This window comes from Neofelis nebulosa, chromosome 8 (genome assembly GCF_028018385.1).
Source record: "Neofelis nebulosa isolate mNeoNeb1 chromosome 8, mNeoNeb1.pri, whole genome shotgun sequence".
In the NCBI taxonomy this organism is placed as follows: Eukaryota; Metazoa; Chordata; class Mammalia; order Carnivora; family Felidae; genus Neofelis; species Neofelis nebulosa.
Window position 1 is genome coordinate 100866954 of NC_080789.1, and position 125925 is coordinate 100992878.

Here is a 125925-nt window from a genome sequence, read left to right on the forward strand (position 1 = left end):
CTTTCCAGGGGGATTTAATAAGCATTTAAAGAAGAGTTAACATCTATTCTCTTGAAGCTGTTCCAAAAAAATAGAAATGGAAGGAAAACTGAAGCCAGCATTACCTCGATTCTAAAACCAAAGATCCCACTAAAAAGAGAACTATACACCAATTTCCCTGATGAACATGGATGCAAAAATCCTCAACAACATATTAGCCAACCGGATCCAACAATACATTAAAAAAATTATTCACCACAACCAAGTGGGATTTATACCTGGGATGCAGGGGTGGTTCAATATCTGCAAAACAGTGTGATTCATCATATCAATTTAAAAAAAAGACAAGAACCATATGATCCTCTCCATAGATGCAGAGAAAGCATTTGACAAAATGCTTGATAAAAACTCTCAAGACAGTAGGGATAGAAAGATCATACCTCAAGATCATAAAAGCCATATATAAAAGACTCAACGCTAATATCATCCTCAATGAGGAAAAACTGAGAGCTTTCCCCCTAAGGTCCAGAACAAGACAGGGATGTCCACTCTCACCACTGTAATTCAACATAGTATTGGAAGTCTTAGCCTCAGCAATCAGACAACACAAAGAAATAAAAGGCATCCAAATCAGCCAAAAGGTCAAACTTTCACTCTTCACAGATGACATGATACTCTATATGGAAAACCAAAAAGATTCCACCAAAAAAACTGCTAGAACTGATCCATGAATTCAGCAAAGTTGTAGGATATAAAATCAATGCACAGAAATCGGTTGCCTTCCAATACACCAACAATGAAGCAACAGAAATAGAAATCAAGAAATCGATCCCATTTACAATTGCACCAAAAAACATAAACTACCTAGGAATAAATCTAGCTAAAGGGCTGAAAAATCTATACACTGAAAACTATAGAAAGCATATGAGAGAAATTGAGAAGACACAAAAAAATGGAAAAATATTCCATGCTCCTGGGCAAATATTGTTAAAATGTCAATACTATCCAAAGCAATCTACATATTCAATGCAATCCCTATCAAAATAACACCAGCATTCTTCACAGAGCTAGAACAAACAATCCTAAAATTTGTATGGAACCAGAAAAGACTGTGAATAGCCAAAGCAATCTTGAAAAAGGAAACCAAATCTGGAGGCATCACAATTCCAGACTTCAAGCTGTATTACAAAGCTGTAATCATCAGGACAGTATGGTACTGGCACAAAAACAGACACTCAAATCAATGGAATAGAATAGACAACCCAGAAATGGACCCACAAACCTATGGCCAACTAATCTTTGACAAAGTAGGAAAGAATATCCAATGGAATAAAGACAGTCTCTTCAGCAAGTGGTGCTGGGAAAACTGGACAGCGATGTGCAGAAAAATGAACCTAGACCACTTCCTTACACCATACACAAAAATAAACTCAAAATGGAAGAAAGACCCAATGTAAGACAGGAAGCCATCAGAATCCTTGAGGAGAAAGCAAGTAAAAACCTCTTTGACCTTGGCCGCAGCAACTTCTTAGTAACACGCCTCTGAAGGCAAGGGAAACAAAAACAAAAGTGAACTATTAGGACCTCATCAAAATAAAAATATTCTGCACAGTGAAGGGAACAACCAGAAAAACTAAAAGGCAACCAACAGAATAGGAGAAGATATTTGCAAGTTATATATCAGATAAAGGGTTAGTATCCAAAATCCATAAAGAACTTATCAAACTCAACACCCAAAAAACAAATAATCCAATGAAGAAATGGGCAGAAGACATGAACAGACATTTCTCCAAAGAAGACATCCAGAGGGCCAACTGACACATGAAAAAATGTTCAACATCACTCATCATCAGGGAAATACAAATCAAAACCACAATGAGATACCACCCTTACACCTGTCAGAATGGCTAACATTAACAACTCAGCAAACAATGGATGTTGGCGAGGATGCGGAGAAAGAGGATCTCTTTTGCACTGCTGGTGGGAATGCAAACTAGTGCAGCCACTCTGGAAAACAGTATGGAGCTTCCTCAAAAAATTAAAAATAGAACTACCCTACGACCCAGCAATTGCACTACTAGGTATTTATCCAAGGGATACAGGTGTGCTGTTTTGAAGGGACACATGCACCCCAATGTTTATAGCAGCACTATCAACAATAGCCAAAGTATGGAAAGAGCCCAAATGTCCACTGATGGATGAGTGGATGAAGAAGATGTGGTGTTGGAGAACAAGAACCCAGAGGCACCGTAAGAATGTCCTAAAAGAAAGGGACAGAGCAGCAAGGAACTGAAAGCAGTTCATTCCCAGAACGGAAAGCCACCAGGACTGTTCATTCTCTTCAGAAGGACATCATATGGGCGTCAGGCTTGGGATAAGAATGTTTTGTCTGGCACCAGATGTACTCATGACCCAGTATGGAATATACTGCAGGTTCGTGACCTGTCAAGATGCCAAATACTATGTTGCATGTCCTGCTGTTATCAGACAATTTGCAAAAATAAAAGAGGCTTGAGCCAGGGGACCAATGCTTCAGCTCCAGGAGAGTCTTAGCCCCTTACTTTCCAACTCTCTCGTCACTGCACCTTTAGGACCTGTCTGTCTACAATGTGGTATATATACATACAATGGAGTATTACTTGGCAATCAAAAAGAATTAAATCTTACCATTTTCAGCTACGTGGATGGAACTAGAGGGCATTATGCTAAGCGAAATTAGTCAGAGAAAGACAAATATCATATGGCTTCACTCATATGAAGAATTTAAGATACAAAACAGATGAACATAAGGGAAGAAAAAATAATACAAAAACAGGGAAGGGGACAAAATATAAGAGACTCTTAAATATGGAGAACAAACAGAGGGTTACTGGAGGGGTTGTGGGAGGGGGGGGATGGGCTAAATGGGTAAGGGGCATTAAGGAATCTACTCCTGAAATCATTGTTGCACTATATGCTAACTAACTTGAATGCAAATTTTAAAAATAATTAATTAAAGGGGCGCCTGGGTGGCGCAGTCGGTTAAGCGTCCGACTTCAGCCAGGTCACGATCTCGCGGTCCGTGAGTTCGAGCCCCGCGTCAGGCTCTGGGCTGATGGCTCGGAGCCTGGAGCCTGTTTCCGATTCTGTGTCTCCCTCTCTCTCTGACCCTCCCCCGTTCATGCTCTGTCTCTCTCTGTCCCAAAAATAAATTAAAAAAAAAAAATGTTGAAAAAAAATAATTAATTAAAATATTTAGTCTCAAAAAAAAAAAAAACCCACACTGAAAACAACTAAATGCCCCAAACAGGTGATTAGGTGAGTATATTGCATTTTGGTCATATAATAAAATAATTGGAAGCAATTAAAATTTTCCATATTACCCTCATATCAGTCTACATTTTTGTAATACTACCATAAAACATTTTCACTGTGTAAAAGAATAGGAAGATATCCAAAATATATTGTTAACTTTATCAAAAAAGTTTAAAAAATAATAAATACTGAATTATCCCATCTTTGAGAGACTATATTTATGTGTATAAGGGCATAAACTGTGTTTCAAAGAATAATCTTTTGCCAATGCCCATCATGGATTTCACAGTGGAGACTCCTGTAATGTGTGCCCAACTCACAAATGATCAAATGGTCAGAAGGACGAGGACTATTGTTTTACACAGAGCAAGGCCAATGTTGTATGAAGTAGAATAAATTTTTAGTAGGACAACACTGAATGGTGTTTTTTCTGGGAAAATAAAAGGAACACTTGCTTTGGCGAAATTTTCTTGCAACTTAAGTTACTACTGAGGAAATGTCCTATAGTCTTCCTAGTAAGAAGAGGGGGCCTCATATCAGAACACTCATTGCCTCTCCCCCTCGTGGGACCAAAACCCCTATCTGCCCTTCAAAGTCGTCAAGAGAAGAATCTTCACTAGCATCCAGCCAACACTCATGGAGCAGAAACTTAGAGGGTTGGGGTCTTCCAAGGAGAGTTGGGGAAGGACTGAGAGACTGAGCTCTAGGAAGCAGACGATGAGCACTGAGAGGAGTCAGAACTGGAAGAAGGCTCAGCCTGGACCAGCACCCAAATCTGAAAGAGTGACCTCCTCCAGCCTGAAGGCTGGATTTTTTTGCAGCCCTACCCCTAATGCCTGCAGTCCTCCGAGTCAAAGGCACAGTGGAAAGCAACCTGCAGAGAGGGATAGAAGAAAGCAGAGAGAGAAAATGTGCCCTGCAGGATTCACAGCAGATGAATTCTGTAGGGAGTGAGAAAGGACCAGTCCAGGATCCCGGCAAGTCAGGAAATGACTCACGAGGACTGCGGTGGGGACCCAGAAGACTTAATGTAACTGATACTGTGCATCAGCTAATGCCTTTTATTTTTTTAATGTTAATTTATTTTTGAGGGAGAGAGTGTAAGTGGGAGAGGGGCAGAGAGAGAGGGAGACACAGAAACCGAAGCAGGCTCCAGGCTCCGAGCTGTCAGCACAGAGCCCGATGTGGGACTCAAACTCACAAGCCGCGAGATCATGACCTAAGCCAAAGTCGGACGCTCAACCAACTGAGCCACCCAGGCGCTCCATGGCTACTCTCTACTAACAAGAGGCCTCCTGTTGTGGCTGCAGGCTCCTCTGCTCTACAAGAGACACTTGGTAGGTATAGGTGAGGCCAGGAGGCCAAGCCTCTCACAGAACCCCGTGCTCAGCAAACACTGCAGTCAAGCAGAAAGAAGGCCAAAGGATTGAAGGAGACGAGCAGGTGTGAGATTATCTATGATCTGGTTACCTACAGATGTGACTCTCCAAGTAGTGTGGGTACTGTGTGCTTCACAGAGCAACAGACTCAGTCATTTCTCAGCCGCCCTGTTCCTCTCCCACTGACAGTCTTCTCATACTGTTCATACCCCCCTCACACCCACTCTACACACACACACATACACACACACACACACACACACAAGCGCATGGCCTACAGGAACATAAACCTATAAAACATAGAAATCCTGATGGGGTGGCCTCTGCAAAGCAGGCAAATAGAATGTGCAAGGAGCAGCCCAGAGATACAGTGGAGGTCAACCGCTGGTCCTTCCCACACACAGGGAGCCACGGGGACTAACCAGATGCTCCCTGAAAACAAAGGAGACATTGGAGAGGACCATCATGGACTCATCTCAGTCTGGTCCCACATCATTTCTCTGAGAAATCTGCCACCATGACCAGTTGACCCCACAGAGAAGAGCCAACATCCAGGGGTGCCTGGGTGGCTCGGTTGGTTAAGTGTCCGACGTCAGCTCAGGTCGTGGTCTCACGGTTCGTGAGTTCGAGCCCCGCGTCAGGGTCTGCGCTGACAGCTCAGGACCTGGAGCCTGCTTCAGATTCTGTGTCTCCCTCTCTCTCTGCCCCTTCCCCGTTCACTCTCTGTCTCTCTCAAAAATAAACATTAAAAAAAATATTAAGAACCAACATTCAGTCAATGTGGTCCCTTTTTGGTCAATAACACATGGCTTACATTGAGGTTCCGGCTCCCTGACTTCAGAAACCTTTCCCTTCACCAAGGTATCCAATCACTTACTGTTGATCCCAGGAAACTCTCACCTGGAGCAACCGCCATGGTGCTGAGGAGAAAACAGAGTCCCTGAAGAGGGAGATTCGAAGCCATCCTGACTCCCATGTCATCAAGGTCACAGTTCCAGCTGCAAAATAACCCTGCAAGGAGGTATCAGGATACCAACAAAGGTCTACAGTAAAGGGAGGGGAGAATATAAACACATCCTCTGACATCCTCCCTACTGCGAACCAATAGACACACATTTTACCATCTAAGATACGATCGGAGACTTCATCTGCCACTTACTGAAGCTCAAACACCAATTAGATTCTGAATCTCCAAAATCTCCTTATATGAACAACATGGCCTTTGGACACCATGTTTCCTTAGGTCTCTGAGAACCAGGCCCCCATGACGGGGCTGGGATGGAAAAGTTGCATCAAAAAGCACGAATGGCTTTCTCTCCCCTGAGGGTCTTGGCTGATCACTGCAGAGTGAGATCTTTCAGGGTCAGAGTGCTGCGGATCAGTTACCACTTGGCCCGTGAGAGGAAGTTTTTGGTTCAGTCAGGCATTGTTCTTCCCTGTGACTTAGCTCATGGCCGAAGCAGAGAACCAGCAACGAGGAGGTTTGAAGTGTAAGAACAATCATCAGGACAGCAGAAAATGAGGACAAGCAGCATAGGAACTCAAAGGTGAGTGTGAAGGGCTAAGGTGGGAATCAGTAGGTGGGGGAGGTGTGATTATGGGTCTTTCTTCCCTTCTCAGAATGGTCTGGAGACTGGGGCCCTGGAGCACAGAGGGGCTCCTAATAACAAGGAGCTTCGACAGAACCTAACTTTTTCCCCCTTGGGGATCTTTCGTAGCCTTTGAAACCATCCTGCCCAGACCACACATGTCACCTGGGGTTAAATTCTCCTTCACCAGGATGAGGAGGGGCTACAATCGATATTCACAGACCTCATCTTCTCCTCTCTGTGCAGCTGCCTAGGGCCAGCAGTCCTGCCCAGAGAGCCAGGCCAGTGCTCAGGTCTCACAAAGGCCATAGCCTCTCTGTCCCCTACAGCCCCTTCTTTATCCCAAACCAGTCCTTGGGCACCCCTCACTTTCCCATTTGCTCCAGCCAAATGACTGATCCACTTGTACCATTTTTCTTCCTGCATCCACCACCCGCGCCCCCACATACACCCTTTTGGAATCTCTCTAAAGTCATAGTTTGGTGTAGTGCAAAGTTTAACCCCGAATCCACCTTATCCTTGCTATCTCTAATACATGTGTCTGCTGGCTTTCCATTTTTAATGGTTTTACTGTTAGTCACACCGGGGAAAGAAACAAGGGGAGACAGAACCAATAATCACTCATAACGTCTGAGTGCTCACGGAGGTAATATTTGTGAGTTACCGTGCACCATGCATAACATACCGTCAACTAGCATTTACTAGCATCAACTCTATATCATCGCATACACACACTGCCACGGGCTGGGAGTGATACAACCAACAGGACAGACACTATCCACGCACTCGTGGGGTTTACAGTCCGGCCGGTGGTCAAAAGACGTGATACAGATAAAGTTTATAGGAAATTGTTTAACAACAGATGTGCAAAATCCCTAAAGAGAAAAATACCATGAGTAATGAGAGGTTACAACATGGAGGCTGTGGGGAAGCCAACTCCAGCCAGGGGAAGCTTCTCTCCAGAAGAGATAGTTCAGCTGATACAAATGAAGGAGTTGGAGTTTACAAGGAAACTCAGGTCCCTCAACTCGACTCTCACAGCCCCTCCCTGGACTCTGGCATTCCTGGTAACCACTCCCTTTTGGGATTTTTACATAGCGAAATTTTGTTCTTTGAGTTCTTGTCCTTATTGCAACCACACCTGTCCTTGAACTCAGCAGCACCTCTCCTCCCTTGGATCTCTTGCTCTACTTGAGATAGAATGCACTAAGGGTTGGAGAAAGAAAGATTAGATCACCAAGAGGCGTATTTGAGTTGACTGGGACATAAAGATCTAGAGCCAGGCCCCACGGGGCTCGGAGTTTGAAAGAACGAAACTGATATTATTGAATTTGTGGGGAACGCTGAACCAGAGCAAGAGGGACAGGGACGCTACCATAGCCTTCAAATGTGTAAAATACCACGAGGAGCAGTGTCACTTAACTGGCCCTACTATTTTCATGTTTTATTGTGAAACATGACTTCCAACAGACCAATGTCTGGACCCAGTAATGGGAGTGGAGATTCAGGAAGCTCCAGACTGTAGGAGCCTAAAGGAAGGGGGGAAAGCCATGAAACTCTCGGGGTTGAGGCAGAAACTGCTAGAGAAGACAATGACAGCTGTAAAATCTGTACAGTCTGTCCCCCTCCCCCCCAAAAAAGGAAGATTTCTCATCAGCTCCGTACCCCTTACAGGAGTACTTTCGAACCTCGGACCCGTTGCTGGTTCTCTCACGCTCCAGTATCAATGCAGGGGTCAGCCTACATCCTCCAGGATTGAACAGTGACTTCCTGCACCACCATTCCTGCAATTTTATTCTCGCTGGATCCCTCCTCAACACTCCCCTGCTCCCCACCGCTACCTCTCAATCTTTACTACACTTTATCTTAGCCAAAAGGCCGAGAAGCGATGCCTCTCAATCTTTACTAACTGGTGTTCACCACTATTAATCCAGGACCCTCTGAAAGTCACTGAGCCAGGCCTGGGAGAGGCTCACTGTCAAGACTGGGTCAAAGGCAGAAAGACCCACGGGCAGTCAGACAGCAGTGCCAGGCTTTCCTCTCCCCCTGGCCCACAGAGTTTCAGGGTGGGCCCCAACACCTTCACTTCCATCCAGCATAGAAAGTTCCAATTATGCACCTCCATGTTTCCACCATTTTTCCTCGGCGACCATTTTTTCTACGCTCAGTCAAGAGAAGAGTATAGGAAGGTTACCACACCACACTGGTAAACGTGAGCATTCTCAGGATTTTGTAAAGATTCCCGTGCAGGGTCACTTCGCATATGCGATGGGATACGCGGGGTCCACGAGGCCCTCAGAACATTCTGCTTCTTACAAACTTCTGTGGAGTAGGCGGCACCAGGTTAGGCCCATTTCCTCATGTGTTCCTCAAGGGATTGAGATCTAAAACAGAAGCAGAGACAGGCCTTGAGCTGAGAGAAAATGACTCTTGGGGGACAAGAGGGATGAAAAAATACTGATGCTGCTGCTGACAATTGTAGTGAAAGGAGAAGAGAATTTATTAAATCCTTGTCTGGTAACTTTACTTCTCTCGGTGAAACAGAAGACAAAACTACGGGAAGGAAGGAAGTGGTTAGCAAAAGGTTTAGAGAGAGAACCAAGTTTGCAATTGCCCCTGATGGGAATGAAAGAGAAACTCAAGTTGCGTTATTTCAGTTACCTGTCAGAACACAGAGCTTCCAGAGTTAGGAACCCAGAAACCCACCTGCTGGCGAACAAATACAAAGTGGGTTGAAAAGACCTGGAGCAACGTATTGAGCCATTGGGTACGGAAGCTGGGACTACCCACTGCCAGGAGTCTCTGCGTTGACCCCTCAGCTGTTCTTGCCCGGTTCCATTCTTTTCTACTGCAGACCAATTCTATCCCATTCGTACCCCAAGAGGCAAAGGGGTCTCCCCTTCTGGCTGCAGTTTGACCAACCCAGAAGAGGACACCTGATGGCCTGGCTTAAGGCTTATGTCCATCCCTGAAGCAGGAGCTATGGAGAGCTACTCTCCCTGGCTCTACCTGCCTCAGGTGTGCAGGGTTTGGAGTGCATTACCAAAAGTTGAGACGAGTACGAAAAGACAAGTGAATGGTTGGGGGCATTCTGTGCACAACACAATGCCAAAGTTACTCTTTTGGTTCTTGGACCCACTTCTCATGGGGGGTTAGGGGGTTGCGGGCTTCCGACATACCCCCAGGCAATTCTCTCAGGCCAACCAGCAGGTGTCGAAGAATTCAACTCAATTCTGACACTGTCTACCCAAAGAGAGCACCAGATTCCACAGATTAAGGGTGTAGTCCCACAAGACTACCCCCCCACACACACACTCACACACACTTCAGATGCCAGTCCCAAGCCCAGGTTGTTACCTGTGCTTCGTGGACAGACCAACAACAGAGGAGGTTTACACAACCTCCTCCCTGGGTTCCATTAATTTGCTAAAGCAGCTCACAGAACTCAGAGAAACATTTTACCTACTAGATCACCAGTTGATTACAAAAGGGCACGGCTCAGGAACAGCCATATGGAATAGGTATGCAGAGCAAGGTACGTGGGAAGGGATGCTGAGCTTCCATACACTCTCCAGGTGGGCCACTCTCCCTGCACCTCCATGGGTTCACCAGCCCAGAATCTCTCCGAACTCAGTCCTTTGGGGTTTGTAAAAACTAATAAAGGGAAACTTCACTAAAATGGAGTTGGGAGGTTCTGAAGGGGCAGCTCTCACGCCCTACGACTGGTTGTCAATTACAGGCGCAACAGGAAGAACAGACCTTCCCAGTGGATACCACTTTACTATCCCAGGGAGAAGGAAGGCTTCCTCCTCAGCCAGCAACAGCCCAGCCAATGAGAGACAGTTACAGTTCAGCCAATGAAAAGCCACTATGCTTAGAACTCCCCATTTAATCCAATGGACAGTTTGTTTATAACAAACTTCCCACTTTCCTCTGCAGAAGAATGTTCCTCTCCCTTGTTCAGACTTGCTTATGGTTTTGCCCTAGTTCCCTGGTCCTATATTCCAATTCTGTGTTATTCCTGAATAAACCATTTCTTGCAAGTAAATTAACTGCCAGGGTCTTACTGTTTAAGATATTTTTAGGGGTGCCTGGGTGCCTCCGTCAGTTAAGCATTCCCCTTCGGCTCAGGCCATGATCTCGTGGTTTGTGAGTTCAAGCCCCGCATCAGGTTCTGTGCTGACAGCTTGGAGCCTGGAGCCTGCTTTGGATTCTGTGTCTCCTCCTCTCTCTCTCTGCCCCTCCCCTACTTACAATCTGTCTCTCTCTCTCTCTCTCTCTCTCTTTCAAAATAAATAAACATTAAAAAAAATTTTTAAAGATTTTATTTTTAAATGATATCTACACCCAATGTAGGGCTCAAATTTACAATCCTGGAGATCAAGAGTCACAGGCTCCACCTACTGAGCCAGCCAGGCACCCCAGCAGCTTTGGTTTTTTCTTAAGGTTAACAGGTTTCATGGAGAATGCATTACATAATCATGGTTGATTAAATCACTGGCGTTGATTCAAGCTCCTCCCCCTTCTTTCTCCCCAGTAGTTGGCGGGATAGAATCGAAATTCTAAGCATATGGTGGATTCCACTGGAAACCCGCTCCCATCCTTGGGTGCTTTCATGAGTTTGAGCCTCAGCACAGAGCCTGCTTGGGATTCTCTCTCTCCCTCTCTTGCTCTCTCTCTGTCTGCTTCTCCCTCACTCAGGCTGTCTCTTTCTCAAAAATCAATAAACTTAAAAAAATAAAAAAAGGAAATGAAAATTGTCAGGCCATACCCAGACCTGCTAAATCAGAATCTGGTTGCCACAAACTTTCCAGGCTATTCTTCTGCACATCAAGGTTTGAGAAAGCTTCAAGGCACCTGGGTGGCTCAGCCAGTTAAGCATCAGACTCTTGACTTCCGCTTGGGTCATGATCCCTTGGTTCTCGAGATGGAGCCCCACATGAGACTGCACTGACAGCACAGAGCCTGCTTGGGATTCCCCCACCCCTCTCACAATAAATAAATAAACAAACAAACAAACAAAAAACCCTCCTTTCTTGACACTATGATCCCTTTAATATCCATGATCTGTTTAATGGGGCCAAGCGCCATGAACCAAATCCAATATATTACCTTTGCCAATTCTGTATTTAGTTGTCTGCCTTCAGAATTTCTTATCATTTACATTTTGATGACTTGGTGACAATTTCGGTTTTAACATTCTACTCCAGAAGCATAAGACAGCTATCAAAAACAAACGGGCTTTTTAAGCCAGAGACTGTCCTTACTGGTCAATATGACGGTCTGGTCTCCTGAAAGACATCTGATATTGTCTCTTTGGAATGGAAGTTACATCCATCTTCGTTGGAAGGATGGGTTTGTCAGTTTTCAGAGCTTGAGGCCATTAAACCTTCCAACTAAATATCCAGCTTCCCCTGTTCATTAACCAGGTTTTCTTTTTTCTTTTCTTTTCTTTTTTTTTTTTTTATTATTTATTTATTGTGAGAGAGACAGAGAGAGGGAGCAGGGAAGGGCAGACAGGGAAGGAGAGAGACAGAATTGCAAGTGGGCTCGGGACGGTCAGCGCAGAGCCTGATGGGGGGATTGAATTCATGAACCATGAGATCATGACCTGCGCTGAAACCAAGACTTGAATTCTTAACCCACGGAGCCACCCAGACAGCCCAACTAGCTTTTCAACCATCACATGCCAGCCCCTCCCCCACCCTGTGGGTTATGGTCAAAAGATGCCTTGGTCATATTCAGGTAATATCCGGCCAGTCTGACAGTTGCATTTCCCAGTGTAATAACAATGGTATTCTGATTTTTTTTAATGGTATTCTGATTTAAAATTTAAATTGCTTTCTGAAAAGTTGCAGTTACTAGACATATCTTTTTGAACATAAAAACATATTAACAGCTTTCTTAATGGTAATAATTTATCAATAATTATCAGTGAGGAAAAGGAAGAAAAGAATGAGGCATAGGAGGAAGGTGGAAAAGAAAATTCCATATTATTCATTTTCATCTAGCTAATGTCAACATAAAAATCTTTTCACATAAGTTTATCCACATCTCAGATTATTTATCTGTAATAGATGCCCAGAAAAGGAATGATTATTCTGACATTTTCAGAAGAAAAATTTATTATTATTTAAGTGGCAAAAATGTTGTTTCTTACCATACTGCCATGTAGTACCTGGAAATCCTTCTATTCTCCTCTGAATCACCCAAACTTCTTGAAGCAGGAGAAAGAAAAAAATTAATTTATCTCCTTCATCCCACTCCATGTCTAAGTCACTGTCTCTTCTAAGATTGGCTGGAGTGGGGAGTATTTCAAGCACAGATGTGTTGAGGACTCCCCCAAGGTCCACTGCCCACTCTCCCTTCAAGTAGATATGGAGTCTTTACATAGTCTTTGATGGGTTCCAGGCTTCTGAGTTCCAAATACTTAAATGGCAGTCTACGGCCATTCCACCCTGAACGCGCCCGATCTCGTCTGATCTCGGAAGCTAAGCAGGGTCGGGCCTGGTTAGTACTTGGATGGGAGACCAAATACTTAAATGGCAATTTTTTTAAAAAAATTTCAAAATCAAACTCTAATCCGCTCGCTGTATCAGTGTACTTGTCCCATGTGTGAAAACATCAGCTTCTACGTGGATGCTGAGGTTCCTGGCTGCAGGTGTGCCATTTATAGGATCGCCACAAGGTGGCAGAGCTGGGAATGACAAGTTCCTGGAAGCAGAAGGAGCCAAGAGAAATGTAATCGCTTGTTTTGTTTTTTTTTTAAAAAAGATCACAATGTTGGGGCGCCTGGGTGTCTCAGTCCGTTAGGCGTCCAACTTCGGCTCAGGTCATGATCTCACGGTTCATGGGCTGGCGCCCAGCCTTGGGCTCTGTGCTGACAGCTCAGAGCCTGGAGCCTGTTTGGGATTCTGTGTCTCCTTCTCTCTCTCTGCCCCTCCCTGGCTCGCACTCTCTCTCTCTCAAAAATAAAGAAACATTTAAAAAAATTTTTTTTAAAGATCACAATACCTATTTCATAGTTAAATGTCCTAGAATGGGAAGCACTTGGGTGCCTCAGTCGGTGGAGCTTCTAACTTTGGTTCAGGTCATGATTTCGGTTCACAAGTTTGAGCCCCATGTCAGGCTCTGTGCTGACAGCTGGGAGCCTGGAGTCTGTTTCAGATTCTGTGTCTCCCTCTCTTTCTCTCTGCCCCTCCCCGCTCACGATCTCTCTCTCTCTCTCTCTCTCTCTCTCTCTCTCTCTTTCTCTCTCTCTCCCCCTCTCTCAAAAATAAACATTAAAAAAAATTTTTTTTAATTTAAATGTCCTAGAAGATCTATTGACTAAGATATCAGCGTTCTGTTGTTTGAACTATGAAAGAAATTAATGAAGACAGAAATATATTAGTATTTGAGGACAACAAAATTCTCCCACTTAGAAGATAGTTTGAAATAAAATTTATATCTACTCTGAGGATGCCACAGCTATAGAGTTAATCAAGTAAATACTTTGACAAGTGTTGGAACCTACCAATTAGGATAGATGCTAAATTATTCAGGTGGCAAGAGATCGTTTCATGGAAACTTCTATGATGTAAAAAAATTTATCACATATTTTATTTTTTAAATTTTTTTCAACGTTTTTTATTTATTTTTGGACAGAGAGAGACAGAGCATGAACGGGGGAGGGGCAGAGAGAGAGGGAGACACAGAATCGGAAACAGGCTCCAGGCTCCGAGCCATCAGCCCAGAGCCTGATGCGGGGCTCGAACTCACGGACCGCGAGATCGTATCACATATTTTAAAGCATTGACACAAACTATACTTACTGAATCTCAACTGATGAAATCTCTGGAATTCGTAATTAATAGACTGTATAATTAATAATGGTAGGTAACATTTACCGTGGATCTACTAAGTGACAGAAATACTGCTAAGTGACTTACACAAGTAATATCCTCTCTGTTGTTGTAGAAAACATGGGCTCTTACCTCCCACACTAGGAGCGTCTGCTCCGGAGATGTGAATTTTCATGACTTGGCTTACAAGAACGACTCAAATTTAGTCCTTTGTTCCACAAATATTTATTGAATACTTAACTATTCATCAGGCATTGTGCTAGGTGCTAAGGATGAAAGAGTCATGTTTTTAGGGAACCAAACTTACACAGTTTTATCTACAATATTTGGTATGCCCAGCATCCACAGGGACCTATATCAGCAGGACCTACCTGGACCAGGAGTACAAATGGAACTCTGCCTGCTGTTGTCTGAATGTTTAAATGTTGTAAGTCAAGCTCACAATCCGTTAAATAATGTATGGTCTGTTCTCCTAAAAAAATAAATTTTTTTAACTTTTAAAAAGAGAAATATAGACACTAAAGAAATGGATTAGTTAGATGGTATGATTGATGATGGTGGTGATGGCGATAGATGATGATGGACAGATAATAATAATAATAGATAGATAAATAAATAAATAAATAAATAAATAATAGAGGGATACAACATCTAGACATGAGGGGCTTTTTAATGATGCTACCCTTTTCTTTTATTGTGTTTCACTTTATGTGAACTATCCCTTTCCGTTAGTGATCAAATGATCTTTAGGGGAGAAAGAGGTTGTTATTACAGAAAATAGAGAAAGAAGGAGTCGATATTCAACTCCAGCCCTCCAAAATAAGATTTTTAGGTCCTAAGGAGAAAATAAATAGTTTCCAAAGATTATGGTTTTCTAAAATTCAAATTTTTCCCCTTTGTATATTAGGAGTTTGGTTTGGTAGGACACAGAACACACTTATATTATAAACCACAGCTAAAGAAGACACAAAATATAATTTAAGGGAACTGCCCCAGACAGAAAGGGGAAAGAGAAAGTCTTTTGCTAAGGGGTGGCTGCAAAGGGTAAAGGTCAAAGGAGAGGCATGTGAAACAAAAAATATAAGGGGACAGATGCTGCCTGAAACCACCAGTGACACCCCTCCCCCCCCCCCCGCCACGTCCTTAGATCTAAGGCCACGAGGAAAGGTGGGGGCAATGATGAAAGCCCAGATGGGTTGAAGGGAAAGCCAAAAGTGGAAGGGGCTTATGACCAATTTAGCCATTACTGCCTTACTCTGGTTTCCATTGATCAGAGATGTTCCCAAATGTTCCCCCAGAAAGTAGCCCTGGGGTAGGTATGGAGTGAGAAAGGCAAAGAAGGAAAGTGAGAAGGAAAAGCAAAATAGGGCCCCCGCTTTAAAATTGAACCTTGGCAACACCTGCTACCACCCCATTCTTCATGCCCCCTCAAGCTCAGTGCTCCCATAATGCACCCCCGTGGTGCACACAAACCCACCATGTGACCCTCTCACCCTGGCCCTCAGCATGTAAGCACACAGATATGGAAGGAAGCACCTGATGACATCCCCATTCGCAGAATTCCCCCACCCGCACCCCGGAAGCTCAGAGACAGCTTCATGCTCTGCCTCAACCTACACAGGAAGTTCTCCCTGGGGCAAACACTGAGGACAGCTATGAGTCAGTCCACAGCCTTGCCATGTTCTCCACGAGAAGGACCCACCTCATCCAGGTCAGCAGATACAGGTTCTCTGTTCCTGCCATGCCCACTTTTTCTCCTCGGGATGTAGGTAAATTAAAAAAGAGAAAAAACAATTAAACACAGGCACTTCTCCCCCTAAATATCTTAATATTGACCTATTAATTTCCCAAGAATCACTTACTTGCCATCCGTTCCTTCCACCAAGTCCCATGGCTATACGTGACCCCTGTCTCCTTCTGTGTCAGCAATCTTACATATATAATATAATATATATGTATATATATATATATATATATATATATTTATAATAACTGATTATAAATCTCAGACATGGGATTTGAACTCAGGTGCCACAGGCAGGATGAGGATCTGGTCACTCACTTAAAGTTGATGCTATCCTCCCTCTGGGGCCCAGATTTAAAATTCCTTCCCCAGTTTGAGATTCTACATCATCACCAGAAACCATCTACCAGAAACCTAGAACACAGAATATGCTTGCTGGAATCCAGACATGCCTTGGCCCAAGACGGAGTGCATTGAATGTAATCCATTTTCACATGGATTCACTGGTTTCACTAGTGTAACCAGTTTCACAGGATCTCATTTCCCTCAGGACAGAGATCTCATCCAGAAGGCACTGTTCTGGGCTCCACACCCTGTGATAGGGAATGATGGGCTGGAAAGGAGGATCTCAACTCAGGGCTGGGGTGCTGTCTCCACACAGCACCCTGTACTCGAGAGCTGTACAAGGTCAACATGAGTCAACTTGTCCTCCAATAAAGATAAGCTCTGCTTTGACACACGAGGAAATATCAGTGTTACAATCTCATCGAAGATGAGAGGGAGGAAAGTTTGAGAGGACACCAATCCAGCTGAGTCCCACGTGACCTTGAGAGAGCCACAATGTGGTAGTCGAGAGAACAGACCCAAGAGCCAAACTGTCGAGTCTTGACTCCCAGCTCTGCCACATATTCTAAGAGTGACCTTTGTTAAGAAGAAAACCACAGTCCCAAAATGGCATCTCTTAGGCCAAGTCGCCAAACGGGGACTTGATACCTAATCAAATTGCAGTTTCAACCTCCTCTAGAAATGTAGTCTTAAATGGTCCGTCAGGAATTTTCTGATCAAGGCCAATGATCAGGGCTACTTGGGCCCTCTCCCTTCCAGAAAAGAAAATAAGGAAATCTGCTAAAGACCCCTGCTCTTCCCCCTAAGGGGAATGTACCTTTTTTTTTTTTTTTTAATATTCATTTATTTTTGAGAGAGCACAAGCAGGGGAGAAGGGCAGAGAGAGAAGGGGAGACACAGAATCCTAAACAGGCTCCAGGCTCCAAGCTGAGGGCACAAAGCCCCACACGGGGCTCGAATCCACAAACCGCAAGATTATGACCTGAGCCAAAGCCAGCACTCAACCAACTGAGCCACCCAGGTGCCTACCTTGGCTGGACCGATCCTTTTCTTTTGCTAATAACTTTCCTGCCCCACCCTCCTTCCTTTAAAAACCTTCCATTTAGGGGTGCCGGGGTGGCATTAATTTTAAATGGATGGATTTCCAGATTCAGCACTAAAGAATATGCCCAGATCAATGGATCCAGAGGATGTGCCTATTTTCAGAAAGGAAAGATTTATATTTCCTGCTGCAGCACTGAAATTTCTTGGATTTGTGAGAAGACAGCTACATTAGTGAAGTTTGAAGATCTGGATTAATACGCATCTTCCGAATTCACTAAGATGTAAGGGACTTGTGATTACGTTCACGTGAGGAAATCGAAAGTTACCTTATATTAACTCATTTATTGACTTGCCAATTTTACTTCATAAGTTCTAATGTTCTGGGTAAAAGTTCTGTGTCTCATTTACCTCTATATCTTCCATTTAAAAAAAAAGTATTTAAAAAAATCCCAAATTATATGTATTAAGTGAATGAATAAATAAAATGGCACTCAGGTAGGTGTTTTACACAAGTTATCTCAACTAAAAAGAATTATTTTGAGGAGCACCTGGGTGGCTCGGTGGGTTAAACGTCCAACTCTTGGTTTTGGCTCAGGTCGTGATCACATTCTTCGTGGGTTCAAGCCCCACGTCAGGCTGTGTGCTGGCAGCGCTTTGGATTCTGTCTCTCTCTCTCTCCCTCTCTTTCCACCCCCCCCCCATGTGTGCACATTCTCTCTCTCTCAACATAAATAAATAAATAAACTGGAAAAAAAAGAACTGTTTTGAGAATGTTATTCAACTTGTCATGAGGGCTTCCCATCGCAGTGCAAATTATATCATTTAATAGAATGATAATCCAGTAGCATTAAATGCTATTCTATTACCACTAAAAGGTAGGAGCGGGGGTTCAAAACAACACAGTGTTTCTGCCATGAATACAGTTAAATTCCCAATTCCAGAAACCAAAGCAGCCCATTCCCAGAGCAGCGATGAGACGGGCAGTTTTAAAAATATACAGTGGAGGGGCGCCTGGGTGGCTCAGTCGGTTAACTGACCGACTCTTGGTTTGGGCTGAGGTCATGATCTCACAGTTCGTGGGTTTGAGCCCTTCCTCTGGCTCTGCGCATTGAGTGCACAAAGCCTGCCTGGGCTCCTCTCTCTCCCTCTCTCTCTGCCCTTCCCCCATTCACTCTGTCTCTTTCTCTCAAAAATAAATAAACTTAAAAATATATATACAGATGCTGCAGGTTTCTCTGCGTGCCCCAAGATACAGAAGACAAACCACAACATACTGACAGGTGAAGACCATGCCGCCTCTAACTCTAGCCTTAATCAGATGTATCAGATACGGCTAAGTCGGCAGGATGTTATAGATTTATCACTTGGCACATTGCCAGCTAAGCCCACACATGACTGTAACAGGAAGAAAACTGTATTATAAAAAAAAATATTCATTCAGCATCTTCTATACTGAATACAAAATACGGAAGTAAAGAGCAGAAAGAATTTTGTTTTGTTTTGTTTTGTTCTGTTTTTTCCTTAGGCCTTACGGACTGGAAAGCAAAGCAGTGCGTCCCAACAGTGTCATAACAGAAGATTATAATTCCCAATTTATCCATGGGAAAGTGGTTTAAGAGGCTAAATAATCTCTCTTGTGGGAAGTTAATCATGAAGCATTCTTGCACAAGGGACAGTTCCTCGAGAGCTATCAGAAATAGAGTGACTAAGATATTAGAATTAAAACATTCCAACTAAGATATAAAATAACCCTTATGAATTACAAAATACCTATACAACATTAAAAAGGAAGTAGTAATTGAGTTTAGTAGAGTAATGGAGGTCCACCTCACCAATCTGTGTGCCTCGTGTAGATGGTGCAAGGGTTAGTAAAGGCTCCTTTACCAAAGCCCATTTCGTTTCAAGGGACAAGAGTCATGAGCTGGCTCAGGTCCAACCCATCATGTTTATTGAGCCTCCTGCAGCCTGTGGCTAGCAACATCTAGCAAAGACCTTGGCACTGAATAGGCCGCATTCCTTTGTCCACAAATCCAATACGGTGCCCAGAAACCAGATCAGATCAGACCTATTAAATGGAGACAGGTAGATACTTAAGCAAGGAGACCAAGGACGCTGCACTGCCATTCAGGTAACAAGCCCCTTGGTCCCAGACACCACCTCTGGAAGGAGAAACAGAAGAAATGCTTCCTGGAAAACCCAAACCAACTCCAACAGAGAGTTGCAGTCTAGAATTGGCAAAGTATTTTACTGCGCTGAACCTGAGCTAACTTGAAGAAGACATTTTAAGCGGTAGAGTATGAGTTAACTCTATGGATATTTTTTAATCCACACAAACACCTCTTGCTAGTGGGCACAACGAGATGAGTTATAAAAATAGAAAACACTACATTTGTGCAGATTTGAGTTCCAGAGGACATTCTTAAGTCCACTAAAGATAGATAATTCCTAAATCTACCTGAGGTTTGTTTCTTTTTCACTTTATCTTATTTCTTCATCCTGATAAGTGTACTCTTTAACCCCCATCCCTTATTTTCCCCACCCCCATATCTGATAACCATCAGTTTGTTCTTTATAGTTAAAAGTCTGTTTCTTGGTTTCCCTCTCTCTCTCTCTCTCTCTGTCTCTTCCATTTGTTCATTCGTTTTGTTTCTTAAATTCCACATATGAACGAGATCATATGGCATGTGTCTACAGTTCTCTAACCTACTTCACTTATCATAATACTCTCTAGCTCCATGCATATTGTTGCAAATAGCAAGACTTCATTCTCTATTAAGGCCGAATAATATTCCTTCCATTGTGTATGTATACCACATCTTCTTTATCCCATTCATTTCTCCATGGACACTTGGGGCTGCTTCTATATCTTGGTTATTGTAAATAATGCTGCTATAAACATAGGGGTACATGTATCTCTTTGAATTAGTGTTTTTGTATTTTTCGGGCAAATACACAGCAGTGTCATTCCTGATCCTAGGGGTGTCCTGTTTTTAAATTTTCTGAGATACCTCCATACTGTCTTCCCCAGTGGCTGCACCAGTTTGCATTCCCCTCAACAGTGCACAAAGGTTCCTTTTTCTCCACATCCTCACCAACACCTGTTGTTTCTTGTGTTTTTGATTTTAGCCATTCTGACAGGCGTGAGGTGATCTCTCATTGTAGCTTTTTGTTTTGTTGGGATTTTGTGTGTGTGTGTGTGTGTGTGTGTGTGTGTGTGTGTGTGTGTTTTAAGTAAGCTCTATACCCAGTGTGGAGCTTGAACTCATGACCCCAAGATCAAGAGTCATGGGCTCTACAGACCGAGCCAGCCGGGTGCCCCTCTTATTATAGTTTTGATTTGTATTTCCCTGATCATGAGTCACATGGAGCATCTTTTCACATGTCTGTTGGCCGTGTGTATGTTTTCATCAGAGAAACTTCTGTTCATGGTTTCTGCCCATTTTTAATCGGATTATTTGTTTTTTTGGGTATTGAGTCGTATCAGTTCTTTATATATTTTGGATACTAACCCTTTATCAGATATGTCATTTGTGAATACTCTCTCTCATTCCATAGGTTGCCTTTTAGTTTTTGTCGAATGTCTCCTTCACTGTGCAGAAACCTTTTATTTTGATGCAGTCCCAATAGTTTCTTTTTGCTTTTATTTCCCTCGCCTCAGGAGACATATCTAGAAAAATGTTGCTGTGGCTAGTGTCAGAGAGATGACTGCCTATTCTCTCTTCAGGGATTTTTGTGGTTTCAGGTCTCACATTTAGGTCTTTCCTGAATTTACGAATGCACAGAGCTGTCTTCTCTGTGAAACACTTTCTACTCCCTCCAGCCAGAAATTACTGCCGTGTCTCCTTAACCTGTACAAACTTGCTTACCGTCTCCAAACTGGAAGCTTCCTGAGAGCAGGGACTATGTTTTATTCTTCAATGTCTCTTTAGGGCCAGGTAAAGGCACATTGTAAGAGATTAATAGATATTGGATAAAGAAATGAATGCATGAACGAAGGATGAAAACAACACTGCAGTTAAGAACTACTGGCATTCACAGGAGGTAAGGAATAGGAAAGATGCGGGTCTGTCTAATCACCTTTGGCACTGACTAAATTGGAGGTGAGGAGTTAGAGACTCCACCAGTCAAAGGAATCACATGTAAAATGTCTTCCAAACCCACTCTGGGGAAGTTCAAATCATATTGAGTTTCTACACAAAGCTGGACCTCACAAGCTTCCCCAGAAACAGCCAACAGCATTGCTATCAAATGTTTGATCGAAGAATGTGGCATAGAGAGTAACATACTCATCAAATATTCATTTTCCTAGGCCCAGATGACGAGTTCTGGCCAGTGAAATGTGAGTACGTGTCACATGTGTCCCTTCCAAGTGGAGGCGATGAAAAGCCCAAGTGTGATTCTCTAGGCTCTCTCTTTCTTGCCCCGGAAGCTGCGTGTTCCAGATGGCACACGTACAAAATGGCGGAGCCTTCAGTCAGCCTGGGCCCCTGAGTTACTAAAGAGAGCAGAGCCCTCTATTGACCACATGGTGATAGACAAACCTCCGTGCATGTGAACTACTGAGATTTTCGTGTTAACTCGTTCCAGCGGCATAAAGTAGTCTGTTCTGACTGATGTCAAGGAGAAAGCAGACCTGGAAAGAAGATAGAACCTGTCACATGAAGAAGGCACTTCTCAATAGTTTCCTGCATCCAGGCATCCTTCTGTGTGTTCATTCCAAGCTGCTCTCTCGGATCTCAGTGTGCTTCCTCTGTTGGACTTTGCTGGTTCCCAGTCACCATTTCTTACTTTCTGACAACTGGAACTAAAACCCTTTTAAGATCAGCTAGACCCAGGGGCACCTGGGTGGCTCAGTCAGTTAAGCATCCGACTCTTGACTTCGGCTCAAGGCACGATCTCACAGTTTCACGGGTTCAAGCCCCACATCAGGCTCTGTGCCGGCAGTGCAAAGCCTGCTTGGGATTCTTCCTCCCCCTCTTTCTCTCTCTCTGCCCCTCCCCCACTCATGTTGTCTCTGTCTCTCTCAAAATAAATAAACTTTAAAACAGAAAAAAAAGAAAAGCCACTGAACCTGGATGCATCTCCTTTTCCCTTTTACATCAGTCTGTGCTAACAGTCACACTCCCCTTTCCCTGCTTGTTGTCTCTTAGCATCTTGACCTTAATCCGTAACCGTCTCTCCTTTCCTCCAGGTTAATCAAGCTATCACCTTTGACTTTATTTTTCTCCTTCCACCATTCCCTTACTGATGAAAAGGCAGCGTGTGCTTTAAACCTCTTCAGTCACTCCTTAGTTTCCTGAGCAAACCTGATTCCCAGATTCAGGGCTCCACACTCAGTCCCCTTTAGTTACCTTCTTGGCCTTTGGGTAAGAAATAACCTCCCTGACTTGCGTCTTTTCCTCAACCCAAGAAAATGGCACATGCAAAACATATGCCTTTGTGACCACAGTGTTGCGGTCCCCTCCCAGGGCCTTGGAAGGGCCGGTACAATGCGAGGCCATGACATTAGGCTTTGTTAGTTTCGTGATTCATCCACCACTGATCAGAGTTTATGTGATTAACAACTCCAGAGCAATTTGAGGAGTTCTTGTGGGTGGTGATTCTTTTTTTTTTTTTTTAATGTTTATTTATTTTTGAGACAGAGAGAGAGAGACAGAGCATGAGCAAGGGAGGGGCAGAGAGGGAGACTCAGAATCAGAAGTAGGCTCCAGGCTCTGAGCTGTCAGCACAGAGCCCGACGCGGGGCTCGAACTCACAAACCGTGAGATCGTGACCTGAGCAGAAGTCAGATGCTTAACTGACTGAGCCACCCAAGCGCCCCTTGTGGGTGGTGATTCTTAAGCCACTTAAGTCCAAGGTTAGTGCTACCAGTTTGCTCTCTAACACGGAAGAGAGTTCAAAGCAAATTAAAAGAGTAGTAGAATTTGGGGGTCTGAGCCATCTATGGCTGACACTCAGATCTCAAAGCTAGATGTTCCCACATTGGTTGCACATGGAGCTTTGGTGCTGCTTTAAGTCCTGCCTGCAGACCTGTTTGAAAACACTGAAAATACAGAAAAATCTGTTATTCCTTTTAACATCGAAAAAGTCTATAAACAAACTCTCTTCCTTATCATTAAATCCTTCCCCATCTGGGCATACTAAGACCCCTGCAGGCTACACACATCTGCTGAGGCCTGGGAAGAAACACGGTGGGAGTAAAAGCTGTACCTCCTTCATGCCCCGTTTTACCTCCCAGGAACTGCTACCAGAGTGCCTGAAAATGTTAACTCATTTGTTTATGTGCCACTTAATCTCCTAAACTAGATTTTGAGAGGAGCAGCTCTGTATTTCCAATGTCTATAACTTACTAGATGCTCAACTAACGTTTATTGAATGAATAACACTGTGCTGAACATTTAAGAGAAATGATCTTATGTAAGAAGAACCATTTCTGAGAATACTACTTGGAATTGATATTTTAGCTCCAAAGGCATAAAATTTCAGCAATTAATAAAGCAAATTCCAATTTAAAAACAGAAGCAGCTTGTCACCACAAATGTATGACATCAAACTCTGCCAATCTCTCTGTCTCCAAAGATATACAGGACAAACCACAACTACTAACAGGTGGAAACTCTGAGTCCTCTTATTAAATCTTAATCAGACACAACGGAAGAGATAGGATATTTATGTATGTATTTATCATTTGGCTGATTTTCAAGTAAAACCACACAAGAATATAACAGGAAGAAAAGAATGTTACTAAAAATGTTCTGCAATACTGAAGAAATTAGTCATTCAAAACTGAAATTAAATGGCCATCCACAAATGTGTTACTACATGTTACCCCATCGGCTACAGTAACATAGCAAGGTGTCACCTTAACAGTAAGAAGGGAAGAAAAGAAATCAAAAGAAAGGATAGAAGAAGACTAAGAAATAGGGACTCATAGGCGCCTATCTAGAGAAAAAAAGGCAATAGTATAGAAAAGTTAATAGATGATCTGTTCCATCCTCTAGATGTCACAGATGCTCATGATCAACTATGAGAAGTTTGGGTCCTTTGGAACATGAACTGTGTCTCATGGCTTTCCAAATGTTAGACAGCATGGTGGCTTTTCCACATTGGCTTTTCCAAGATGGGCAAACTGTAATATACCAACAGGAAACTAGCTCTCCTGGTCAAACCACTCAATAGAGAATACCAAAGAACACACCATTGTGCCACCCAAACTGTTAACAGAATGGTACTTGGTGGAGATGGGAGTGGGGGGCTGCCAAGGAGATTCCCTACGAACAATTATGGTGCTAAGAATAGATTCTCAGAGAAAAAGGAATTGCATGGGTGGAGAAAGAATCAAGATATCGGAACCCAGAAGAGAGTTATTTCTAGAATCCAACTAGAAATCCAGAACCATTGTCTATTATATGAATTCACTGGAATGATTCCTGCAGGAATTGTCCCCCATTAGAAACAGTGGAAGAGGGGCGCCTGGGTGGTGCAGTCAGTTAAGCGGCCGACTTCAGCCAGGTCACGATCTCGCGGTCCGTGAGTTCGAGCCCCGCGTCGGGCTCTGTGCTGACAGCTCGGAGCCTGGAGCCTGTTTCCGATTCTGTGTCTCCCTCTCTCTCTGCCCCTCCCCCGTTCATGCTCTGTCTCTCTCTGTCCCAAAAATAAATAAAAAACGTTGAAAAAAAAATTAAAAAAAAGAAACAGTGGAAGAGAAAACCCATCGAAATCCTCACGTCACTCAACATTCATTTCTTGAAGAAAGTTGTATTCCTTGAAGAAGAAGGAAGATCCATACATGATACAGTTACGTTCATGGGAAGTCCTTTGGCACAACCTGCTGTGGCTTTAGGATTGGTAATAGCAAATGGTTTGGATTTCCTATACAGCTGATGTTTTCCTCTTCTTATTGGAACCTCTGCGTATGATGTTTTCTTCTACTGTTGGGTCATTTATTGCAACAAAGATTGAGATTACTTGGATCTTTTTTAAGCTAAAAAAAAAAATGGCGCCTTGAACTAGCCGATGGAGAAGAAGCAAAACGCAGAGAATGAGGACTCCAGGATGAATTCACGTCCCTTTGACAACTAGGTCCTGACTTGCGCTTTCTTCTAACAGGATCCGAACAACTTAGGGTAACTTTGGCTGAGAACCAGCAGAAAGTAAGAGAAACTCAAATATCTGATAGCGGTAGCAGTCATTTTTGCTGCATGGTGGTGGTTGTCGGATGTTGTTAGTGGAGTCAGCATAGGAATTTTTTGAACTGATAAAGCCTGTGTAGTCAAACTTAAAGGAAAAGTGGTTTAGACTCTGTCTTCTTGGAAACTTTGTAAATTATTTGGAAATTTTAATTATTTCAATAACCCAATTTATTAACCCAATTTGAGACGAACAGTTTCTCTCTTTGTGACACGTGAGATTAAGCCATTCAGCAGGGATCAAAGGATAGTAGTTCCCAGGCTACCAGGAACTTTGGCTAGAGCGGAGCTTAAAGGAGAACAAAAGACATGGCCCCGGTAGCCGCCCTTCGTCAAGACCAGGGGCCTGCTGCCTTAGAAGTTGAATGATGTGTGGGTTGCTGGAAATCCTAGAACAACCTGATTAGATGTTTTTTTCTTGAGTTTATGGATGGGATTTTCCCCCATATCTAACTATTTCTTTTCTTTCCCTTTCTTTGAAATACAAGGCTATCGTGACTATCTAGTGGGACTGAACTTCAATGATTATCCTCTTTTGTTTGAACAAGTGGGTTATTTTTTTTTTCCATATGAATGCCCAAGAAAACTGAAAGATGGTGAGTAAAGAGTCCAAGATGATTTCAGGATCCCAGGGAAACTCCAGCCTTTTGATTCAGAGGCTGTGTCTGCTGTCTAGTTCTGGAAAAAGAACTGGGTAAATTGAATGAAACCAGCCAGAAGAAACTTTGATCTAGATTAGTGTGCCCATCTACCGAATATTCCAGGACAGAGAGTATCTCGATTGCAATGGATTCCGACTTTAGTTGCTGTAAGAAAGACTACTAAGCATTCTACATAAATCCTGGGAGGAATCTTAATGGCTGCTGTGGTAGATCACTGTAATCACAGTCCTCAAAAAGGCCCACATCCCTGTATCTGCATCTCTTTGTGAAGCATCATTTGTTCTCTTCCCATCAAGAGATGAAGTCTATTTCTCCACACCCTTGATCCTGCACTGGACTTAGAAGTTTGCAAAGCAAATGGTTTGTCTTACCTGATAAAATGTTGCAGAAGTAAGATTGTATGAAATCCAAAGACTTGATCTTAAGACGCTTTGTTGTTTCTGCTCTTTCTCTTTTGACACCCCGAGGCCACCACCATGCTGTAAGAAACCCAGTCCAGTCAACTGGAGAATACCAGATCACCTGGACGACTGAAGAGGCCCACCCAGCCAGACACGTCAGCCAGACCTTCTTGGAACCTCCCCATTGGGCTCTGTGCTGACAGCTCGGAGCCTGGAGCCTGCTTCTGATTCTGTGTCTCCCTCTCTCTCTCTGCCCCTCCCCTGCTCATGCTCTTCCTCTCTCTCTCTCTCTTGAAACATTCCTAATTGGGCCATCAGATGACTGCAGGAAGTCCCACGAATGATCCCAGGTGACTACAGCCGAACCTGTCAGATTGGCAACCCACACAATCATGAGAAATCACTAATCGTTGTTGTTTTAAGCCGCTAAGTTTCAGGGTGGTTTTTATGCAGCAAAAGATAACTAATGCACCTCCCAAAAGATCTAAAAATCACATCAAACTCTGAATGCTTTAAGTACACTAGCTCTAAGAAAAACTTTCCTACTTGAAAATGAAAGTAACAGGGGCGCCTGGGTGGCTCGGTCAGTTGGGCGTCCGACTTCGGCTCAGGTCATGATCTCACGGTCCGTGGGTTCGAGCCCCGCGTCAGGCTCTGTGCTGACAGCTCAGAGCCTGGAGCCTGTTGCAGATTCTGTGTCTCCCTCTCTCTCTGCCCCTCCCCTGTTCATGCTCTGTCTCTCTCTGTCTCAAAAATAAATAAACGTTAAAAAAAAAAAATTAAAAAAAAAAAAAAGAAAATGAAAGCAACAATCTTTGTTGTCACTATTCTAATCTGTCGAAATATATCCATATCCCCATGAACTAATAGTTTTTAGGACTATTTTTTTTGCACGTATATAAAGAAGCTTATTGGGGTTTTTTGTTTGTTTTTAAATAACAAAGCTAGCATAGATACATTGCAGACACCGCAACAAAAAAGCAGTATAAAGATAAAGAGAATCTCTTTGTACTTCTGAAAGGTTCACTTCATCAAGAGGATATTACAGTTTTAAACTTGTAGGCACTTGATAGCATGCATTCAAAATATATAAAGCAAAATTTGACAGGACAATAAGGAAAATAGACCATCTACAATCATAGGAGATTTTAACATATCTTTCTCAGTAATGGTGGGGTTTTTTTTTTTTTTTTAATTTATTTATTTTTTATTTTTTAATATATGAGATTTACTGTCAAATTGGTTTCCATACAACACCCAGTGCTCATCCCAAAAGGTGCCCTCCTCAATACCCATCACCCACCCTGCCCTCCCTCCCACCCCCCATCAACCCTCAGTTTGTTCTCAGTTTTTAACAGTCTCTTATGCTTTGGCTCTCTCCCACTCTAACCTCTTTTTTTTTTTTTTCCCTTCCCCTCCCCCATGGGTTTCTGTTACGTTTCTCAGGATCCACATAAGAGTGAAACCATATGGTATCTGTCTTTCTCTGTATGGCTTATTTCACTTAGCATCACACTCTCCAGTTCCATCCACGCTGCTACAAAACGCCATATTTCATTTTTTCTCATTGCCACGTAGTATTCCATTGTGTATATAAACCACAATTTCTTTATCCATTCATCAGTTGATGGACATTTAGGCTCTTTCCATAATTTGGCTATTGTTGAGAGTGCTGCTATAAACATTGGGGTACAAGTGCCCCTATGCATCAGTACTCCTGTATCCCTTGGATAAATTCCTAGCAGTGCTATTGCTGGGTCATAGGGTAGGTCTATTTTTAATTTTCTGAGGAACCTATGGTGGGGGGTTTTTTATAACAGTTTTATTGAGTATTTATTGGTATTTATTCATATACCATACAATTCTCATATTTAAAGTGTACAACTCAGTGGGCTTGAGCGTATTCACAGAGTTCTTGCAACCATTACCACAGTCAAAACGGTGATTTTCTACTTGGGTAAGGATTTTTCAAATAAAGCATTAAATTGTTTTGAATTAGGGGCCCCTGGGTGGCTCAGTCAGTGAAGTATCTGACTTTGGCTCAGGTCATGATCTCGAGGCTGGTGAGTTCAAGCCCGGCACTGGGCTCTGTGCTGACAGCTCGGAGCCTGGAGCCTGCTTTGGATTCTGGGTCTCCCTCTCTCTCTGCCCCTCCACAGCTCATGCTCTGCCTCTCTCTCTCTCTCTCTCTCTCTCTCTCTCTCAAAAATAAACATTTAAAAATTTTTAAATTGCTTTGAATTACAAGTCCTTTATTTAAAAGTAAATATGTATATGTGTGTATAAACTAATAAATTATTAATTAAAAAACAATCTTTTTTTAAAACTTTTTAAAATTTTTTTAATGTTTTATTTATTATTTTTGAGAAAGACAGAATGTGAGAGGGGGAGGGGCAGAGAGAAAGGGAGACAGAATCCAGAACAGGCTCCAGGCTCTGAGTTGTCAGCACAGAGCCCGATGTGGGGCTTGAATTCATGAACCGCGACATCATGACCTGAGCCGAAGTCGGACACTCAACCAACTGAGCCACCCAGGCACCCCAAGAAATTAAACATTCTTATTCTATAGTAAATACAATTGATCCCTTTAAAAAGGATTTTGGATGAGAACAAAGGAAATATTATTTTGGTTTATTACCTTCAGGTCCCTTCCATGTTACAAGAAAAAGCACAAAAGAAATATAAATGGACAACAGGCCAATGATAAGTTATCATGAAAAGTCTGAAGAGAAAATAAAAATAAATACAAAACATTCCCTGGGACTCCTGGCTGGCTCAGTTGGTTAAGCATCCGACTTCGGCTCAGGTCATGATCTCACAGTTTATGGGTTCAAGCCCCACGTCAGGTCCTGTGCTGACAGCTCAGAGCCTGGAGTCAGCTTCAGATTCTGTGTCTCCCTCTCTCTCTGCCCCTCCACCACTCGTGCTCTGTCTCTTTCTCTCAAAAATGAATAAACATTTAAAAAAAATTTTTTTTTAATACAAAACATTCCAGGTCTAAATTCCTTTCCAATATGTTGTTACAAATTGAAAGATACTTTATTAAAAAATTTTCTTGTCAGGATCCTAAGACCTTAAAACCCAAAAATAGAAGTTACAAAGGCAAAAATAAATATGAAAGTTAAATTTTAATACAAATTTACTTGGATTAAACTGATGTGTGAATCTTGGACATACAAGATTTCTATATACATTCCTCCCATTTTTCCCAGTTTAAAATAAAACTACAAATGTGACATAGCTTATGTAAGACTGGATTTTTCCTACTGAAGACTGGATTAAGGGATGCCTGATGGCTTAGTTCAGCGTCCAATTCTTGATTTCGGTTCAGGTCATGATCTCATGGTTGGTGAGTTCAAGCCCCACATCAGGCTCTTCGCTGACAGCGTGGAGCCTGCTTGGGATTTGGATTCTCTCTCTCTCTTTCTCCCTCTCTCAAAATACATACATATATACATACATAATAAAAGACTAGATTAAATGAAACCTACTAAATAACTTGCATTTGCTTAAAGAGAAAGTAAGTTGAGGGCACTTGGCTAGCTCAGTGGGAGAGCATGCACCTCTTGATCTTGGGGTTGTGAGTTTGAGACCCAAGTTGGGTGTAGAGATTGCTTTAAAAAAATAAAATCTTAAAAAATAAATAAATTCACTTTAAAAAGAGAGAGAGATAGGGGTGCCTGGGTGGCTCAGTCGGTCAAGCGGCCGACTTCGGCTCAGGTCACGATCTCGCAGTCCGTGAGCCCCGCGTCGGGCTCTGGGCTGATGGCCCAGAGCCTGGAGCCTGCTTCTGATTCTGTATCTCCCTCTCTCTCTGCCCCTCCCCCGTTCATGCTCTGTCTCTCTCTCTGTCCCAAAAATAAATAAACGTTAAAAAAAATTAAAAAAAAAAAAGAGAGAGAAAGTAAGTTGCTACCTTTGCCATTACTTAACAGCATGTAAGTGTTTATATGTACAAATGGATGTTTACATACTTTTATGTAATTAATATCTAAATTTAATAATTGAAATAATTAGTATCTTTATAAAAGGAGTTTTCTTAATCATAGTCATTAGTACAAATTATGTAGACTGCAGAGTTACCTTATATCCACAATCTGAGTAAAATTTTAAGATGCCATATTTCTCTGATAAATTCAGATTGTCAACAGTCATTGTATTGTTCATTGAAGCTAGCTTCAATATAATTTCTAACATCCCAAAATGACTTTAACTTTGGAATGATAATGGTAATAGTTAATAGTCTATATTTATTTGAAGATTTCTAAAGACATTAAATTCAATGCCCCTTTGTTGCATCCACATGACCCCTGAAACAGAATGCTACGGGCACCAGTGACAGTCACAACAAAGTTTATGGCAATGAGAGTCAAGGCCGACCGATCGGGACCAACAGTCTTCATCAGAGTGTGGCACCGAACAGCCGGGGTACAGAGTTTGTATAGCCGATCCCATCGTTTTATCATCACCTGGGAGCAGAACAAAGAGTTCCCAGGTGAGTTAGAAACAGTTCCTGGATAAGGTGATTATTTTAGACTTTCTGCCATTAACTTGCAACCAGTGGATCTCCTTGACCCTGCCTCTGATGCTCTTTTCTTTGAACTTTTGTTTCCTTAATTGGGGAAGCCTAATTTACAAGAATATCAAGCGTAATTTACAAGAGTAAAGCAAGGCTGTTATCTCTTAACCTTCAGTGTCAAAACAAAGCTGTGATTTTTCAAGCTACAGTGTCAACACAAAGCTGTTACCTCTCAAGCTACACGTTAGCGCTACACTACAATTTAACCCTTACACCTTCATGGTTTTTTTTTTTTGTTTTGTTTTTTTAATTTTTTTTTTCAACATTTTTTATTTATTTTTGGGACAGAGAGAGACAGAGCATGAACGGGGGAGGGGCAGAGAGAGAGGGAGACACAGAATCGGAAACAGGCTCCAGGCTCCGAGCCATCGGCCCAGAGCCTGACGCGGGGCTCGAACTCACGGACCGCGAGATCGTGACCTGGCTGAAGTCGGACGCTTAACCGACTGCGCCACCCAGGCGCCCCTCTTCATGTTTTTTAAATGTAATATTCACAAGTTTTTTTTTAAAAGCTCTTAACAAATGAGGAAACTTCTGTAAACTGATAAATTGTTTTTACCAAAAATATTACAACAAAATCATTCCTACTTGTGATGAAAAATTAGAAGCATTGCATGTATGAACAAGAACAAACTCCTTTTTTTTTTTTTAAGATTTTATTTTACATAATCTCTACACCCAACATGGGGCTCGAACTCACAACCCCATATCAAAGGTCACACTCTCTGCTGACTGAGCCAACCAGGCACCCCAACAATAAACTCTTTTATTAAATATTATGTTGGCGGCTCTAGGTAGTACAGTATGGTTTAAAAAAGAGAGTAGTTACAAGGATTGAAGAGGAAGAAATAAAAAGGTCATTGATTTTTTTATGATACGATTCTCTCTGATTGTCAAAAATATAAAAGAATATATTGTAGACTAATTAAACCTACTGAATTTCATAAGAGAATCTGACAATTGGATATAAGATCATTCTACAAAAAAAATCGCTTGCGGGGTGCGTGGATGTCTCAGTCAGCTGAGCGTCCAACTCTTGATTTCAGTTTAGGTCATGATCCCAGGGTTGTGGGATTGAGCCCCATGTTGGGCTCCACACTGAACATAGAGTCTCCTTGCAATTCTCTCTCCCTCTGCCCCTTTCCCCTGCTCACGTTGTCTCTCTGTCTCTCTCTCTAAAAAAAAAAAAAAAAAAAATTAATCAGTTGCATTTTCATACACCAGAAATAAACAATTTTAACACATAATTGAATAAACACAATAATAATAATAGTAATAATAATCACAAGCACCTAGAAACAAATCTAACAATTCTAAAATCTTACATTAAAACAATAACAGAAGAAGGCACCTGGGTTAATAATAATAATAATAATAATAACAGAGATCTAAGTAAAGCTAAAAGATATTTCTACAAGTTTTACAGAAGAATCATTATAAAGATGTCAGCTCTCCCAAAATTGATCTACAAATTAAATGCAACCTAGGGTCGCCTGGGTGGCTCAGTCGGTTAAGCGGCCGACTTCGGCTCAGGTCATGATATCGCGTTCCGTGGGTTTGAGCCCCGCGTCGGGCTCTGTGCTGACAGCTCAGAGCCTGGAGCCTGTTTCAGACTCTGTGTCTCCCTCTCTCTGACCCTCCCCCATTCATGCTCTGTCTCTCTCTGTCTCAAAAATAAATAAACGTTAAAAAAATAAATTAATTAAAAAAGAAATAAATGCAACCTCATTACAATCTCAATAGGTTTTTTCATGCACCTTTATAAACTCTTTATATATATAATAAATATAGATATAAGCAAAGTCATGAGAAGTTTTAAAAAAAAATTTTTAATATTTATTTTGGGGAGATAAAGACAGAACATAAGAGGGGAGGGAGCAGAGAGAGAGCAGACACAGAATCCGAAACAGGCAACAGGCTCTGAGTTGTCTGCACAGAACGAAGGAGGTGGGGGGTGGGGGGAGGGCTGGAACTCACCAGCCTCAAGATCGTGACCTGAGCCGAAGTTGGACCCTTAACCAACTGAGCCACCCAGGCGCCCCAGTCATGAGAATTTTTTTTAAAAAACTTAAAAAGAATAAACTGACAAAAGAGACTTTCTCTGAAAGAAACAAAGACTATGAGAAAGTTAGATAATGAAGGCAATGTGGTATTAACATAGGGATACACAAAAAGATAAATGAAACCAAATAGAGGCAGAAATAGACCCACATGTATTTGGGCTCTGTATAGACAATAGAGGCAACATTGTAAATCGCTAAAAAAAAAAAAAAAAAAAAGAAGTTGTTCAATGTATGGTGCTGCAGTAATTAATTATCCAAATAGGAAAAAAAATTAATTTGGTCTTTATCTCACACAAAGTGTAAAACTCAATTTGAAACGGGTTACCGTTTTATTTTTTAAGTTTCTTTATGTGTTTTGGGGGGGAGGGGGTGGGGAGAGTGAGTAGGGGAGAGACAGAGAGAGAGAGGGAGAGACTCCCGAGAGAATCTGCACTGATGGCAGAGTTGGATAAGGGGTTGGATCTCACAACCTTCAAGATCATGACCTAAGCTGAAATCAAGAGGCGGATGCTTACTCAACTGAGCCATCCAAGGCACCCCAACATGGGTTAAAGTTTTAAATGTGAAAATCAAAGCATGAGAACTTACAGGATAATATATAGGATATTTTGATGACCTTGAGGTAGGTTAGGACTTTTTAAATTTACACACAAAGTTTTTCAAAAAGCATGAGAAATCCAACTACATTAAAATTAGGAACTTCTGGGGCCCCTGGGTGGCTCAGTCGGTTAAGCGTCCGACTTCAGCTCAGGTCATGATCTTACACTCCGTGAGTTCGAGCCCCGCATCGGGCTCTGTGCTGACAGCTCAGAGCCTGGAGCCTGTTTCGGATTCCGTGACTCCTCCTTCTCTCTCTGCCCCTCTGCCTCTCGCGCTCTGTCTCTCAAAAATAAATAAACATTAAAAAAACATTTAAAAAAATAAATAAAATAAAATAAAGAACTTCTGTTAATCAAAAAATACTAGAAAGTTAGTGAAAAGACAAGCCACAGGCTGGGAGATTTTTGTAATACATTTTTATAATATAATACATTTTTGTATTATACATTATACATTATATTATATTATACATTATTATATTATATACATTATATTATATATATACATTATATTATATTATACATTATTATACATTATACATTTTGTATATTGTATAATATAATACATTTTTATAATACATTAATCTCCAGAATATAAAAAATCTTCTTAAAAATCAGAAATAAAAAGATAACCCAATGGGAAAATGTGCAATAAACATAAATTAGGCAATTCACAAAGGGGAAATATGAACAAAGGAGGATGCTCAATCTCTTTATTAAAAATCAGAGAAATGCAAATTAAAATCACAATGCAATACCATTTTGAAATCACAGTAATGTAAAAATAAAAATTCATGTCTAACAATACCCAAGTTAGAGAACAAGTTGGAATCCAACAATATTAAGTGTAGGAGTGATATAGATCAACAGGAATTCTTATAAACACGGACGGGTGTATATACTAGAATGGAAATCGGCACACTCACTTTTGAAACAATTCATTAACTTATAAACATTCACAGTTCTGCTCCTTGGCACATGCCCACGAGGAGACAGCCACAAGAATACTTAAGCAATGATTTGTTCCTTGTAGCCAAAAGTAGAAACAATCTAAGTGTTAATCAACAAAAGAATGAACAAATAATTTGTGGCATATTTGTAAACTGCAGCTGTATACAGAAATATGAATGAGTCTGAAATAAAATGTTAAGTGAATAAAAGCAGATCCCAGGAGACTACAACAGAATGATACCGTTTTTAGAAAACTCGAAAATAAACACACTATTGTTTAGGGAAGCATGCGTGTGTGATAAAAGTATTTTTGTAAAAAGCAGAATAGTGGTTACTTCTGAGGAAAAGGCAAGGAGAGAAAACACAGGAGAAGCACAGTTTCAATGTTACTGATAACATTCTGGGATGTGAAGTTGAAGGGAATGAATTTCATTATTGTGCTTTGTAAATTACATGTTAAATGTATTCTTTGTATCGAATGTTATATAATAAATGATTTTAAACAATGAACAAGAAAGGTTCAGTTACAATTTAGTAACTGATGAGATGTGGGAGTGAGGGGGAGTTGGGAACCAAGGTTTCCAGTCTGAGGAACTGAAAGGGACTGATGGTTTTTGTAATAATAACTAATTGTATTAGTCCGAAAAAGCTAAATGTTGAAAAACACATCACATGAGACCCATTATGAGAAGGACTTGGGCCAGGACGCCATTTACTTCTGACTTCATTCACTCCCCAGTATACCAACCAAGACTATAATGGCATTAAATCCCCTGAAAATCTGGGTATTCTCCTTTCCCTAGTATACAGTTACTCTGGTATGTGGCCGTAGGTCCCGTCAGAGAGGATTTGGATAATATTTATTAATATACTTGTGGTGGCATTGCAAGTTTCCTTTTGAAAGGGACCTACCCTCTCTTTGAATCAGTAATTGACACAGATCTGGAACCTGGGCAAGGGATCATGATTTTCCACACCCCCTGCAATGCTTTCATTGACTACCCATCTCTTGCTCTTAGGAACACCATGTCTAGCAACCTTCAGTGTAGTTTCCTAGGGGTCAGGGTCCCCTGATTCCCACTCCAACCTTACTGTCTACTATGGTAATTAGGCCCACCTTGCTCTCATGCTTAAGTGCTTCCACATGGCCTCTGCTGGTCTAGAATCTTACCCCATTGACACTAGCGAACCTACCCTTTTTTTGATGTTTATTTATTTATTTTGCGAGAGAGAGCATGTGGGGGAGGGGGAGAGAGAAAGGGGGAGAGAGAATCCCAAGCAGGCTCCACGCTCAGCACCAAGCCTGACACAGAGCTCGATCTGCCAACAGTGACATCATGACCTGAGCTGAAATCAAGAGTTGGATGTTTAACGACTGAGCCACGCAGGCGTCCCAGTAACCTAGCTTTCTATGGACTCAGTATAGCTTTTCAATCAAGTCTTGAGCCCAGGCACATTTCCTATTATTCGTTTATTTGAATGAATCTGTTCTTCTTTTGGAAGTTCTCTAAGTTTTGTGTATTAGATTTCCTAGATCTGTCCCCCTAATCCTGTTTTCCCTTATGTGCATTTCTGTGTTTATAGGTTTCCATGATTGTTGTTTGAGTTTCAGATCATTAATTTAGTTCTCAGTGGGGTTCATCCTCTTGTTTGTCTCCCCATTGCATTTTTTAATGTTTTTTTAATTTATTTTTGAGAGAGAGAGAGACAGAGCTCAAGTGAGAAAGGGGTGGAGAGAGAGGGAGACGCAGAATCGGAAGAAGGCTCCAGGCTCTGAGCTGTCAGCACAGAGTCCGATGTGGGGCCCAAACTCACGAACTGTGAGATCACGACCTGAGCTGAAGTTGGACGCTTAACTGACTGAGCCACCAGGTGCCCCCCTATTGCATTTATACTTAGAAAATCATGTCTATTGGTTCTAGAAAGTTCTTTTGTGCTCTATTGGCATTTGTGTGCGTGCGTGCGTGTGTGTGTGTGTGTGTGTTATTTGCCGAGGATCTCTTCTGACTCTCTTACTATGTGGCCACGGGCTATGGTTGAGTTCTACCCCAATACTCCCTCCTCCCCAGCCTGTTCTACCCCAATACTCTCCTCCTCCCCACCGTGGTCCTCAAAAGCAGGACCAACTCGAGCACCCAAAAGCAGTTCATCCAGACATTGGGGGCCTCTGCAATGCCACTGGTGGTCAAGGCAATCACCACTCAGTCACAGTCAGTGTGGTTCCCTGCCACTGTCACCGTCTCTCTCGTGCTGCTCTCCTCTGACACAAAGCATCAGGGTGCCCTCACTGATTACTCACGAGCACGGTGGCCAAGCTGCAGCTTGCAAAGAGCTCCCTCCCTCCCCCATGCCACACAACTGCTGCCATGTGAGCCTGGCTCTGTGACATGCCTCTGTGTGGGACATACACCCCATCCCCTACAAAGGTCCCTCTCCGGGAGCTGTGCTCTCCCTGCCAGGACAAAAGCAGTTGAACAAGGTTTCTGGCTCACTCATTTGATGGCTTTGTTCTGAAAGAGAATATACCCTTAAGAGTTTCTCCTTTAGCAGAGCCCTCCAGAGAAGTACCTGTCCTATTAGGACACTTTCTCTTGACCAGGGGTAGGCACAGTGACCAAGGGTTTCAATTCATCTTCCCCAATTAGGGAGGGATCATAACATCTATCTCCATACATGCTGCAGCTCCTTTGGTGTTTCCTGATTCGCAGCCCACCTTACCAGGAAGTATTCAGTTCCTTCAACAGGCATTGATTAAACTTCTATGGCAAGCACAACTGTGAGACATCAGAGGCAGTAGACAGCAGGTCCTGTCTAGGAAAATACGTTAGTTTCAGTGGTGAGGGGTTGTAAACAAATGAAATGAGAAATACACACACACACACACACACACACACACACACAGAGCTATTGAAGTAATCTAAGATACATGACATGCCCCTAAAAGAAAAGTAATAGCAAAACTACTGGGGTAGAGTCCCCTCCTTAAGGAATGTGGTGAGAAAAGACCTCAAGATAAGGAAGGCAAGCTGACTACAAGAAGTCCCTCACGCCCGCCTGTGTGACATGAGACCACCCAATCAGACTGTCTATACATTTCCCGTATACGGGAGACAAAGAAGTCGAAAATGCATAAGAGACTATGCCAAGTAGCGTTCAGGGCTCAGGTTTTCGGGTACAAACCCAACTGAGCCAGTGCCGGCACAAATCAGGCTGCTTCCTGGAAAGAAAAGCCTCGGTGTCACAACTCTCTGGGCAAGACTCCTGCCACACTACGGAGACCAGAGGACACTTGCAAGTTATGTTACTGCGTGAAGCCTATGATACCGGGTGACTGGAGGTGTACCACAAGACAATAAGAAGGAGTCATCCAGATCCACTCGCTGTTTTCTCCCATGATGTCTCCAAGAGTGTACAAAATAAGGAGCAAAGTTTGGAAGGAAATTCCTGTTTGGAATGTGTTGAGCTTCCTTCAAATGGAGGAAACAGAACATAAGGGTGCGATGTACCTGAGGCCCAGGATGGAGATCTAGGTTAAATTATCATCGACATTCAAATGGCAGTTCCATCCACAGGGGTAGATGAGGTCAGCAAAGAATCCTGTAAAGCAAGGAAAGCAGGGAAAGAACAGAGCTCTGAGGGACATCAGCATTTAAGGAGCGAATAGACACATAAAGGAGACTGAGCAGAAGTAGAATCTTAGAAGAGAAAATATAAGACAAACAGGGGAGAGGATTTACGACAAAAGAGAGTCATCATGAAGCACTTGGGCGACTCAGTCGGTTGAGCCTCCAACTTCGGCTCGGGTCACAAACTCGCGGTTCGTGAGTTCAAGCCCCGCGTCAGGCTCTGTGTTGACAGCTCAGAGCCTGGAACCTGCTTCAGATTCTGTGTGTGTCTCTCTCTCTGCCCCTCCCTCATTTGCACTCTGTCTCTCTCTCAAGAATAAATAAACGTTAAGCATTTTTTTTTACAAAGAGAGTCATCATCAATGCATCCATATAGATTGTTCACTGCACAACACTGGCTAGCATCGGCCACATGGGCCACATTAATGGTGCCCCCCCCCCAAGAATTGTGCAGTGTACCATCTGCACAACGAGGTGTGGCAGCGTGGCCTTAGGATCAAATGCCACAGTTAGGCCAAGAAAGATCAGAAATGTCCACAGGCTTTGGCAATAAACAGAAGTCACTGGAGATCTCAGCAAAGCGGGTTCAGTGGTGTGGTGAGGGCAAGAGACAGTACAGTGAGACGTGAATGAAAGAGACCTGGAGGTGATGAGCATGGCCCATCCCCTGAGGAAGCCTGGCTCTGAGGAAGGAGGAATGTACTGGTAGGGGTGGGCTCACGGCTGAGAAAGGGTTATTTTGTTTGGTTGCTTGATGGGTGGATCTGGTATTTGGCTCAGGACGGGAAATAGTTGAGCATGTCTATTTAATGAAGGGAAAGGGCCTGTAGGGAGGGAGACATTAAAGATACAGGGCAGATGAGCAATCCTCCCAAGACAGAAAGTTGAAAACCAGAATAAGGGATTATCCTTGAAGAGGAGGAAGGTAGTTGTTCCCTTGAAACACAAGGAAGGCGGAAGGACCCAACGGATGCAAGTGGAGATAAACTCATAGGGGGCAGGTGTATAAACACGTATACAGTGTGTTCCTGATGACCTTGCAGGATCTCTGCTGAGAGGGAAGAGAAGGAGTTGCCAAGTAGAAAGCTGTCATGTAAGGCCTCCAAGTTCAAAGGAAGAATAACCGAAAACTTAGTTTAAGGTTTTAAAGAAAGTGTCTAAAGATACAATCATCAGGAAGAGAGATGATAGTTGGGGAAGCAGAGCATACACCTCCCCCAAGAAGATACACAGACGGCAAACAAGCGTATGAAAAGGTGCTATACGTCCCCAGTCGCTGGGGAGATGCCAATTAAAACGACGAGGGACCACCACACGCCCATGACAATGGCCTGAACTCGAGACACTGGCAACACCATATGCCAGTGGGGATGTGGAGCCACGGGAACTCTCACTCGCTGCTGGTGGGACTACAAAATGGTACGGCCACCATGGAAGACAGTTCGGAAGGTCCTTACAGAAATAAGCATAGTCTTACTGCACAGTTCAGCAGCCATGCTATTCGGTTATTTACCCAAAGGATGTGAAGACTTTTGTCCACACAACACCCAACACACGAATGTTTGTAGCAGCTTTATTCATAATTGCCAAAATTTGGGGGCGACCGAGATGTCCTTCCGTAGTGAAGGGATGAACAAACTGTGATACATCCAGACAATGGACTAATACTCAGCACTAAGAAAAATGACCCAACAAGCCATGAAAAGACATGAGGGACACTTAAATGCATATTACAAAGTGAAAGCAGCCAATATGAAAGGATGCATACAGTATGATTCCAGCTGTATGACATTCTGGAAAAGGCAAAGCTACGGACACCAAAGTTTAGCACTTGGGGGTGGGGGGATGGGGGGGCATATGAATGGACAGTGCAAAGAAGATTTTTAGGGTAGTGAAAATACTCTTATGGTGCAATGATGGATACACTCGTTATACATTTGCCTAAACCTATGGACTTTGGGTGATTATGATGTGTCAACATAAGCTCATGCTTGGTTAAAAAAAAAAAAAGTACCACCCTGGTGATTGATGTTGTTAATGTGAAGAAGCTGTGCCTGTGTGGCAGCAGAGGGCATGTGGGAAATCTCTGCACCTTCCTCTCGATTTTTTATAAACCTAAAACCACTCTAGAAACTTTTTAACTGAAATTAAAAATTAAAAATAATTTTTTAAGTGGGGCGCCTGGGTGGGTGGCTCAGTCAGCTCAGATCACGGTCTCGCGGTTTGTGAGTTCGAGCCCCACGTCAGGCTGTGTGCCGTCAGGTCCTCCGTCTCCCTCTCTCTCTGCCCGTTTAAAAAAAATAATTTTTGTAAGTTAGAACAAAAGAGAAAATATGGAGGAGCCTCAAGGAGGCATTCAATGCCCATGCAAGACCCAGTTAAACAGGGTGCCTGACACGCTTCTGTGTTTGCTTGGTTGACAGGATTGTGGGGCTAGCCCACCAGCAATACCCTGAGGCCATTAACTCAAACTAATTTCCCTCACTCGCCAAGCAGCCTTTTAATCATTCACCGATTCGGTTTACCTATGGAGGGAGAATGCCCTGGTTTTATTGAAATGAACACCCAGATCATCTGCCAGTTACACCTCTTCCTGGAAACTGGAAAACTTGGACTACAAGTTAAACTGTTTCTTTAAAGGTGCAGGCCCACGGTCATTTATTTTTTGTTTTTGTTTAATAAGGTGGCCCTTCACAGATTTGTATCAACCAGGAACAAACAGCTGCTCTGATGGATCCCGCATGCCTGGTAACCAGTGCCTTTTGCAGCCTTACACCCTCTTTGTCTCCATTCTCTCTTCAGGCAAACCTAGCCAGTTCCATGGCTTTAAATACCATCTATATTTATACACCCAGCCCTGAATTCTCACCTGAGATTTATATATCCATTTTCTCTACTTGAGATCTATTTTTGGAGATCTCTACTTCCAATCTAATGTGTTCAGTTCTAGAACTTCATATTTTCCTTCCCAAACCCACTCTGCCCACGGCTTCCCCTTTGTCAGTCAGTTGGGCTCGCCATTCTTTTTTGTTGTTGTTTTGTTTTGTTTTTAATTATTATTATTGAGAGACAGAGAGAGAGAGAGCGTGCGCAGGGGAGGGGCAGACACAGAATCCGAAGCAGGTTCCGGGCTCTGCACTGTCAGCACAGAGCCTGACACGGGGCTCGAACTCACGAACTGCGAGATCATGACCTGAGCCAAAGTCAGACGCTCAACTGACTGAGCCACCCAGGCGAAGGGTCTTTCAACACTAAATCGCATCACATTATTTTTCTGTCCCAACTCTCCAGTGATTTCCCATGGAACTCAGAATATAATTCCAACTCTTCACCATAATCGAAAAGGGCCTGCCGGGCTCCTGCCCACCCCTCCACCCTCTCTCCTGCTAGTGCTCCTCTCCTCTCCACTGCAGCCCTCTTCCTGTTGGGGTGCACAGAGCTCTTTTAAGCTCAGATCACAGCCTTCACATTTGCTCCCCCGGGACCTGGGCTGTGCTTCCACCCAAACCTCCATGGCTGGATCCTCACACCCCACAGCCCTCCTCTTTACTCGTAGTGCAATGTGCCATTTTGGTTTCTGCTTAGAAATTAGGGGCGCCTGGGTGGCTCAGTCGGTTGGGCGTCCGACTTCAGCTCAGGTCATGATCTCGCGGTCTGTGAGTTCGAGCCCCGCGTCGGGCTCTGTGCTGACAGCTCAGAGCCTGGAGCCTGTTTCAGATTCTGTGTCTCCCTCTCTCTCTCTGACCCTCCCCCATTCATGCTCTGTCTCTCTCTGTCTCAAAAATAAATAAACGTTAAAAAAAATTAAAAAAAAAAAAAAGTAAAACACATAAAAATTACACAAAACTAACTGATATTTCCTCATTGACTTGTATATTCTCTCTTTAGTCAACTAGTACCTAAGCCATGAGAACAGGGACCCTTGTCTGCCTTGTGAATTGTATCCCTGAACAGCACCTGGCACATGCTAGGGGCTCAAGAACTATTGGCTGGATTTGATTTGGGTTCAAGAGATGCCTAGCCCTGGCCGTGCAAGAAAAGCATCCTCTTGGACATCTTCATGCCCCCAAAGGCAGGCAAAGCAGGTAAACCTGGAGATTTCAATTAAACCAGAAGTTAGCTTGACTCTCAAGCCAGGCGGCTCTCCTTGTATCTATCTACACATTGTAGAAATTGCTGCCTCAACATGCCCGGCCCCAGTCAGGCCTGTGGCTTTGCACTGCCCGCCCTGCGGAGCCCAGGACACCGGGTGTCCTGAGGTCACCCAGGTGGTGACAACAAATGCCTCACCCTTCCCACCATGTTTTTTTTTTTTTTTTTTGGAGGTGGGGGGGGGGTCTTTCCTATGAAAGTATTACCCATCCATGCACTAAGAAAAATTGAAAATGACAAGTAAGTATGGCAAAGCAGGAGAAAAATCACTCTCATCTTCACACTCTTAGAATACTAGGGTATTCCCTAGTCTCTTTTCAGGACATGTTTTTGAGATACCCTGTAAACAGTTTGCTAACCTCTTCTTTCTCATTATATTGTTAGCACTTACGGTCATTGGAAATTGTTCCATAAACAGAATTAGACAGCTAAATGATGTTTCACCGTCTGGATAATTTACTGAACGCATTTTCTTTTAGACATTTTTTTCCCCAACACTACCATGGCCATGGACATTTATCTCCACATATAAATATGTTTATCTTTAAAAACTTTTCCCCACGGATAGATACCTGTCTTTATATGGCCCTTGATACAGTTCCTAATAAAACCAGGGAGAGCCAGATGAAAACCTTTAGAAAGCATTAAGCGTTGAAAAAACTACCAAAATCCTCCCATGTAATTCACAATGAAAGCAACACCAATTATATCACACCCCGTGTTTCCCTTTATAGTATCATCATTAAGTATGAAAAATGCACGATTGTTAACCATCAGTCTCTCCTGCTGAACCGTAAGTTCCATGGACACAGGGACCTTGTACATCTTATTCATGGTACCAGGCATGTGTTAGGTGCTCAATATTACTGGATGGATGGATGGATGGGCAATCAATATACTAGTGAGAGTTTGAAAGGCAAAGAGAGAAGAAAACTGTTGAATGCCAATCCTCCAAACACCAACCCACCTCCCACACCCCAACTTCTCCCCTGGCAGCAGAACTCACACCCATGTCAGTTCCACTTATTCTTCATACAAATTTTATTCATACAGTTTTATTTTTAAATCATTTACACATATTCATACAAAGAAAAATAAATTTCAGGATGGAACCTTGGGACCGTGGTAGTTTAAAAAAAATCTCTCTGATCATTAGCTACTGAAGACAAGGCAAGAGGCTTAGCAGTCATTTCTGGGGGTCAGTGGATCTCCCCACGCAGGGGGCAGCTGAGGACATTCCAAGCTGCTCCCTCACGTTCCCTCAATCTACACCTTGTGAAGGTAATAAGCGGGAAGGGGATTTTTCAATGCTCTCCCCTAGAAACATTTAAAGAAGTTCAGCAAAAGGCTTACGGTAACACTGAACCGCCTCTCTGCTAGGAATCTGGCAAGACTGCAATCTCCGAGCCAACTTTCTAAAAGAGCTGGCTCAACTCCTACTCGCACGCCTTTCTAGGAGGGGGGCTTGCTGCCCTCACCACACCCCGCAGCCCACTTGCTCTGTCCTCCCACCAACGGCCCCAGAACAGAGCCCTTAATCTGATCCCATCTGGTCCCTTCTAGGTTCATTCCACAAACAAGCATCCTCCTACCCCCCACACACACACTCTCTGTACAGTTGGCCCCAGCCACTCCCGGGGACCCCTCAATGATGACGCCAGCCTTACTGCGTACGGCACCGCACCCAGGGCACCTGACTACAGTCGGGAGAGGTCCAGGCACAACCGAACTGTGGGCACCCCCATCAAAACTCAGCTCTGCTGAGCCAAAGCAACACTTAAATCCAACAGGCCGACTCCTAACACCCCATCCCAGGTACAGTCATCACAGAGGTGCACGGTAGAAGAACCTGCCACCCACAACTGCCCAAGAAGGCTGCACTATCACCAGTTCCCAGTAAAAGGGGGGGGAAAGGACGGACATTACAAATGTGGTAGACCCTATCAGAAATGGCAGCTGATGACAACAGTTACCCTAGATCTTTGGGTCCTACCCAAAAAAGCAGCACCAAGAAAGGGCATGATGAGCAGAGAGATCTGTAACTGGGGTGTACAGCCCCTGAATTACCAAGGGACTCAGAGTCGACACAGCTCATTTTCCTACAGTTACGTAGGAAGGACACAGACTACCCCCCACCCCCTACATTGAGGCAGCTCCTGAGAGGCCGTACCGCTTGTGGTCATCAGCCCACCCCCTTGGTAGGCCCATTTGGGGAGAGGGAGTCACATCCAGAGCAGGGACCCCTCCAAGCAGACACTCACAGGGCAGCCCATCCCACTGTCACTGGGGCAGGCCAAACATAGTTAGGAGCGTGGGCAGATCCCGGGCATCAGCTGCCCCATAGGCATCACTCTGGCCTAACATAGACAATGCCAAACGTAGGGTGCTCCAGATATTCTCTGACATGGCACCCCCTTCTCCCCGAGGGCCCCGGCTTTTCCTCTGCATGTTCAGGGCCTCCAAAAAGTGCTCCACAGCCTCCCTGTAGGGAAGAAAAGTGAGAGATGGTGAGCAGAACATCACTGGAAGGAGACAGGTCAGCCCGCCTGGGGAGAAGGCTGGGGCTAGTCAGTCAAATACAGGATCAAAGAATGAGGAGCCGGGGTCAAAGGCAGGGGGAAAGAATTTGCCCATTAATTACTCAAGAGCTGCTCTCACCGGTGAGCTCCAAGGTTGATGCAGCTGATGCCCAGGTTATAGCGGGACCGTATATAGCCAGGCTGTAGCTCAAGGGCCCGACGGTAGGCAGCTACTGCTTCTTCACTCTGGTTCCCGTTGGCCAGGGTGGCCCCTAGCTTATTCCACAGCAAATAGTCCTGGGATAGGAATGGAGAAGGGTTAGAAACAAGAGCCAGGCGCTCCAATTCTGCCCGTCCCTCCCCCTGGTTCACCATTCTGTTTGGCTAATACATGTTTCTTCTGTTCCTCTGTCCTCCACTGTTCCCTGTGTGCCACAGTGCAACCGCTCTCATCTCACGCAGACTCTCCGAAGTCCACATGACCCTGTACTCCCAGCCTCCTTTTCCCAATTCTCCCATGGCAACCAGTCTCCGGAACGAAATCTCCCATGACTCCGAAGTTCCCAACAAATGATTCTTCAGTAAGACACATTCATGTTCTATTTCTATTCCTCCCGAGGCTCACATTGGGACGGACGCTGAGGGCAGCTGTGAAACAGTCCACTGCCTTGTCATACTCCCCGCTCAGGTTGAAGAGGACTCCCAAGCCACACTGCACATCAGGGTCAATGGATGTAGGGTCCAGGCGCACAGCAGCCAGGAAGAGCTCCTTCACTTCAAGAAATAGGGAGCTGGATAAGTAGGGGGGAAGAAAAAAAAAACAAAAACACAGACATAGGTGGATGGATGTGTCTATATTCCCACCCTCCCAAAATATTTCCTTAGTCACTCATACCCTCGAGATTCATCAGTCTATCAGTCATCCTCCGACCCCCAAACTCCACTTTAGAAACCTGTTTTTCTGTTTCATGCCGGCACTGCACCATGGAGTGCGGACCTCCTTCAAGTGGATCCTGGGTTTCCCATCCCACTCTTTTTTGTGTGTCATTTTTTTTAATGTTTACTCATTTTTTGAGAGACAGACAGAGACAGAGCATAGAAAGGGGAGGGGCAGAGAGAGGAGACACGGAACCCGAAGCAGGCTCCAGGATCCGAGCTGTCAGCACAGAGCCCGGAGTGGGGCTCGACCCACAAACTGAGAGATCGTGGCCTGAGCCGAAGTCGGACGCTTCACCGACTGAGCCACCCAGGCACCACCCGCATCCCACTCTCAAACCACTGAGTCTAAGTCCATCCCAGCTTCCCAAATCAAGATCCTCCCTCTCCTGGGACTCCGGTTACCATCTGTCCTCCCAAGAATCCCTCGCACTCACTCCGACAACAGGGATCCCAGGATGCGCTTGCTGGGGCCCTGTCCCGCCCCACCAGCCCCTTCTTCGCCGCGCACGACCAGATGGGCATACGCCGGTGTGTAGCGCAGCCAGTCTCGCAGGGTTTCGCAGGCCTGTCGCTGCAAGGACTCGTTGGTGAAGCTCACAGCCAGCGCCATCAGTGCCGTCCGGTTATCTGGCTTTAGCTCCAGACACCTGTTTGGACAGAGGTGGGCAGAGCTGGCATCTGCAGGACACTGGAATACGGTCACGGAATGCAGAGTCATGACAGCCTCACCTGCCAGCTCCCTCAGATTACGAGGCAAAGGAATCCTCCACACGTGAGTTACTAACAAAATTACAGATATGAGAAGGCGGGATGTTTTAGCAGCCAAGGAACCAGTAAGGGTCCCACGTATACAATTAACGGCTCGTGAAGAAACGTAACCAGGTATCTCCAATTCCCTCCAAACCTTAAGAGTTTCGCCACAAGAACACACTCTCGCTAGTGACTGGAAAGAAGACAAGGATCTGGGTCTGGGACGCTAGCGTTCTAAAGGCTATTTGGAGGGCCTCAGAAGCACCTCACCCCACCTTTCACGCACTCACCTCCGCAGGGCACTGATGGCTAACAGTTCTTGTTCATTCTCTGCCTGGGTGGTACCCAGATACTGCCAAGCCTAGAAAGAAGGTGCCAGATCCCATTACTCGTGTATTCACCTTGCCACCCTCCTTTCCTCTGGCTTCCCCCTCTCCACCCTTACCCCCCGACCTCAGGCCACCACCCAGGCCCGCATCCATCTACACTGCTCTGTGGGGCTTCCCGCAAAACTGAAGGAAGCCATGTCTCACGTGAAGGCAGACCAGTGAGTCACTCACTTCCATGTGCTTGGGATCCTGCTGCACAGCTGCCTCAAAAAGCAGCACCGCGTTTGGCAGGTCCCCCTCCTGAAGCCGCCGGAGCCCTTCCTCAAAAGGCTGGGGGTGGTCACGCAGGGGGTTCTCCTCCTCAAACTGGTACCCCTACAGGGAAAGGAAGCCAAGTGAAAACCTCTGGGACAGAGCCGTCGCAGGCAAAGCAGAAGAAGTGGGAGATGACAACCCACACAGAGGTGGAGAAGTTGAAGGCCTCCAAAAAGTATCCGAATTAAATGCCAACAAATTTTCCAAATTATAAAGGGGATCGTCTAGGACTACAGTAAAATCATTCGGAATCGTGCTCATGCTGCTGTCTCCTGTTCACAATAACTGAAAAGCGAAGGTCTACAAACTGGGATCCATGCTGGGAGTAAGCTTATTTTAGGAAGTCTTTAAAGGCCTGTATTTCTACATCCTTGACTCTCACTACTGGACAGAACACATTTCTTACAAGATCCGCTTATAGGAATGAGATAAGCTCTCCTCAGCTATCCAAAGGGCATTTCTTGGGGCACCTGGGTGGCTCAGTCGGTTGGGCTTCTGACTTTGGCTCGGGTCACGATCTCGCATTTGTGGGTTCGGACCCTGCATAGGGCTCTGTGCTGACAGCTCAGAGCCTGGAGCCTGTTTCAGATTCTGTGTCTCCCTCTCTCTCTTCTCCTCCCCCACTCACATTCTGTCTCTCTAAGAATAAATAAACATTAAAATATTTAAAAAAACAAAGGGCATTTCTTGTTTTCCTGCAGCAATGTGATAACAGATAACAGAAATGCAATTTGGACTCAGAGGTCCTGCCACTCAAATCCCACTCTTGCCTAGCTCAGAGAATCACTGTGTGCACTGAGTGGATAACATGTATTCAAGCACTTTGAAAACTTTAGTTGTTCCCTAATTTCATTCTTGAAAGTTACTAATATTAATCTGTATCTCATAGTAAATGAAACCTAGATCCCAAAATCCTGATGGCAAAAAATGCTTCAGAAAAACACCGTTCTCTTCTGGCTGAGGATTTCTCATTTCAGGGAAGGATTATGATGCTATGTGCAAAGCTTTGTCTATTGGTATTTCATGTTAGGCAAAGAGGTAATAAGGTAAAAGGGAAGTCTCTAGTAAGCCGCATGACTTGGGACAAGCAAATAAAATGTTCCTCTCTGGGGAGTAAATAGTTACCATCACAAAACAATATACCAGAATGAAAAGATGCAAAATACCAGGCAGAGCCCTTCTAAATGTAGCTAATGACAAATAAGAATGAAACCGTCTACAATAAAGACGTGAGTGAGGCCCTTTTTCACTATTACTACGGAACTGCTAAAGAAATGGAAACACCTAAATTTTACCAGCCAAATTCTAAAGCATCATAAGTCATCAGATGAAAATCACTTGTGACAGACAAAACTTAAATAATTACAGTGGAAGTCTAAGAAGCAAGATATATTACAGGAGATGGATTAGGAATAAATGTATTAAAAGTATATTCATGTTGAGAATAAGTAGTGCTCCTGGGATGTCTCTGTACAATATGAAAACTCTGAAGGCAGAAAATGACCTTCGACCAGGGATCAGCAAACCTTTCTCATCAGGGCCAGATAAGAAGTAATTTGTCACTAGTCAACTCCACCTTTGGAGAGAGAAAGGAGCCACAAATATGTAAAACACATAAGCATGACTGTGTTCCAATAAAACTTTATTTATGGACACTGCAATTTGAATTGTATATAATTTGCACAGGTCACAAAATATTTCTTTTCATTTTTTTCAACTGTTTAAGAATGTTAAAACCACTATCAGCTCATAGGCCAGGCAAAAACAGTTAGCAGGCCAGATTTACCTGTGGGCCATAGTTTGCTAACCCCCATCCTAGACATAAATCCCTCCACAACCAACTTCAACTATCGTCTATCATCGATCTATGTTTTAAGCCACCCTGTAGGAAACAGAGATCATTGTCATCTATAACAAAATTTCCTAATGAAATCAATTCCTGCCTCTCAGAACTACAGAGTTCTGAGATTATTAATTACAGAGTTCTGAGATTATTAATAATCAAGTGAGATTATTCACCTAAGTCTTATCAAAAAGCATAAAATACTATTCATAAAATAGGCATCATCCTCAAAAGACAATGTAACAAATAAATGCCATCAGGAGGTTCTCCAAATACACTCTTGTCCATGCTATCTGTCCTCCTTGCCATTTTATCAACTGCTGATCAAAGAGGAATTTTTCAAAATTAGAACATTTGCATAAATGGAAAAAAGAATATGCGGGAGGAAGCTTCAAACCAAAAGAATGCAGCATGAGCTTATGATCACTGTTGCAACCTAAAAAGTCTAAGCCGAACCAATCAGGTCTGATCCACTGTCTGGTCTATTCCAAAATCTCACAGGATCATGCAGCAGAAATGGGATACTATTAAGAGTCTAGCCCATCAGAGAAACTTCTTTATGCTAAAGGGATACAATATGTGCTTGAGCTACAGATGTTGTCTTGAAAATTTAAGGACCATCCAGTAAAAAAATAGTATATTCAGAGACCCATGAATTTATATGACAATCAGGATCAGATCCACATTTAAAAACAAAAAATGCACTATTGACATATAATTCAATAATAGTTAGCATAGGGGCGCCTAGGTGGATCAGTCAGTTGAGTGTCCAACTCTTGATTTCAGCTCAGATTACGATCCCAGTGTTGTGGGATTGAGCCCTGCATCAGGCTCTGAACTGAGCATGGAGGCTGCTTGGGATTCTCACTCTCTCCCTCTCTCTCTGCCCCTCACCCCCTCTTAAAAAAAAAAAAAAAGCATTCAAGAAAATTTTATTCCACCTAGCATGTCATTAATATGAGAGCAAAAAATGCTAAGAAATGCTACTCATACAAAATCAATGATATATCTATATTTATTAAAAGCATGGAAATTTTCATCCAAAAATATATAATTTGCCACTTGTAAGATGATGGAACTCTGCAACTTATCAAATTGCTTATACAAATTAATAAATGTATTATGTGCAGGTACTTCCTTCAGTTCTTTCTCCTCAAAATTCCACAGAAGAGGGGCGCCTGGGTGGCGCAGTCGGTTAAGCGTCCGACTTCAGCCAGGTCACGATCTCGCGGTACGGTCCGTGAGTTCGAGCCCCGCGTCAGGCTCTGGGCTGATGGCTCGGAGCCTGGAGCCTGTTTCCGATTCTGTGTCTCCCTCTCTCTCTGCCCCTCCCCCGTTCGTGCTCTGTCTCTCTCTGTCCCAAAAATAAATAAAAAACGTTGAAAAAAAAAATTAAAAACAAAAACAAAAACAAAATTCCACAGAAGAAACTCTTATTGTGGCAAAACATAGGGCAGGGTCCAAGAAGTAAGCTCTCTTCCCTATAAGAGGATAGCTCTTAAAAACTAAGACTGAAATAAACAGTAAACAAAATCCCATTTTTTCCCAGTACTAAGTTTTTCATTGGCTTTCAAAAGCTAGCCTTTTCTTTTTTTCTTTTCCTATGTGAGAGAGCAAGAGTGCACGAGCAGGGGAGAGGGGCAGAGTGAGAAAAAGAAAAAGTCTTAAGCAGGCTCCACGTGGAGACCGACTCAGGATTCGATCCCACGACCGTGGGATGATGACTTCAACTGAAATCAAGAGCCAGACACTCAACCGACTGACCCACCCAGGCGCCCCAAATGCTAGCCTTTTTATAGTTATCTTGAACCTTACTCTTTCCTACCTTTGCATAGCTCCCCTATGTCAAGATCTACCTCAGACATCCTGCTTTACATCTCAGGCCCTGGTTCTAGCCCCAGAATCCTTTCCCAACCAGATCTGAGCTGAGAAGAGGTATTGCTACTCTCCTCCCCAGTTCCTGTTTCGTCTCTTCCAAAACCAAACAGTTCCCTCCCTTCCCCCTCATGCTTCAGCTCAGCAGTTCAATTCTTTTTTTAATTTATTATTTATTTTGAGAGAGAGAGAGAGAGAGAGAGAGAGAATATCCCAAGCAGGTTCCATGCTGTCAGTGCAGAGCCCCAAGCAGGGCTTAAATTCACAAACCGTGAGATCATGACTTGAGCCAAAATCAAAAGTCGGACGCTTAACCGACTGAGCCACAGGTGCCCCCTCAGCAGTTCGGTTATTACCCACATCCCTAAATACCTCACAGTCCCAAAGCAGATTTTTTTCCACAGTGATACCTCTGAAACAGCATAAGCTTCTTGGTCTAAAGTAGATGCTATATGCAAAACTAGATCAATTTTCACCAATGACTGCTGGAATATTTTCCTAACATTTAAGTTATTTAATATAATTCTTTGAAAACACCTAAATTGGCACAGGTGGTCAGTACCTACAGGAACAGATCCAAATTTAAAATGAATTTGTGAGTTAAAAAAAGTAAACAGAGGGGCGCCTGGGTGGCTTAGTCGGTTAAGCATCTGACTTTGGCTCAGGTCATGATCTCGCGGTTTGTGGGTTCAAGCCCCGCATCGGGCTCTGTGCTGACAGCTCGGAGCCTGAATCCTGATTCAAATTCTGTGTCTCCCTCTCTCTGTGCCCCTGTTCCCCCCCCTCCCCCCCCCCGGCACTCACGCTCTGTCTCTCTCTCTCAAAAATAAACATAAAAAAAAAAAAGGAAATAGATATGAAGGTGGGAAGACAGATAATCTACCAATTACCACTCTCTACCAAAGGGGTACCTATCTCCTTAAAAATGTTCTCAATCAACCTCCAAAGCAGAGCTCTTTCATCTAGGTTCTGAATGCATCATGGGCAAATCTCTATCATAGGTACTATGTCACTGTATTACCATTATTTGACAAGGATGGTCTATTATTATTAATCTTTATACCCTAAGAATAAAGCATACCTTCAAACACTGGAGAGGAGCGGGGCAAGGGAATGATTTAGACCTCCCTTCGTGGAAAGGGGTTCAAGGAAGTAATTACTTGAAAGTAGGTACCCTCCAAATTCAAGATTAAAGGAGGCACAAAACAAGGAAACCCTGCAATCTGAAAACCGAGTTCTTACCTTATCATAGGAAGCAGACGTGAGATCATCATAGTCAGAGAGCCAGGGATGAGCCTCTGCGTCCCGTTTCGCCATCTCCTCCAACTCTGCCTGCAACTTGTCCCAGAAATCGACATCAGACTGTAAGGAAGGGAAGGCAGATAGAAAAAGGAGATCCATCATGACCACCCCACCTGATGCTCAGCGCCGCTAGGATAGATTCCGTAAGGCAGTAGTTCTTAAATGTCAACGCATTTAAGATCTCCTGAAGAGCTTTTTTAAGTGAAGATTCCTAGATCCTACGCTCAGATCCTGATTCTGCAGTGTGAGCTGATGCCCTACCCCAAGCATTCTGACACAGAGGGCCCAGGAACACTAGGACATACAACATTCGTGGTATGTTTCTTTGCTGTTAAAACACCCACTCTCTCCAAAGGAGTATTTTCTCTTGAGGTGGCTGCTCCTGTGCTACCTGCTCTCACCTCTATAGCTGACTTGGCTCGTTCAAACTCCATATCGAGGGCAGCTGTGTTTACTGGTCTTGTGAACTGGTCAACCCAGGCATCTGATGTACCCTGTGACAAAGAAGGATGGTCAGACCGCCACCAACTTTCTACTGACTAAATACCCACTAAACACCAGCAACCTGCACACTTCTGAGAACATTCTCAGGATCTCTTTCCCACCCACTCAGGACCTCGATGCTACCAAGACAAGCTGGCAATAAAATCCCTTCCCCGTCTAGGACCACTGAACACTGAACCCAAGGCCTGGGGCACCAGCCGGCTCTCAAGTGGGACTGGGAAGTGACAATGTCCTACCTGCTGCTGTATAAACTCTGCTGCCCACTGTTCTGCCTGAGCTCGGCCCGACCCTGCACCGGACTCCAGGGACACCTGCCCCTCGCCAATCTGCCGCACGAATTTCAGGAACTGGGGCACAGAGACACACATAGGCCACTTGGGAGAGGACTTCCAGGTGTGCACTCTCAACCATGCCCAAGAGAAGCCTGCACTCACCCTCCCCCTGACCATCTCTAGCTGTAGGCAAGATTTGCTAAAAGACCCTGAAAAATGTAGAGAACAAAAACAAAGGAATTTCTGGCTTTAAAGATTTGAGAAGACACAGAAAAGCAAAAGGGTGAGTATGCAAGGAAGTGAGGGAAAGAATGCTGAAAGTAAGAGGCAGGATGCGAAGTCTCTATTCTCAAGACAGGAAGGAATGGACCCGGGATCTTATTTCCTTCTCTTTAAACTGGGGTATGAAAAGCTAGACTCTTGGCTTTGAAGGCCAGCTCTGCTGGGCAAAATAGCAGTGGGATGTGGCTCACCTCAGAGTTAGCCAACTTGGGGTCATCCACCTTGGCCACAAAATCACTGGCTGTGTGCTGCAGATCCTCCTCAGGATGATATTCATCATACCTGGAACAGGTAAGGGCAAACGGGTTCCACACACTCGTCTGCCACCACCTTCCCCATGCTATTCCCCACCCCCCAGCCCCTGGCATCACAGTTCTTATCAAGGAAAAGACACACATTCTTGTTGAGGTCCTACAATTCCAATTTACATTAAAAAAGGACACTTGGCAGGGTTGGAGGTGGGGGGGGGGGGGTGCCTGGGTGGCTCAGTCCGTTAAGCATCCAACTCTTGGTTTCAGTTCAGGTCATAATCTCACAGTTCGTGGGTTCGAGCCCCGCTTCAGGTTCTGTGTTGACAGTATGGAGCCTGCTTGGGATTCTCTGTCTCCCTCTCTCTCTGACCCTCCCCCACTCACACTGTCTCTGTCTCTCTCAAAATAAATAAATAAGCAAAAAAATTTTATAAAGAAAAAAAAAAAGACACGGGCAGAAGTGGCAAAGAACTAGCTACATTCTCTTACTTCTCCCATTCACAAACACACCTTTGCAGAGAGAAGGAATATAGTAGCAGCCTCCAAATTAAAGAGGCAATAGGGTACGTAAGGTAAAGTTACAAACTTCTGGTTACGACACTTAGGATTCTTGACTCACTCACACTTTGAGTAGGGGTAATAATACAAGTGAGAACCTTAACACTGAAAATGAGGGGAGGTGCTTAGGTGGCTCAGTCAGTTAAGTGTCCGGCTTCAGCTCATGTCATGATCTCATGGTTCCTGAGTTCAAGCTCCACATGGGGCTCTGCACTGATGGTGCAGAGCCTGCCTGGGATTCTCTCCCTCTCCCCTTCTCCGTCCCTCTCTCAAAATAAATAAACTTTAAAAAAAGGGCGGGGGGGGGGCTCCTGGGTGACTCAGTCAGTTAAGCATCCAACTTCAGCTCAGGTTGTGATCCCACAGTCTGTGAGTTTGAGGCCCACATCAGGATCTCTACTGGCAGCACAGAGCTCACTTCAGATCCTCTGTGCCCCCCGTCTCTCTTCCCCTCCCCCTCTGGCATGCTCTCTGTCTCTCTCAAAATAAATAGAAAAGAAAAAAAGAAAAGAAAAGAAAAGAAAAGAAAAGAAAAGAAAAGAAAAGAAAAGAAAAGAAAAGAAAAGAAAAGAAAAGAAAAGAAAAAAGAAAATGAGGGGACTGCAAATCAGTTTGAGAATGCAGATGTAGGAGGTGAGGGAGGCTGAGAAAACTACCCAATGCTCCTTTCACAGGGATCCATCCAGAAAGAAGGAGCTGGACTCACCAGCGATCAGTGGCAGCTGTTCCCTCAGGCTCTCCCAGCCACAACTTCTCCTCGGACTGTTCCAGATATTCCTCAGCCCAGCGGGCTGGGGACACAGACAAAGGATCTGCAAGGAACGGAGTTGGAGAAATCACACTGGGCTCAGTGAGGGTCAGGGAAAAGGAGAGTACCACGCATATTCAACTGACCCTCTTAACCAAGCCAAAGCAGATAAGACCCTACTGAATTCCTCAGAAAGTCCTGCTCAAAAGAAAACACTACTAAACTCTCAATATCCAACCCACTCCCAAAGGGCCTGGGGCCAAAGTTTACTGGATTGGAAACAGGAAAACAAATGAGGGGACTCAGAAAAGGAGTCCAAACCCTTTTGCTTGAAGTGCCAGAGGCCTCAGTAAGAAATAGCAGGCACTTGGGGCCTCCACCTTCCTCAAAGGCACTACAAGAAACTGGTAAGGAGCTAAAGGAGAGCGGAAGACCTCTGGTCTGGTCTCCATCGACAGAGTTCACGCTTTCCCAATGTAACAAGCCTCGTATTTCATTGTAATAAAGCTACCAGGAGAACCTGAGAAGCAGAATGCTGGGCTAGAATTAAAAAATACCTAGGGCCACTCTTCCCACTGGATGTTGGTTTCACTTTTTTAGTTGAGATGCAACATGCAAACATGAATGTACACAAAGTGTACCAAGCGTAAGCATACTGCTTCATTAACTCCACACGTGAATACATGCAAATCACCACGAGCCACATCAAGACACAGAACGTTTCAGACCTCTCACAGGCTCCGTCAGGCCCTCCCTCCCCCAAGAAGAAACATTATTCTGACTTGTCACTTTTGATTCGTTTGTTTGTTTTTTGGTTTGTTTATTTTGAGAAAGAGTGAGAGAGCAGCAGGGAAGGGACAGAGAGAGGGAGAGAGAGAATCCCATGCAAGGGATTCAATGCAGGGCTCGAACCCATGATCCATGAGATCATAATGATCTGAGCCTAAATCAAGAGTCAGATGCTTAGCAGACTGAGTCACCCTGGTGCCCCTCACTTTTGATTCATTTTAGGGCTATGTTTTTTAAGTGTAATTCTAGGAACTGTTCTAAAAGCTCTAGTGACAAAGGGCACTGCCACAACATCATAGTAAAGATTAGCAAGGTAACAGATTGAACGAGGGCACTGAACTCTTTCTCAACCTCCAGGACTTTGTCCTTTACTATTTTGGGGCCAGGGGGAAAATGAAAAAAACAAAACAAAACAAAAAGCACTAAGACATTATTCAAAGAGGCCCTAAAGAGGGGTACCTGGGTGGCTCAGTCAGTTGAATGTCCGACTGCAGCTCAGGTCGTGATCTCATAGTTCATGAGTTCAAGCCCTGCATCGGGCTCTCTGCTGTCAGCCTATCTGCATAGAGCCGGCTTCAGAAGCTCTGTCCCTCTCTCTCTGCCCCTCCCCCGCTTGCACTCTCTCAAAAATAAATATTTAAAAAAACAACAACAACAAAGGGGCCCTAAAGAATGAGTCAACACAGACAAGGCACCAGCCAGCAGTGTGCTTTCCTTCTGCCCTGCATCCACACTTCTCCACATCAGTACTGAAATGGTCATCCTATCTTTATCCCCAGTTTGGAGATCTGTCATTGCTTTCAACACAGAAGGCAGATGTATCCCTTTGGTATTAAATGTCTACTCCATTTAACTGAGACTTTGCCTGAACAATTTCAACAAAGTAAGCTCAACATGTGGGAAAGTAATGTCAAAATCTGGAGGAGAAAAAAAAAGGGGGATACAGACTCTCAAAATACACATAACTATAAATATCACTAATATAATAAATTAAGATATGGTTGACATTTTTTTTTTTTGTCCTTAATTTCAAAGACTCTCAACATTTTTATCCAGATTCCCTCACTAGTTATTATGGGCAATAGACTGCTGGCCCAAAAGTGGAGACCTAAGAAGGAGACACATAATACTAAAGTAGACTTTACAGTGCCTTCTGATCCCTTCGTCCCATTCTGTTGAAAATTAACCACCGCTCCTCTTACTCTCCAGCCACTCCTTACTCTCAACTAGAGTGTTTTCCAGAAGCATACTCTGGCCACAAATGCTCCTCAAATTAGAGAGAATGCTATTTTCTGTGAAATACTCCTTTCAAGGACAAGAAGCAACGGAAAAAATATAAAGCATCTGGACTTTAAGAGACATGAGACAGATTAGAAAAAAAATCGCAGGATGAGAAAAGTCATCCTCAAATAGCTGTAATTTGGTATTTGGCCATATTTAGCCATCAGACTCAGAATTTTCCGGCATTGTGAACCTGCTCCAACAGAGTCAAAGTGAAAGAACCAGAAGAATTCTGTTTGGCCCTCACACTGTTTTTTGAGAAATTCTTACAGAAAATCAGACCTATTTGGATACTCGAGATTGGAGCAATTAAGGCCTGCAGAGGAGAAGGGGCTGTCCTAGCTTACATAAATCAGTAGAGTCAGAACCCACAACCTTGACACCAAATATCCAATTCAGAATGTTCACCTTACTTACTTTCTCGTTGTGTGTTCCTTCCACCTAGGCGCATCCAGCCCAAGCTCAAAAGTCAAAAATTCAGAACTTCCCACCCTCATCCATAAACATTCCTGAGTTTGCTAAATAGCCCAGTGGTAAAGAATGTAGGTTCTACTTTGTCCATAAAAGCCCAGAAAGACTGAGTTCTTACTCTGGTTCTATAATTATGATTTTCTATTTTATTGGATAAATTATTAAATCTTTCAGTGCCTCAGTTTTATCACCTGTTAAATAAATTTTTATGTTTCTCCCTAAAAAAAAAAAAAAAAAGAATGTAGGTTCTAGAGTCAGCCTCCAGGCACTCAAATCCCAACACCACCTCTTATTCACTGTGCAAGTTACTTAACCCTTAAGTTTCCATTTCCTTATCTATAAACAGATATAAATAGATCTATGAATAGAGATAAGAACAGCTACCTCATAGGATGGTTGTAAAGACCAAAGGAGATAAGGCATGCGTAAGGCACAGGGTAACAAATGTTCTCTATTATTAACATCACTGTCTGCTCACAGGGAGCAAACCCATAGGGAAAGCAGAAAACATCACAATGAGATCATTACTCCTTTTATTCCACAGTCTGTTCCTCTGCCACAGGGGGAGATCTGTTGCCACTCATCGTCTGCCACTGCTGCTTGCCTACAGCGCAGGTCTCTCTCTCGTGATTACCATAGGAACCTCACACACCAGGTTAGCTGAGGCTGCCTGAATTCAAAACCCCTTAAAGACGTATTTCATACCTGCAGCCAAGTCATAAGATGGGGAATTATTTGGCCCAGGAGATTTAGGGGTAGGGGTCGGGGGGGTGGATTCCATCAAGAAATATGGCAGACTGAAAAATGAGCTTCATGTGGCAAATGGAATAATTCTGTAACTCGACTGTGATGGTAGTTACAAATCTACACAAGTGATAAAACCGCATAAAACCATAAACACACACACACACAAAGGCATGTCAAACCAGCGAGATTTAATACACTCTGTGGATTGTACCAATGGCAGTTTCCCGATTTTGATATCGGACATAACAAACGGTCATGCAAAATATTACCACCAGGGAAAACAGAATGAAAGATACACAGAACCTTCTTCTACCTTTTTTGCAACTTCCAGTGAAACTATCAATTATTTTCAAATAGAACAAGACAAGACAATAAATGCACATCTAGGTTCTTTGTAAACTTGAGTCTGGAATCTTAACAAGAGGGGTTTGAAAATAATAAGGATTTAAAGCATATAACCTTTCATCTTGAAGTCAACTTATCCATAAAGTAATAGGTAACCTATATCATCAATATAATAATATCAGCCACAAATGTAATGAGAATAATAAAAAGTGAATGACCAGAAAATTAATTTCCTTTAGCTTTCTCCCAGATCTCAATTCATTTGTTCAATAAATACTGAAGGTCCACTACGTACAAAGCAATAACTAATGCAATTGCACATTTTTATGAAGGCAGGCCCCAAACAGCTCAACTTCCCTTTCCGGCTCTCCCTATCCCTGCCTCCATGAAGCAGGCACAGTCCCAAGAGAACAGACAAAACAGAAGAGATCTCCCAAAGAGAACTTAATGAGACAAGTCCAACGTGTTTTTCTAAAGGTAATTATAATAGAAATCTCATCAATCTCAATGCTTACGGTAGCAATAATTTTTTTTTCTGAGTTATCAAAAATGACGCCCACGCATTACAACAGAAGTCTCTCTACAATAAGACACAGCATTTAAGTCTACAGTTTGTATGAAAAACAGTGTTGGTCTGGGGGAGTGTCTTTGTTACAGCTCAGAGTTTCACTTGAGGAAATTCCACAAAGAAGATTCTCAATGATAGTGTAATGGCTCTAAGTATGGAGACTGGAGTCAGAAAGATAGGAGTCTGAATGTCATCTCTGTTACTGAATGACTTTGGATAAAGTATTTAACCTTTTGAAATCTCAGTTTCTTTATCTACACAATAGGGAAGGAATACCTACCTTGTAAGTATAACTGTGAAGACCAAATGACTTTAAGATTATAAAGTGCAAAGCATGATTCAAGAAACAAAGAATATCTGCTGTTCTACCTTAAACTCCAACTTCAGCGTTGGAGGAAAGGGAGTCATGTTAAAAGAGGCCAACAGCTTTTAACTGTTAGATTTGGGGGTTTTTTCCTAAATACAGAAAGCCCTACTTTTAGAAGAATAAAAACGATGGAGGGAGAAAACAATTAGGTCCCTTTAGTGACCTAAGGAATATTTAAAAACGATGACAATGTGAATGCCCTGAGAGTCTATAATCTCTGTAACTTTGTCCATTTGTATCTCTTGTTATTCTTAATTTGTTAAATTGGAAAAAGGCTAACAAGTACTTCCCTTTGACAGCAAAGAAGAAGAGGAAAGCTGAAGAGAATGCCCTTCCCCCATGCCCCTATTCGGACAGGCCTGGGGGAGAGGAATCAATGCCGAGGGACGTAATGAGCACGGACCCTCTCAAAGAGCAAGAAATAGGCTGGGACCCTGAAGAGCTTAGGGTGCAGGCCCACCAGTAGAGCACCATGGTTAAGCCCACAGGGTCTGGAATCATTCAAACCCAGAGTCAAATCCCAACTCTACCACCTACAAAACTGAATCACCTTTGGCAAGTCCCTTAATCCCAAAGCCTCTGTTTTCTTATGTATATGCTAGGAATAAAAACAGTAGCTATCTCGAGAGTTCTCATGGGTATTAAATAGATAATGCATTCAGAGCACTTAATACAAAATCCAGAACATGATAAATAAATATTAGCTATGAATTTTTATTATCATCATCAGGATATGGTCTTTGCCCTCTAAGACCCTGTACTTCAGGCCCTTGAACTCCCCAATCCCACTTTCCAAGGCCTCAACTCTTTTCAAGATGACTTAATGCCAGAATCCCACAGGCTGTGCTGAATATTTCTTCCTGGGCAATACTGCCACTCATCCAATCTGTGGATCCTCACCACCAAATTACAGTAATAAAGTTCCAGATAAGAAAGAAGTACCTAACCCCTCGTGTTCTCTCTCCCTGTCCTCTCTCCCATTCTCTTTAAATAGAGAGAGATACAGAGATGCAGAGATATAATCTCCAAAATCTCTTATCCAGTTCAAACCCAGTCCCCTGCTTCATATAAGTTTCAACAATTCCCTATTATCACCTGAGGGAAATCAGGTTCAGTGCCCTAGAGAAATGAGTCAAGAATCCAGAAAAGTCATAGAAGCTAAAATCGCTCTATATCCTAAGATGAACTGGTGAACCAAAGACTACTTTGCCCCATGCAAGCCTCACCTGTGACTTCAGAGATGAATTCTTGGGACCAGTCAGTCTCATTATAATCCTGAGTTACATCCACAGCATCTCCAGCTGCAAGAAACTCCTGGGCCCAGTTCTCAGACAAGGCCAAGTCTGCCACACCAGGAGCTTAAAAGAAAGAGAGAGAACTAAGAAAAAAAAAAGAAATACGTATCATTCTATCATGCCTAAGGAGCCCTCAGTGCACATGAAAACACTCTGTCCCATTTGTCTCCTTCTGCATCTCAATTCCCGAACGCCAGCAGCATCCAAATATGGAACCCCCTTGGCCCTCTCTGCACGGAGAATGGTGAACTCCCCTCCCACCAGACTCTGGACCCACCTCTCTGGGGTGCCTGGCGGAAGTTTGACTGTTCAATCTCTTGCATCTCTGCCAGGAGATCATCCATCTTGAAAGTCTGAGGGGCGCGGGATACAAGTGGTGCATTCTGGTCCTGGAGAAATTCGGCCACCAACTGCCAGGAGAGACGTGATGAAATGAACTCAGCAGGAGATAACGCCCCATGAATGGGGGATGCTAAATACAAGGAAAGGGAAGCAAAGAAACTATAGATTTGCAAACACTCAAAAGAATACATTTTTAAAAGCAAGCAGGTGGAATAAGGCAAATCTCATTTGGTCAGAAAGGTCCACAGGTTGAAATATGGGTGAGCCAAGCTTAAAGTGAAAACGCAACGGGCAAAAGAAAAATGCAACGCAAGAGACTGGTATGTTTACCTCATCTTCTGAGGCTACTCCCAAAGGCTTAGAGACCTAAGACAGAAGAAAAGAAAGGGGAGGGGGGGCAATATGGTACAGTGGTGAAGACCACACACAACTCAGATAAACAGGGGTTAAAATTCCAGCGCCGGCATGTATAAATGACCTTGAGCAAGTCACAAAACTTCTCTGAGCCTCAGTTTCTTCATCTATAAAACGACCGCCTTCATCCGTCTGAAGATGCACAATGCTTAGCGCGGTGTTAAGTAAACACTCATTAAGTGGTAACTATCATTTGCGACACATCAGAGAGAGCAGTTATCCCCCAGTGTTCCTTTGGCCCCCCCATCCCAGGCCACCGCTTGTGTTTCTACATCAAAAATACTCACCGCCTCAGAGGTGGGGGCTCCTGGGGGCCAAGGGCCAGGCCTCAACCCCTCCTGCCGAAGGGCCTTGTCCTGGGTGAAGTGCCCGGCCAGCTTCATGAGTGGGTTGGCACCCCCGCATTCGGCCTCCACCAGCTCCCGCATTGCCATGGTGACCGCCAGCTCACTGATGGGCAAGGGTTTGGAACTGAGGTCCGGCAGCCAGATCCTTCCCCAGCCCACAGCTCAGCATGTATCTGGGGGAAGCGGGCAGACGTCCGTCCCAGCTGGTTAGCCCCTGGCCACGCTCCACCCCTGTGCCTTTTGCTACGGCCCCCACCTCTGCCAGGAGGTCCGAGAGGGGGCCGGTGCCCTCCTGCCGCCCCCCCTCAAAGGCCACCGCTTTCAGTCTGGGTCTCTCCGGCCGCCTCCACGACTGCGGGGTCGGGCGGCGGGACCGGCCGGCAGCCACCCCCTACATAAGGGCCTGGACCCCATGGGTCTGAGGGGGACAATTCCGCGATCGGGCTGTACCGGAGCACTGGCCGGGCAACGGAGAGTGGGAACGCCGCCGAGCGTAAGCCGGGTCCCCCACACCCGCCGTCGTCAGGCGAGCTCCGAGGGGAGCCATTCCTTCCCCCGTAAGTCACCTGAGCCCCTCCCCCGCATTCGGTCGGTCCCGGCCCACCCCTGCCGCCCCCTGCCCACCCCTTTCCCCCGCCCCAGTCGCAGCTCCGGTCCCGCCCCCTGGCACCCGCGAGGATCCGGCCAGGGCCGAGGAAGACCGGGAACGTGTCCTCGCACCCCCTCGGTGCCCGGCGCTTACCGTCGCGCGCCGCGCCGCGCCGCGCCGCAAGACCCGCCAGGGCACCTGGTGCGGGCAGAAGGGGGAGGGGAGGGGAGGGGAGGGAAGGGAATGGGGAACCAGGGGCGGGGCTCGAGCTTAAAGGGGCCGTGGCGGTCGCGCAGCAGCCGCGGCCCAGCGAAAGCTGTTTGAAGAGGCGGGGCCTTAAGACTGCGACGCAGCGTGACGGGAGGGGCCGTGAATCTTAAAGGGGAAGAACGCCTTAAAGGGGAAGTCTCAGAGTGGAGACGCAGAACGTTCAAAAAGATCACCGGCGCTAGGACTTGTTTTGAGAGAAAGCTCAAAGAAGAGTGGAGCCAAGAGGGGCTTCCTGAGCTTTGGGGGAAAGCCAAGGGCGCATAATCCTGGACCCAGCTCCTCCTGACCCTTCCTTGACGGCACATTGTGACCCAAGGGGATTCCCTGCCCTTTCTGGGCCTCAGTTTCCCCTTCTAAAAAGGGGCTGACTAGTCTTTTGGTAAGAGAAAGTCCCTAACGCGGGAGTCGCGAGGGTCAAATCCGAGGCCTCCCTCAGCCTTCTAGGGATGCCCACTTCCAAATTGCCCCTACTGGGACATCGTCACAGTCTCCTTGGAGACAGAGGCCTGCCCCCTCCCCCCAATCCCTCTGCCACCTCTGCGTAATGGGGAAAATAGCACTGGATGATGACAATTCCGGAGACTAAAATTGGGTCCAACGCATCCTGAGTCCTAAGCTGGTAACATACAACAAAGGTGCACAGTGAATCACTCCTCTCCCTTCCTTCTTCCCTCACCACCGTCAAGGTCACCATGGTGGCCACATTCCCCACTGCTCCAGACTGAAAGGATAGACATTATGCAATAAATGATTTTTAATCACAGAATAAGCCTCAGGCTCACCATCTGCCGCAGAATTGGCTCTGGTGTCAAACTTCAAGTTCACTGGGAAATAAACCCTAATATCTCACCTGGCTCCAAGACCAAGAGAGTCCCGGTGCCATAAAGAAGGGCAGAAGGTGCTCAGAGCTGCTGGTAGTTGAGCAAGGATGAGTTAGTACCAAAACACGGAAGCACCATCCCAGTCCGGGGTGCAGGAGAGGAGGCAGGTATACAGCAGGTGGCGCTCTGGACCAAGCTTGTTTCCTGGTGTCCCGCAGATTTCAAAGGCCGAGGCACAAGGGGACCAAAGGGGCTTGGCTCGGTAAACTCATCCCTGGGAAAGTAAAGAGGCTGTTATGACACCTCAGGGGAACGGAGTGGCAGGGCAGACCTGAAGATTGTGCAAAATTTCTCCTTTTCCTTACTTTTTCACCATCTTCCAGACCCCCCCGCCCTTTTCCCTGGAGAACACATATCCCCGCCCTTGCCTGTTCACTGTTCCCAGGCTGCCCTCTCGAGAGAAAGAGAGAGAGAGAGAGGGAGAGCGAGAGACAAGAGCAAGCGACAGAGAGAGGAGAGGGGAAAATGCCTAGTAGCTAATAAACTAAACCATGCCAAGGAGGAAGGGGTGCTCTCTGTAAAGTGTAAAGGAACCCTGGAGAGGGCAATGTTTAACAGAAAGCATATGATATGGTAGAATTTTAGAAAATCAAGGCAACCGGAAAACACTTCCAAGTACCATTCAAACCGTAGCACACACATAACCACCTACTCTGCTAGGAGTTTAGTAACCGATTAGCAATAATTCATTATGTGCCCACCTGCTAGGAGAATGATAATAATGATAGGAACTGATGTTTATTTAATGCTTACTAAAACCCAGGCATTGCACTAAACACTTCATGGGTATTAGTGCTTTTAATCTTCATAATACCCTCTATGAAATAGGAATCACCAACCAACCCCACTTTACAGATAACACTTACCCAAAATCACACAGCTAGGAAGTCAAAATTCAATCCAGATACAACTCCAAATACCTACCCATTATGCAACACTGCCTCCCAGTCTTAGAGAAGCCTTGTTGATAAGCCCTGGAGAACTTTGTCTCCCAGTCCATAGAATTCTGCACAGAACCTGGCCCACAAGTTCAAGGGGGACTCTGGTGCTAAGAAAAGACTAATAAAGCTAGTTAGGTGTTCAACATTCAATTTATTGATGTTTTAGATTTAAAATCCCAGGTTCAACTTTAAATTATTATTCTATTCATAAAAGTAATACTTTTTTTAAAGAGACTTATTTTCTATTTTTTTTATTTTAGAAAGAGAGTGTGTGAGCGGGGGAGAAGGGTAGAGGGAGAGAGAAAGAGAGAGAGGGAGAGAGAGACAGAGAGATGGAGAGGGAGAGAGAGATTCTCAAGCAAGTTCCACACTCAGCACAGCGCCCGACACAGGGCTCGATCCCACAACCCTAGGATTGTAACCTGAGCCAAAATCAAAAGTTGGGTACTCAACTGACTGAGCCACCCAGGCACCCCAGTAATAATTTTTATAGAATAGAAATTTTACTTCATGCTTTAGTTTTTAATTCTACATATTCTTTAATTAATGTTTGATTAATTCAAATTGAACAGGTTAAAGCCCCCTTAATTTTAGATATAGACTATATTTACTGTGTGCCAGGCATTGTTCTAAGCGTTTTTCAAATATCAATTTATTTAATCCTCACAATAATTTAATAATAGCAACTATAATTAATCCCCACTTTACAGATGAGGAAACTGAGGCACAGAGCAGTTAAATGATTGGCCCAAGTTTATACTAAATAGCAAAGCTATAATTTGAACCTACACCAGGATCATCAAACTTTATCTGTAAAGAGACAAACAGTAAATATTTTTGTCTTTTCAGCTCATACAGTCTCTGTCACAACCACTCAGCTCTGCTCTCATAGCACATACCCAGCCAAAGATAATATACAAGTGAATGAGCATGTTTATGTTCCAATAAAAAATTTTATGGACACTGAAATTCAAATTTTATATAATTTTCATATATCACAAAAGAATCCTTTTGATCTTTTTTTAACCATTTAAAAATGTCAAAACCATTCTTAGATTGCAGACTGCATAAAAAACAGTCAGCAGGCCCTAGTTTGCTGACCTCTCTACATAATCTGGTTCCAGAGTCCATGTTCTGAAACGTTATGCTAGACTTTACCTTTTTAAAAATATAAATTAGATTTCCTTGAACATTTTTAACTACCTGGCATTTAATATACATATATTTTTAGGCATTTTATTTTTTTTAATGCTTGTGTTTTTGAGAGAGAGAGAGACAGAGCATGAGCCGGTGGGGGGGTGGGGGCAGAGAGAGAGGGAGACACAGAATCCAAAACAGGCTCCAGGCTCCAAGCTGTCAGCACAAAGCTTGACACGGGGCTCAAACTCACCAGTGCGTGAGATCATGACCTGAGCCAAAGTCAGGACCCCCAGCCGACTGAGCCACCCAGGGGTCCCTAAGCATTTTAAATGCCTAACAGGGCAAACAACCTTTTCAGGCAAAACTTTTCTAAACTTATTCAACCCTGTGCACCTAATACATTAAACTTATAAACATTTATCCAATTCTTTTAATCCTCCTAAAATCTCAAGTCCAAAATTTTACTTCCCAAATTGCAGGCTAATACATCAGATTCTCTTCAGCATCAAATATTTTAATTCGTAAAGTCACTTACCTATACCTCTGGAAAGCAAACTTACTGGCTCAGGTAGGTCAAGATTACTAGGCTAAATTTGGAATCACAGTAAAGGTCTTTAAAAGTCATATTTGAGACCAAGGCACAAACCTTAGAAGCTCCATGTTCCCAAGATAGTGCTATCTGAATCACGAGTAAACACTCTCAACCCAATTTTAGAGATGAGTTCTGTCTGCTGTGTCATAGTCCCTAAGGCCATTTCCTTCAACTAACGCAGCATCCAACTCACAGGTTACAGTTTTACCTGTTTTTTCGTTGTCTCCTTTAGGTGCAACTAATTTCTTTACTCTACTGAAGTTGAGTAAACAAATTATTGTAGAAGTGTTGAATTCTATATTCCTTTTGGTTGGAAGAGGAGTTGGAAATGGGAACCACCTCCTCTGGTTCGATTCGTTGCTTTCTTAATGCTGTAAGATGTAGTGCTATGCCACTGTCCACGCTCTGGAAGTTGCATATCAAGGTACAGTCTTTACACCTGTACATTTGGAAGGGCTTGTTGGCTATGATTCGCCCATCCTCCCTTCCTCTCAGTAGCCATCGCTGGCAGAAATAACTCAGCAGAGAAAGAAAGCTGTATGTGTAGTGAGACACAGCAAATCCCAAAGCGGGGCCCATCTAAATATACCTGGATAAAAATCTCAGTGTCCTTCAAGTGTTCAGTATAGTGAGATCTAGATATAGCTGGGTGTATCCAGTGCTATCAACCTAGCTTTAGGTGCAAAGTACCCAACTCCATCTCCTGGCCACACAGCAGGGAACTCCCCAGGTAACAACAAGGACTGTAATACATACTCCCTCTATCCCTGCTTATAGCAGAATTTTACCACCTTCGGAAATCCGGAGAAGTGTCAGAATAGGTCACCCTTGCCAAAATCCAACTGGGAACCTTTTGATCCTCTCTCCCTCAAAGAATGGAAGGAAGGAAGGAAGGAAGGAAGGAAGGAAGGAAGGAAGGAAGGAAGGAAGGAAGGAAAAAAGAAGTCAAGGTTTTTGACTTGGGGGTCTTTCCCCAAATGAATTTTGCTCCTTCCTCAGCACTTTTCACCAAAAATCTGTAGCATACATAGATAAGCAATGTGTTTGTTTTCAGGAAGAATGGAGTAGATCTACTTTTCTCTATTCCTCCCACTAAGTACAACTAAAAAAACCCTGGACATTGTATGTAAAATAAACATAAGGAGATTCCAAAAGTTGGAAAAAAGAAAGCAGACTGGCTAGGGACCTCGGTACCCAAGAAACAACATAGTAGTGGATTCTATGGGTTTCCTTTTTGCCTCTTATATGCCAGACTGGGTGCTAGAAAGGTCAGTAACCTGGAAATACCAACATACACAGATAAAAAAAAAAACTAAAAAGCTCCAATAAAAGCCCTGCTCTCCCTGGCCAAAGACCAGGAACAGGGTGGCCTGCAAAGACAAAATTTTTTAGACAGCCACTCTGCTCCAGCGAAACACTAAATTAAAAACTGTGGGGACCATCTGGGTGGCTCAGTTGGTTGAGCATCTGACTCTTGATTTCAGCTCAGGTCATGATCCCAGGGTCATGGGATCAAGCCCCGAGTCAGGCTATGCACTGACAGCATGCAGCCTGCTTGGGATTCTCTCTCTCTCCGCCCCTCCCCCTCTCACACTTTCTCACTCTCTCAAAATAAAAATAAATAAATAAACTTAAAAAAAAAGTGGTAGCCAAAATTTACAAAGAACTCTTAAAACTCAATAAGAAGATAAACAGCCCCGGGGCCCTGGGTGACTCAGTGGTTAAGTGTCCGACATCCGCTCAGGTCATGGTTTCACAGTTCATGAGTTTGAGCCCCGCACCAGGCTCTGTGTTGACAGCTCAGAGCCTGGAGCCTGCTTCAAATTCTGTGTCTCCCTCTCTCCCTGCTCCCCCGCTCATGTTCTGTCTCTCTCTCCTTCAAAAATAAATAAAAACATTTAAAAATTTTTTTAAAAAGAAGATAAACAGCCCCAATTTAAAAGTGAACAAAAGATCTGAATAGACACATTACCAACCAAGATTTACAGGTGACCAATAAGTATATGAAAAGATGCTCAACATCATATGTCATTAGGGAATTGCAAATTAAAAGAACAAGTTACTACTAAATACCTATTAGAATAACCAAAATCCAAAACTCTGAAAACACCAAATGCAGTCAAGGATGTGGAGAAACAGAAACTCTCATTTATTGCCGGTAGGAATGCAAAATGGTACAGCCACTTGGAAAACAGTTTGGAATTTCCTTACAAAACTAAACATACACTTACCAAACAATCCAGCAGTAGTGATCCTTGGTATTTAACCAATGGATTGAAAACGTTTGTCCACATGAAACCCTACACATGAATGTTATAGCAGCTTCACGCATAATTGCCCAAACTTGGAAACAGCCAAGATGTCCTTCAGCAGGTGAATGGATAAACTGTGATACATTCATACAATAGAATATTATTTGAGGGGCACCTGGGTGGCTCAGTCAGTTAAGCGTCCGACTTCGGCTCAGATCATGATCTCCCGGTTTGTGGGTTCGAGCCCCGCATCAGGCTGTGTGCTGACAGCTCAGAGCCTGGAGCCTGTTTCAGATTCTGTGTCTCCCTCTCTCCCTGCCCCTCCCCCACTGGCACTCTGTCTCCCTCTGTCTCAAAAATAAATAAACATTAAAAAAAACTTTTTAAAAAAAATATTATTTGATGATAAAAAAAAGAAAAAGAAATGGGCTAAAATTTAAAAAGAAAAAGAAATGAGCTATCAACCCTTAAAAAAGAAATAAAGGAATCTTAAGTGAAAAGAGTCAATCCGAAAAGGCTGCGTGCTGTATGATTCCAACTGTGTAGCATTCTGGAAAAGACAAAACTATGGAGACAGTAATAAGAACAAAAGATCAGTGGTTTCTGGAGCACCTGGGTGGCTCAGTCAGTTGAGTGTCCAGCTTCAGCTCAGGTCATGATCTCACGGTTCATGGGTTTCAGCGTGACATCTGGCTCACTGCCGTCAGCACAAAGCCCGCTTCAGATCCTCTGTCCCCCTCTCTCTCTGCCCCTCTTCCACACATGCGCCCCCCCCCCTCGCTCTCTCAAAAATAAATAAAACATTAAAAAAAAAAATCAATGGTTTCCAGCAGGGACAGGGAGGAGGGAGAGATGAATTGGAGCACCCTTCTGGGAAGAAGGATTAAATGGGTATTTTGCCAAAAATACCAGAAAGATGGCCTGTTGTAGAGACTGCAGGCTGATTACTAAACCTCATTCCTCCTCATCATGGGCACACAACCAAACTACATTTCCCAGCTTCCTCCACTGTAAGGGAGGGGGGCAGATGACCAAACATTAGCTCACAGAACCTGAGCAGAATGATAAGCACTACTTGGAGATCTGGCCTGTGAAATCTTGCCATGTGGCCATCCTCTGACTCTTGCTCCTTCCAGCTTGGTGCAGCCATCCGTGCATAGTGACCTTGGAAATCATGTGTTGAAATGGCAGAGGCACCTGAGTCTCTAACTCAGAAGTCATTATCCTAAGCAAGATTTCCCAGAATCCGGGACAATACACTTACAACCGAGACCTGCATTTTCTCAGGTCCACAGTCCCTCATCTTAAACTCTTGGAGGCAGATGTGTCTCACTATTCAGAACTTTTGGGATTTTAATAAGGTAAATACAGTACGTGAATTACATACCTTCCCCAGCCAGCACCCTAGAATCAAACACATTAATACTTCTTTCTGCAAAAATACGTGAATATTTACTTTGAGATGAAGTCTATAAAGAGCCTCACCTGTTCAGGCCGGGTTTTGCTCCCAAATGAGTTTTGGCATCAGCCTTATTAAAAACACTTTTGTGGGGGCGCCTGGGTGGCTCAGTAGGTTGAGCATCTGACTTCAGCTCAGGTCATGATCTCATAGCTAATGAGTTCGAGCCCCACGTCAGGCTCTGTGCTGACGGCTTGTAGCCTGGAGCCTGCTTCAGATTCCGTGTCTCCCTCTGTCTCTGCCCCTCCCCTGTTCTCTTTCTCTCTCTCTCTCTCTCTCTCTCTCTCTCAAAAATAAACATTAAAAAAAATTTTTTTAAAGAGTTGGAAATTTAAAAATAAAATAAAAAATAAAAACACTTTTGCTTTTCAGAGATTTGGGGATTTCAGAATTGGATGCAGCCAAAGCCATAGTAGAGACTTAGGAGTAACTAGAGAAAAAGAGTAATGAAAATAGTGTTTTCAATGTCAGGCTATGCCCATAGCCATGAAATTAAACACCAGTGAGAGGATTCTCCAATAGCAAGGTTGATGTAGTGGAATGCTCACGTTCCATTTGGGCCAATGCTCAGTCTCCCAGAAGCTGGGAAATGTAGTTTGGCTGTATCCCATGGTGAGCTGGACCAAGGTTTGGTGAGCACCTGGCAATCTCTATGACAGGCTACCCTTTTGCTCACCAGTAGAACTATGAAATTAAACTCCACTGAGAGAATTTTCCAATAAACAGGTTAGTATAGCTGTTTCAATCTTTCGATCTTGTAATTTCGAGACATCTCATGATATCTCCTGTCTTCTGTGGTACAGGACTCCTCTATCTTAGATTTCTTTGGACCCCATCACTGTTTATGATCCAACAATGATAGGAGGCCCACCCACATGGCGTCGTTGTGAATAGCTACAACGTCCAATGTGTGTGGAAGAGACTACTTCCGGTGCTCTGGGTTTTAAATTTAGTATTTAATTTATCAACCTTGTAAATATAAAATCTGATTTTGCTTAAATCTTTAAATTCAACTTACAAATCCTGAAATGCTATATATAAATGTACTGAATGGTACATTTTAATCACTCCTACTTGTTCTTTGATTGGTGTTTAACTCAACTTGAACAGATTTAAATTTCCTTACAATTAGTTCCGTCTACAAATGTACTAAAATTTCCATAACTGGTTTAGACCACATTCATATGCTTAATATACTTGACTTTTTTTATTTTTTTTCCTCATTCACTTCATTTGCCAGACAAGGTAGAGTTGAAATCCTAACATGCAAAATCTTCCTTATAACATAAGCGACTCTTGTAAATCTAATTACTTGATTTACCTTGTTCGGATGTTAGATTTGTCTTAACTGTTCTAACCCTGTTTATAAGCTTGAGAAATACCTTACAACTTTCAACTAAAAGTCATAACTCTAAAATCAACAGATACTCCAAGTTGAAAATGCAAAGCTTACCTTAACTGCGTACAGATTTTTAAACTTCCCTGAAACTTCACATCAAAATATTATGATTCACTGTCTGTATGCTAAATTTTATACTTTCTCAGAAGATCAATTTGACTGTCTCGGGAAGGCTGAGATCATTAGGTCAAAAAATTAGTGCCATAAAACTGTTATCGGTGAAGAGCAGGACAGGAACACACAGCGGGGCAGGGGCTGGGGGGCGGTGGTAAGGGGCTACCTGATGCCAAAGTAATTTTTACTGGTGAACTCACTGAGCATGCTCCTGGTGGCGTTAACCTGTGTGGACCACAGGGCTGGGCTTTCAGCTGGACCGGCTCACAATTTGCAATTCAAATCAGGGCATCTTTTGCATGGCACCTCGTCCCATCTTGGATAGATGAACTGCGACTGTACCCCCACCTAGCTCTCAGCAAACTTCCCTTTACTTATCAGGTCCTCCACTCCTTCTCTGTTTCTCTTGTCTTACCCAATTCCGGAGCCCCATCACTGGCCTCTTTTCTAACCCTCTAATTCAGGGTCATCAGTACCACAGAAATCTCTTCCCATTCATACCTGCCTGGCCTGGCCTCTGAGACCTCCTGCTCCTCTCCTATGTGTCTAGCCTGTCTCGAAAGACCATAAAACCTTTCTTTCAGTGAAATCTGTCCCTTCCTCCAGCTTAATCAGCCTTCTATTTTTCAATTTTCTACCCCTCCGAAACCCTACGTAAAAGCAAATCCTACATTGTTCTGGTGCTGGTGTCGTTTCTCACTTGATCTCAGCCAGGAGGCCAAGAAGCTGTTGTTTTTAAGCCGTTCTTCCTGACGACTTGAGCAAACGCGATTCTCAGAGTCTGAAAGTTCCAGACAGAGGCCTTTTTAATCACCTTCTTGAGTCTTTGGGCTTGCTGTAAGTTCAGTTATTTACCTCACTAAGAAAATGTCATGCCCCTGTATAATAAAGGATCCCCACTTCTTTTTATCTCTTTATTGGAAAAAATATGCCAATATTTTTGGTAGGTAAAGCTGCAGTCTGGGTCTACCTACAAGACTCAAAGTCACAGCCAAGGACTGGATCATTAACCAAAGGAGTATAAAGGTTACAATTCCAGATCCCCCTTGAGATGACAGGAGGTAACTCCAGGCCTCTCCACACTCCATCCCCTTGTCCCATGACACAGCTCACAATGACAGTAAGAGGCTGTGGCGGCCTACTCGGGCCTACACAAAGTTCACACACTTCCCTCCTTTGAGGTGTGCAACCCAACCTGAAACTCTGGCTGAAAAAACACAGCATAACAAAAAGCTATTCCATCCACCACCACCTTACCTGGAAAGACTTCATAGCTAAAATTCTGCCCATTTTGAAGTGAGACCAAAAGACCCTCCCTTTGGTGAACTATTCCCTGTTTGTGCTTTAACCGCAGTTCCAGGTCATCGTCGCCCATCTAGCCCAAGGTCAGCCACAGGAGTCGGCACCTGAAAGCCTGTGAGCTCCTGCTTATTAAGACCCTGGCAGCTCATGTTGCTTAAGCCCCCATCTATTAAAAAATAACCCTATTATTGTAAAACAGCCTGGCAACTGTAAAAATAGTCACTCTCCTTTGGGCATTAGCCACACTAAGCTTCCGCAAGCTGCTAAGGTGAAAGAAAACCCAGGTGTGCCTGACTCCAAGGTATGTGTTTAAAACCATAAGCCTGGGCTTTGGAGGAAAGGAACTTCGGGGATCCTTCCATCCTCAAGACTTTGTGTTTCTCAAGACCCGACTGCCCCCCGGGGCTGGGGATGCTTTTTCCATCTCCCGATAATCAGGGATAATGATAGCTAACGCAACATGCTGATTCTGAGTTACTTCAGAAAAAGTTACCTTAGTTAAGCTCATTCAACCCTTTGAGCAACAATTCCCCTTGATAGGTGATAAACCAAAGCTTAGAAAAGTTAAAGACCAAGACCACTATGGGTCTGGGATGTGAACATAGGAGCCTGAGAGCAAAGCCCACCTCAAGCTCTCCTCCCCACCACCTCATCTTGCCAGGTGAGGTTGGCAAGAGACACCCTTCTGGGCTTTGGGATTTCCTCAAACAAGATGGCCATTCACAAGTAGAGTCCTGAGGTAGAAGGTCGTTGGCCCAGCAGTCTGTGAGGGGACGGCTGAACTTTCAGGGGACACGATAGCATGAAGAGCCCAAGTCCACCTTAGGCCTGGTACCCCGGGGCCTTGTCCAGTTGTTGGGTGAAGGTGGTATTAGACTCTCTTCATTGCTTCGTGCTTTTTGGACTCTACCCTCTCTGTGGTGCCATGGAATGAAGGAAGACTCCTCCCCCTCCAGGGGCCTACGTAAAGATCAGAGGTCTTCTCAAGTATTGCTTTGGCCCGTTAACAACCTCTTCCCCACCCCACCCCCAGAGCCAGCCACACTGCAGCCACACTGCAGCCCATGGGAAATGCAGCCCACGGGAAAAGCCCATGTCGCCATAATCCCAACATGCACATACTTGAGGAGAAAAGACCACATATGACGGGGGAGATGGGAGAGGGCTGTAGAGTTGGGGTGAGAACTTCAAGAGTTGGGGTCAGGTCTTTGAGACTGGATATTCGGGACAGAGGTCCCCTTATCCTCGTGAGTCAGAATCCCCACCGGGCACCATGGGCTTCCTACTCCTGTTCTGACACAGCCAACTCCACCACGTCCCAGAGCCTGTATCCCCTCCTCCTACCCACTGTTGCTAAATTTACACCCTCATCTGTCCTCTTCCTGTTGGATGTGGGTATTTTAAGGGAGTGACAGCGTGGGGCCGCAGGAGAAGCAGTGATGGCAGCGCGGTGAAAATAAGCGTGCCAGCTCCTCCTCTCTGTCTGTCAGACGAACCTGCCCACCAGGGACTCGCCCATCTCCCTCCGCACCTAGCTCCCTGCCTCCTGCTCTGACTCTCTCCCAGGAGAGAGCCTCAGCAGGGCACTGGGTGAGGAGAGGACCCCAGGAGGTGGAGACCAGGAAAGCGGTACCCACAGTACCACAGAGAAACATAATGGACACAAACGGTCCAGGCTCACGGACACCTCCACCAAACACCCCCAGGGTCTGAGGGACACGCGGATCAACACACAGCCCAGAGGAGCCCTGAGGTGTGATAAGTCTGAGGGATCTGGGGGATACACTTTAAGGAGTGCCCAGCACGGAGATTAAAATCTGAAGGGAATAGATCTTCCATAGCTCCTAGAAGACCGGCAGCAAACTCGTCATCCTTGACCTACCCCAACAAAGCCCACGGGGGTGGGGGCTGGTGGGTGGGGAAACGGAGGCCTCCAAATTGGTGCTGATTAGTGCATCCTCCCGAAGGTTGCAGCGACGCCTGAAGTGGCCAGCGTGCCGTGTTTAAATACCACCAGTGTGTCTGTGTCCACCTGCCTGGAAGGCACAGGTGAGTTTTCAGGTGTCTGGTCTGGTAACAGGAAGAAGGGCACACGCTACCTATTCTTGAACTAGCGGTACCATATCTGCTTCTACAGCGTGGCTTTTCCCAAGGGCATAGCTTTTCATCGCACGACTCTTAGGAAGCTAATCAATTTACACTGTGGAGAGTGAACTTAAGGGGAAAACAGCCTTCCAATGCAGAAGGAAAGATCTGAGTTAGGCCAAAGGAGATGTGTTTGCTGTTTCTAATTAAGTTGAGAAGAGGCAAATTGGAAACCCTGTCCAAGGCCTGGCATCCTGAGGCTTTGCCAGCTGCTGTGAGGGAGGTTAAGGAACATCCTTCCAGGAGAACTTGAGCGACAAAATAAAAACCCATGTGGACTCCTGCCTGGTGCCCTTTGTCTACATGGTTGGAGGTGGCATTTTGCCTCACTCCTGATTCCTACTGTGTGTGTGTGTGTGTGTGTGTGTGTGTGTGTGTGTAATGGAGGGTGTGAGGAGGAGAGAGACAAAGAAACAGAGACAGAGAGACTGAGAGAGGGAAGGCAGGCCAGCAAGCAAGAGCAGCAGTTTGGGGCATGTGATGGCATAAGGAGTTCAAGGTCTTCTCCAGGCCTCCAGGCTCCTACTTATACGCTCAGCCTGCCGTGACACATCTACCTGCCCAATTGTCAAACAGGGAGATAATGGTCAGCAAAGGCTGAGGTCTATGGTATCAGACATTGAGGGTAAAAAGGAGAGGAAAGCTTACACCTATAGGACACGGTGGTCAGTGGTTCTGATTCTGGAGGGAGTCTCCAGGAAACGAGTGCAGAATGATACATTTGGGCAGGTGTTAGGAGCAAGACTTCGTGCTGCCACGTGCTTTCCATGCTGCACATGTATGCACATCAAGCGGGGGACAGAGTTCACAACAAGGTGGCCCTCTCCTCCCCCTGCTCTCTAGGGCCAGGACCTGAACAAGAGGTCAACACAGACCCCCAAATCACCAGTCTCAGCCACACGGTAGGGGGTCCAAGGGCAAACCCAAGAAAAATGGGATCTACTTGGCTTTCACTCCACTGCATGGAAAGCTGTAGCCCCTGAGACTAGGGCTGGGTGAAGACTGGAAGGGATGGTAAGAGGGAGGAGAAGGAGGTAATTCACTGAAATTCAAGACCACAGGCTAAACACTCTCTCTTGCACCCCTTTGAGAACAAGGCTCTCAGATGTCTGAAGGCTCTACCTTTGGAGCCATCGCCTGAGCCTCTGAGGGTCTGCAGGCTGAACAGGTAGCACTGCCTCCCACTTGGTATTGCTCCAGACACGGAAACATCAGCTTGGCATCTGGGAGGGCCCCGCTATAGACAGGCTGCTGCGGGGCACCTGCTAGGTCCTCTGTGCACTGACGCCCCAGGCCAGAGGCTCCCAGAGCCCCTCTCCCCCAGCTAATAAAGTCTTCTCTCAGCCTGAGAGCCACACACATCACCTTGCGCATTATTTATGGAGCTCCTACCACGTGCCAGGCACTATGCGAGTTGCTGGGGACACAGCAGACCCAGTGGTGGAGACAGATATCTGCCACAGCCCAGGAGGAAGTGCTGTGATGGAGGCGTGAATAAGGGGCACCAGAGCACAGACTTCCTGGAAGAGGCAATATCCCAACTGAGTCTTCAGGGATACGTGGAAGACCACTAGGCACACCGAGGGAAAGGGTGTGCCAGGCGCGGGGGGAACAGTACGTGCAAAGACATGGAGGCAAAGGAAGAGCGGGGTGAGTTTGGAGCAGCCCCAGTGGTTTGTGCAACTGGAGCCCAGGTACATGGGGATGGTGGAGGCAGAGAGGGCCAGGGAGGGAGGCGGGCCCTGACCCACTGGGTTAGGGAGCCTCCCAAGGTATCAGGACTTAACCCTGGCGGTGACGGGGAGGTTGGGACGGCTGTAAAAAGCAGAGTGGCGTAACCAGAGTTCCACTTTAGAAAGGTGACTCGGGCCCAGAGTTGGGCGGGACTAGAGCAAGACACCCGGGGCAAGAACAGGTGGGAGGCAGGTAGGAGGGTCTTGCAACAGATCGGCAACAGGTGTATCTTGAAGAAGTATCAACTGAGGCAGCAGCGGCAGTAGGGGGAAGAGAAAGAACGACGTATCTGAGAGATGTTAAGGGGTAAAAAGGACAGGGTCTACTCACCGCTTGGACATGAGGTTAAGGGTGAGGGAGAAAGACTGCCTCCCAAGATTCTGGCTTAGGTAACCTCACGAAAGGGCAAAGGGACAGGTAACAGGTACTAGAGCAGAATTTGGGCAAGGGTTGGCTTCGAGGCACAGGCTGCCTGGGCAGAGGCACCAGTATGTAGCTGTGACTGGGGGTGGGGAAAGAGGTCTGGGTGGGAGACATAAATGGAGACGCATCGGCACAGAGCTGCTAGACCAAGCCTTGGGCCAGGATAGGGCACCTGGCAGAAGTAACACTGGGTCCTGGATGGAGCCTGGGAAGGGCCAGTGAGCTTCCCCTTCACCCCACCTGTGTTAACGAGAACCACGGAGAACCACTGATGGTCGGAGCCCCCTCTTCAACAGAAAGGGGTTAAGACGTGGATCCCTGGTCTTTCCTGTGACGGGAAGGCACCAGAAGGATGCTCCCTCTACAGTTCCCTCTTCTGAAATGAGCTTGTCTTATTACTGCCCCCGACTATGTGGGGAAGATGAACCAAAGCTCGTTCTCTTGCTACAAATAGCAGGGTTTCCTGCCCTCTCGCCCTGGACTCTGGGGCTAGAAGCTACAGGCAGAATGTCCAAGAGATGGGGAGGGACTGACAGTGTCTCCCGCAAGGCCCAGACATCTGTGGCATCCTCTGAACTGTCCGTGCTTTTCTAGGCAGTGCTGAAGGAAGAAGGCAGTGGGCACCATAGCCGCACATACCCAGTGGCCTGGCCTTCTGGGGATTTATCTGGGGGGGGGGGGGGGTTGCTTTGATGGCCCTGCCCCCTCACTTCAGCCCTGCTCAGACTCCAAATGGACCCTGAGACCTGAGCTCCTACCACCTCCGTAGCACCCACACAGGATCAGGCAGGCAGGAGGCGGCTCACGGAGCTTTTTCTGGTCGTTTTATTTGAAAACCCTAGGGTGCATCCCCTCCCTCACCACACCCATCCCCCTCCCTCCTCTCCCCCCTCCCAGGACATGACGATGCCACACACACGCACACACAAGGCTGTGAGCTGCACACAGAACACGGGGGCTGCGCTCACAGCAACATGAAAAAATATACATTATATATAATACACCTGGGGCCCCCGCTCCCCCTGCCATCCCCACAACCCAGCCTCAACCAGGTCATGTAGGAAGGGGCAGGGGCTGCAAGCCCTCAGGCAAGGAGAAGAGGGGAAAGAGGACAGAAAAGGAAGGAGAGTGGGCAAGGTGAAGAAGCAGGGATCCCCAGAATGAAGTGGAAAGAGAGGGAGGAGAGGACGGAAGCTTCCTCCCAGCTGCAGAAGCCCTGGGGAAGACAGGCCTCCGTGGACAGGAGAGTAGGGAAGTGTTCCCCCTTCAATTCCCCCCGGGCCCCTGCCACTGGTAGTGACCCCCACTCCATGCAGTGCGCGCCTGGTGGGGGTCAGACAGAGACATGGGCGAGCTAAGGGGCCACTGCCGGGGGGGGGCAGAGAAGGCAGCCAAAGTCTTCCAGGGAACAGGAGCCCAGAGGCACAGAAGGGAGGTGGGCTGGGGGCCGGGGCAGGGAGGCAGACCCCAGTGCGGCCCACTGGGATTTGGGGATTAAAGGAAGACTCGTTCCAAAGAGCTCTCTCCCTCTTGGTCTCTTCTCTCAGAAGGTCCTTCTCTCTTTTCTGGGGGTGTCTCTGTCTCACCAGGGCAGAAATCTCTCTCTGTTCGGGTAAGGGTGCAGCGTTAGTAGCGGTGTGGAGGGGTCTCGATGATGCGTCTCTCGTTGCTGCTGGGGGAGTCGGCTGCCTCCGAGTCGCTGCTGTCCTCGTCCTCCTGCTGGCCACCGGCAGCCCCCGCCACACAGGCCTGCCGATTCTGGTAGGACTGGATGAGGCAGCAGCAGAGAGCACAGGGCTCAATGGTCTGCACGCACCCCAGAGCCTCTCCTTTGGGGGCCATGCTCCCCTCAGGCCCCTTACCCCACCCCTGACCTCCCTTTTAACCTTTCTCCTTCCCACTCATGGCAGCTCTGCCCGGAGCCTTTTGCCCCAGGGCCTGGCCACTCTGTGCTCCAGCTGAATCTGGACTCTAGGCTTCCCCCCTTCCCACTGCCACTCACCTCCATGGGGTTCACGATAATGGTGAGTGCCGAGTCATCCCAGAAGAGGTCAGGGTCTTTGGGGTCACTGGAGGCCTCTGGAGGCCCGCCAGCCCCTGAGACACGGCGGTGAAGGGAGTGGATACGCACGAGGCCCAGGATGACCATGAGCACCAGGAACCCCACACACACCACAATGATGAGAGTCGCTGCGCTGGGGACCACTGTGGGGAGAGGAAAGGGACTTGGCACCGCGGGGGGGTGGGGGGGGCCGGGATGGAGGGACACGGGGGAAGAGGGAGTCCTGGAGTAAGAAGAAGGATGGGAGCGCCTGGGTGGCTCAGTCGGTTAAGCATCCGAGTCTTGATTTCGGCTCAGGCCACCATCTCGCAGTCTGTGAGATGGAGTCCCGAGGCAGGCTCTGAACTGACAGCGTGGATCCTGCCTGGGATTCTCTCTCTCCCTCTCTCTCTCTCTCCCTGCTCACATGACCCTGCCCCTCCCCTGCGAGCATGCGCTCTCTCTTTAAATGGTCAATAAACATTATTATAAACAATAAATAAATAAATGTTCAGGAAACATTTTAAAAGAGAGAGAGAGAAGACGGGATGGTCCCGAAGCAGGGAGTGCCCTGTATGAGCTAGAGGAGAAAGAGACCCCTATTGAGAAGAACAGGACATAGGGAGGGAAGGGCCCTTAAGGCCAAAGGGACAGAGAGGCAGAAGGAGGGAGGTATGCAAAGGGGGGCACGGGCAGGGGGAGAAGAGCTCCTGGCCCAACGCTATCAGAGCAGCCCTGTTCTCAGCAGGCAGAGGGCCAGGTTGGAGCTCGAGCCCAGTGGGGGAAGGTGAAAGGCGCCACTTAGGCTCAACAGCGTAATCGGAGAGAATGTCCTCCCGCATCTTGAGAAACAGGCCCCAAGCTGGCCTGGCAGCCAGAAGAAGCTGCTGGCACCCAAGGCTGGGGGGACACGTCCAAGGGGCCGGGAGCAGCCCCTTCACTCACCCACCTGAAACGCACTCATTCCTGTTCTGTGACTCCTCCCTTCTTCTCGCGGGCCTGGGCCTCCTGGACACCTGGGGCTTCTGCTCCTCCCGAATCTCCCCCTGAGGATTACCTACCTCCCCCTCAGCCCTGTCATGCCTCTGGCCCCGTGGCCTCACTTTGATGCCTAGGCTCAGGGGAGCGAGGACCCTGAAGGGCAGTGAGACAGAGAAAGGCGCGTGCACTCTCACGCGGACCGTGGAGCTGATCGCGGCAAAGCAGACGTGCATGCACCAGCACGTGCCCAGGAGGACCGCACAGGCGCACAGCTGAACAAGGACGGCCACCCCCTTCACCCGAGCCAGGACTCTGCCGGTCTGTACACCTGCCCGCACCAGCAGCCTGGCGGCCTGCTCACACAGCAGGAGCAAAGGGCCGCGTCTGAGGGCCTCCAGCAAGGCACGGCAGAACCACACGTGCAGCGTCACCCAGCTCCCCGCCAGCTGGGCACACCAGGCGACCCCCTGAAGGAAGATGTAAACACCACAGATGTGCGCCACGAGGGCCACGGAGCCAGCAGCCATGAGCACAGGGCGGGCCACCTCCCGCACACACGCACACAGCACTCGGGGAAGCATGGGCACGCAGAGCAGGAGAGCCCGCAGCCCCCGGGACAGCAAGTGGAGGCAGAGACCCCACACACGTGTCCCCAGGCTGAGGGCCCGCGTAGGCAGCTGGGTCACTGCACCCCACATGGGTGCACACCCCTGCTCACTGTTTGCGCCCGCAGCGGCTCTCCCAGCCACAGAGGCCCCGTGAGGCCCCGAATCTGGAGAGTCCCCTTGCTAAGGGGTGATTACCCGTGTAATCACACTGTGTTCCAGCCCATACATCTACCTCCCAGTCCCCGATTTACCCACAGCCTTTGAGACTTGTTGAGAGACAGAGCAGAACGCAAAGAAGCCAAGAGCACAGGAGCCGCACACACACCCTGTCCCACACACACCACTCCTCCCCGGCAAGCGGCACAGCAGACTGTCACAAGCTCCGGGGCCAACCAGGTGTGTGCAGAAGGCCCTGCCTGAGCAGGCACACTAGGCTCACACCTCCCTGAGGCCACCCTGACGGCTCCCTGCCAAGTTGGTCCCTATCCTGACCCAACCCATAGCTTGCCTGTGGCCGCTCACCAAGGAGAGCCAATCCTGTTTGGCAGGGCAGGCAGGCTCCCTGGGCACGGGCTCTAGGACAGAGATGGGCCTGGCTGGATCAGCACTTCTCAACTGCCTGGGGATGGGGGAGGAGGGAAGAAGGGGACAGAGGTGCTTTTCCCGACCATCTGCAGGAAATGGCCCCTCCCAGGTCCCCATGTCAGTGGGCAAGATCCAGGAACAGTGACCCTGCCAGCAGGTGGCCCCTGTAGCTAAGCTCAGGCTCTAGAAGGAATGGAGACCCTCCCCTCCACACCTCCGAGTGGAGGCCGCAGCAGGTGAACCTACTCTAGGAGCACACTGATGATGACAGGCCAAAGTTTCTGGTTTGTGCCTTGATCAAATGCATTTGTCCTTCTGAGCCCCCAGCCTGGTGAAGGAAATGGCAAGTCGATTGCCAGGAATAAGAAATGACCACAGGAAAGACAAAACGCAGACACTGTTATCTGCAGGCAAACAAGTAGAGTTAATTAGTTTAAAATGAGGCTGGAAGCCAGCGAGATGGCAGGATTTTTCAATTAGCCACAGACAAAAATCAAGAGTTTCAAAAAGCACAATCACCCTCGCTTGCTGCATGAGACCCGAGCAGGTGACTGTGGCCTTGAATGACTGGCACCACCGACATGAAGGGGTGTTTTATCAAACGGCCCTTGTGCAACTTCTGGTTTCAGGTGGGTGTGAGGACACAGTTAAAGCCCCATCCACAGTCCTGCATGGTGCCCCCTTTATGAAGACCCTGGGGAGAAACTTCTTTCTGCTCTCAGTCCCAGGGCTTCTCTTGAAATACCGGTTGGCTCTCATCACATGACTCTCCTAACTGCTCAGGTTTCCTTTTGCTTAAACTGCAAGGAAGCTCAGAGCCAACGTGCTGGCCCATTCTACCATTCTAGCAACTCTCAGAGTATGTCTTTTATGAACTGACTTTATTCCCCTCCTACATCTTATTCTTCTTTCAGAATCGTCCTTCCCTCCCCACTCCCGAGTTCATTTTCTATGCTTACTCTATTTCATTGTAGGTCTGTCTGCAAAGCTTCAGGTACTTGTAAGGAACAAAGTAGGGAAACGGTTCCCAAACTTTGCTGCACGTTGGAAGCACTTGGGGATCTTTAAAAACCATCGACGCCTGCCTGGAGCGCCTAGGTGGCTCAGTCGGTTGAGCGTCCAATTTCGGCTCAGGTCATGATCTCACGGTGCCTGAGTTCAAGTCCCATATCAGACTGGCTGCTGTTAGCACAGAGCCCTCTTCGGATTCTTTGTCCCCCTCTCTCTCTACCCCTCCTCCATTTGCACTCTTTCAATAATAAATAAACATTAAAAAAAAAAAGGAAAGAACTGGAAAAAGAGCTAGGAAATTATGAGAGGGGAAAAAAAAAAAAGCTGGCCCCAAGGGTCTATTTAACAAACAGGGTTAGTTTGCTCACAGGTCTCTAAAAATTGTATGAAGTTTCTATGAACCTTTGCAACTTGATTACGCATTATGCTCCCCTCTTCACCCCTACTTCCCTACTCCCTATACCCCTACCCCCATCTGCTTTCCTTTAGTGAGTAAATACTTAAAAAGGCCTCTCTTTTCAGAGAGAGGAAGGAAAAAGGGAGCCAGCCCCAGGGAAAAGGGAACACAAGAGACTCTCTAGTGGTGGCCACCACTTAAGGGGAGGAAGCCAGATGGAATCCCTGGGGATACCAGGGAGCTAGCCTCAGTCAAAAAAGCCCTAGGAAGCCCTCAGGAGCCCCCTCACCAAATTAGATGGAACTATAAACTAACAAGAGAAAGAAAGAAAGAAAGAAAGAAAGAAAGAAAGAAAGAAAGAAAGAAAAGAAAAGAAAAGAAAAGAAAAGAAAAGAAAAGAAAAGAAAAGAAAAGAAAAGAAAAGAAAAGAAAAGAAAAGAAAAGAAAAGAAAAGAAAGAGGAAGGAAGAACAGGAAGAGCGGGCAAGCATAAATGGAGAAGGTATGGAGGTCAATGGTTAATGCACAGTAATGCACAGGCTCTGGAATCCTGCCACCTAGATTTGAATCCTGGCTCCTACCACTTCCTAGCTGTGTGATCTTGAATAAAATGCTTAACCTCTCAGGGCACCTGGGTGGCTTAGTCGGTTAAGCATCCAACTTCGGCTCAGGTCATGATCTCACAGGTTTGTGAGTTCAAACCCCACGTCGGGCTCTGTGCTGACAGCTCGGAGCCTGGAGCCTGCTTCAGATTCTGTGTCTCCCTCTTTCTCTGCCCCTTCCCCGCTTGTGCTCTGTCTCCCTCTGTCTCTCAAAAATGAATAAATGTAAAAAAAAAAAAAAAATTATGGGGCCCCTGGGTGGCTCAGTCGGTTAGGCATCCGACTTCGGCTCAGGTCATGATCTCACAGGTTTGTGAGTTCAAACCCCACGTTGGGCTCTGTGCTGACAGCTCGGAGCCTGGAGCCTGCTTCAGATTCTGTGTCTCCCTCTCTCTCTGCCCCTCCCCTGCTCGTGCTCTGTCTCTCTTTCTGAAGAATAAATAAACATTAAAAAAAAAAATGCTTAACCTCTCTGGGCTTCCATTCCCTCCCCTTTAAAAGGGATAATGCTAGTACCCATTTCATTTGCTGTTTGTAATGACTAAATGAGTCAATATGTGGAAAAGCTCATGGTACACACTGATGTGTTCAATATTCTTATTATTGTATGTATTGAAATGAGCTTTTTCAAGGAAGCATTTTCAGAATTCTTTAGGGAATTGCCTTCAGAGCCTGTGATACACCTTTTGGCTTTTTTCAAAAGTGACAAACCTGTGCCCTTTGTGGGTTTGTATATTTAAGAACCTAAAATGATATCCAGAGCCAACTCTGACAAAAGTGGATGATGAAATTGGGTAAAACTGAAACGGGTCAAAAGCAAAGCATATCTAAGAAGTAATAAACATAAATGCATCATGTAAATAGGCTTTGAAAGCAATTCTAAAAGGGATTCCAAAAATCATTTTTGGCATCAACAGAATCATTTTATAGTGTTTAGTATGTGGAAGAAAACTCATTTCATAATATTATGTGTAAATACCAGGTTAAGTAAAATAGTTTGATCCCAACTTTGTAAAAAGAAAAAAAATAAGGCATAGGAAAAAAAAAAGGAACATTAACAATGGCTTCTTCTCTGGGGTGGAATTATGGCTGATTTTTGTTCTTCATACTTGTAGTTTCTAGTTTAAATTGGAAATTAAAACTCGCATCACTGGTAAAGTGCCACGGCCAGGGAACATGAAGGCACCTCTCCATCTGGATTTAACACTTTGCCAAGTTGCACACTTGGCGTTAGAAAGACTTATGACATTATAGGGGCGCCTGGGTGGCTCAGTTAAGCATCCAACTTTGGCTCAGGGCATGATCTCACAGTTGGTGAATTTGAGCCCCTCATCTGACTCTGTGCTCACAGCTCAGAGTCTGGAGTCTCCCTCACTCTCTGCCCCTCCCCCGCTCATTCTCTTTCTCTTTCTCCCTCTCTCTCTCTCTCTCTGTCTCTCAAAAATAAGCAAAAAAAAAAAAAAAAAAAGACTTATGACATTATAGATAGCACATAATTACACACGTATTAGCCCCAACTTTCTCCTTGAGGATAGAGACTGTATCTAACCCATAATTCGTAGGTGCTTCATAAATACTTGATGGCTTCACTAGGTCCAGGGCTAATTTGATATTCCTGGGGGAGGGAGCAGGAACAAAAAAGGCGCCTAAACCCCACACCGACTTTATGATTCCAGACATGAGCACCCCAGCGATGAATGACATTGACTCATATTCTTCGGGAGGGAAAGTTAATGGTCCAGGGGTTACAGGGATTGGAACAGAGTGATCAGTTAAGTCAGCACAGGGAACAGAACCATAGCTCCACCGGCCTACCCCACTCCCAGTGGTAGAGGAGAGAGGATGCCTGTGCCCAGCCCACCCCCCCCCCCACCCTCCCTGCCCTGCCTGGCCCCGCGCACTCTTACGTACTGGAGTTTCGGTGGGAGCTGGCCAGGCTGTGTCCGGCCATCTCAGGAGGGGGCTGGTGGCCACGGTGCAGGAACTGCTGGGAGCTGAGCATGTGGCTGGGGTGGGCGACCCGGTTCATGCTGTGCAGGACATTGACCTGGGGGAGGGAGAGCTCAGTGGGCACCTGCCTCTCCTATTCCTATCCACTAGAGTCTTGTCCCACCTCACTAGAGGCCATCTGCTAACCATGCCCCACAGCTCCTCCCCCTCTGAGCAGACAGGTTCTGGGCTCTTCCGTGCTGCAATGTCCATTCCCGCCAACTATGGGTCTCAGTCCACTCCTCCAGGGCTCCTCGCTAGTGGGGGAGGAGGGGAGGGAAGGAGACTCTCTAATACCTCCACGATGAATTCATTGCTGGAGTAACGGCCATTCATTTCTGAGCAGGACAGCCGGAATTTCCTAGCATAGAGGGCAGCTCCGTGTCGCAGCCGATAATGAGCCTGCCTCAGGATCTCTTCGTACACAGTGATGCTCTCCACCCCTGGGGGACGAGGAAGCAGCTCAGGGCGGGGAGCAGGCCAAAAGGGCCCGGCAGGCCCCTCTCTCTCAGACTCCCACCAGCTGAGAGCAGACGCAGCCACAGAATGGGTCGGTCCCGCACCTCAGCAGGAGAATGACCTGAGTTCTCCCAAGTGATGTACCCCTCCGCCCCCAACCCAGCTCTGACTGATTGGGAGAGAGTGACTGGGGTCCATCCCCTGCTCTGCTCTTCTCTAAAAACTCTGCGGCTTCTGGGTAGAGATGGAGAGAAGGCATTAAGGACCCCCTGCAAGACAGAAGGGAGGAGGCCAGCAGGGGGAAAACGGAGAGAGGGGAAAATACAGAAGTCCTCGGTGAGGTTCTAGAAGGGGATAGAAATAGGAGGGAGCCGGTTATGACCAGCTTCTCCCATCCCCACCTATGGAGGTTTCCTTCAGAGAATAGCAGGTTTCCTCTGAAAGCTACCAAGTCACGGCCACGATTCATTACTATGTGAGCACGCGAGTTAAAGATCTGGTATGGGGGCGCCTGGGTGGCTCAGTCGGTTAAGCGTCCGACTTCGGCTCAGGTCATGATCTCGCGGTCCGTGAGTTCAAGCCCCGCGTCAGGCTCTGTGCTGACAGCTCAGAGCCTGGAGCCTGTTTCAGATTCTGTGTCTCCCTCTCTCTCTCTGACCCTCCTCCGTTCATGCTCTGTCTCTCTCTGTCTCAAAAATAAACGTTAAAAAAAAATTTATAAAGATCTGGTATGTACATGAGATCAGAGAGATGGAAGGTGTAGAGAAGATGGCTAGGACCAAACAGCTAGAGGATCGAAGGCTCGTCAGAGAAGGCTGAGCCACAGGAGGAGGGAGCAGCAGAGGGGAGCCAGGCTATAGAGAGAAGCAGGGAGAAAGAACCACTTGGGAGCCTGAACCCCAGCACACCTCCTCTAGGGGCAATCTGGAAGCCTGAGGAGCTTCCAGTCTGGGAAGGTGCAAGATGGCACTTGCCTCTATCCCTGGGGACCTGGGAGGAGGACCCTCTGGAATTCCTAGATACCTGATCGTGGGGAGGGACGCACACAGAAAAAGAGGACAGGCACTCAGACCCCACTGACCGGCAATGGTGAGGTAGGCAGACGTGTTGGTGAGTTCCAGCCCTCGCTGCTGCAAGGACGCCATGTCTAGGAGCAGGCTTTCCCGCTCGGGGTCCAGATCATCCCCGACGAGAGAAATCTCACAGCCATCCAGGTTGTGCACGATCTCATCTGACATGCGTGTGTCTGTCACTGGACGGGAGAGAGTTGGGATCGGGATCAGAGCTACAGGGCCCACCTCATGGCCATGCTTCCTCCCTTTCCAGGCTCATTCCCCGAGAGCAGTCGGCAGCATCTTCAAGAACGTCATTACCCAATACTTTCCTCACACCCACAGGCCTCCTCCCGGCTCTACGTCCCATGTAAGTGGTTCCAGACAAGCGAATGTGGGATGAAGTCATTCCAGTTGCGGACATGAGCCCTTTCTCAGGATGATATCACTCCCTGGAGTCATCCTTACCTGTGCCCTGCCAATTCTCATCCTTTTTGGCCTCCACCTGGTGGGAAATGGAGCAAGTGATTTGAAGATCGGGGAACAAGGGGATCCCCTCAGGTCCCTCAAAGTCCACAGCCGGGCGAGCAAAATGAGCAGTGCCACTCAGCAGGATCTGGGGGGCATCAGGCTGAAGGACCACCACGTACCCCTCCACTTCGGGGATGGAGACACAGGATTCTTCGCTGAAGCACCTGCAGAGCAGAGGGGAGAGAGGCAGCCTGTGACCCCAAAACCTCCTGTCTAATGATCCCTATTCTGTTTCATCCCTCCGGGCGTCCATCTCTACAACAGAGCACCCCACGTCAGGGAGGGGAAGGGAGGAAAGAGGGATAGTGTCCCTGTCGCAGCACAACTACCCCCACCGGGGCAAAGCTGGAGAGGAGATACTCTTTCCTGGGAAGATGCCACTGTGGGAAAGGGTCAGAGACAGATCAGGCAACCCAGACCTGCAGGGGTGATCACATCACCAATGCCCTGACCTAAGACTATGGAACACCTATCAAATTTCATTTCACAAACCGAACTTGCCAAAATGTTTACACATACACAGTTCCTTACTCAGGAGATTTGAATTAAGAAGTGTGTTCAGCAAAACACATGGCAGACACATGCCCAAAAAATATTCAACAACAAAAGTGGAGGGGAAGGATGTGGTGGGGGAGCCTATCCAAGGATGTCCTCCTCCTTGCTGTTTCTTCCCTTCAAGATCAGAGAAACCTCCTTTGGTTGGTGAGCTAATGTGACAATCTCGGACCTGCATCCATGGTCCCATGAAGCCTCGTGGACCTTGGCACCAGGACAGACTCCCTCAAGCACTCAGCCAGGCCAACCAATGCACAGCACAGCTGCTCAGGAAGGCGCTCCCAGGGTCACCTCCCACCCCATCCTTTGCCAATCGATCAGAATGACACCTCACTTTCTCATCACACCTGCTGGTTTCTGAAGCGTTTACACATACTCTTTCATGCAACCTTATTTCAACCTGTGGAAAAGGGGTAAGAAACCAAAGATGATCAAGCATCTTGGCCACACAAGAAATAGGCAACAGGGGCGCCTGGGTGGCTCAGTGGGTTAAGCATCCGACTTCGGCTCAGGTCATGATCTTGTGGTTCATGAGCTCAAGCCCGCATCGGGCTTGGTGCTGACAGCTCAGAGCCCAGAGCCTGCTTCTGATTCTGTGTCTCCTTCTCTCTCTCTACCCCTCCCCCACTCATACTCTGTCTCTCTCTCTCTCAAAAATAAACAAACATTAAAAAATTTTTTTTTAGAAAAAGAAACAGGCATCAGAGTCAAGGCTTAAACCCACAGTTCTTATGCCAAGATCCCACTCTTTCCGCTGAACCACAGCCACTATTTGGGGCCTGGGTTTGCACCAGTCTGATTTATTATAAAGAAGCGCCCCCTGGGGCATCTGGGTGGCTCAGTCGGTTAAGCGGCTGACTTCGGCTCAGGTCATGATCTTGCAGTCCATGAGTTCGAGCCCCGCGTCGGGCTCTGTGCTGACAGCTCGGAGCCTGGAGCCTGTTTCCGATTCTGTGTCTCCTTCTCTCTGACCCTCCCCCATTCATGCTCTGTCTCAAAAATAAATAAACGTTAAAAAAAAGAATTAAAAAAAAAAAAGAAGCACCCCTTGAACAAGCAGCCTTCACAAGGAAGTTAGTAGCACAGGAGCAGGGCCTGTGGTCCATATGCTTGTGCTAACTGAAATGCCCAGCTTGACTGCAGGAGCCAAAACGGGAAGGGGTAACCTCAGCAGATATGATGAACTCAAAGCCCCAAAGCTGCCAATGTCCACAGCTTGCAGAGTTCCTGTGCCACAAGGGGTGGGGCCCAAGAATCTGCAGGGTCATTCTGAGGGGCCCAGATCAAAGCCTCCTGGAAAACCACCTAAGCTGGCTTTGAGAGCCCAGACTCCAACAGACATCCCCACTGCAATGAGCAATCCAAAGGGGACCCAAAGGGGAACAGGGGGCCGGCCCTGACCCAAAGGCACTGATGATCTGGTCTAGAGCTTAGTTATATATGGCACACAACCTTAAAACAAGGGCAAATATGGTCACCATCGTGTAAGTGGAACAAACAAAAAATCACAAGGGTTTAGAGAGGCAAACGTTATTTCTGGCTAGGATGGGAATGGGGCATTTGGCCAGGGAGGATAGGAATAATCAAGGGAAGTAGCAACTGAGATAGCCTTTGAAGGAGGGTAGGACTTCGCTAGGCAGAAGGTAGACCATAGAATGGATGGTGAGGAGTGTACCAAGGAGAACGAAGGAACATGAGGCAGAAATCTGGGGTCAGATGGTTGAAGGCTTTGAGTGCAAATTTTGAGCACTGGCCAAAGGGAGGTCATTAAATTCTTCTATATCAGGAAATAATGAGGATGAAAATTCTGATTTATGATCACTATCCTAGCCTCTGGTGAAGTTAGAATACTAGAGATTGGTCAACTTGTTAGGAGATTATGGCAATAGGCCGGGCGAGAGGTAATCAGAGACGAGGCTGGAGTAATAACAGCAGAAATGGAAAAAGAGGAGACAGATTCCCAGCACCCAGCACAGGCAGGATCAGGGCGACCTGGCAACGGACGGAGTGTGGAGGATAGACAGGGAGAAATCCAAGATGACTCAGAGGTTTCAAGCCTGGATAACCGCAAGGGCAGAGACACCATTACAGAAATGGAGAATTCAGGGGGAAGGGCAAGTTTGGATATTGAAGGCCATTATTCTGTCTTGAGCTCGTTTCTGTGAGGTGCTGGCAGAACTTTCTTAGATAGAGGTTATAGCAAACAGAAATTTAAGGGCTATGGTAAAAAGACAAAGCTAGAGAAAAAAGATGTGGTAACCATTTGTTCAGGGGCTAATGCCACAAAGGAGGCGGGCTTTCCAAGAAAGAGGTAGGGGGACAAAATACCTTAGGGAAAGTCTGCGTTGACCAAATAGTTAGATAAATCTGGCTTTCAATGGACAGAGCTTCAAAAACTGAACCCTGGAACTTGGGGAAGCCACGTGGACTAGGGCAAGGATGTGTATCAGAGAAGAGGAGGTCTCTCTCTCTTTCACTCATGGGCATAAGCAGGTGCACGTGCGTGCACGTGCACACAGGTGCACACGTGCGCGCGCACACACACACACCTATATTTTCTCCAATGACCTCAAGGAACTATTAGGGTAGCACTAACCACATGATAGCTCTACAAACGGAAAAACTGAGAGCTCTCACAAAGAAAACAAGGCCCCCTCCCCCACTAAAGGATCAAAGTCAGGTTCCTAGCTGGTGGATAAGCCTCTCCCCAGGCATGAAAGAGTAGGAGGAATTCAGCTGAGTCCATCCACAAAGGATGTCACCTCCTCCCACTGTGGGACTCCCCTCCCCTTGCAAAGCTCCACCATAAGCCAAAAGACAGCGCCCTCCCTTGATGTGGCTTCTGAGCGGAGTGAAAGCGAGGAGGCAATTACTCAGTTTCTAGTGGGTTAAACCCTTCATAGCCGCACGACTGCCCTTTTAACAACTTGAGTTCTGGCTAGAACGTGGTGGGCTGCACGCTCAGCTCTGGTCTGTGCCCACATGACCCCAGCTACTTGTGGCCTTCAGCTCCACACTGTGACCACCCCCGTGGGCCAGCAGCCCGATTACCAAAAGCTGCTGCCTCTGCCTTCCAGAGCTGTAATTGTGAGGCCTGATAATCATGCCCACTCACTGTGTAGGGCTCAGAGCCCTCTCCTCTCTCTCCTCTCTAAAGCCACCCTTCCCAGGATAGGAACAAGCCAGAGATATTTATCTTCGATTGCTTATGGAGAAACTGAGGCACAGTAGGGGAGAAAGGCATGCTTGCTCAGGAATCTAGTCTCTTGCATTGTGTAATCCGCCCACCAGATAGCAGTATCTCTTAAATACTGCCCCGCAAACATTCTAGGGGATGAAAATAGCCAGCATTGGCGGAATAGGCACCGGGCTAGGTGGTCAATCTGGACTGTATCATTTAGCCCTCAAAACAATCCCAGGAGTTAGATTCTATCGTTATCCCTGTTTTATAGCGTTTGCTCAGTGCAAAAAGCCAGTACATAACAGACTCTGTGTCCATAACTATTATGCTTTCATGACCTCTCAGTTATTCTGCATTTTAAAAAATGTTTTCTTTGCTTTCGAGAGAGTGCAAACAGGAGAGGGGCAGAGAGAGAGGGACAGAGGATCTGAAGCAGGCTCTGTGCTGATAGCAGTGAGCCCAATGTGGGGCTTGAATTCACGAACCACAAGATCATGACCTGAGCCAAAGTCAGACACTCACCCAACTGAGCCACCCAGGTGCCTCTCAGTTATTCTGCATGTTTAGCAACATACTTAAACCTTGAAAATAATGTACAACTTTTCTTTTAAAGAATTAAAATTATTTACTTAGCATTCAAAGGTCAGAAAACTTTCAGTGAAGGGCCAGACAATAAATATTTTTGGCTTTTGGGGCCATACAGACTCTGTCCCAACCGCTAGCCCTGCCATCATACTGTGAAATAATATGCAAATGAATGGGAATGGCTGTGTTCTAATAAAACTTTACTTACAAAAGCAAGCAACAGGCCAGATTTGGCCCCAGGGCCACAGGTTACCAATCCCTAGACTTCAATGACCCCATTTGATCTTGCAAGGGCTTGCTGAATCGAGATGAAAACAGGTGAAACAACGAGAGCTATTTGCTCAAGGTCATCCAGGCGATTAAGACAGTGTCAGAAGCAACATCAGATCTCCCAGCTCCCAATCCAGTACCTTCTCTGTACCACTTTACGTATCAGCAAAGAGGCACAGAGAAAATTAAAACCCCAGGGTTCTGGAAGGGTGGTTAGTGGAAAGAGTCATGAGTCCGTTGTTTAAATCCGAGTCTAGTCCAGGCTCTTCTACAAACGTGGCTGTCAACTGAGCAGGTCAGTTGTCTTTGGGGCCCAATCTCCCCATCCATACGGTGACGGAGGTGTGCCTAGCCCTGGGTGACCTCTGAGACCAAGGAGTTCTGACACCGTCTACCTCTGCGCTGTGATTTGCCCGCCCCACCCAACACTCACTTGACAGCAGTGGTGAGGCGCAGGGGCCTGACGCCAGGCGTGGCAAAGCGCAGAGTGTTCATGTAAGCCACATGCTGCAGGGCATGGTTGAAGGTCTCCACATCATCCCCCTCCAGGGTGAGCAGGGACTGCGAGGGGTTCACGTGGACCTGGGCCCCAGACACAGACAGCTGAGAGCAGGACCAGGAGGTGGGAGAGGAAGGGAGCAGAGGGAGAGAGGTGGGCAGAGGTAGGGGGCAGGGGGCATGCCCGGAAGGACAGGGCTAGAGGAAGGGGCGATACCTTCATGCCTTTGCCCAGGCTCTCGAAATCCCTATAGTCCAGCCCCTCCCGACATGCATAGAGGCACTCGATGACCTCGCGGCTCTCCAGGCGGCCTGAGCGCACGCTGAAACCAGCCAGGTAGCCATGGAAGTAGTGGTGGATCGGCAAGGGGTCTCCTAGGGCAGGAACACAGGGATGGAAGGGAGGTAAGAGCAGGTGAGGGGAGAGGCAGCTGGAGCAGGAAATGGGGCAGAAAGAAAGGGCAGAAGGCTGGAGTAAAAGTGTAAGAAGGAGAAATGTGGAAATGAAAAGGAAAGAAGAGACCAGGAAGTGAGGCTGGGGCGAGGGGGGTGGGGGGGGTACTGGAGAATGCAGAAAAGAGGACAGAAGAGGGAATAAATCCAAGGAGAAGAGAAGGGTGAAAAACAGAAGCAACAGAAATGAGAAAAGCCCCCCAGGAGAGGGAGAAAGGGAAGGAGGAAAGTGGGACCAAAGGGAGGAAAGAGGAGCCCATGGAGGAAAAGAAGGGGAGGGCGAGAGGACATGGTCACAGGGCATGCAAGGGGACCCAGGGGAACGTGTGGAGCTTCACAGATGCCCAGATCTCCCTGTGTGGGACCACCTCCTGCCTCCCACGATCTGCTACGTGGAAAGCCAGCAAGAGAACTCTCCCACTTCCTTCTGTGAGCAGGAAGGGACACTCAGGAGGCCACCAAGCTCCATCTGGCCTTACCTCTCCAAGGGAGCCCTGCCCTGCAGTAGTTCATGGAGGCTCTGCCCCCTGGTGGCATGTGCAGCAGTAACTATGAGGCTGGCTGGGATTTGGGGTTGGGGTGGAGTCAGGAGCATAGCACAGAAAGTTAAGGTGAGAGCTCTCTGGTCTCCAGTTCTTATGCACAGAGTACCTTGTGTGGTGTCTGTACTGTTGTCTCCTCCCTTTTCCTTCTCTTTGTTCTTCTCCTCTGGAGGAAAAAAGAAGTAGCAATCAATTCAGTGTTGTGGGGACAGACTGACCGCAAGGAAGAAGGGGTCTTCCCTGTTCTCTCCCTGCCAATGTAGGGCTTGCAACCTGTTCACCAATTTCACATCTCAATCTCTCCAGCTTCTGTTAAAAACCAGCCCCCAAATACATGGCTGAGAAAACACAAGGGCTTTGGTAAGACACACACACACACACACACACACACACACACACACACACACACACACATGCAGGCATGCACCCAAGTTCCCAGAAGGGAAAAAAATGAAAGAAATAGCTTAAGGAAGATTGAAAACTCTCTGAGGTATTACTGGTATTACTGGTATTACTGGCCTCCAGCAAGGGAATGCACTGTGGACATCATCTCTTTGATGGAACAATGTGGGCATTGGCCAAAGTTACAGAAAGAGAGATTCTGGTGATGCCTGAGGTAATGACTAGTTGAACAGGTGGGAGATACTGGGGCGGGGGGGGGGGGGGGTCCTATGGTCTCCTCCACAGAGATCTCTCTGAGTCACCATGCCCAACTGCAAGGAGAGATGCATGAAGTCAGGCTACCCTTGCTCCTTCATTAATCCTAACTTTCTAAAGGCTCCAACCTTCAGTGTCTTCACTGAGAAGCTCAGAGGGACTTACCAGTCCAGCAGGCCCCAATCATGAGAGCAGGTTCCCTTCGGGGCGGGTGGATGAGACCATTGTCATGGATGAGGGCAGGGTCAAATGAGATGCCATCGGCATAAAGCGTGACTGTGGGGAACTCCAGGTTCAAAGCATAGTGGTGCCATTCATCATCACAGACCTGGCAAAGCAGTGTAAGGGTAAGAACCCTCAGGTGCTTTATCTCCAGGGAACTAACACAAGGCACTGCCCCTTCTCCTGGGAGACAGGGTACAGTCCCTTATATTCTCAGCTCTATCAGCAGGGCTTACTAGTGAATTGTTGCCTACCCAGCTCAGGAAATAACATCCCTGCCCAAAATCTATCAGGCACCAACCAAGTAGGTACCTAAAATTCCGTTCTTCAGGCAAATCTCTAAAACTATAAACATTCCTAAGAGAAGTAACACACTATTTTCTGAATAATTTTTTGCCCAAAACTGTATGTATGCATGGCACTGGAAGGTCCACAGTAGTTTGTATCCCAACAGTAAAACAAACCCGCTCTCCTTGGCAGTTTCTCCTAGGGTCAATCAAGATGGGTGTGGGGGATGGTCAGAGGAATGAGGGGTAGCCAGTTCTCTGCCTTATTAGCTTCCAAGTGCTGGAATGCCTCACGGTTCAACCTAGGCCCTTTTTCTCCCTTTTCTCTCTACACACTCTTCCTAGGAGTTACCTCATCTGTTCCCATGAGTTCAGATACCATACTTATGCTGTTAATTCCAGAATCTGCATCTCCAGCCCAGAGCTCTCCTTTGAACCCTGGGCTCTCCACTTGGATGTCTCAGAGGTATCTCAAATTTAACATGTGTAAGACAGAAGCCCACACCCCTTCCCAACTTCCTCACTTTTCCCTGGGGCAGCATAAACACTCCACTGTCCATCCAGTTGCTCAAACGGATGACCTACAGGATACCTTTGATCCTTCTCTTTCCATCACCTTACACATCCGACCCATCAGCAGTGTTGTTGATCCCAGATCCAAACAGAGCCAAAAGCTGTGGATTTCTGTGCAGTTCTTTATAATGCCATGCATCAGTCCAGTCCTCAACCTTACCATGGCAACAGTCTTGTCTGGGTCTTTACCTTTTTATGTCTTTTCAATAAGTTCCTCCCATAGTTGCCAAAGGGATCTTCTTAAAATACACATCTGATTAGAGTTGCAGATATAAATCTGATCTGATTAGATCACCTCCCTGCTTTAAACCCTTCAAAAGGCTCCCTACCTCTTACAGGACAAAACCTAAACAAACTGGGGCACCTGGGTGGCTCAGTTGGTTAAGCGTCCAACTTCAGCTTAGGTCGTGATGTCATGGTTCTTGAGTTTAAGCCCCACATTGAGCTCTCTGCTGTCAGCACAGAGCCTGCTTCAGATCCTCTGTCCTCCTCTCTCTCTGCCCCTCCCCTGCTCACATTCTCTCTCTCTCTCTCTCAAAAATAAATAAATAAAACATTAAAAAAAAAACCTAACCTTAAAAAAATCTAAACAAACTACAGCTGGACAAGTCCATTGCACAACCTGATCACTGCCCAGCTCTCCAACCTCATGTCCAGTCTTTCCCCCTTGTTCATTGTATTCCAGCCCACTGACCTTCTTCCCATGCTTGGAACAGGCAAAGCGCTTTCCTGCCTCAGGGCCTTTGCATCAGCCCTTCCCTCTGCCTAGAACACTTCCTTCTCAGCTATTTCCCATCCTTTAGAACAAAACTTAGATTTCACCTCCATCAGGACTTCCCTGAGCATTAGATCTAAAGTGAATTCCCCCTCTTTGTCCTCCCCCACTCTCTACTTCAGTCCCTGCTTGTTCTTTCAGAGAATTCATCACAATTTACCATTTACATATGTCTCCCTACTTTCTAAAAGTCTACCTCTCCAACTAAAATGTAAGCTCAAAGAAGGCAAATATTTTCTTTCCCTTATACTCCACTGTATCCCTAGAACCAAGCAGAATGGCAGACACGTACTTGATATTTAACATGTGTTGAATAAATAAAGGAAAATAAAAGAAAAACAGATGTTACTAACATTAGCAACAAGAGGGAAAGATCAAGAAGCAGCAAATAGCAGACTGTCTCCTTCACAGAGTACCAGAGAAAGCAAAAGCTTTTGTAGACAGCCCTCAATTATCCAGTCTGTGGATTTTCTAGGCCTTTCCTTTCTCTTTCTCTCTCTTCCACTTCCTGCCTTTTTTCAGCTATTTGCTTACTCAGCCACTCTACTGGGGCCTGCAAGAAAAGTAGAAGGAGATGGGAACTCAAATTAGTCCCCATTTGTCCTCACGGTCAGCTTACAGAGAGAGTAAAGAAGAGGTTGTAACTGTCGACTCAAGAGAGGATTTTACATATTTTTTGTTCGTTTTTATTTATCCTTCATAATCATGCGAATAATAGTGAAAATTAGTGCATAATCATGCACTAATAATAGTGAAAATTGACATCCTTCCTGCCTACAAGGTCTAGTCCATCATTCGCTCCTGCAACAACCCTCGGATATAAAGTTCATATTATTGGGGCACCTGGGTGGCTCAGTTGGTTAAGCATCCAACTTCAGCTCAGGTCATGATCTCACAGTTCGTGAGTTCGAGCCCCGCGTCGGGCTCTGTGCTGACAGCTCAGAGCCTGGAGCCTGCTTCAGATTCTGTGTCTCCCTCTCTCTCTGCCCCTTCCCACTCATGCTCTGTCTCTCTGTCTTAAAAATAAATAAAATATTTAAAAAAAATTTTTTTTAAAAAAAATTTTTTTTTTTTAATGTTTATTTATTTTTGAGACAGAGAGAGACCGAGCATGAACAGGGGAGGGTCAGAGAGAGGGAGACACAGAATCTGAAACAGGCTCCAGGCTCTGAGCTGTCAGCACAGAGCCCGACGCGGGGCTCGAACTCACGGACCGCGAGATCATGACCTGAGCCGAAGTCGGCGGCTTAACCGACTGAGCCACCCAGGCGCCCCTAAAAAAAATTTTTTTAAATAAAGTTCATATTGGGGCGCCTGGGTGGCTCAGTCGGTTGAGCGTCCGACTTCAGCTCAGGTCACGATCTCACGGTCCGTGAGTTCGAGCCCCGCGTCGGGCTCTGGGCTGATGGCTCAGAGCCTGGAGCCTGCTTCCAATTCTGTGTCTCCCTCTCTCTCTGCCCCTCCCCCATTCATGCTCTGTCTCTCTCTGTCTCAAAAATAAATAAACGTTAAAAAAATTTAAAAAATAAATAAATAAAAAATAAAAAAAAAAAAGTTCATATTATTCCCATTTAACAGGCCAAGAAACTGGGATTTATACATACTAATAGAGATTTCTTGGCTAGTGAGTTCCCCTGGCTGCGTCCCCCAGAATTACTTACTTTCTTGCTTACTACAGCATGCTAACTGCTTGAGAGTCAGGGATATGCACTGTTAAGGTTCTAGGTAAGAAAGAGATGAAATCAAACAGCAAGAAAAGATAGTTGGTTGGATATGGTGTTAGTAGTAATGTGCTCCCAAATTCCTTTTAATCTTGGAGTGCTTCCTGCAGGAGACAAGCCTTGGAAAAGAACAAGAGAACCTGGGAGTAGAATGTCAGGAACTGAAGGTGGAGCATGAAGAGGGGCACAGGGCAATGCAGAAAATGCCAACCCTGGTCCCAGGACCCTCCTTCCATCCACCCAGCTCACCCAGGAGCCTGGCACTGGCCTCACCTGCTCCAGCTTCCAGAGGAACTTGACTGGGCGGGCACTCTCAAGCAGAGGCCAGTAGAGGAAGGCAATTCTGCAGCCATGGACGGTCAGCGAGTAGTGAGAGAAGCCATCCTCTGAGGAGAGAGGACAGAGAAAGGGGTCAAACACAGGGCCTGAGGCAAGAACAGGTTCTCATTACTCTCATTACTCTCTTACGTGCTCTCCCTCCCGTATTCCCTAGTGTCTCTTCTCTTTCTCTCTGACACATGCACAGAGTCCAGTCCAAGTGATAACTAGGGCTCCTCGAGCATTCTGATCGGCCAAGGTGCAACACTGGGCAGCCTGTTCCCACCCATATTTCTACTACTCCTTTGGCTAATACATGGGTGACAACCCTTCTTAGCTCAAGAGAAGTGAGCTCGGAGAAGTGGCAGAAATGAGAGGTCAGGTCAAGACTGAGCCCTCCTAGGAAGGACGAGCTATGCAGTTGAAGGAAGATGGGGACTTGGAAATGGAGCCAACTAGCCCTTCAAAGAGGAGGACAGGATAGTGGTAGGAGAGGAAGAATGGGGCACACCACTATCCAGGCTTCTCCACTGCAGTGAACAGGTTTTAATGGGAGTAGACTGGGGAGCAGCCTACCACATGGTGGGAGGCAGGGGGATTGGGGAACTGCAGGTGAGAAGGGCAGTGAGCAGTCCCATTGCCCTCTGAGAGTAAGCAAGCTCTCAACTCATGCAGGCAGTAAACCACACAGCTTCAGGGAGCACCAAAGCCAGCACCACCTCTTACAAATGAAGAAAGAGGCAGTGGCCTGTCCACAGCCACAAACTGGATGGTGACAGAAACAGGATAAAAAGCCAGTTTCCTCACTCTCAGACCAGTGGCCTGGGGAAGGCTCACCATTCTGGACAGTGTTACACACGATGGTTTCCTCTTCCTTCTTGCCCTTGTTGGGGGTCACACCATGCTTCATCCAGAAGGACAGAGTAAAATGGTCACTGAGGCTGTTCTGGGGCCCAGAGCCCAGCCCGGCTGTGCCACCTAGGGGCACCTGCACGGCTTGGGTGCCGTTGAACCAGTAGATAAGGCTGCTGTCCTGGCTGTAGTGCACTGAGAGTCCGGCCGTCCAGTTGGCATTGGGGCCGGGCATGGGCAACAGGTCTACCTCCCCGGTGGCGGCACCTGCAGAAGCCCCAGAAAGCACAAGTGTCAGAGCTGAGACACAGCAGATGGGGAAATGGGAAGCAGCCAGGGAAAGAGCGAATGAAGGAGAGAGGTTTCCCACAGCTAGTCTCACCCCCTCTCCCAGCCCCTCAAAGACACCAGAGGGTGGACCTCTCTTCTAGAAATGGCTCTCCAATGAACTCAATCTCAACTCGTCATCTCTCCCTACCATCGTTCCGCAATGTACCTGGTGACTGTCTTGTGCTACGATTATGATTATGCATCATTGCCAATGACCTATTGATTTGCTTTGGGGGCCACAGGAGTTAACCACGTGCTACGACCTCTGTGGATATATATATACATATACACCTGTCGGTGGGCAAGGGAAGATGTGAGGCAGATTCTTCGGAAAGAGGCAGAGGAGGGTCAGGCAGAAGCCTGGGGAGAGGAGGGCACACTCACCACAGAGTTTCCGCAGTGCCCGTTCTGAGTAGTTGTCACGGTCACAGCCCTTGGCCACATGGCTCGTCTGTAGCTCTATGGTGGCCTGAATGTTCCAGAGAGGTTCATCACAGGTCTCCAGGCGGATACCAGGGAACAAAGCCAGGCTCCCTGCGCCTGGTGCATATTCAATCCTTTTGTTCCAGCCTGCACGGGGGACAGGGAGAGGGTAGCGGAGAGAGAGGAAGGCAGCCCCTCTTATCCATTCTGCCATTGTCGTGTCCGCTGACACCCTTGGGTAGACAGCCAAGGTAGACAGCTGCAAGCCTGCCCCCAAATCTCTCTCCCCTGGCTCTTAACCTAGCCCTGTGATTGTCAGAAGGGACAAAAGGGAGACCCAGGTGAGAGATGATTTACAAGATGGGTGACAGCACAGTGCGGAGCTCCTCACCTTGCCAGCTGGGTTTACAGGTGGGCTTCACCTGGATCTCCACCTCGGCATCATCCGCTGCCCGCTTCTTCCCGCAGTCGTAAGCTGTCACCGTGAACTTGTAGAGTCTCTCGCCACTGTACTGCAGCTTCTCCGTGTTCTCGATGTTTCCTGGGATAGGTGTGGGGGGAAGACAAAGAGGGTAAGGTGCGCCAGGGAAAGGCTAGGGAGGAAAGGGGAGAACTCGTGAGCCAATTGGGCAACAGGTGAATCAGGCAGCAGGAAGACGGGGAAGGAGGTATCTGGGGGAAAAAGGCTCTCCATTGGGAAGGCGGGTGTGGAAAGAGGATCTGAGGGACACAAGTGGAGAGTTCAGCCCCTGGGGTGTTCGGAGGGATGTGGGCACCCAGGGGTGGGGCCGCAGGGGATGCACTCACCGTCATTGTCGATGAGGAAGGGCGTGTTGGGGGTGAGGATCTCATAGTAGCAGATCTGACTGTACTGGGGGGAGCAGTCACCATCGATGGCTTCCACCCGCAGAATGCGGTCGTACAGCTTCCCCTCAGTTACCGCAGCGCGGTACAGCCGCTCCACAAACACAGGGGCAAACTCATTTACGTCATTGACCCGCACGTGCACAGTCGCCCTGCACGGTACCCAAGCAGAAGGAGGGACAAGCAAGAGTCAGCCGGCCTCAAAACTCAAAGAGGGGAATGCAGACAAGGAGTCAGAGCACACAGGAGCCAGTGTGTCCCGAGCCTAGGGCTGTGGGCATGCTCATCCCACCCTCCAGGGCACCAGGCACCACACAGGAAGGGGTGACTGATGTCAGGGGTAAAGGACGGCCTCAGAGGACACCCTCAGCTGACTTGGAAAACTCCTGTACAGAGTCCTATAGGTTCGGTGCTAAGACAAGGGCTAAGACAGAATTTTGCGTCCAGCTGGTTGTTCCTCCACAACAGTCAGATCCAACGGGATAACCGAGGAAGACACAGAATAAAAGCCAAATTAAAAGCAACTGGGGGGAGGGGCGCCTGGCTGGCTCAGTCAGTGGAGCATTCAACTCTTGGTGTTGGGGTTGTGAGTTCGAGCCCCACATTGGGTGTAGAAATTACTTAAAAATAAAATCTTTAAAACCAACCAGGGGAAGGGAAGTGGTAGTTATATAAAAGCCATTAAGTCATCCGACACGAGCGTGAGCGGAGGGCTGTCTTCTGTGCACACGTGTGCAACGTGTTTGACAGGTGTGGCCCCCCTACTTGGGGCCCATGGGGCGGACAGCCCTGGGGCTATGCTTTTCATGTGGAGCGCGGCCTCCCACCAAGATCTAGGCATCCGGGGCCCAGAGGCAGGGTCCTATCTCCAAATGGGAAACTGAGTCACAAGGTGCGGTTTACCACCGGTGCCTCTTAGCGGCCCAGGAACCCTGACTGCCAACCTTTCTCCCATTCTCTGATGAGAAGCTGGCTGGGAACAGACATAGGAGTCTCGGGCCCCAGGCTTGGCCGTGCCGGAGCCATTTCCCGCGCACCCTCACCTAGCATCGCGCATGTGTACATCATGAGTATGTGAGTGTGGGACGCGCTGCAGACTGGTGGGGCAGGGGGAAGAAATCCAGATGTGTGCTGATGTGCTCATCCTCCTCCTCCTCGTTCCCCTCCTCCTCCTCATGACCCATGTACTGAGCCTCTCCTGTGCATCAGGCACTGTGGTGCCTGCTTTTTACATAAACCATCGCCTTTACTCTTCACGGCAATCTAAGGAAGGAGGATCATCATTCGCCCCATCTTATACAGCAGTAAAAGCGGATCCAGGAAGGCTAAGTAAGTTGCCCAAGGTCATAAGAGGCAGAACTAGGATTAGATCCCATGAGTTCTTCTACATGTTTCTGTCACCTAGAGTGAAAGCTCCTGGAAGAAAAGACCCCGATGAACAGAGAGGGGAGGGGGTAGGTATTCAATGACAGCATGGACAGAGGAGGGTGAGGGGCTTGGGAGGGGCAGGGAGGGCTCAGCAGCCGGAAGCAGGGGACAAGGGTCTCCTCACTTGTGGGACTTCTTGGTGTTGGCCCCGTCGGGGCCCTCGCCACAGTCGTAGGCCTGGATGGTGAAGGTGTGCTCCTTCTGGGTCTCACAGTCCACTGGCTCCTTGGCCCGGATCAGCCCTTCTCCGGTTGCTTTGTCCAGAATCACGGCCTCAAAGGGCACCCCAGACCCATGGAGCCGGAAGCCACAGATCTCACCTGACCCAGGGGGGGAAGGAGGGATGAGGCTCCTTCTCCTTCACCACTTCCAGCACCTTCTGCCCAGCCTCCCCGCCTCCGTTCCACTTCGCCTCTCCTCCCAAACCCCCGTCCCTTCTCTTGTACGTGTGACAGTGTTAATTATCAGACATATAGCTCCAACACCAGCGTCCCCAAGCTGCAGCCTCTCAGAGCTACTGGGTCTGAGATCTGCCCAAATCGTGATGCAGTTAACCTCTGCCTCCCCGCGTCCTTCTCTCTGGCTCCCTGTACTCAGCCACCATCCTTAAGCCTACCTCTACCACTTTGCCGAGGCCTCTTCCCCACTTCCTCTGCTCTCCTCTCCCAGGACCTCCCCTCTCCCCACCTCGCCCTCTGGCTGCCCAACCACTTTTCTCGTCCCACCCACCTTGCCATCCCCCAGCCCCAATTACCTGCATAGCGCAGGGGAGCATCCTTGTCCAGGGCAAAGAGTGGTGGGTTCAGCAGGACCGTGTTGTCATTCTCCATGACGATGCCCTGGTATTCTGCCTCGATCCATGGCTTGTGCTTGTTGGCTGACCCCCGCCCAGGGAGAGGAGAGGACGCACCTGTGACTTGGCCCTCCACTCCTGCACAACCCCGACCCACTTACACTCCACTATTATCCCCCTTTCCACCCTCTGCAGAAGCACGTGCAGGAGGAAGGGCTGAGGTCAAGAAACCAGCATTAAAGGAGTCAGAGGGTCTGTGGGATGTCACAGCCTTCTGCCCATGGCAGGATAGACTGTTTCCATGGCAACAGCCTACCCTGGGGGAGCAGGAGGAGGAGGAGGAGGACCACTATCTCCCCTGGGAAACGTGGTCAGGGGGTAAAGAATTTTCTTGCGGGATTTCAAGTGCTAGTGAGTGGAGACTGGAGATTCGGAGAGCAGTGGTGGGCCATCAGAAGGCCCTGGGAAAGGGCAGAGTTGAGATTAGAGAAAAAAGATCTAGACGTTTCCTGAGATCCTGCGTGTTTATCTTCTCCACCACCACCACCACCCCCACCCCCATTTCAGTCCTGATCCCCTCACTCTGCCCTTCTCCAAGCCAAGCCCCAGCCTAAATCCATCCAACCTAAGAGAAGAGAAAATATATAGGACAGAAGGAGGGGGACAGAAAGGGGCAGGGATGGAGGTGAGGAATCAATGCCAAATGACCGGACCCAGCACAGCCGACATCCTAAGGGATTATTGAGCTGGCCTAGAAACACGACAAATCTCCTGCCTGCCTCTCATCCCTACACCCAAGAGAGCACAATCGCAGCCAGCACATTGCTACGTCCCCCACAAGGCCACCAAACCCCACACTCCCTGACCCCCACTTCTTATTCAGACTCATGAGTTAGTCCTCCTTCTTGCTTACCCCTTTCTTCCCTTCAACCACCAGCCAAGCCAGGAAGGATACAGGACTCACTCAGCCTCTAGACTTCCCCACCTCTTGCCAGACTCAGCTCACTTGTGTCTCCTCCCCGGGACCGATCTCCCCCTAGCCCGGTGAGGGGCCTTGGGGAAGGCACAGTGTGCTCCCTTCCCTTCTACATCACCTCCACCTCAGCTGCCACCGTTTATTTAATCCCACCATGCCAGCCCCCAGACTCCCAAAGCACATTCATGATGGCCCATCAGTGGAACATGGGTGGAAGAAGACATATGATCAGAGGGAAACTGAGTCACCAAAAGGAAACTTCCCCCAGGATGTCATGGTGAGCAAAAAATCCTGTCTTCCAGTCTTTCCTCCAACTACACCACAAAAAAAAAAAAAAAAAAAAAAAGGCTTCTGGTATCGGAATGCCTGCCTCTTTCTAGCAGATGACCACCAGAACCCCCTTCTCGAAAGGCAGAGGAGGAAGCCACAAGATGGTACTCAGAAGGCAGCACAGGAAGTAGCAGGAGGCTAAGAAGCTGGGTTGAGGTCAGACACTGAGGCGAGGAGCCACAGCCTGAAGATGGAAGGGTTGTGGTGCCGCAGGGCCAGGGCTGGGCGCCTTCTCCACAGCTCACCCCCAGTCTCCCTGCTCCTCTCCTCTTGGCCACAGACTCTCCTTGTGTTCTTTTCCTTCACTCGTTGCTGGCTCCCTACCCTTCCTTCCTCGACTTCCCCTTCCCCCTCTTCTGTCCCTTTCAATCCTCTCTCTTTTTTTGCCTCCACCTTTACCCTCTTCCATCCATCTCCTTCTTACCCCCCTCCCACACCTCATGTCTGTCGTCCTCAGCTTTTTCCTCTCACTGCTCATCTGGCACCCCCTACACACCCACTTTTGCCCTTGCCTGCTTTCCTCCACCTACCTGAGCCTTAGCCCCTCTCCCCTCACCCCTCGCCCCTCATCCCTCGTCCCTCTGACGGCCTCACCCAGCTGAATTTATCTGCTGTCTGCCAGAGAGGGCAGCTCTGGTAACCCTCAGCCCAGCTGTATGCCGGGTATGGACGCAGAGGAACACGCCAAAACATACGTGCTCCGAATTGCTGAGCTGCTGCAAGCAACTGTTTCCATCCAGGATGGGATGGAAATGAACCAGATGGATCTGCCACACGCCCTTAGTGCGGGCACACCCCAGTGACAACGGAGAACCCCCCAGAGATGTACATTACCCTCCAGGGGCAAGGCCTTCTGAGACCTGAGATAGCTCCCCGAGGTGAAATTGAAGGGGGGGGGGGGGGGGGGAGGATGCAGAGAGCCCAGGATAGAAATGAGGACTAAACGGGAGCAAGAGAAGCACATGGGTAGAAACAGACCAGAGAAGATGGTGTGGGGAAGGGGATGTGAGGCCGAGAAGGGGGCAGCTCCGAGAAAACGGGTGGGAAGGGGGATGGTGGCAAGAACCCACACCTGTCATTTGCCCGATAGCTTCAACAGCCCCTGCCCACCCCTACCCCCACATTGCTCTCCCCATACCCCTCTTTCAGTGGCCCCCTCCCCCACCTCACTCACCTTTGTTACAGGAGCTGGAGGGGAGCAGGGAGGCCAGCAAGAGGGGCAACAGCAGGAGGGTCATGGTGTGGTGTGGGCAGGGCAGGGCAGGGCCAGGCGATCGCTCTCCCCCAAGAGCCTCTAGCCGGCTGATTCCACCTTGGGGGAGGGAGGCAGGGGCTCTCCAAGCAGTGGGGGGGAGAAGCTAGGGGGCAGCAGGGCACAGACAGAAAAGAGCCTGCCGCCCACACTGGTCCATACAGCAGACCTGGGCAGACCTCAACCCGGGTGGCTGAGGTGGGGGACTTGCAGAGGCTTCTCGTTTGCTCTGGAGCCGGGCGTCCTCACTCTCTCCCTCATTCCCAACCCATCCCCGCTACTGCAGGATGACGTCAGCACAGCCAGGCGAGGATTGATGGGGTCGCTGCCCAATCGGGTGGCGAGGGGGGCCCAGGTGCTGCAGGGCGGGGGAGGGAGCCAATGGGACTGGGGAGCAGGGGCGGGAGAATGTGTTAGGGCTTTTTCCCTAGACTGCAATTTGCGGGCGCAAGGGAACTGCGGGGGCTGGGGAGGAAGCTGGAAAGCCGTAGAGGGGGTGGGAAATAAGAGGGACATTGGGAGAATCGAGAAGCTAGATGCCCGGGGGAGGGAAGGGGAGACGTCAACGAAGACCTGAGCGAGGCGAGGAGGGGCACTATTCACGTCACCCCACCACCACCACCACCAGCAGCAGCTCTGCATTAACCTCTTTTCACAGCCCTTTCCAACAGCAGGTTCCTGCTGCGTGCCTCCCGGGAGCCCGTGAAGCAAAACCCAGACCAAACCGGAGAGATTGTAGCATTTCAGTTTCTGGCCCCAGTATCTGAGGAAACCATGGGATGGTCAGCAGGGAGGTGGAAAGAGTTCCGGGACTGGAGGAAGAGTGAGCTGTTTGTGTACCCCCAACACACACACACACACACACACACACACACACACACACACACACCTGTGGAAACAAGTCACTAGCAGGTGGGATTTTTTTCCATTGCCTAGGCTCTCTGCCTCCCTCTCCCTGCTTTTCCCACCTTAAACCATGATGAACCAATCCAGCTGATTCTGAAGCCAGGGAAGTTGGTAGGTCTGAGAGAGAGAGAGAGAGAGAGGAGAGAGAGAGAGAGAGAGAGAGAGAGAGAGAGAGAGAAGGGGATGGGGGTGGAGGCGAGGTACACAATAATTTAGGCAGCCCCAGCAACGGGACTACATCTGGTAAGCATAGGCTGTCCAAAGGCTGGGAACTGGGGGGTGATGGTTCCATCAGTGACTTCAGAGGGAGAGGGAAACCCCTGGGTCCAAAGCTAAAGAGCAGAAAATTCTCCAAAATAGCTAACCAAACTCCTCCCTCACTTTCTGCTCTGGACTTTGAACCCAATACCTCGCACTGACAACCCTCTCTTTGCTTGGGAAGAGCACTATTGGACAAAGAGTTTGGAATCCAGAGTTGGGGCCCCAACTCGGTGAAGCTGTCTGAGGGAGTTGTGGGAGGCAGCACTGGAGAATTCTCTTCACGGTGGCTCCTGGCCAGCTGACTGTCACCCCTTCTTTCCCCACCTCTTCCCCCTCATACCTTTCGGGATCCCTGACTCAATCCCAGGATCTCAGGATATTGTTAGAACTCGTCCCTGGATGAGTCTGGAAGCTCCCCCCGCCCCCACCACACAGCAGGACCGGACCTCTCCCAGGAGAGACTGCCCCCCTCAGAGCTCTGGAACAGTTCCCAAACCTGCCAGAAATGGGCTGGAAGCCAAAACTGACCTTCGAAAAGGGTCAAGTCATGGATGACAGACAGCCCCAGATACTACTTCAGGTTCCTTCCTCAGGAAAAGCTGAGGTCAGGCACAAAGCTGCCAAGTTCCTACCCCTCCCTCAGGCTGCAGGCACCAGTCCCAAACTCATCATGGGGGGAGGGGGGAAAGCCTGGTAGGAGCTCTTATTGCACCAGGGCCCAGCCCTATAAAAGCCCTGGTAAGCACAGACCTTTATGCAGCCTCTGTGTTCGAGAGTGTTCTGTGTGTGTGTGTGTGCGTGCGTGTGTGTGTGTGTGTGTGTGTGTGTGTAGAGGCTGGTCTGGAGTCTCTCAGCCTCACCTGCCAGACAACATCTGCTCCCTCCTCATCCTGTCTGCTATATTCTCCTGAAATTTCCATCTCCATCTTGGCCAGCCCAGACAATGCCTCCCAACCTCACCGGCTACTACCGCTTTGTCTCGCAGAAGAACATGGAACATTATCTGCAAGCCCTAAGTAATGGCCTCACCCCTCCCCCAGGCCCCATTCACTCCCCTTTTTCCCTTTCCCTTCCTTCCTCTCTGTCCCACTGAGAAGGAGGAGTGCTGGGGTTAGAAGCTGTGGAAAGGCTCAGGTGGGGGCAGGTGAGCTGGGATCCGTTTCTAGCCAGGAGCACTGGTAGGAGAGTCAATCTCTAGTCTTACACCCAGCTAAAGGGAAGCTCACAGCCCCAAGGTACTGCTGCAGGAGGGAAGTTCCTGGCTGGCTGGTGGGACCCCTGCTAAGAGCTAGCCCCCCACAGACATCGGCATGGCCTTGCGGAAGATAGCACTGCTGCTCAAGCCAGACAAGGAGATTGACCATCAGGGCAACCACGTGATAGTCAAGACCCTCAGCACCTTCCGCAACTACATTCTGGAATTCGATGTGGGAGTTGAGTTTGAAGAAGATCTAAGGATCGTGGATGGACGAAAATGCCAGGTACTTTTCCCGGGGGTTTGGGGGAGGGCATGTGGGAGAGCAGATAGGTGCCTCTTAACAGTCTGAGGCAAAACTAAGGGACCTCTTCCAGCCAGAGAAAGTGACCACCACAGCAGGCTGCAGAATCCCTAAGGTAACAGTCTCCGGGTGCTTCCCCCAAACCACTCTCTCCTGCCCCCTCTTATCACCAGCTAAAGGACAAAAAGAGCAGGTCACCTTCAGTCCAAAGAAGAAATATTTGCTCACCCTCTAGCCTGTGACACAGTTGGTCAATGCAGAGTCTCCTTTCCCTTAGCCTCTCTGACTCCACTCTCTTCTACTTCTTTCTGTTTCTCATGCCGTCTTTTTGGTCTTTTTTGCAGACCCTAGTTCCCCTATTAACCCCTTTATCTGGGGTTCCCCCCCCCAGTGTTTTGTTCTTGACTTTGTCTCTCTTGTCTGTACACAGCCATCAGCTAAATCATCTATACCCATGCATTCTGCTACCATCTGTAAGCTGTCCTTAACTTGTATTCTCCAGCCAGATCTGTCTCCCGAACTTCAGGGTGAAGCTTTCATCTGTCGGACAATGTTTCCATCTGCACGCTCCAAGCTCGAATCCAAATTCATTATCTTCCTACCCAAACCTATTTCTGCTTTTATATTTACTGCCTTTGTTAATGGTGATAACCAGGCAGACCAGAGACCTGGGAATCACAGTCAACATGTTCTGTTCCCTTACCCCTTCGCCCCAACACATTCACACACATACACACACACACACACACACACACACCCCACATCTAGTTGGTCAAGAAATCCTTATAAGATCTACACTGTCTGATATAGTTGCTACTAGCCATATACAGTTATTGAACACTTGAGATGTAACTAGTCCAAACTGAGGTGTGTTATAAGTATAAATACATAGTGAGTTTTTTAAGACAGTACAAAAAAAATGTAAGACATCTCAGTAATTTTTATTTTAATCACGTGCTGAAATTTTAGTGTTTGGGATATTCTAGGTTAAATAAAATATGTCATTAAAATTAATTTCACCTGTTTCTTCTTCCTTTTTTAATGTGGCTTCTAGAAATCTTGCAGTTACATATGTGACTTGCGTTCATGGCCCATTTTACTTCACTGAACATCACTGATCCTTCCTAGCCTTTCTTGCGATTACTACCTTTATTTAAGCCCTCACTTCTCACCTGGTGCCCAAAATTGGCCCCCAGGCTTAATCCTCCTCTAATCTACTCTGCATGCTATAGCCACAAGGATTCATCTAAAATGTAAAAGTGACCATGAATTAAACCCTTTCAGTGACAATCCATTATGTTCCAGATGAGGTACATGGTATACAAGGGTCTTTTCCACAAACACCCTAGTTTAGAGCCTCTTACAACTATTTGACCTTCTCTTTTACCTCTATCTCTTCCTTTCCTTGCTGGAGATGTCCCAGTATCTCCAATCTAACTAACCCCTCGCTTCCTTGAAGACTCAGCTCTTCCCCAATGCTTGCCTGGCATCACAGACACCTGTTTCCTGCTCAATCTGATCAAGATTCTCAGCACCTTGGTTAGCAAGGCCTATTCTATAGGAGGGTTTAAGAAATGCTGATTGGAATGCCAGGCCCGCCCCACTCCAATGGGGGAGGGGGGGGTGATTCTTTACTCTCAGGGACACTTCAGCTGTCCTTGAAACTGAGAAAGAGGAGAGATTCCCTGGTGGGACTCCCAACCAATCTCTCTTCTTTCCCAAATGACCTTCCAGGCCAACTGGAAGTATCCCAAGGACCAAGTTTTGTTCTTCATCACCCACCACCCAATTTTACCCCTGGTTTATCCTGTTCCATCCCTGCCCTACCCTAGTAGTCACCATAGACAAACTATGGCCTCAGTAGCCTGTAGGAGTTGGCAATGGGGGTGGGGGAGTCATGTTGAATCAAAACCACCCTCTCACTCAGAATGAAGAGGCTGGAGCAAGACAGTATCTGCTGCAGTGTGAAGCGGGGCAGCCCAGAGTGAGTTGGATGCATTTGGGGTGTTCTGCCTCCAAATCTTCCCTTATTCTTGCTTTCCCTATAGACCATAGTAACCTGGGAGGAGGAGCAGCTAGTATGTGTGCAGAAAGGGGAGGTCCCCAACCGAGGCTGGAGACACTGGCTGGAGGGAGAGAAGCTGTATCTGGTAAGCTCGGTGAGGGCTGGGAGAGGGGTTTCATCCCCCTGTTTGGGCTAAGACACAACCCCTTGCCCAAATCAAAGCAGTCTCCTACTCTACTCCCTACCCCCCTCCAAGGAAGGCAAGCAAGAAAGGAAAACAAAAGCACTGGGAAGAGTAGAGAGAAGAAGAAATAGAGGGGCCAGTTGGGCCCCTGGCTACAAATCAGATGCATGTCCATAACTCATGACTGGAGAGATGGAGACTTAGCCATTTCACATTCTGTGACCCAGTTTCCTTCCTTCCTCTGGGGTGAAAAGTTGAAGGTTTGGGACAATGATACAATTCCCCATACATCAAGCACTCCGACTGCTGTATCCTGAAGGATTAAATGGGGCTCCAGGACCTCAAGAAAGGAACTCTGGCTGGCAAGAACCTTCTTTCTCTCTCCTCATTATTCCTACTGTGTCCCCAGGAACTGACTGCAAGGGATGCAGTGTGCGAGCAGGTCTTCAGGAAGGTCAAATAGCCAGACTGCACCGGTCCCCAGGCTCCTCCTGGGGAGGAGGCCTTGTACCCCTGCAAGCCAGATTGTTCCAGGTCAGCAGTCCCTTTTTCTGGGCCACTTACTCTCCCTCCAGGTCCTTCCTCCCTCCTCCCCATGTTAATCTATAACTTGTAGCCCCCAGGCCAAAGTCTTTTGTCACACTCCACTGCCTCACATCTGGTTCAAGTTCTGGCCTCCTGGATGAAAGAAACAGGCAAAGGGGAAAGACCCCTTGAGAACAGTGGATCTCAACTCTCTTCATTTCATTTGGTTTCTTCTTTTCCATCTAAGAAAGAACTAAGCTTTGAGCATTTGAGGACTAGTAAGAACTCTTCCCCATGAAACTTCTGGAAAACTGAGTTGGGTTCAAGAATGTAAACAGGAGCTACTGGTAGAGTTGTTGTTGTTGTTGTCTGTTTCCTTGTCCTTATTCTCAAGAAAGCCTCATGTGCTCAACAGAACCCATCCCAAGGCACAGCCTCACCCACACAGAGTTCAACAGACCACACGTACCAATGTCTGAATGAATCCTAGCTATCTTATATTTCCATCCTACACTTTGGGGAAGAAGGATGGGACAGAGTAAGACCCTTGTTCAGTGCTGGGGGAGGCTACAAAACTTCAGAATAGTGACCTGGCCTCCATGTCTGCTTTGGGAAGGAAAGGCAGCAAGAAGGCTAGAAACCGATGGAAGATATAAGGCTAAGGGCTAGAAAGATGAGGACACAGGGGCATGAAGGCAACAGTAGGGAGAAGACCAACACGCCTGGCTATCGGGACCCTTTGCTTGAAGGCCAGCAAGGCCGGGACAGAGGATAAGGGGGAGAAGTGAGGACAGTAAGTCCCCTCCTTTAGGGTCCCGGAATCACTACCGGGAAAACAGCCCAGAGGGCAGGGCCTGTTCAGGGTCAGGGCCAGCTCCAGCCTCTGGATACCCCACACACACACCCAAACCTCCAGGGGCCTTGGTCCTTTCAGAATAAAAGTCCCATGGGGCCAGAGGGCTGTATGGGGTAGGGACAGAGCCTGACTGTGTGGGAGGCAGGGCTTGTTGGAAAGTCCCTGGCTCATTAGATGATCACCTCTGCCCCTTCTTCCTGCAATGGCTAAGCCCCTACACATTCAAGACAGTCACTAGTTTTGAAACACTGATCCTACTATACACTCTGGAATGAGTTTGGGAAAGAACTGAGTGGAACTGAATAGCTTATTCCCTGCCAGCCTCTCTGCAAATGTCCCCAGTAGAGTAGGATGTAGAAAGCCCTCCTCTGGGCAAAGCCAACCAGCAGAAGCTCTGAGGACTGCTGGATCCTACCTTGTCCCTTTCCAAGGAACAGCGAAGGCAAAGGAAGATGTTCCACGTGTAGACACCCATTGCCTAAGTCACCAGGGCAATGCAACATCCTAGTCACTCTGAGTTTACAGTGCATGTCCAAGCCTCTCCCCACAGGACAGTCCCCTGTGCTCTGCATGCTGGTCCAGCACCCCTCACTGCAGTCTTGCCAGAGGGCCTGACCCAGTAGCTTGGAGTCCTCCATGGCAACTGACAGGTCCAAGCTGAACCCCTCAAAACCCGTGTGACATGAATATCCAGCCATCCACACTGCAAGTTCAAATCCTTCACTTGACCTCACCCCTTCAGGAGCCAGAGTCCAACAAGAAGCCTGGAGATCCGCAAAAGAGCACAAGCAGTCAGAGGATGACTGAGCAGCTTCAGAAACATCACCAAGGGGGTCGGTGGGAAAGGGGGTGGGTGAAAGCAGGTACCTGAGACTGGGAAGCTGGGGCTGCTGTTTCCCCTGTGGGAAGCAGGGGGCGCCACTCAGTGCAGTGGGAGCTGAAGAAGCACCAAGTTTAATCTTCCCTCTTCTGCCACATTCTTGAATATTCCATCCCCCACCACACACACACGCACGCATGCACGCACGCACATACACACCACACCCCCACCGCCATCAATTTTGAACCCACATACTCACCCTGACAAAACCCCAACCCTGCATTCGGATCAGGCTGCTCCCTCTGTCTTCAGATGGAAGAGATGTTTAGGAGGGACACCAAACTGTGAAAGAAGAAAAACCAGGCCAGAGGGAAATAGCCCTGAAGGAAAGTCCCACCACCCGCCTGTCTTGGAGCACACAAAGCTGTGAATCCAGGGGACCAACTTTGACTTTTTTGACCAGAATCTTCGCCCCCAGGGAGGTGGTCAGGAATCCAAAATGTTTATTTCCATATGAGAGGGAATAACTGCATCCCTCTGAGCCAGCCCCATGCAGGGCCCCTACCCCATTCCCTCTTCCTCAGGCCCAGATAGCACCATATGGTCACAAACAACCTCTGGCCTGAAATTCAGATGATCCTTTAGTCTTGATCCCTTATATCAATACAGATCCTCATCTCAGAAGAAAGTAAGCAACAGCGCCAAGAGCAGGTGTGTGTCTTCTGAAGCAGAGAGCCACGTGTTGCCCGAGGCCTTGGGCTCTACATTCTGGTAGGGGACCAGAGAGTAGGCAGGAGCAGCAAAGTCTAGCCAGACACTCCTCCCCACTGCCCCCTCCCTTCAGCCACTATCTCCCATGTGACCCCCCACTCCACATGCCCAGACCCGCATGTTGAAAAGCTCAGGAAAAAAGCAGGAAATTCCTCAACTCTTAAAGCACAAAGGCCATCGCAGCCAGGAGCTCCATTCTATAACAGGGTTGGACCCCTTACTAGCAGAAGGGAACCCTTAAAAGGCACTGCAAATCCTGGGAGCCCAAGAGACAGCAGAGGCTTGGCCATATTGACTCCTTTCCCCAACCCAAATGTTATCCCCTAAGAGGCAAAAACTACATCTGGTCTGGGGCGCCTGAGTGGCGCAGTCGGTTAAGCGTCCGACTTCAGCCAGGTCACGATCTCGCGGTCCGTGAGTTCGAGCCCCGCGTCAGGCTCTGGGCTGATGGCTCGGAGCCTGGAGCCTGTTTCCGATTCTGTGTCTCCCTCTCTCTCTGCCCCTCCCCCGTTCATGCTCTGTCTCTCTCTGTCCCAAAAATAAATAAAAAACGTTGAAAAAAAAAAAAAACTACATCTGGTCTAGACTTCAGTACCCAAAGGCCAGTAAGAGGCCAGCAGTTGCTGATATGGCTGACCCTGACCATGACCTGCCCCTCCCCTCCTGCCTCTCCCTGCTCTTCCACAGGCTCTTCCTCCTCTTCTCGAACTCGCTGCTCCTACCCAGCCTGGGGACCACCTCCGGTACCTCCATCCAGCTCTCTGACATGTCTCCCCCCACTTCCCCCTGGCTCTAACCCCCTCAATCACAGCAGCACCCATGCCATCAGGGTCCCCAGGGACTGATCTGGAGCCATCCCAGGGCTGTGTCCATGATTATGGTCAGGTGAGGATGGGGAGACCTTGTAGGTATAGCAGAAGGGGAAAAGATAGCAGGTGAGGGGATGACGGCTAAATCAAAGGGGCTCTGCGACCTGGGTTTGCCAGAAAGAAAGAAAGAAAGAAAGAAAGAAAGAAAGAAAGAAAGAAAGAAAGAAAGAAAGAAAGAAAGAAAGAAAGAAAAAGAGGAAGGAAGGAAGGAAGGAAGGAAGGAAGGAAGGAAGGAAGGAAGGAAGGAAGGAAAAAAGAAAGAAGGTAGCCAAAGTCTCTGAGGCCAAGCATGCAAGCAGTGGCCCTGCCTGACCAGGGGCCAGGATCTGCATCCATCAGGGCCTCCTCCTCCCCTAGATCTCAGCCAACAGGATGGCTCTGGGACAGCTCCACACTGTATACCTGCTCTCACCAGAGGCCATTTAGATTCCAAAGGCATGAGATGGGGCTGACCTTCCAGCAAGACAAGGGCACCGCTGTTCTCTCAAGGACTTCCTGGCCCACTGTCTAGCTGGGGCTCCTGCCTTCCTCCACCCACCCAGTCCCACGCCTCACTTCCTTCTGCCCTCACTTTTGTTCTGGCTCCTCGAGAGAGGGGGCATCCCTAGGAGCCTCTTTTCTGTCCCCCATGGCCAGTGCCCAAGCAGAGGGTCACCAGCGTCGCCAAGCCATTGGGTTCACGAATAAATCACTTGCCTCAGAGGCTCTAGATCAACCTAAAATCGCACCAAAATTGGGAAGGAGTATTCCATAGTGGTCAAGTGAGTAGGGTCTGGTGTCAAATTGCCACATCTTACCAGCTGTGTGAGCATATCCATCCACTAACCTTCAGTAAATAAGACCCATTTGCTGGTCATACAAAGCAATACCGAGTATTTCCTTCGTCCAGGGAATTTTGTGACAATTCCATGTGAAATCACTCAGCATAATACCTGGAACAGAATAAGAACTGGTGGGGGCGCCTGGGTGGCGCAGTCGGTTAAGCGGCCGACTTCAGCCAGGTCACGATCTCGCGGTCCGTGAGTTCGAGCCCCGCGTCGGGCTCTGTGCTGACAGCTCGGAGCCTGGAGCCTGTTTCCAATTCTGTGTCTCCCTCTCTCTCTGCCCCTCCCCCGTTCATGCTCTGTCTCTCTCTGTCCCAAAAATAAATAAAAAACGTTGAAAAAAAAAAAATTTAAAAAAAAGAATAAGAACTGGTGAATATTAGCTATTATTATTTCTATTCTCTCTTACCTCTAGACTTGATCAGATTGCAATTCTCTTAACCGGAAGCAAAGCCTTGTACTCTGCCGTTAAGGATAAGGCATCCCTGCCAGTGCCTGTGAAGTCACACAGTGCCTTATATTTATACCCAAGTGTTAAGGGACTGAGATCAGAGATTCAGAGACAGTATAGCCTTCACCTTGGCTACTCAGGCAGATAAAATGTCTGCCAGGGGCCAGTGGGGAGATGGAGGGGTGTTGCCTCCCCCAGGCCTCCAGAAAGAGAACCTCTCCCTGTATCCTGTGGTCCCCTCATCCCCATGAGGACAAGTGTGCTGTCCCAGACAGTGCTGCCCTGCAGAGCCCCTGTGCTGGAAACTGGAAAGCTACGTTTGCTCCTGCCTGCTAGACTTGCAGGAGCAACAGCCACTCTTGCCTTCCCATCAAGAGAAGACTTCTCTGCAGGGGAGAGGGAGCCGATGGCGGGCAGCTGCCCAGCCCCGGCGCCACTGCCACTGAAGCGATAGCTCACACAGAGCCATCAGTCTCCAGCAGCACCCCCGAGTTCCTCAGGGGTCTCTCCCCCACAGCACACACTGACGCCACACCATTTAAGGGACTGGACCCCCAGCACGAGCTCCATCAGTTACCAGCTGCAGGTGCGGCCACTTACCCTTGGCCCTCCTGGTCCTCACTCGTCTTCCGCATGAATGCCAAAACCAGCCAGCACCCTTTTTTCTTCCTCGTAAGTTTTTTTTTCTCATGCTTCCTTCATGCCTGAGAAGCCTTCCCCGACCCCGCCGCCCCTGATCCCCTGCAGAATATCCCCTGTCCTCAGCAACCCCCCATTCAGGCCCCAGTTTGGGCTTCACCAGCCCTGCTGACCCCACAGATGAGCCAGGAGGAGGAGGAGGGTCTACTTAAGTATCAACTACAGTTTTCCTCCCATGGAAATGTGCATGTCGCTCCTGAGTCTGTCTCACACTCGTCTCTTCCACGTACAGTGTGTGGGGAGAGGTGTGCGTATTGTCCACGTGGCCTTTTCATCCAGTGTTCTGTTCCTTCACGCACACAATAGCTGTGGGTACTCATTGACCTAATCAGACCGCAAGGCAGAGCTAAAAGCACTTCCTGAGGAGTCATTATTGCTGCCTCGCTGCATGATCTCAGGGAAATTATGTCACTTCTCTGTGCCGCAGGACTGGTCCTGTTCAGCCTCAGTGTTCTATGACTGATCTATCTTGCCTTGCACACCCACACCCTCCCCTTGGATTCCTTTCTTTTCCGCCACTGTTTTTAGAAAAGCTTTGCTCCCTGCCCTTGACCCAGCAGTAAAGAAATTGTCATCCTTAATGTAACTGAAGTCTAGCCTGCAGCGTCCCCACTGGAGAGAGAACCCCAACATGGGAAGGAACGGCTAGATCACAGAGCATTCTCTCTTTCCTTAAGGTGGCTCCCCTAATCTCTACTGCCACTCACCATCCTGTTTTGTTTCCCCCCCCCCCCACTCATTTGTTACTGAGTAGCACAGACGGGACAAGGGGGCATCATTTGAACAAGGGTTTATTAAAGTCTTGGAGAAAGCAAAAGCCAAATAGAACAGAGAGTAATATATGAGTCAATTATCTGAGGTCCAAATGCAGCCTCACCCATAAACTCATTGTGAATGGCAGGGATGGTGCAGGATACAGCAGAACTGCCTTCCTATTCACAAGCAAAGCACATACGCGGTATGTTTAAAGAGTTCTTTACTAGAGGACTTTATTTCAGGCTTGAAAGTCCACGCAAAGCCCATCGGGTATGGGAGATTTCGGGACTGGAATCTCCAGCCTCTGAACTTGTCCTGTTAGACAAGCTGCTGGTGTGGGACCATTGTCCTAGATTCTTAAGACTCGTGCTATGGTTACCCTCCCTTACGTTGGAAAAAGAATTCTATTTAGGGCTTCTCCTTGCTTCTCTTCCTTTAGCCTTTTCAACAGCTTCTTTGTCCTTTTTTAACTCTTTGCTATCCTTCCAAAGCCTCACCTCCTCTGTGTTTGTTCTCCTGCAGGTCCTACTTTGGTCTGTATGGTCCTACTACTTGATGGGGACAAGTCAAGGAGCCCTTCAGATCTAAGGTGAAGGAGAGGGTCAGAAGCCCCCAAAGGCACTCTGGCTTTAGGGTAATGCATCTGAAATACAACCATGCCTAGCAAAAATAACATCTTACTAACTGATCTTCTGATTTATTGTACTAAAATAATATGTCTATTTCTGTGATACCCAACCAACCTCCAAGGTGGCCCCCAATGATCCCTGCTTCTTGGCATTCCCTTCCTTGTGCATTCTCCTCCTACACTGTATCAGGGAATGGTCCTGTGAAAAGGGTCACATGGAAGGAACTGAGGCCTCCTGCCCATAGTCCTGTAAGGGAGCCATCCTGGAAGCAGACCCTCCAGCCCCAGTCAAGCCTTCAGATGAATGCAGCCATGGCCAACACCTTGATTGAAGCCTTGTGAGAGACTTAGCCAAAATCACTCATCTAAGCTGCTTCTCACCTTCAGAAACTGTGTGAAGTAATACATATTCGCTGTTTTAAACAGCCAAATGTAAGAGTGACTTATTATACAACCAGTAACCAACACATATTATCAGCTTTGAATTTACACACAAATGACCCTCCTCCTAGCACCATAGTCTTAGTATTTGCCAAGCTGGCAAAAGGATGTAGATGAGTGACTTAGGGCAGTATAAACCTGTCCAACCACAAAAAGATATGGCTGTACACCTAAGGGCGTTATAGGCCCTTCCATCCTAGCCCTAAGCCCAGACACCATCTGCGTGTCCAGCACCAGGGACCCACATCTCAGTGTCCCCCTAGAAGTCTAAAGAAAGTGAAGTTCAGAGATAAGCAGGTGCCCCCTTTCCTTCTTCTCTTAGGCCCACCTGCTGGAGTACTTTCTGAGAACCCACCTTTTCCCTAGGTAATTGTTAAAAAGAATGTCCAAATCTTCAAATAATACCACCACCACCCCACTTTCACAGACGTATAAGTTTACCTTGTGGCTTTAATAGGACAAATGCAGCAGAATACAACTCAATAAACCTCATGTCAATAGAGAGAGTGCATATCCAGGGGCAGGGAGATTATCTCAGATAGCATCAGATCTTTACTGGCAGGAAGCTAATTGACAAATTCTATGATGGCAGAGCATCAGGGTCCTGAATACCAGCAGTAATGAGGGGAAGTTGGTGTCCAGACATACAATGCAATGGAGAGCCACGCCTGCGTGGTAAGCTATCCCTCACAGAGTAAGAAATCTTTGGGGTCTTCCCCAGCCTTCCGAGGCCAGCACAGCAATACCAGAGCCAAAGATTTCTTTGTTGAAAAAGAGGGTGAAATGGAGAAACATAGATAGCAGAAGGCTCTGTGCAGAGGCCACCAGGTGTAGCCAAATCTGATGGCTAGAAAGAGGGGGACACCAGGGAAGGTGTTTTAATGGTTCTCTGCTCTGCTATACTCTCCCCAGCAATCATAGGCTATGGGCAGCCCCTGAGCCTGCCATATAATAACTTCTGCTTTCACCCAACAGATGCAGGACACTCACCAGGCCCAGATCTACCACCACTGCCAGAAGCCCCATTACTTAGTGAAGATCAGAGCAGGTAGAAGCCAGGTCGCCCAGGTTAGGACCAGCCAAGCCCTCTCAAGGGCATCTTGTATTCATACGCCTGCTTTCTCTACTCACATGCTCTCTTCCTCCCTGGGCACCTTCCTTGAAAACTCCAATACCTCGTCCATACTCTTCTTCTTTACCTCATCCCATGAATTCATCCTACGGTTACATGTACCAGGCATCATGCTCAGTTCTGTGGATATTGAAACCTATAGAACCAGCCCTCCCTCAAGGAGCTCACAGTCTTAGAAGAAAGATAGCCAAGCGAACAGGTGATTGTCATATATGAAGATAAGTGCTAATGTGCTGATAAGCACAGGAAAGTAATCTAACCCCGAGTCAAAGAGGGCTTCCCAGAGGAGGGGACACATGAGAGAAGGCATCATATAATGGATGGCATCCATGGCATGATTACTGCATGCCAGACATTCACCTCTCAACTCATTTACTCCTCCCAAGAATCCTATGACATATTGTTATCCTTACTTTACAGGTAAGGAAACCGTATTGTCAGGATTCTCCAGAGATTAATTATAAGGTATTGGCTCAAGCGATTATAGAGGCTGAGAAGCCTCACAATCTGCCAGCTGCAAGCTAGAAATCCAGGGATGATGATGGTGTAATTGTAGTCCCAGTCTGAAAGCCTGAGAAGTAGGGGAGCTGATGGTGTAAATCCCAGTCCAAGGGCAGAAGACCAGTGTCCCAACTAATCCTCCCTTCCTCTGCTTTTTGTTGTGTTCATGTCCTCAATGGATTGGATGATGCCTACCACAGTGGGGAGGCCCATCTGCTTTAGTCAGTCTACCAATTGAAATGTTAATATCTTCTGGAAACACCTCATGTACACACCAAGAAATAATGTTTAACTAGCTATCTGGGCATCCCTTGGCCTGGTCAAGTTGACACATAAAGCTCACCATCACAAAAACTGGCGAACACAGAGTTCCTTAGTAATTTGCCAAAGGTCACATATCAAAGGCAGAGCCAGGATTTGAACCCAAACAAATTGGTTCCAGAATAACCTGGCCACCTAACCCAGACTTTCTCAACCTCAGCACTGTTGACATTTCAGGCCAGATAGTTTTTTGTTATGGGAGGTGATGTAGCATCCCTGCAGCTGTGAAAACCAAAAATTTCTAGATATTTTCAAACATCCCCTGGGGAGCAAAATTGCTTTTGGTTGAAAACCACTGGCCTAACCATTTTGCTATTCTGCCTTTCTAAACAAGTAGTGATATTTATTGGGGGTTTACCAAAGGCTGGGCACTCTCCAAAGAAATTAAATGATTAGCTCACTTAATCCTCACAACACCCCTATGGAAGTGGGTACCACTGTCTTCACCTTTCTTCTATAGGTGAGGATCTTTATGGGCAAGGAGAAAGTGCATGAGCTGCTTGTGGTCACAAAGCTTCTAAGAGGCAGTGCCTGGATTTGAACCTGGCAAGTCTGGTTTAGGAGCCCACTCCTCTAGCCACTGTGTTATGCTACCTTTTGGTCTCTGATGACTGAAAAACACAGAATTGGCCAAAGAGTCACATGTGCAAATGCAAGGTGTTGTTTAAGAAATAGCAAGATCACCAGTGAGGCTGGAATGCATATGAGAGGAGGAAACTGCATGGAATAAGGCAAGCAGAGCCCAATTACCAATGAAGAATCTGCCATGATGGCCAAGTAGCTTGGGCTCCATCTTGTGCATCAGAGGGTGCAGTCGTTAAAAGGTTTTAAGCTGGGGAGGAGCAAGATGCCATAGACAGATAGCTGGCAGAGTAGGGAAGGTAGACTGGAGGGCCAACAGAGGTGGCTGGCACTCCTTTGGCATTGATTTAGCCTCTGCCCAAATATCCCTAACCTATGGATATCAATGTCCTAACTTGCATACCTGAGATGACTTGGGGATAGTGGAGCTTGCAGGACAGACCCAACTCTTGATAGAGTCACTCTCATCCCCTAAATCTCTGTCCACATCTCTAGTGTCCATTAAAGATAGAAGCCCAGGATCCCAGCGCAACTGACTCAGGCCTCTTCCACTCCCTCTGCTCTCCACCTCTTTCCCGTATCTCTCTCCTTACCTGATGTGGGGCATAAAAGGCCCAACGTGCCCTAGCCCAGGGCAAGGTGTCTAAAGACAGGAACTTCCCCCACTCTCTCAGCCCAGGGTCTCCCATGGCTGTTTGGATTCCAAGAGAGAGCAAATGCCTCTCTAAATTCTAGGGTCTAATGAAGGCTGCAGGAAAACCTCCGTGGTCTGGAAAACCCAGCACTATTCTTCACAGGCCCTTCCCAATGCTGGACAGCAGGTGGCATCATGAACAGGAATTTCAAAACTTAAAACTACAACTCCAAACTGAAAATGGACTCCCGCACTCCTGCACTCACACCATGTATTACCTCTGCTTTCTCTCGAATCCTTTCACAACTTTGCAGATTGCACCCCTCTCTGCTTCTGCGCTTTGCCCCTCCTCAGTTAAGGAGAAACAAAATTCAATGGACCCAGAAGCAGGTTCAGAAGATATGAGTGAGACAGAGATGCAGGAAGGTGTTGAGACTACAGGATATCAACCTGTGCTTAGACAGAAGCCCCCCAAGGTTGAAAGGATCTGTGCCTGGCCTGAGTTTGTATCCAAGGACAGAAAGTCCTTCTTCATTAATCACACGGATTAAAGATGCCCCCAGAGCCAGGGTCTAGCATCATCTTCAGGATCCATGGCCTCACCCTTCTAATTTTGCCTGGCCTAGAAAGAGCCATCTGGTTACAGCTATAACTCTAAATACATTTATTCTGTAATTATTAAAGTGGTTCAATAATGTAACAGAAATTTCACTACACAGAGAAACATTTCTTAAACTATCCACATCCCTCTACTCTAAGATGGCCACAGTTATGTTAGCTTGTTCTTGTGAGTGTTTCCTACTTTTGTGAACATGGTGTGCTTATACTTTTGTAGCTTGCTTCCCTTCCTTCCTCTATCCTCTTACCTGTCAGGGGCCTACACATAGCACAGATGTGGTTTTGCTCTTCAGAGACTCACGTTTGGCCAAGGGAAAGGGGGACAAAGTAGCTGATTGAAGGGCTAGAAATAACCAATTGTCCCAATTTGCATGGGGCTGAACCAGTTTTAGTTTTGAAAGTCCTGCATCCCAGGAAACCGCTTGGTCCCAGACCAACCAAAACAATTTCTAATAGGTCACCCTGTTAGAAACAAGTCCTGCAAAGTAAGCCAGTTCAGAATCCAATTTCAATTTAATTGATAGATTGACCTTTCAGCTATACCTCTGTGTCTTTCTTTTTAAAAAACTATTATAGTGTGTGATAATATATTGTATTCGTTGTATTGTATTTATTGTAGAGCAGTTTTAGGGGTTGGTTTAGAGAAGTTCCTCTTAAACTTTATCCCCTTAAAAATTGAGAACCCCAAAGGACTTTTGTTTATGTAGGTTATAGCTATTCATAGTCACTGTATTAGAAATTAAAACAGGGGCACCTGGGTGGCTCAGTCGGTTAAGCGTCTGATTTCGGCTCAGGTCATGATCTCGCAGTTTATGAGTCAGGCTCTGTACTGACAGCTCACAGAACCTGCTTAGGATTCTGTGTCTCCCTCTCTCTCTGCCCCCTCCCTGCTTGTCTCTGTCTCTCTCTCAAAAATAAACATTTTTTTTTTAATTTTAAAGAATTTAAAACAGAACTTTTTTTTATTAATTTATTTTCAAGTTAGTTAACATACAGTGTAGTCTTGGCTTCAGAAATAGAACCCAGTGGTTCATCTCTTACATATGACACCCAGTGCTCTCCCAACAAGTGGCCTCCTTAATGCTTGTCACCCATTTAACCCACCCCCACCCCAACCCCAATCAACTCTGTTTTTTCTCTGTATTTAAGAGTCTTGTGGTTTGCCTCCCTCTCTGTTTTCTTTTAATGCTTATTTATTTTTGAGAGAGAGAGAGAGAGACAGAGAGAGACAGCACAAGCGGGGGAGGGGCAGAGAGAAAGGGAGACACGGAACTCTAAGCAAGTTCCAGGCTCTGAACTGTCAGCACAGTGCCCAATGTGGGGCTCAAACTCACAGGCTGCGAGATCATGACCTGAGCTGAAGTCAGACGCTTAACTGACTGAGCCACCCAGGCGTCCTGTCTCTTTTTATCTTATTTTTCCCTCCTTTCCCCTATGTTCATCTGTTGAGTTTCTCAAATTCCACATATGCGTGAAATGTGAAATCATATGATATCTGTCTTTCTCTGACTGACTTATTTCGCTTAGCATAATACTCTCCAGTTCCATCCACATTGTTGCAAATAGCAAGATTTCATTTTTTGTCATCGCCAAATAGTATTCCATTGTGTATATGCACCACATCTTCTTAATCCATTCATCAGTTGATGGGCATTTTGGGCTCTTTCCATAACTTGGCTATTATTGATAGAGCTTCTATAAACATGGGGGTACATGTGTCCCTTCGAATCGGCATTTTTGTCTCCTTTGGATAAATTCCTAGTAGTGCACTAGCTGGGTCATAGGGTAGTTCTATTCTTAACTTTTGGAGGAATCTCCATACTGTTTTCCAGAGTGGCTGCACCATTTGCCTTCCCACCAACAGTCCAAAAGGGTTCCTCTTTCTCTGCATCCTCTCCAATGTCTGTTGTTTCCTGAGTTGTTAATTTTAGCCATTCTGACTGGTGTGAGGTGGTATCTCATTGTGGTTTTGATTTGTATTTCCCTGATGATGTGTGATGTTGAACATTTTTTCATGTGTCTGTTAGCCATCTGGATGTTTTCTTTGGAAAAATATATATTCATATCTTCTGCCCATTTCTTCGCTGGATTATTTGGGGGTTTTTTTGGGGTGGGTGCTGAGTTTGGTAAGTTCTTTATAGATTTTGGATACTAACCCTTTATCCAATATGTCATTTGCAAATATCTTCTCCCATTCCATCAGTTGCCTTTTAGCTTTGTTCAAAGTTTCCTTTACTGTGCAGATGCTTTTTATCCCAATAGTTCATTTTTGCTTTTATTTCCCTTGCCTTTGGAGCCATGTCAAGTATGAAGTTGCTGTGGCCTAGGTCAAGAGGTTGCTGCCTGTTTTCTCCTGTAGGATTTTGATGGTTTCCTGTCTTACATTTAGGCCTTTTATCCATTTTGAGTTTAATTTTGTGTATGGTGTAAAAAAGTGGTCCAGGTTCATTCTTCTGCATGTTGCTGTCCCATTCTCCCAGCACCATTTGCTAAAGAGACTGTCTTTTTTTCCATTGGATACTTTTTCCTGCTTTGTCAAAGATTAGTTCGCCATATATTTGTGGATCCATTTCTGGGTTCTCTATTCTGTTCCATTGGTCTATGTGTCTGTTTTTGTGCCAATACCATACTGTCTTGATTACAGCTTTGCAGTACAGGTTAAAGTCTGAGATTGTGATGCCTCCAGCTTTGGTTTTCTTTTTCAACATTACTTTAACAATTTGGGATCTTTTGCAGTTCCATACAAATTTTAGGATTGTTTGTTCTAGCTCTGTGAAAAATGCTGGAGTTATATTGATCGGGATTGTCTTAAATGTGTAGATTACTTTGGGTAGTATCGACATTTTAACAACATTTGTTCTTTTCCAATCCATGAGCATGGAATGTTTTTCCATTTCTTTGTGTCTTCTTCAATTTCTTTCATAAGCTTTCTATAGTTTTCAGCATACAGGTGGTCTTTTACTTCTTTGGTAGGTTTATTCCTAGGTATTTTATGGGTTTGGGTGCAATTGTAAATGGGATCAATTCCTTGATATCTCTTTCTGTTGCTTCATTATTGGTATATAGAAATGCAAACAATTTCTGTACATTGATTTTATATCCTGCGACTTTGCTGAATTCATGTATCTGTTCTAGCAGTTTTTTGGGTTTTCCATGTGGAGTATCATATCATCTGTGAAGAGTGAAAGTTTGACTTCTTCTTTGCCAATTTGGGTGCCTTTTATTTCATTTTGTTGTCTGATTGCTGAGGCTAGGACTTCCAACACTATGTTGAACAGCAGTGGTGAGAGTGGACATCCCTGTCATGTTCCTGATCTTAGGGGGAAAGCTCTCAGTTTTTCCCTATTGAGGATGATATTAGCTGTGGGCCTTTCATATATGGCTTTTATGATGTTAAGGGATGTTCCTTCTATCCCAACCTTCTTGGGGGTTTTTATTAAGAAAGGATGCTGTATTTTGTCAAATGCTTTTTCTGCATCGATTGACAGGATCATATGGTTCTTATCCTTTCTTCTATTAATGTGATGTGTCACACTGATTGATTTGTGAATATCGAACCAACCCTACAGTCCAGGAATGAATGTCACTTGATCATGGTGAATAATTCTTTTAATGTACTGTTGAATTCATTTTGCTAGTATCTTGTTGAGACTTTTTGCATCCAGATTCATCAGGGATATTGGCCTGTAATTCTCCTTTATAGTGGGGTCTCTGTCTGGTTTTGGAATCAAGGTAATGCTGGCTTCCTAGGATGAGTTTGGAAGCTTTCCTTCCATTTCTATTTTTGGAACCATTTGAGAAGGATAAGTATTCACTATGCTTTAAATGTCTGGTAGAATTCCCCTGGGAAGTCGTCTGGCCCAGGACTCTTATTTGTTGAGATATTTTTAATAACTGATTCAATTTCTTTGCTAATTATGGATCTGTTCAAATTTTCTATTTCTTCACATTTGAATTTTGGTAGTGTGTGAGTGTCTAGGAATTTTTCCATTTCTTCCAGATTGTCCAGTTTATTGGCATATAATTTTTCATAGTATTCTCTAATAATTGTTGGTATTTCTGTGTTATTGGTTATGATCTCTCCTCTTTCATTTGTGATTTTATCTATTTGGGTCCTCTCTCTTCTTTTTGCGAAGTCTGGCTAGGGGGTTATCAATTTTGTTCATTCTTTCAAAAAACAAGCTCTTAGTTTCATTGATCTGTTCTACTGTTTTTTTGGGATTCTGTATTATTTATTTCTGCTCTAGTCTTTATTATTTCCCTTCTTCTACTGGCTTTAGGCTATATTTTGCTGCTCCTTTTCTTTTGACTGTCATGTTTTCATTTTCATTTGCTTCCATGTATTTTTAAATTTATTCTTTAATTTCC

General features: G+C 46.7%; 3 protein-coding genes and 1 long non-coding RNA gene across 13 annotated transcripts; 1 reads left to right on the forward strand and 3 right to left on the reverse strand.

Moving 5' to 3' along the window:
* Positions 1 to 43463: 43463 nt before the first annotated feature.
* Positions 43464 to 62721, reverse strand: PEX5 (peroxisomal biogenesis factor 5). 9 transcript variants are annotated; one of them, XM_058743812.1, is made up of 16 exons: positions 62636 to 62721; positions 61834 to 62066; positions 61463 to 61498; positions 61068 to 61200; positions 60722 to 60853; positions 54886 to 54991; positions 53562 to 53652; positions 53053 to 53163; positions 52714 to 52806; positions 52253 to 52372; positions 47209 to 47352; positions 46939 to 47009; positions 46333 to 46545; positions 45585 to 45750; positions 45099 to 45256; positions 43464 to 44922 (listed from the first exon to the last, which is right to left on the reverse strand). In XM_058743812.1, the coding sequence occupies exons 2-16, from the start codon at positions 61978 to 61980 to the stop codon at positions 44721 to 44723; spliced, it is 1923 nt and encodes a 640-aa protein (XP_058599795.1). In that variant the 5' UTR covers positions 61981 to 62066; positions 62636 to 62721; the 3' UTR covers positions 43464 to 44720. The 9 variants fall into 9 exon arrangements, with proteins under 9 accessions (XP_058599795.1, XP_058599796.1, XP_058599797.1 ...); XM_058743813.1 differs by lacking the exon at positions 62636 to 62721 and adding an exon at positions 62344 to 62470; XM_058743814.1 differs by lacking the exon at positions 62636 to 62721 and adding an exon at positions 62150 to 62464.
* Positions 50135 to 51754, reverse strand: LOC131520077 (uncharacterized). The gene is made up of 2 exons (XR_009265922.1): positions 50542 to 51754; positions 50135 to 50284 (listed from the first exon to the last, which is right to left on the reverse strand). It is a non-coding gene; the product is annotated as an uncharacterized LOC131520077 (long non-coding RNA).
* A 14195-nt stretch (positions 62722 to 76916) lies between the features above and the next one.
* Positions 76917 to 105565, reverse strand: CLSTN3 (calsyntenin 3). Its single transcript, XM_058743821.1, has 18 exons — positions 105197 to 105565; positions 102678 to 102800; positions 102048 to 102243; positions 100439 to 100647; positions 100023 to 100172; positions 99593 to 99778; positions 98864 to 99145; positions 97982 to 98094; positions 94296 to 94458; positions 93583 to 93639; positions 92696 to 92853; positions 92414 to 92562; positions 87327 to 87553; positions 86888 to 87058; positions 85645 to 85790; positions 85270 to 85405; positions 79137 to 79339; positions 76917 to 78901 (listed from the first exon to the last, which is right to left on the reverse strand). Exons 1-18 carry the CDS (start codon positions 105258 to 105260, stop codon positions 78761 to 78763), a joined length of 2874 nt encoding a protein of 957 aa, XP_058599804.1. The 5' UTR covers positions 105261 to 105565; the 3' UTR covers positions 76917 to 78760.
* Positions 105566 to 107197: 1632 nt separating this feature from the next.
* RBP5 (retinol binding protein 5) lies at positions 107198 to 111006 on the forward strand. 2 transcript variants are annotated; one of them, XM_058743822.1, is made up of 4 exons: positions 107198 to 107457; positions 107744 to 107922; positions 109989 to 110090; positions 110202 to 110532. In XM_058743822.1, exons 1-4 carry the CDS (start codon positions 107385 to 107387, stop codon positions 110304 to 110306), a joined length of 459 nt encoding a protein of 152 aa, XP_058599805.1. In that variant the 5' UTR covers positions 107198 to 107384; the 3' UTR covers positions 110307 to 110532. The 2 variants fall into 2 exon arrangements, with proteins under 2 accessions (XP_058599805.1, XP_058599806.1); XM_058743823.1 differs by lacking the exon at positions 110202 to 110532 and adding an exon at positions 110539 to 111006 and having other exon boundaries at positions 107200 to 107457.
* The last annotated feature ends 14919 nt before the right edge of the window (positions 111007 to 125925 follow it).

What these genes read in the sequence shown, in the direction of transcription:
- PEX5 (XM_058743812.1), bottom strand. Translation starts at nt 61,980, where the DNA reads ATGGCAATGCGGGAGCTGGTGGAGGCCGAATGCGGGGGTGCCAACCCA. An exon ending in CAGAGTTTATACAGCAGCAG is followed by an intron (nt 52,807 to 53,052) that starts GTAGGACATTGT and finishes TCTTTGTCACAG; the next exon opens with GGTACATCAGATGCCTGGGT. An exon ending in GAGCCAAGTCAGCTATAGAG is followed by an intron (nt 52,373 to 52,713) that starts GTGAGAGCAGGT and finishes CCTTCCTTACAG; the next exon opens with TCTGATGTCGATTTCTGGGA.
- CLSTN3 (XM_058743821.1), bottom strand. Translation starts at nt 105,260, where the DNA reads ATGACCCTCCTGCTGTTGCCCCTCTTGCTGGCCTCCCTGCTCCCCTCC. An exon ending in AACACCAAGAAGTCCCACAA is followed by an intron (nt 100,648 to 102,047) that starts GTGAGGAGACCC and finishes GGTACCGTGCAG; the next exon opens with GGCGACTGTGCACGTGCGGG. An exon ending in CAGTACAGACACCACACAAG is followed by an intron (nt 92,854 to 93,582) that starts GTACTCTGTGCA and finishes TTCCTGCCCTAG; the next exon opens with GAGACCCCTTGCCGATCCAC.
- RBP5 (XM_058743822.1), top strand. Translation starts at nt 107,385, where the DNA reads ATGCCTCCCAACCTCACCGGCTACTACCGCTTTGTCTCGCAGAAGAAC. An exon ending in TGGATGGACGAAAATGCCAG is followed by an intron (nt 107,923 to 109,988) that starts GTACTTTTCCCG and finishes CTTTCCCTATAG; the next exon opens with ACCATAGTAACCTGGGAGGA. An exon ending in AGGGAGAGAAGCTGTATCTG is followed by an intron (nt 110,091 to 110,201) that starts GTAAGCTCGGTG and finishes CCCCCCTCCAAG; the next exon opens with GAAGGCAAGCAAGAAAGGAA.